The sequence below is a fragment of the Sminthopsis crassicaudata genome, chromosome 3, assembly GCF_048593235.1.
Source record: "Sminthopsis crassicaudata isolate SCR6 chromosome 3, ASM4859323v1, whole genome shotgun sequence".
NCBI classification, from domain to species: domain Eukaryota; kingdom Metazoa; phylum Chordata; class Mammalia; order Dasyuromorphia; family Dasyuridae; genus Sminthopsis; species Sminthopsis crassicaudata.
In genome coordinates, this window is record NC_133619.1 from 294,041,191 (window position 1) to 294,143,185 (window position 101,995).

A 101,995-nucleotide genomic window follows, 5' to 3' on the forward strand; every position below is an offset into this window, starting at 1 on the left:
AAAAGGGGAAAATTCCCTGATAGCTGAGAATAAGGATGTAATGTGAGCTGAAAATAAGGTCATGATCTCAACTGTGCATGTTGGCTTCTTCCCAAAGATTTCTTCCTTTCACTTCCTCCATTAGTCCATAACTATTCATTCTTCATTTCTGGTCCTCTGGACTCAGGACTGGTCCTTGAAGTCAACAGAACTTTTAAATCATTCAAAGTTTCTTCATGATATTATAATCATTGAATAAACATTGAATGTTCTCCTGGTTCTGCCAGCTTCACTCTGATTTAGATCATACAAATCTTTCCAAATTTCTCTGAATCCATTCCTTTTGTTATTTCTTGTGGCATAATACTATTCCACTATCTTCACCCTCTGTGATTTGTTCAGCCATTCTCTTTTTAAGTGATATATCCTTAGTTTTCACTTCTTTGCCACAACAATAAGAACTACCATAATTATTTTTTTACATTTTGGTCCTTTTCTTCTTTCTTTAAATTCTCTAATGTACTATACTTATCTGTTTCTAAATATGTGCCCAGTAGTATATTTGGGTCAAAAAGGTATACCCAGTTTAGTATTTTTTATGTATAATTTCAAATTGGATGACTGGAAAAATTAACAGCTCCACCAGCAACATATTAATGTATTTGTTTTCTCACTTTTCCAACAAATGTTATTTTCTTTCTTATATTCTTTGCCTATCTGATCACTATTTCTTAACATGGAAGGAATATACTAAGCTTATATCCAAGTCTTGATTTTTTTTCCTTCTGAATACCAATAACAAATAGGAGAGACCCATTTATTTAAGCTGATATCAATACAGAAATAAGAGAAAGTATACTTATCAGAATTTATACAGATTAAAGGAGCTTTCTCCTTATGAGTAAGTTAAATCAGTTCAGTCAAGAGAGGTCCAGATCTCACCCAAATGAAGAATTCCCTGGAGTCTATAAGGAAGCAAGATTCATTTTTAAGTTCTATGTATTAACTTTTTCACAGAGTCTTCCTCGCTTTAAGGATCTTCTCTTTCTGTGCTGAAGGTTAGAAGAAATCTTGGAGGCTTGAAGATCTTCTCCAAAACTTACAAGACTAGTTGTTTTTTCTCTCCCCTCTGGCCAATCTGCTCAGACCTTCACTCAGACTCAGACTCAGAACAGTCTCAGGTTTCCATTAATAATGAGAGAGTCCCATACTAATAGGTTTTGAGCTCTAGTTTTAAAAATAAGATGACATAAGCCTGGAATTAGACAGAAGAAATTAGATATTAGGTGGAGAATTTTAAATTTATACTAAGATGAAAAAAGATGAAAAATTTTTCACTGGGAGTGTGTGATATAGTTGGGTTTTAAGAATATCAATTTCACAACTGTTTGGAGGATGGATTTGAGAAGGAACAGAATGATAGTAAGAAGACAAAATAAGAGGTTATTTATTGCAGTAATCTGGAGGAGAGGTGATTGGGGCCAGAACTAGAAGCTATCTGAGTGGAGAGAAGGGGATAGATGAGAGAGATGATGTGGAGATAGCATCAATTGGGCACAGAGGTAAAGGGGAAAGGGAAGAGTTAAGAATAAATATACGGTCCTGAAACTAGGTGACTGGAAGGATGGTTATATCTTTTAGAAACTGGAAAGTTTGGGGAAGGATGGATCTTTGGAGAAATATTATGGAGCTCTGTTTTACAAATGTTGAATCTGAAATGCCTACTTAAGATGTAGGTAGAAATGTAGACATCATACTTAACATGTTGATAGGCAGTTTCTAATAAGAAAATGGAACTGAGGAGAGCTTTTAGGTCTGGATATGTACATTTCAAAGTCATGTGTAGTGATTCTAATTGAAGCCTTTTGATAATCTTTGTAGTTACAGCCTTAATAAAAGCTCACATATATATAGTACTTTAGTGTTTATGAAGGGGATAGTGTAAGTAGGATTATTCCAGTCATAAAAACTACAGCTCAAAAAATTTTAGGTTATATAGGTAAAAATCATGGCAGAATGGGCACTCAAACTCAGGCCATCCGAGTTCGAGATTCATTCTATTATCCCATGCTAACTCATAATATATATTTTAAATTCTCTTACTCTGTGATTCATTGTAACAGTGCTCCAAAAACAATGACTGCTGACAAAAGCAAAATCCAATTATCTCCCTCCTTGAGTCCTGTTCTGTGAACCTGTTCTGATCCTATAATGGAATGGAATCATACTATGAATGACAAGCTATCCCTGTCCATTTCTAAGGAAAGAGAAGGGCAGAAGCCACCTAATATCACTGGCAACTAACTAAAATGGAGGAAATGCTGATGCTGACATTGACATAATAGACAGTTGTGCTGGGGACCATCAAGGCCTTAGATGGCTGGGTTACTATACAATCAAATCATATACGAGAGGCAGAAAGCAGCTGGTAGAGTTTGCTGACATTATTCAAAATTCTTTTTTCCTTCCTCTGCCTCTCCTTTCTGCAAAAGCTGTGCTTGTTTTCTAAGCCTCCTTTTTTAAAGGTATGTTTGTTTTCTGTTTTTCCTTTTTTTTTTTTAAAAAAAACTACCTCTTCTAAGATAAATGGTTCGGCATTGTATTGGTGATTTCTCTGTTTCACTGCTCAAATGTAGCAGAGAAAAGGTAATAAGGGGTAATATCTAAGAGAGAAAGAGAGAAACCAATTTTACTATTCAGATATACACTCACCAGGCCAATTTTCCTGGTTGGGGACTCTAGTGAAAAAAAAAAAAAAAAAAAAAAGAAAAGAAAAAAAAGAGAATTATAGATATTTTTTTGCAACTTCCCAGAACAGGGAAAGAAAAATGTGGCCCAGGATGTTTCCAATAGTTTTAGTTTGGACAGGGGAATAGCCTATGACTGGTATGAGACCTAGTGCATTACCTCTTCCCATTTTCTTCTCACTGTGGCCTTGAAAGGACAACCATTCCTTTAAATAGATACAACTGAGAGTGACTAGAAATAAAATAATTCTAAAAAGAGGAGTAGAAGGAATGTCTGAAAAAGAACAATACTGTCTATGTGAATCTGAAGGGAGCAAGGAGGGGGACAGGAGACTGGAATGGCTCACCTCACCAGCTTATCAACACAATGATATCTATATACTATGATATCACACTGTTAGATTAGTATGACAACTTCCAGTTTGTTTAAGAAATTTAAATGTCAGAAACCTATACTTTATATATAAGAAGAGATAGGTTGGAAGGACTGGTCTCTGACACCATGATGGGGGCTGACCTGGAGTGCCTATGGTGGCAATAGCAGTGGTGAGCCTTGGAGCAGCACCAGCAGCTTTGGGAGCTCTTAGTTCAAAGATGCTCCAGGAGCTACAGGGAATTAAAAGCCATTCCTGGTAGATACAAAAGCACAGACCAGGAGAGCAGTAACTGGACCTCTTACCAAACACCAAAAACTGGCCTACTCACAAAAAACAGCAGCATGAAAAAACTTAAAGCTTGGGACAGTGTCTCCCTGCCCCTAGGTGAGCAGAATGCAACTATAATATGAAGTTCAAAGTTAAGATATAGTCTGGAAAAATGATCAAATAACAACAACAAAAGAATCTGACCATAAAAAGCTACTACATTGACAGTGAAGTTCAAGATACAAACTCAGAAGACAATATGAAAAGAGCTATAAGATATGCTTTAAAACAAATGCAAGTCGGACACAAGCCCAATAAAAATTCCTAGAAGAGTGAAAGAAAAACATGCTAGAGGAAAATTGGGGGGGGGGGGGAGAATGAATGATTATGAAAGAGAATTAATAGCCTGATAAGGAAATAACATCTTAGAAAATAGAATTGGTCAAATAATAAGAGGCATAAAAATTCAGTGAAAAAAAAGCTCCTTAAAAGAGCAGAATTAATCAAATGGAAAAAAAAAGTACAAACATTCAGATTTTTTAAAAATCCTTTAATGTATAATTGGGCAAGTAGAAGCTACTGACTTCATGAGATTTCTTGATATCTCAGAATAATCTTAGAAAATGCAAAAGCAAAAATAGACCTGATAAAAAGAGACAATCAAGGGAAAATAACAAAAAAACTCAAAAGAATGAAAAAATGAAAGAAATGTAAAATATCTCATCAGAGACATCATTGGTGGAATTGTGAATACATCCAGCCATTCTGGAGAGCAATTTGGAACTATGCTCAAAAAATTATCAAACTGTCCATACCTTTTGGCCCAGCAATGTTACTACTGGGCTTATATCCCAAAGAGATCTTAAAGAAGGGAAGGGGACCTGTATGTGCAAGAATGTTTGTGGCAGCCTTCTTTGTGGTGGCCAGAAACTGGAAACTACGTGGATGTCCATCAATTGGAGAAAGACTGAATAAATTGTGGTATATGAATATTAGGAATATTATTGTTCTGTAAGAAATGACCGACAGGATGATTTCAGAAAAGCCTAGAGAGAGTTATATGAACTGATGCTGAGTGAAATGAGCAGAATCAGGAGATCGTTGTATACTTCAACAACAATAGTATATGATGATCAATTCTGATGGATATGGCCATTTTCAACAATGAGATGAACCAAATCAGTTCCAATAGAGTAGTAGTGAACTGAACCAGCTACACCCAGCAAAAGAACTCTGGGAGATGACTATGAACCACTACATAGAAATCCCAATCCCTCTATTTTTGTCCACCTGCATTTTGGATTTCCTTCACAGGCTAATTGTACACTATTTCAAAGTCCGATTCTTTTTGTACAGCAAAACAAGTGTTTGGACATGTATATATAATTTATACTTTAACATATTGAACATGTATTGGTCAACTTGCCATCCTGGGGGGGGGGGAAGGAGGGAAAAAATTAGAACAAAAGGTTTGGCAATTGTCAATGTTGTAAAATTACCCATGCATATATCTGGTAAATAAAAACTATTAAAATAAAAAAAGAAATATCTCATCAGAAAAACAACTGACCTGGAAAATAGGCCAAGGAGAAACAATTTAAAAATTATTGGATTCCCTGAAAGCCATGATCAAAAACCAACCTTCTACATTGTATTTCAAGAAATTATCAAGGAAAACTGTTCCATAAAGTTGAAATGGAAAGAATCCACCAATCACCTCCTGAAAAAAATCCCAAAATGGAAAACCAAGAAATATTTTAGAAACATGTCACAGCTCCCAGGTCAAAGAGAAAATATTGCAAGCAGACAGAAAGAAACCATTAAAATATTATGGAGCCACAATCAGAATCACACAAGATTTTGCAGCTTCGACCTTAAATAAAGAAAATATACACACTCAGTTGGGTATAGAAATTTATATTACCCAACCAAAAAATAGAAGGAAAAAGAATAAAAGAAAGGAAAGATGATAAAGAGATAGTGGATTATGGGAGGCAATGGTCAGATAGAAAATAGACTCTTGAGAAAAGACAGGGTAAAAAGAAAGTGGGAGAAAGATAAATAGGAGAAAATAGGATGCACATTTAGTTATCATAACTATGAAGGTGAATTGGATGAACTTGACCGTAAAATAGAAGTTGATAGCAAGACAGAATGGAAACCAAAATCCAGCAATATGTTGTTTACAAAAAATTACATCTGAAATAGAAAGACATACACAGCATTAAAACAAGGGTCTGGAGCAAAAGCCATTGTATTTCAGCTGGGGAAAAAAGGCAGAAAGAGCAATCATGATCTTTGAAAATGCAAAAGCAAAAATAGACCTAATAAAAAGAGACAATCAGGGAAAATTCATTTTACTAAAAAGTACCACACATAAGGAAGTAATACCAATATTAATCATATATGCACCAAATGGCAGAGTATCCGAATTTTTCTTTTTTTTTGGGGGGGGGGAACAATAGGAGTTAAGTGACTTGCTTAAGCTCACATGGCAAATAAGTGTCAATTGTCTAAGGCCAGATTTGAGCTCAGGTCTTCCTGACTCCAGGCTGGTGTTCTATTCACTGCATTACTTAACTGTCCTAATCCAAATTCTTAAAGGAAAAGTTGAATGAATTACAGAAAAAAAAAAAATAGCAAAACTATACTAGTGAATGACTTCAATTTGCCTTTTCAGAACTAGATAATTCTAACCATATAATAAATAAGAAAAATGATAAAGAGATGACTAGAACTTTAGAAAAGTTAGATATAAATATCTGGGGGAAATTGAGTGAAAAAAGGAGTATGCCTTTTTCAGCTGTAATTCACACTTTAACAAAAGTTGGGCATAAAAGCTTCAGAAACAAATGCCAAAAGGCAGATATATTAAATGCATCCAATGTAGGTCATGGTACAATAAAAATTACATTAATAAAGGGCATTGGAAGATTAAAAATTAATTGAAAACTAAATAACCTAATCAGAATAATGAGTGGGACAAAGAAGAAATCATAGAAATAATTAATAATCACATTATAGATAGTTATAACAATAAGATAATATATCAAATTTGTGGGATGCAGGCAAAGCAGTAATTAGAGGGACTCTTCTATCTTTAAACACATTTCAATAAAAAAGAAAAAGTGCATAACAATGAATTGAGCACACAACTACAAAAAAAAAAAAAAAAACACAAAAAAAGAACAAATGAACCCCCTCCAATTAAACATTGAAATAGAAATCCAAGTTAAAAGTATAAAACAAACAAAAACCCACTGAAGTGAGGAAAAACAATAAAATAAACTATTCATTAATTTCATTTTTATGTCAAATTAAATTATCAGTATAAAAAATGAAAAGGTTGAATGTACCAACAATGAAGATAAAATTATTAAGTATTGTTTTCCTTAATTATATGCCAAAAAGTGACAATCTAAATAATATGGATGAAGATTTCCAAAAATATGAATTGCTCAGATTAACAGAAGAGAAAATAGAATATATAGATATCTATACCTTAAAAAAAAAATAAGTTGAACAAGTTCTAAAAGAGCTACCTAAAGGGAAAAAATCCTGGACCAGATGGATTTACAAGTGACACAGTTTTATAATCCTTTGGGCATAGTGGAACTCAAGTTTTTAAAAAAAGCAAAGATAAAAATGTTTTACATGTAACTAGGGAAAAATAAAATATTAAATAGCAAAAAACTAATTGAAACAATGAACAATTTTAGGAAATTTGCAATATGCAAAATAAACCTAAAGAAACCATAAGCTATTCTATATATTATCAACAAAACCCAACAAGAAATAGAAAAATTATATTTAAAATTACTTCAGACCATATAAAATACTTAGGATAAACCCAGGAGCTATATGAACACAATTATAATACCCTTTTCACACAAGTAAAGATATATCTAAACAACTGGAGAAATGTTATTGCTCATGGATAGGCTGAGTCAATATAATAAAAAAATGACAACTTTACCTAAGTTAACATATTTATTCAGTTCCATATCACTCATACTACTAAAGGCTTATTTTATAAAAGTGGAAAAAATAATAAAATTAATCTGGGAGAACAAAATTCAATAATATCAAGGGAATCACAGAAAACAAATGTTAAGGAAGGTATCCTAGAAGTACCAGATTTCAAACTATATTATAAAGGGATAATCACAAAAAATAATCTGGTACTGACTAAGAAATATAATAGTGGATCAGTGAACTAGTTTATGTAGACAATACATAGTAGTAAATAACCACAGTAATCTAATGTCTTTTAAACCCAAAGAGCCAAACTTTGGGAATGGATATCACTATTTGACAAAAATTACTGGGAAAACTGGAAAACAGTCTGGAAGAAATTAGGCATAATCAATATCTCACATCCTATGTCAAAATAAGGTCTCTTGCTGCTTACCATTCCTCACAAAGGATTCTCTATTTCCCATTATTTTCTATCTCTATAATCCTTGTACTGATTATCTATCCCCTATCCCTGGAATCTAGTCCCACCTTATGTCTGACTCTTAAAAATCCCTTGTTTCCTTCAAAAGTCTGTTTAATTGTCACCTTTTATATGAAGCTTTTATTTAAACTCCTGACTACTAGTGAGTGCTCTACTTTCCCAAATACTTTGTATCTATAAAGTACAGATTGGACAGCTCCCAACACATACCATATAGGGACACAGGATATTGTTACCTTGTTACATACAATAAGGAAAGGATAGAGAGCTCAGGATTCCCTTCTCTTTGGCTACCATACTTCTCTCACTGGCTTTTTATGGGGAAGATGAAGGTTATTACTGGGTCATAGGCTGTCACTGTCTCTGGTCCTTTTTTTTTTTTTTCACTTCCTCCTGCTTGCTAGCATTGCAGCTAGGAGAGGGCTCATTATTCTTCCAGATTTTTTAGCCCAGAGACTGTCTCCCCAGGGATTTTATGGTTTCCAGAATAATTATGACCCTCTATCTCAGATGCTTTGCACAATAAATACATAAAATGATGTTTATATATATATATATATTTGTTTGTAGTAAATCAGGGGAGGGAGAAAGTAATTTGATCAGCATGCCGAAATTTAATTTTTTTTTATTGCAAGGAATAGGAGATTCTAATAGAAAGTCATTAATTGATACCTTGTCTCAGCAGGGTAGAGGAAGTAGAGGGAAGGGGAGGAGTTGTCTCACCCAAATGAGTATTGTTCATGAGATAGCCTCCATACCCACAGCAACAATTCTGAGGTCATTTGGTATTTACATTTCCTCTGCATACAAGTGATAAAAAGACAAATTAGGAGTCTTAAAAGTTCATCAAATCTTCCCTCTTCTCTATCTTCTGATTCTTAGAAATATCCATAAACCAATCAAATTCACTTTCATGAAAATAAAACCACCAGACTTTCCCCAAAAACAGTAAGTACTATGAATTTTGGGAATCTGAGCCTCCTAACAGAAAGAGCTACATATATTTCATACATTTATTTTCCCAGATAGAGGGTAAATTCCTTGAGGACCTGAGTATTTCTGTTTTTATCATTGTTTCTCATATACCTAGCACAGCTCTGGCACATAGTAGGTACTTAAGAAAAACTTGCTGATTGTCTGAAAAAAGGTGCATCTGGATTAAAGCTTGTGTTGACCAAAATGCAATTAAACATTTTGAAAACAGGGGGCAGCTAGGTGGCGCAGTGGATAGAGCACCAGCCCTGAAGTCAGGAGGACCTGAGTTCAAACCTGATCCCAGACACTTAACACTTTCTAGCTGTGGACCCTGGGCAAGTTACTTAACCTCAATTGCCTCAAAACAAAACAAAAACATACTTAAAATGAAGTTAACTTTGAAATTCAGAATGACAGTGCATGTTTGTGTCACAAAACTAAAAGTATTGTGCCATTTTCAATCTAAAAATTCCTTTTAATTCTTCATGTTAATTTTTAAAAATAAAAATAAACAAATTTTAAAATAAAGATAATTTTAGAATAAAAATTAAAAAGTATAGCATTTTATTGTTAATGTAATTGGTCTTGAAATTACAACAAAGTGATTGAATGGGAAGAAAATCTCATTAAGCATTTACTATATGAAAGAATGTAATATGCACCCTGAAAGATCGATTTAAATCTGGGGACTCCAACTCATCAATAAGCAATGTCTCTGATAAATGGATGGAGCCATAAATTCCAAACCCCCATTTTGGGAGAGAGGTTAGCTCAGACATCTCCTTACCTCTTATGAGGCTATATTGCCCTGTGATTTGTCCAAGTTTTCCACCTTCCCATCGGTTGAATACTTTTCTCCTCCCCATTGTGTGTTATGTGAGGCAGGTGACCTTGCTCAGCCCTCCCTCACTTAAATTCAATTCACTTGCGTGTCATAACATCCCTTCCCTGATGTCAGGGTGCTCTTCAAGAATGAAGGACAAACAAAGGACAATTTTCAGATGATGAAATTGAAACTATTCCCACTCATATGAAAGTGTTCCAAATCACTATTGATCAGAGAAATGCAAATTAAGACAACTCTGAGATATCATTACACACCTATCAGATTGGCTAAGATGACAGTAACAAATGATGATGAATGTTGGAGGGGATGTGGGAAAACTGGGACACTGATGCATTGTTAGTGGAGTTGTGAAAGAATCCAACCATTCTGGAGAGCAATCTGGAACTATGCCCCAAAAGTTATCAAACTGTGCATACCCTTTGATCCAGCAGTGCTACTACTGGGCTTATATCCCAAGGAAATACTAAAGAAGGGAAAGGGACCTGTATGTGCCAAAATGTTTGTGGCAGCTCTTTTTGTTGTAGCTAGAAACTGGAAGATGAATGGATGTCCATCAATTGGAGAATGGTTGGGTAAATTATGGTATATGAAGGTTATGGAATATTATTGCTTTGTAAGAAATGACCAGCAGGAGGAATACAGAGAGGCCTGGAGAGACTTAAATCAACTGTTGCTGAGTGAAATGAGCAGAACTAGGGGATCATTATACACTTCAATAATGATACTGTATCAGGATGTATTCTGATGGAAGTGGATATCTTCAACAAAGAGAAGATCTAATTCAGTTCCAATTGATCAATGATGGACAGAATCAGCTACACCCAGAGAAGGAACACTGGGAAATGAGTGTAAACTGTTTATACTTTTGGTTTTTTTCCCCCAGGTTATTTTTACTTTCTGAATCCAATTCTTCATGTGCAACAAAAGTACTGTTCTGTCCTACATACATATATTGTATCTATAACATATTTAACATGCATTAGACTGCTTGCCATCTAGGAGAAGGGGTGGAAGAAGGGAAGGGAAAAGTCGGAACAGAAGTGAATGCAAGGAATAATGTTGTAAAAAGTTACCCAAGCATATGTTCTATCAATAAAAAGTTATAACAACATAAAAAAAAAGAATGAAGGACAAAATAACTCTTTCCTCATTAGATTGTAGGAGCTTGGTGGGTAGAGAGCTTGATATCCTATAGTTGCTTAATAAATGTTAATTGACTGCTTGAAATGCAAAAGCAAAGATAGTTTCTGCCTTCAAGAAGCTTAGATTTTAATGAGAACTATCAGTAGCTTATATTTTAATGAGAAAAATTATATATATAGGGAAATGGTAGCTGAGGAGGGTCTTGAAAATTACAGAGATATCTGTAGTCATCTAAGTCATTCAAGAGAATAGCAGACCCTTCAGCAGAAGTTCCAGAGAGAAAAGAGTTAAGACCTCTAGAGTATGACAAAATTGGTGTTGCCTAAAGATTCACAAGAATTTTTATATGTAAATACTCTAAGACTTGAATTATTCTTTTATTCTCATAGAACAGATCTGAAAACAGCTCCATTATGATTTTCTTCTTTAACCCATCTTCTTCCTGTTCAGAGATAAAAAGGCATATTTAGCCAAGGCCTGAGAGGCAGTAAATTCAGCTTAGGTCTATTAAGGGAAGAAAAGGCTAACACCAATGCATTTCTTGATTTCTTTCAATTTTCTTTCATTTTGCCCTCCATGTGAAAGATTTTACCCTTTCCTCAAAAATTAAAAAATATTATCAAGCCCCCCCATTTTCCCTCCCTATGGGGTAGAGGCATCATAGGTCTGGGGTAAATAGCAGCAGTCCTTGCAAGTAAATAATCTAATCTATTAGCGTTTTCTGCTTTATGAGAAATTGCATTTGATAGCCATTGCCTCAGGTTATGTATTTTGTCCCCAAGAATGAGAGGGGAAAAAAATGCAAAAGGATAAAGCAAACCCATTTAAGCAGAAAGTCACTGGGGAGAAAGAGCCCAGAACTGTCATCCAGTTAACTTGCCTTACATTTCTCATCTTTTTGTCATTAGAAGTTTTACTATGTATTCCCTGAACAAAAGCAATTACAATTGTAAATGCTTTAGGACTCAACATTGAAAAGGTAAAAATGGCTGTATTCATTTGTTGCTTTAACAGGAAATATGATGACTTAAGTCAAGAAGTATTTAGTTCATGAATTTTTGCATCCTGTTGATGTATACATTTCAGGAGATAATTTTTGTCTTGGGAAGGCCTGGATTTAAAGGAGTAAGTGTGGGTATAGGAAGAAAGGTATCCAGTTCTTCATTCATTATGTGATCTCAAGAAAGTAGGTGTGGATTTTATTCCATACAAAAAAAGAAAAGGAAAGGGGGAAAAAAAAGGACTGAGCTACACAAAAATTTACACAGCTGTTCTACTCTATCTGCATAATAGCAAAAACGTTGAAACAGCCTGTATGTCTGACAATTGGAAAATAACTGAATAATTTGGAGGGGAGGGGGTTTTTCCCTCACACAGAAACTCCTTCCATCAGCATAGACTGGCAACTTGGTTGTAATTTGTAGTTTTAGAGTTGCCTATGCACTAAAAAATAATGATTTATTTGCCCAGTATATGTACATAAAGCTGAACTTGAATTCAGATCTTCCAAGCACCAAGGTCATCTATCTTTTTACTACATTATATTATGAAATAATATAAAAAGTAATAAAATTAGTAATATAAAAAGATAAATATAAAGCAAAGGAATATTTCTTAAATGAAGTGAGACAACATAAACTCAAAACTGTAAATGTATATATTTTGACAAAAAATTATAGAGGAAAGGAAGGTAAAAAGGAAGGAAGGAAGGAAGGAAGGAAGGAAGGGAGGAAGGGAGGAAGGGAGGAAGGGAGGAAGGGAGGAAGGGAGGAAGGGAGGGAGGGAGGGAGGGAGGGAGGGAGGGAGGGAGGGAGGGAGGAAGGAAGGAAGGAAGGGAGGAAGGGAGGAAGGGAGGGAGGAAGGGAGGAAGGGAAAGAGGGAAAGAAGGAGGTAAGGAGAGAGGGAGAGAGGGAAGAGGGAGAGAGGAAGGGAGGAGAAGGCAAAGGAGGAAGGGAAGAAAAAAAATCATAAGAACTTCCAACAGGCCCAGAATAAAATACTTTTTGTTTTGTCTATTCTTTGTTTTGCCTATTCTTTAAAAAAAAATCAAAGAGGTTTGTTTTCATGTGAAATTTTGCTATTTGTCTTGTATGTTTGATTGTTGCTTTTTTAAAAGACTTGTACTTTAAATATTTTTGTTATTTCTATTATTTAAAGAAAGTAGCTAAGGGTATCAGAGTTCCAACTGATAAATTACCTGTTCTATTTAGGTTACTAGTACCTAGTACTAGTACTAATAGGGCCATTTTCTTTATGGAGTATTCTCAGACCTGTCTTTGTGCTTCCAGTTGACTAAGTGGAAGTTTTGGGGTCTTCTTCCAGCAGTTATGATTCAGAGCTAAAGGACTTCCATTTTGAGATGGTGAGTTTCTTAATTGGTAGCTAATGGATCAGTGAATGGACAAAAAAGATCTACCCTTTCCCTCTCGATTCCATTCTGGTTTAAATTGCACAGAATGATGTAGAGATTTATTTCCAAATTTTATTTTCAAATTTCCAGTGAAGTGGGTGGTGGCTTTCAATAGTCAACCTGATTGATAGAATCACTAGTTATAGCTCTAGAAATGAGCTAAATTGTGCTCTCAGTTGCCAAACTATGATCTCATTATAGAATATGATTTTTTTACACCATGTTCTGGTAAATAATTAAGCCGCCTCTCATGATTGGACGGAAGATAAAGACTACCTGAAAAATCAAGTGCAGTAGAGTATAAACTCCTTGAGTACAGAGATTGTTTTTCAATTCTGCCTTTGTATCTTCAGTGCTAAATATGATGCCTTGTATATAATATACCTCTAATTAAGTTATTGTTGAATTGAATTGAAATATTTAATGAAGACTTTGCTAAGGCTCTATTTTTATAGCAGTATAAGTTATTGTTGGTCCTTCCTTCGTACTCAAAGAAAACCAATAATTTCACAAGACTTGTGTGTGAAATGGATTTAAATGAGACAGAGTTGCTCAAAGTCAGTTAGCTTCCTTCTCTCCTCCAATTATCAAAGTTCAATGGCAAGATAAAAGTCAAGATGACTGACTGGTACTTTGGTTGCAGTGGATGAAATGGCCTTTCTAAATTAAGCTCTTTTCTAGACCTCAATTTCTCTGAAGTGACATTTATGCAATGATTAAATAAGAATCAAGACAAAAATGACTCATTTTACTATCACAAGTATCAAAGTCACACAAGTAGTGGAGATAAACCAAGAACTTAGATCTTTTAATATTAAGTTCAGTGTATTTTCCCTTATACTCACATATATTGCACTTCTGCTATCATGCAATTATTTTTTTTCTACCATTTTCTATTCAACTCTGATGGTATTATTTCCTGGAGCTGAAAGTAAATGCCATCAAACTTGGCTATATTCCAGGAAGACCCTGCCAAGAAAATGTTTATTCAAGCTGAAAAAAATCCCAGAGTTTTTAAAATGAGTTTGAAATTTGATCATACTTAAAAGAACCACTGAGAAGTATGAAAGACCTCACTAATTCATACTTCAAATAATTTCTGATCATTTGGACAGACACTGGCTTGAAACTTACCTCTGTTTTACATGCTTATTATTATTATGGTCCAAATTTATAGATAAACAAGATTTCTGGGGAAGAAGATATGTTTTTTGAAAACTTTGAAAGTAATATTATAAAAGAATTTTGTTTAGAAACTTGAAGCATTTTTCCCTAAGGACTTCATCTCCCAGAAGACTTTGGGATTAAAGAGTAGGGACTCTTAAAGTAACTTTCTAAAGGTTCATGCTCAAGAACACAGATATAACTGGACATAGACTGAAAATTAAGGACTAAGAAATTGAGAAAGATGGAGAAGGGTGAAATTTGCCAAAGGCACTATCTTTTTTTTTTTTTTTTTTTTGGAGTTAGGGAAAAGCAAATAGTACTTCCTATACCTGCATTGCTAAGGGTAGTTAATATAGACTTCAGCCATAAGCAGTACTAGTCACAGTGGAATAATAAGGTTCCTATCTAGTCAAGGTCATTAATGACCATGCTGCATAAAGAACCAGTGGATACAATGGATACAGCTTATGTAATTGAGCTTGTGGGAGAAATTCCACTTTCTTAACTGATGCTGATTGTCAGGAATGATTAGCTTTCCAAAGCTCTTTGGACGTCAGAAGGTTTGCATGAAACACTTAGACTTTGTTTCTTCTCTTGCATGCTTTTTATTTTTGCTATTTCCTTCTCTAACTCACTTTAAAATGAGGAAACTGAGGTAAAAATGGTTAAGTGACTTACCCAGAGTCACACAGGTAGTAAATGTCTGAAGACAGATTTGAATTCAGGAAGATGATTGAAGTCAGTGTTCTATCCACTGAGCCACCTAACACCTAGGAAGCAGTAAATAAAAGTAGCTAGTCAATTGGAAGCAGGAAAGACAAATTGATGTACTCAACAGTGTAAGGCAAGGTAAGGGGTTGATTCACAGCCATCCCTAACTTCTAGCTTCTCAAAGAAACAAAAATATAATTTAAAATATATATATATATATATACTATTATAAGTAGATAGTATGCTGCATGAGAATAGCCTTAATATACTATGGTTTTGTTATCAAGACAACTAATATGTGAATTGAAAATTAATCCTATCTCTTCACTAAATCTACCACTCAGTACTTTCTTTATTGTTGTTATTCAGTTGTTTCAGTAGCATCCAACTCTCTATGACCCCAGTGGGGATTTTCTTGGCAGAGATATTGGAATGGTTTGTCACTTCCTTCTCCAGCTCATTTTACAGATGAGGAAACTGAGGCACATAGGGTTAAATGACTCAGCTAGCAAGGTTCTGAAGTTAAAATTGAATTCAGGTCCTCCTTACTCAAGGACTGATTCTCTTATCCACTCAAATGGCAGACAATAGGCATTTAATAATTTTTTTTTTTAAATTCAATGAACTTATTTGTAGAGAGTTACCTTGGGCATTGAGAATTTAATGACTTGCCCAAGATCCCATACCTAGTAAATGTCAGAGGTCAGATTTGAATTCAGATCTTCTTGACTTTAAGACCAAAACTCTATCCAGTTGCCTCCAATATTTCTTAGCCTGGTTCAACTTACAAAACCAATTATAATGTGCAGTCATTTAAATTAATGTAAGCAATAAATCCACCTCCACTAAAATCTTACTCCATAGCTTCATTGTAATTTGTAAGCAACCTTGCCTTCCTGAAGACTAGGCCAGTAGAACATATATTGGCAGTTAGGACCTATTTCAAATGCTTCAAGTAACTGCCAAGCAAATCCAGTGCCTGGGGACTAGCCCGGCTAAATTCTAGGAAGCTGGCCATCAGTTAATGATTTTTTTTTACAGCAATAGAAACTCCCCAGAATATTTCTTAACAATGCTGTTTCTTATTTTCTAATAAGAATTGTAATTTGTGTCAGTGGTTGGTCTATCTATACTGATAAAATCATGGAGGGTTAATGTAAACAATTTCCACATTTCTCTTAAAATAATTCCATAATTTAGACTGTTCACTAGGTCATATATGTTCCTCCATTTTGGCCCAATAAATATTGTTTTACTGTATAAAATATATGTAGATATGGATATGTTAAACTACCATGCACATAGAAACAAAGGAACAACACAAAGAAACACATATACTCTTGTCTAATACAAAATTAATGTTCCCAAATCTTTCAGAAAATAAAACCCAGACTCAGTAACTACTTTCATTGTTTTAAGAAAATAATATAGTCCTCCAGAATCAGAAGTTATAGACATTTGAGAAAATGGGTATTTCAAGGATTTAATATAATCATATACCAATGTGTAGCTATATATCTTTAAAAATCAAAAAAGAACTTAGTAAAGAAAATTTTTGCCATAAGCTATGTAGATTTCAGAATGGAATGCTTAGAAATGTGCCCATTATGATTTTCTGCAAATATGCATGTATAAAACTGACTAACCTTTTAAAAGGTTCCCTCTCTATTTAGTAATCCCCTACTGTGTTCAGCATTTTTACTTCTAACAATCCAAAGGCAATCATCAGGTTTGAAATGCCACTTCTCCGCACCTTGTTTTCTTTCCCTTTTAAAATCCTTTAAAAAGTTGACCACTCTACCTTGTTGGTGAACAGATTAATATCTTAAGATTTGGAGTTCATCCTCCCCTCCTCCCCAATAAAGTTTCACTAGCATTTCATATTTGATGAACTTTTTTTCCATTTGTAATGAATGATTTATCCCTATCAACTCAGTGGTTTCCCAGGTGTCTCTTCTTTTTAACTCCAAAGAACTCATAGAATTTAATAGCTGGAAGGAAACTTAGAGATCATCTAGTTTAACTCTTGGATTTTACAAATGAGGAAACTGAAATTTTGCACTAATATGTAAAAACATGAGGTTGTTTTTATGGGATTTAAAAGTATATAAATGCATGTCTGCGTGTATTGCCCATGTAGGTTATATGTATGTTCACAGAGATTTGTCAAAATTAGCTTTTCAAGGAAGTATCATCCATCTCTCTCCAAGGGAGATTATTCCTGCCAGGAAGAATGCAAGAAATTGGGGCCATAAGGCTAGCTTATTCTGCCTTCCTCATAAATAAGACACTGGGCTAGAATTATGCTTATCTGCATCCCCTTCCAATATTATAGATCTTATGTAAATTATTCTCCTGGTCTTGCTCACTTTACTCTGCATCAATTTATACAATCCATCTCAGATCTCACTGATCATCTCAGATCTCATTCCTTTCATTATTCTTATGGCGCAATAATATTCCATTACCTTTACATACCATAATTTGTTCATCAGTTCTCCATTTAATGGGTCCCTTAATCACTAGGTTTTTTTTCCTTCAATAAAAAGTGTTGTTTTGTACACATTATCCCATTCTTCTTTCTTTGATCTCTTTCATGTATATGTTCAGTAGTATTAACACTAAATCAAGCAACATAATTTCAAATCTAAAGAATACAATATGGAGACAGTGAAATAAAAACATTGCTTTTCATTATTTGTCTGCTTTTCCCCCTATTTTTTTTTATCTTTCTCCTAATCCTTCATTCTCCGTCTGAATTTATTGTGATATTCATCACAATATAGAACCAAGGATTTGATATTATTTGCTGTGTTTATTGAATGAAATTTTACATTCCTTGTCCTGAATTTTAATATAGGTGAGAGAAATATTTTATATTCTTCCTTGTTAAAAGTAATTATGCTCATTTCTATTTTTGTGACTATATTTCCCCCATCTCACCCTATGGATCAGTGATTTTCAGTTAAAAAAAAAATCATCTCCATTTTTTTCTCTAATTTTTATATATCTTGCTACGTATTAAGTAAATGAATAGAATTTTTGAGCTAAATTAGTAACTTAAAGCTATGAAAATAACAATAGTTAATTCTTTATTATCTACATATTAGTCTCCTCCAGAAAATTTTTAAGTTCCCTATTGACTGCTTCTTATACATTTCTAGGATCTAAGATACTGTTGTGATGCAAATGGAATCATCAGGTACATAATAAGATTAGGAATTCATAGGATCATAGACAACAATGTTTTAGGGGCTAGAAGGAATGTATTCTTCATACAATTTAAAGTTTAATCTGCATTATTAATATTCCCTCCATCACTTTTTAAGTCTAAACAATAAACAAACAAAAAAAAAAAATCAAGGTCTTCCCCATTTATAAATGCTAACACTGAAAATTTAACAAATGGGAGAGTACAAGCCAGCTTCAGCACATCCTAAAGTTAAAGAGTTCAATGATATCATTTATAGATTATAGATATCATTTAGTTCAACACTCTTATTTCAGATATGAGGAACCCAATGCTCAAAGACATAAGGTTATATGCATTTTCATAGGATTTCTGATCAACATACTAGGAATATCAACCCACTCATTTGTTAAATTTGAATTTATTAGAGACTTTCTCAAGCTCATACAGGTCTACATGTGTGCTAGCTATCCTATGTGAGCACTCTTTGAGAGAAGTTTAAATAAATGTAATAAATTTTATAATTTATATATACATATATTATATATATAATTTAATAAATTAAATTTAAAGAAAGGACTAAATAACACAAAAAACAAGAGGGAATCAAAATTTTGCTGTTAAAAGTTTGTTTACAAATTGTTAAATATCTAAAAGACAGTCTGTAAAAGAGAAATAAAGCTAAACAATGAGAATTTTGTACTAATTGAAGAATAACCAGAAATGAAAATAAAACTATTAAAATTATAATGTGAACCAGAAGAAAATTTGAAATTGAGGTACGTGTAATGACAATTTAGATCAACAAACATTTTAAAGTGCTTACTGCATGTAGAGAGAGCACTCTGCTTGGTTCCAAGGGAATTTTAAGTTGTTAATGACCTTTCTCTTTTGAACTTCTCATATCACTAACTTTTATAATTCTCAAATTCATTCATCATGTATTATTTTGTATTGTGCTTAATAGTATAAACATAATACTCTCAGTAGAATGTAATGCCATTGGTTCCATCAAGAAAGTTTTTAAGATCCTTACTAGCTACTGCCAAAACAAATCAGGACTAACTATAAATAGATACATTTCAGTTCATTCACTCTAGAGTGTGACACGTGTTATCTGTAGGTGATGGACATGTATATCTCATAATTCCACAGGTGACATATATATATACATATATACCCATGTACATAAGCATATATATGCCATATATTGCCTAGTATTTGTTTATTATATAGCATATAATAGATTACAATATATAATATGAAAAAACTCATTTTCTGTTTTCTTACTCTCATTAGATCATGTAGCTAGAAGAAAATTTTATAATTATATATTATATTGTTGTTATTTGTTGTTTGTCCGTCATTCTCAAAGAAGACTAACAACATCAGAAGAGTGATGTTTTAACTTGCAAGCAAATTGCATTTAAGTGAAATAAATTTGTGCAAAATCATCATGCCCACTCTCTCTTCCAAAGTCATCAAAGTCGAACAGCAAGACATAGGTCGGGTCAACTGGAGATGGCGTCATATTATATAATAATATAACATCATATTCTATATATAATTGTATATACACAGATATAGATGGATACATCTATACCTATACATACATCCATATTTTTTCTCCTCCTGAGAGAATAAAAGAAAAAATGTATTTCTTATAAAGTAGTTTTACAAGGAAAAGCACTTAGTGAAACAAAAGAGAGGAGACTTAAATGTTACTAAAGAAAGAACATGTCCTTGTTAGCATTGTTATTTAGACAGAAAACAGAAAACTTTTTTATCAGTTAGTCAAAAAACATTTGTTAATGGACTCCTATATATTTTATCAGACAAGATGAAGCAAAAGGAACAACTTTTTTGAGTTATTTCAAGGTTCTTGAGGTTGTCTTTTGTAGTCATAAAGTATAATTAAGGGGAAGGGAGACATTGAAAAAGAGACATTTTGCTAAGACTTCCCATAGCAAAAAACAACAACTGGCAAATACAGAACAAAATAGAATGAGTTACTCTTTGGCTTTTAAAAAATCCTTTTTTCAAAAGTATCAAAGAGCTTTGCAGCTCCTCTGATAAGCCCTAATATTACCAAAAGATATCTCCCTCTCTATATCTATCTATCTATCTATATCTATCTATAAATAGATAGATATAGATATAGATATAGATATACAAGATATATATATATGTAATATATATATACACACATACACACACACATCCACACATGTTTTATGTGGAGGGAACCTTAGAAGTCAATAAGTCCAATGCCCTCATTATAAATGAGTCACTTGAAGGCTGTGAACCTTGACTAAGGTAACACCAATCTTAAACAGTAGATCCCTGCCTGCAACCCAAGTCTTTGGATGCAAACTTGGTACTCTTTCATCCCTTTAGAGTAAGAGAAACTAAAGGGATTATCTTGTGTGGCCAATGGTCAAAAGATGTAGAAAGATTATAAAAAAAAAAAAAAAAAAGGAACAGGAACAAGAAGAGATTAAAAAATTAGCAATTATTTGATTCCCAATTTATCTTAGAGACAGTAACTTTAAAGGGTGAGATAGATGATAAATTTTAAAGGATTTCCTGTTGTTTGTCCTTCTGTCTGTGGTACCTTCAGGGAGGTGATACTATGTGAACTGGACTGAAGTGGGGAAGGGCTAAGCAAGGTCACCTGCCCAGGTCCAATAGCAAGAAATAGGTCAAGATGAGCGTAGATGATGGTGAATGCAGTGGGAGACCTTGGCCTATTTATTCAAGTTCCTTACCAAGTCTCATTTTGACTATAAAGCATATAAAAAGTGAAAGATGGACACGTGGAGGCAGAGATATAGCTAATTTTTGTTTTGCTTTTTCTAAAAGGTTGGCTATGAAAAGAAGGACCAAACTTGAGAGAATGTAAATTTTTTTCCTTAAGGATGATGGTGGCAATCCAGGCAAGTTAGGAAGTAGCAGGGTTGGAGCTAATAAATAAAGAAAAAAAATTTTAATGAAATAGAATTAGAACACTATCAAAGGAAGGGGAAAAAATTAGTTAAATGCCTAATATGTGCCAAACACTGTTCAGTTCTATTTGACTCTTCATAATCCCCTTTGAGGTTTTCCTAGCAAAGATAGTAGAGTGGTTTGCCATTTCCTCCTCCAGTTCGTTTTACAATTGAGTAACTGAGGCAAACTGAGGATTAAGTGACTTGCCCAGGATTTGATGAGACTTCATGACTCTAGGTCTATCCACTGTACCACCTAGCTGCCCTCAAAACCCTGTGCTAAGTTTTGTTTTCTTACTCATTTTTTTTCTTTTTAATCTGATTTTTTTTCTTGTGCAGCAAGAGAATTTTATATGTTTACACATATTGGATTTAACATATATTTTAACATGTATAACACATATAGGATTATTTGCCTTCTGGGGAGGGGATGGCTGAAGGATGGGAAAATCTAAAACACAAGGCTATGAAAAAATTATCCGTGCATATATTTGAAAATTAAAAAAAAGATTTAATTTACAAATACTATTCATTTAAACCTCACTTTGGGAAGTAAGTCCTATAATTCCCATTTTACAGTCAAGGAAACAGAGGTAGACAGAGATTAAGTGATTTGCCTTGCAACACATAGTGAGTAAGCATTTGAGTTCAAATTTGAACTCTGATATCCCTGATACCATACTCTAATCGTCCTCCAAAGGCAGGGAAGAGCACAGAACAAGAAATATGAATTGAAGATAAACTTAATCATTTCTATAATATTGCCTTGGAGCCAGTCCTAGCCTCCTTAAAAGGAATATATGTCTAAGTTCTGGTAAAATCCATTGAAAGCTATTCTTCAATCCTTCCACTTGGGACTGGAAATATAAACCTGCAACTGGAAGAACAGCCTGGATAAATCCAAAGAAGGAACAGTGTGACTGAGAACAGAATTGATTTGTTATTTTCTCTTTTTCATATGTATCCTGGTTTGTACAGTGCACACTCATATATTCTGTGCCTGCTTCCTGGAACTCTGAGGTCCTGCATCCAACCCTGGAAGACTCATTGCTGAAAAACTTCAATTTGGCTTCGGAGCTGAAAGAGCTAGGACTCAGAGTACCTTTTTAAAAGATGACATAGTTTCTGTCTAGCCATGTCTGGGTTATGGCTTTCCATCAGCAAAATGTAACTTCAGTGAGGGGTAAAGAAGAAAAGCTTCCCTTCTCCCTCTCTACATAACAGTGATTTCACTCACACAGCACCTAGGACCCTGGGATTTAACCTGGAGAGCTGCCTTTCCTTTTCCAGTTGCTTCCTTGCCTTTAGTCTGTGAATGGGGGCAACAGCTTCTAAGAGAGAGCAGCAGCAGGAGCAAGTTACCTGGCAAAAAGGGAAGTATCTGCAGGGGAGTGATCAGCACCAGGAAGCTTAAAGCAGGAGCTGATCAGAAAATATCCAAAGGAGAGGAAATGTAAAATGCTTAATGAACAACTTATTTTTATATTTTTCACTTATTAATATAAGTGACATCCAATGATAATGCAAAGATAATTTTCAACTTCATTTTTGTAAGATTTTGAGTTTCAAATTTTTCTCCCTCCCTTCCCAAGACATGTACATCACATTAAACATATTTCCATATTAGTCATGTTGTGAAAGAAGAATCAGAACCCAAGGGAAAAACCACAAGAAACAAAAAACAAATTTTAAAAAATGAAAATAATATACTTTGATATGTATTCATATCCTCCATAGTCCTTTTTCTGGATATGGATGGCATGAATGAATAGTCTTTTAAAAACAGTTTCATGTCTTACTGAGTTTTAACTACTAGCCTCCCAGGAGATTGTACCATTATTATAAGTTGTTACTTAATTTTGCCCTATTCATTCAACTAATTAATCTTGTGAATATTTTATTTTATAAAGTATGCTCTGATCTCACTCTCCCAGAGCAAGGAGCTTAATCTACTCCTCCTTCTGGGACTATTGGAAGGTACCTCTTAGGGTTTGATTTATCTCTTCTCAGCTAGGCAACTAGGTGAATAGAATGTGAAACTTGGAGTTAGAAAAACCTAAATTCAAACATTGCCTCAGACACTTGCTGTGTGATACCACTTACATCATTTAACTTCTCATTATCTTAGTTTCTTATTTGAAATGATAATGGCATCTAATTCACAGGGTTGTTTTCAGGATTAAATGAATTAATATATGTAAAAATGATATGTAAATGCTATCTATTATTGTTATTATTATTATTATTATTCTTTAATGACTTCAACTCAATTCCCATTCCCAGGGTCCTGCTCCCCCCCCACACACATACACATACAGACACATACTCCCTCTATTAGCTGCCAATGACTGATTAGTTCCATTTAACCACTTAATACCAATTAATTTTTATTCAGGGATATCTATATTTACATATAGATATCCCTATATATAGATAAAGATATAAATAGATATATAGCTATCTCAAGAACAAAAGTACAAACTTTTTGATAATATTTATAAAATTTTGATTTCTGATGAGAATGGGTTCCTATCTAGCACAAATTTTATAAAATTTATAATTTATACATCCAGATGTGACATCTGCTATTATTGGGGTGAGTTCCAAAGAACCCTCAATCTTAGACTGAATGTAAAACTCAGGCTGAATTCTGCTCCCTAACTCCCTCCAGTTCAGTCTCTTCACTTTTCTAACAGTCTTTAAGCATTTCACCTAAAACAAACAAAAACAAACCCTTCCCCCCAAGACAAAATGGGCTAGTGGGGCTACATGTTAAGTCTTGGAGGAAGAGGGTCCAAGACCTCTCTCCCTGATGGCATTGTCTCTCACCAGACTCCAGGGAGAGCAAAGCTATGTATGACCCAGGTTCTGATTGGTTACACAGATAATCAAAAAGGTTGTGATTCACCAAGTAGTTAGCAGACCAGAAACAGTTTGAGAATATCTACAAATACCCCAAGCTTCTCAGAAACTTTTTTATTACCAGTCATCAGACTCTCCTGGAAGCTTGCCTCTTGCTTATAAGAAGTAAGATCAGATACACTCAATGCATATGTCAGTTCTCTGTTGCATTATGTTTATTGTTGTCTATATCAGAATAAATGTCCTTTCAATCAAACAACAAGCATTTTTCAACACTTCTATGTGTCAGGCATTCTGTTAAACAATAAGAAAAAAAAAAAGAAAAAAACAGTTTCTGCTTTTTCAACATACTTTCAGTTAAATAGAGAAGGCCACATGTAAACAGTTACATGTAAGAAAGAAAGAGACTGAGAGAGACAGAGACAGAGAGAGAAAGAGACAGAAAGAGGAGAGAGACGAAGAAGACTGAAAGAGACAGACAGAGGGACAGACAGAAAAGGGGACAGAGACAAAGCAGACTGAAAGTGAGAGGGAGACAGAAAGAGAAAAAGACAGAGAGAGAGACAGACAGAGACAAAGAAGACAGAGATAGACAGAGATAGAGAGACAAAAACTGAAAAAGAGAGGAAACAGACTGAAATATAACTTATCTTTATAGGTACAATCGATACACATCTATCTATTATTGATCTTTCTATTTTTACAAAACAAATTGAAGATAATAGACAGAAGGCATTAACATTTAGGGGGATCAAGAAAGGCTTCTTAGAGAAGGTAGGGTTTGAAGGGAGTCAGTACTTCAAGTCCAAGGGAAAGGGAAGAGGATTTTAGACATAGAGATATCTAGTGAAAATACTCAGACTTAGGAGACACAAGGTCTTGTTTGAAGAACAGAAAAGTAGACTGTCACTAAATTTCAGAGTACATGGTAGAGAATAGATAGAGTGAAAAACATATTAGGGAACCAGGTTTTAGAAGACTTTAAAAAAGGGGTTTTTATATTTTATCCTGGAATTGATAGGGGACCACTAGAGTTCATTAAACAGGAGAGGGTGACATATGATCAGAACTATATTTTAGGCAGATTAATTTAATAGCTGAGAGGAAGATAGATTGGAGTTGGAAGAGACTAGAGGCAGGAAGGTCAGCCAGAAACATCAGAGAAGAAAAGGAGGTGTTTGTGAAAGATGCTCTGAAGGTAGACTCATGTAGACATGGCAACAGATTGGATATGGATGGTTTAAATCTAGGTAACTGAGAAGATGGTGGGGCCCTTAATAGGAACAGCAAAGTTAGAGAGTGGGGGTGAAGGGGAAGATTTTAATTTCTATTTTGGATGTGATCAGTTTAAGGTATCTATTGGATATCCAGTTCTAGATGCTCAATAAGCAATTAGAGATACAAGACTAGGTTAGGAGAGAAGTTAGGGATGAATAAATTGGGGAATCACCAACATAGAGATAATAATTGAATGCATGAGAGTTGATGAGATTATAAGAAAAGAATATAGGGGGAGAAAAGATGAAGGCCCAGATCAGAGTCTTAAAGGACTTTAATGGTCTGCTAAGGAATGATACGGACAGAGAACCAGTAGAGAGACTGAGAAGACAAGTAGGAGAAAACCCAGCAGAGAATAATATTCCAAATAATAAAAGAAAAGAGAATATCAAGAAGAGGATAAATGAGAGTGTCAAAGGCTGCAGAGAGGTCAAGAAGGATAAAGATTAGGGGGAAAGTCAGTAGGTTTGGTTATTTAAAAGCCATTGGTAACTCTGGAAAGAGTAATTTTAGTTGAATAATGAAGTCAGATTAGGACTACAGTAAGTTAAGAAAAGAGTGAAAGGAGAGGAAATAGAAGCTTTGGTTATAGATAACTTTCTTGAGAAAGTCACAAGAAAGGAGAAATATAGGCTTATAACCAACAGGAGTGGATGGATCAAGGAAGGGTTTTTTGAGAATGAGGGAGATAGGGACAGATCTGTAGGCCATAGAGAAGTAAACAGTAGGCAGGGAGAGTTTAAAAATAAGTGACAGGAAAAAATAAAATAAAATCTTTTACGTAGTGTGAGATGAGAAACAGGAGAAAAGAGATCATACCATTCCTATTGTTATCTAAATACTATTTACTTGAAGACAGGGACTATCTTTTGCTTCTTTTTGTAACCTCAGAACTTAGTTCAGTGCCTGGCATATAGTAGGTGTTTAATAAATGTTTATGATTGATTGATGAATTCAAGTCTGTGATAAGAACCAAAAGGTAATATTGTTCCTATTTGGGGGTATGTTAAAGAGCTAAGAAGTATGAGAAGTGAGTGGAATCTAATCCCTTAAATAGAGTCAGATTTTCTCAGAGCTGAACCCAAGAAAACTGTAGTAGATGAAAAAAGAACAAAGAATATGGTGTTCTAACTCCTATGTGTCTAACCCTAACTCCTATGTGTCCACTGAACAGGGTCTCTGCTCAAAGCCAAATATAGATGAAATGGCGATGATACAGAGCCAGTAGGATGGTACTGTGGAGAAAATACTGGCTCTGGAGTCAGGAAGACCTGAATTCAAATCCAACACCAGAATTTGGGTATGATACCCTGTGACACTGGGCAAGTCAGTTAATTTTGTTTGCCTCAGTTGTCTTTCCTGCAAAATGTGCTAGAGAAGGAAGTGGCAAGCCACTCCAGTATTTTTTCCAAGAAAACCCTAAAAGGGGTCATGTTTCAGACATAAATACAACAAGTGAACCACAACAGATAGCAAGTGGTGGGAGAAGAATTGGATTCCTTCCCCTTTGTGTATCACAATCTAAAGGTACAAAACCAGTTACCACTGATTAATGGCACCAAGTATTATTGTTACCACATTTCAACCCAAAGCAACCTCCCAACACTGTTTACATAGTCATGGAAAGTCCAAAAAGACAAAGTTTTAATACTGGACATTTCCAGCTCTTCCATTCATTCTGTATATACACTCTTTAACTCAATCAGGTCAAAAAAGAGACATACAGTGTGATATAACCTTCACTCAATTCTTTGGCATCTATAATTTGCATTGGATTGTAATTGTAATGTACAGTGTAGAATTAGCCCTTTTTCTTTAGATGGGAATTGTGTAGGCTTGAAGGATTGGTAAGAAAGAGGCAGCTGCTTAATATATGTGTGACATGACAGGGTACTTCAATATGGGGAGGAAAAGGTACCCATTTCCTTTGGCTAGCTCAAAGACATTATTTCCCATTCACAGATCCATTTAGCTTCCTAATAATTAAGCAAATCCATGTTGAGACAGTTTAATACTATTTAACAAATTAAAGTCACTTTCTCTGGGCTACTGACAAATCAAAAGGACAATATATTTCTTTTCAAATTGGGACAGTGACTTGAAATGAAATTGATTTCTTTTTGTATTATAATTACTAAGGACGACTAGAAAGCCAGTTTAATGTTATAGGTACAAATCCAAATCCAATATTCTATAATAAGCAATGGGAGAAATGCTATCATTTTCAGTTTTTGGAGTTTTATGCAATTGTCATTCATATTGTCAATTTATAGTAGTAACTCTCAGACTTTTTTTTGTTGTTTTCTTTGTTGATTCTTCATTTTTATTTCAAAAAAAATTTAAATAATATTTTCTTTTCTACCAATTATATGTAAAAGCAATTTTTAACATTCTTTTTAAAGTTTTAGTTCCAAATTATTTCTCTGCCTTCTTCCCTCCTTGATCTGGTAAGCAATTTTATATAGGTTATACGTGTGCAATCATGCAAAATATATTTCCATATTAATCATGGCGTGAAAGAAGACAGAGATTAATACAGACATGCACACACACACAAACGAAAAATAGTATATTTCAATTTGCATTCAGTTCTTTCTGGAGGTGGATAGTACTAATTTTCAAGAGTCCTTTGGAATTATCTTGGATCATTATATTTTTGAGAATAGCAATAATAATCAATTATTATTTTATACAATATTGCGGTTGCTGTGTACAATGTCCTAAAGCTTCTACTCACTTCACTTTTTAACAGTCCATGAAAATCTTTCCAGGTTTTTCTGAAATCACCCTGCTTTTCATTTCTTATAACACAATAGTATTCCCATTGCAATCATATACCAAAACTTGTTCATTTACTCCCCAACTGATGGACATCCCTTTAATTTCCAATTCTTTGATACCATAAAAAGAGCTCCTGTAAATATTTTTGTACATATATGTCATTTTCCTTTTTAAAAAAATCTTTTTAGGATACCAATCAAGTAGTAATACTGATGGATTAAAGGGTATACAAAATTTTATAGCTTTTTGGACATAGTGCCTAATTGCTTGAATGGTTGAACAAGTTCACAATTCCACCAACAGTGCAACAGTGTCCCAATTTTTCCACATCCCCTCCAAATTATTTTCCTTTTCCATCACATTATCCCCTCCAACATTTATTATTTTCCTTTTCTGTCACATTGGAATTGTTTTAATTTGCATTTCTCTAATCAATAGTGATTTAGAACATTTTTTAATATGTCTATAAATGGTTCTGAATTCTTCATCTAAAAACTCCCTGCTCATATCCTTTGACCATTTCTCAATTGAGGAATGAATGAATGCTCATTTGACTCAGTTCTGTATATATTTGAGAAATGAGAGATTACTTACTGTAAAAAAAAAAAAAATTCCTTTCTGCTTTTCTTCTAATCTTAGTTGCATTGGTTTTGTTCATTCAAAAATCTTTTTTTTTTTTTTTTTTTTTTTTTTTTTTAGTTTTGAAGGTGATTTATTTTATTTTTTAAGCTTTTTATTTTCAGAACATATGTATAGTTTTCAATATTCATCTTCACAAAATCTTGTGTTCCAAATTTTTTTCTCCCTCCCTTCTCCTCACTCCCTTCTCTAGATAGCAAGTAATCCAATATATGTTAAATATGCAAGTCTTCTTTATATATTTCCACAATTATCATACTGCACAAAAAAATCAGATGAAAAAGGAAAAATGAGGAAAAAAAGAAAATGCAAACAAATAACAACAACAAAAAAATGAAAATACTATGTTGTAATCCACACTTAATCCCACAGTCCTCTCTCAGATGCAGATGGCTCTCTTTATCACAAGACAATCAGAATTGGCCTGAATCACCTCATGGTTGAAAAAAGCCACATCCATCAGAATTGATCATCATATAATCTTGTTGTAACTGTGTACAATATTCTCTTGGTTCTACTCACTTCATTTAGCATCAGTTCATGTAAGTCCGGGCATTTCTGAAATCATCCTCTTGATCATTTTTTATGGAATGTTATATTTCTATAACATTCATATACCATAACGTATCCAACTATTCTCCAACTGATCGGCATCTGCTCAGTTTCTAGTTTGTCACTACAAAAAAAGGCTGCTACAAATATTTTATACAAAATTTAATATAAACCCAATTATCCATATTGTAATTTGTAATGCTTTCTATCACTCGTTTATTCACCTATTCATTATTTTTTATCCCTATTAACAAACAACATAAGACTTGTTTAGAAAAGAAACTATCAATACACCTAAATATTTTAGGGTTCTTTGTAGTGCAGTTTTAGACATACGCATCTATAAAAATCTGACATGAGGGCTGGCTCTCTTTCTCTTTGAAGTGGATAGTATATTAGAAATGATAAAAAGAGGGGCCTTGTGTAGAATAATTATCTACTCAACTCCCTTCCTCCACCAAGATGCTGGATTTTTATCTTTTAAAATAGTATTTTTCTCAATTACATATGAAGATAAGTTTTAACATCCATTTTTACAAGATTTTGAGTTAAAATTTTTCTCCTTTCTTCCTTCCTTTCCCTCTTCCTAAAATGATAAGCAATTTGATTTGGTTATACATGTGCTATCATGTAAAAGCTATTTCCATTATTAGTCACACTTGTGAAAGAAGAAACAGATCAAAAAAAATCCATGGAAAAGAATAAAGTAAGTTTGTTTTTTTTTTTAAGTGTGTTTCAATCTGCATTCAATCTTTGTCTAGATGTGGATAGCATTTTTCTTCTTGAGTCCTTTTGTACTTGTCTTGGATTTCTGAGCCGACTTATTCAGAATTGACCAACACATAATATTGCTGATATATACTGTGTACAAAGTTTTCCTGGTTCTGCTCATTTCACTTTGCATGAGTTTATACAAGTTTTTTTCTTAGTTTTTTTTTCTGAAATCTACCTGTTTATCATTTCTTATTTCCGTATAGTATTCCATTACATTCATATACCACAGCTTGTTCAGCTGTTCCCCAACTGATGGGCATGCTCTCAATTTCCAATACTTTGCCACCATGAAAAAAGCTGCTATAAATATTTCCCCCTTTTTATGATCTCTTTGGGATACAGATTTAGTAGGTACTGGATTTTTAAATGTATTTTAATGTATTAGGCACTTTGAAAATTTCTCTTGATGGTAAAAAAAAAAAAAAAGAGTATTTTTGGATTTTGGTCTCTTTTATGAGGTCTAAAAATGATCCAAAGAACCAATGAAGAGCTATTCACAGGTTTCCCCTCCTCTTGAGGACAGACTTCGCTTCTAAGGAGAATTTGTGAGAAAAACTTACTCATCAAACTGAATCTGCTCCTGGTCTTTCATTATAAACTATGATTGAGAAAGTGGCTGGAGAGATCATATGTGACAAAGGTTCATTCAATGTTATCAGATCAACAAAGCACTAGGGACCTGCCATGTAGGATTCGATCACAGCTTTGTTGAGTAGAATAGAGAGGTAATGTGGGACTGTGGATAGAGAACCAACACATTGGAGTCAGACCAGAATTCTAGTTTTTAACTCTGAGGAGACTAGCCATGGAACCATGTCAAAACTCTCTTATTTCTCATGCAACACCTTATGATTATAAAGTATAAATATATTGTTTATCTATATCAGTGCAGTTCTCCCACACTGTGAGTTCCTTATTCTGGTAAAATCACAGATTTAAACCAAAAACATCTACCAAAAAGCTAACTAGTTTTAACAGAGAGTCTTTCTACAATGGGATATTTTTTTTCATAGGCATTTGTTCCAAGGTGGCACAGTGAATACCAATAGGCTTATCACCATTCTCTTGACCTCAGCAAAATCTTATATTGTCAAAAAAAATTTAATTAAGAAATCTATCTTTCTTCTTCCAAACTTGTTGAAATCCAACCAATGCCTCAGGCTACTCTGAGAACGTGCAAGAGTGGCTTAATGGTATAATGCTTTCTACAAAGGAAACAACTACAATCTCAAATCTATATAGTGGTGATATCTACATCCCCAAACATAAGCAAATGAACAAGTTCATCTATTGCATTAAATATTCTCTCATTGACTACAACACATTTGTCATCTTTACCATAATTCGGATGACCAGAGGAATTAAAGAAAATAACTCAACTCATGACTCTACAAATCTTAGAAGCCAGGTTGCCAAGACACTTAACAATTTCCTTCTTATTGATGCTTAGAATTATTAAGAAAATAATACCCCAATTTTTAAAAGTGAACTTTGTCCCTCTTTGTCTCTTTTGATATCTTACTCTTCCTGGCTGGGGAGTGGGAAGAAGGAAAAAGAGAAGAAGAAAATGAGAAGAAATATAATTCGTGAACGACAGTACTCCGATGAAGGCCAAAGAGGGAAAATAAGGAGTTATAGCACTCCTTAGAAGCCAAAGCTTAGAACCCATTCTAGGATAGGCTGGCTGAAGTCAGAAGCAGTCAGAGGTCTCTGCCTACAACAGAACATCTAAGAACAGGAAAATATTTTTCCCAAATACATGTTAAGATAGTTTTCAACACACATTTTGGTAAAACTTTGTGTTCTAAATTTTGCTCCCTCTCTCCCATCTCTCCTTCCTCCCCAAGACAGCAAGCAATCTGATATAGGTTAAATAGGTTAAAATCTGTTATAGGTTGAATGAAGCATGCTCACTATAGACCCAAACTATCAGTGTCCTATTACTTTGGCAACTCTCACCCAAGACCTGTCTTTCCCAAACCCCTGTGAGAGGGAAGATATGGTCCAAAGGATAGTCTGCTCCTCTTCAAGAACAATTGCACCTACTATCCAACTAGCCACCACATCTCTGTTCCCCAAAAGAACCTGCCCCAATTCTTAATCTGAGTTTCCAGCTAAGGTTGGGAAACACTGTCCTAAGACAACATTCTGAATTTTATTTCCTTTTTCTTGAAACATGAAAATTTTGTTTGACTGGCTAACTTATTAATTAGTAAGATGTAGTGTGACTTTAAAGCCTGGAAAATATGGACTTGTCTCACTTCTGACATTTATTGGTTGTTTAACTCTGGACAGGTCAAATTATCTTTGGGCTCTAAGCAAGTCTAAGATTTTTTAATTGTGGGAAAAGCTATAATGATAAAGTTTTCTGACCGAGGGGTCCCTATCCAAATGAAATTAGAGGGCCAGTCACTCTATCTAATTAGGGAATGTCCTTTTGGAGAAGTCAAATCAATTATTAAAATCATTTTTCTGAAACTTCTATAAACAAACTCACAGAAATTATTCTGATATATTTCTCAGTGAAATAAAGGGGTTGATAAAAATATAAATCCTCAGGAATCTAAGAAAGAACAAATATAAGTAAAAATTCAGACTGAATGTTAATCAGATTTACATAGTATTTAATAATGTTTTTATTTACTTGAGTATATTGATCTGGAGAGTTTGGGAGAAATGAATACAGCTCTTAAAAAGGGGAAATATAGACACTGGAATTTATTAACTATAGAGAATTCAATTCCACAAGTACTTATCAAATGGATCATAGGTCTAGAGCTAAAAGGGGTCTTTAATGTTCTTGAGTCCAATCCTCTCTTTTTATAGATGCAGGAACTGAAGCTTAGAGAGTATGAGGTTCATGCTTATAGTCACACAGCTAGTAAGTGTCTAAATTAAGCTTTGGACTTAGTGTCTCTATTATGTCTATTATGTCATCTAGCTAAATGAAATGCCTATTATTTCCCTAGCACCATAATAGAATATGGAGTTATAAAGACAAAAATGAAACAATCCCTGCCCTCAAGGAGCCTCTATACTACTGAAGGGAAACATCATGATTAAAAGTAAAAACTTTCTTCATCTAGAGGGGAAAGAAAGAGAAAAAGTATTTATTAAGCATCTACTATGTTCCATGCACATAGTACTTTATGCTAAATGTTTTATAAATATTATCAGATTGATGTTCTCTATAAAACCAGCCTAATAATTCCTACTCAACCTATTTCTTTGGGCAATTATAAAGAAAGTGATTTGTAAATCCTAAAGCACTGTATAAATAAGGATTATTAGTAGGAGTAACAACATATGATAATTATTGCTCAGTAAATGCTTGTTGGTAGGACTCCTGCCATTGCTGCTGCAACTGTTGCTGACAAAGATGAATTGAACCTGTCAGTTAAGAAGAGAAATTTTTAAAAAGAAGAGGAATTATTTTTGTAGATGATAACCACAGTTCTTCTAATCATTTGCTTTTGAAATCTTTTTTTTTTATTTTTTTTCTCTAAATGAGCTATTGAAAAGGCAAAAGATTTACCAAAAAGTCTGATAAGCACCTCACTTGCATCTATAGCACATTTTCATCAAAATGGATGAACATCTTGAGATTGTACCATTTGTGCAAGATATCACAGAAGGAAACTTATTCTAACATTTTTTCACCCAGAAGTTTCTCACAGGAAGAGCTTGGATTTTGTTTCCCCAGAAAAAAAGCTCAACTTCTGGGAGATCTTATTGACACAATAAAAATCATTAAAACAACACCATTTATACAGTATTGGGATATTGATTAACGACTGAATTATATTGAGTATAAGACTTGAATGATTAATGATATAAAAATTAGTTATAAAATGAATGAAGATATAGGAATCTGATTGACAGGAAGATGATTCCTTTTTTTACAAAATGAATCAATATGGCCTTAACAGCATTTTGTACTCTACATTATTCCAATATTCAGGGATACCTACTTTTTCTCATTTGAATTTGCTGAAATAAACAAATGGGGGCAATTGGTGCTTTCATTTCCACTCAACTAAAAAACAGATGAACCAGTATCCACAACTATGTAACAAATCCACTGGTCCAGGGGTGTTGCAACATCCTCTTCCACTAATCTAGTTTGGAGCTCAGATGGGCTGAGTTCTGAGGGAGCCTGGATTCCAAGGATAATCAATTACATAAAGCTATGGAGACAATTTTGAAAAACTCATAGCAATGATATAACATCTATCTGGTTACTAAATTGTAACTAGTAATTCTAGAAAATTAAACAATTCAGATTGAGTGGAGGAGGAAAGGATAAAGTGGACCAGAAATTCCAGGACATCTTTAGGCCAGTATGGAATACCATTGGCACTGATCCTGGGCATCTTATATAATAAAAAGCCTCCAGACATTTGAAGAAAGTTGAACTCCTTGGTAGTGGGGCAAGTTGGGACCTCAGAGAACTTCAGTGATGGGACTACCAAGGGAAAGAAGGGAAAATGAATCAAGTCATGGCAAATCACAGAGACTGCTGTAGGGACCTCCTATCCCTGATGGTAATCTGAGGAAACCCAAATATCCAGCTGTAATTATGGCTCTGCTTTATAAATGACCCATTATCCTCCCCTGCCCAGTTTTTAGGAATAAGAAGAAAACAGGAGAGAGTGAGTTATTTCGTTTCTCAAAAAAAAACTCCCAAAAGCTTCCAATTGCTTTGTCATTTCTAAGAGTAAGGAAGATACCAAGCTCTATATCTCAGGCTTGATCCCTTCCCTACAAAATATCTGTCTCACAATGAATGCACAAAGGAAATAGCAAAGAAATAAATTTATCCAAATCATAACAAAACAGAAATCAGAGAAGGTTTACATAGGATATAAACCATACAATTCAAAGTGATGGAGCTCTCCCATTGAGATTGATGTAACTTAGTTCAGCCAAGAGTGTCCTTGATCTCACCAGAAGAAAAACTCTCAACAGTCTCTAGTAGAGCAAGCTGGGGGAAAAGACTGTAATCAGCTGCCTGTTCTTCTCTTGTCTCCTCAAATTCTTTTTTTTTTTCATCATCTGAAGGATGCTTTCTCAAAGCTGAAAACCAGGAGTGCCAGACAAAGACATAAAGATTGATCAGCCCCTTGGGGGCAGCTAGGTGGTGCAGTGGATAGAGCACCAGCCCTGAATTCAGGAGGACCCGAGTTCAAATCTGATCTCAGACACTTAACACTTCCTAGTTGTGTGACCTGGGCAAGTCACAACCCCAGCCTCAGGGGAAAAAGAAAAAAAAAAAAAAGATTGATCAGCCCCAAAGGGCACTGGGTCTGAAGAGTCCTTATAGGGGACTCTCTCAGAAAATATCAAAAGGGATTGGTGAAGATTGGAGCTCTCTTGCCTCTCACTTTCACTTCTATCCATTAGGAGAGATTCCAATGGCCCATGGGATAGAAGTATCATATGTATAGTCAGACAAAATAAATTCCCACATTGTCCATGCACAAGAGTGCAAATGTCATTTTGAATTTTGAGTCTATTATATCTTTATCGTAGGGTTTGGTTTATTGTTTTGAAGGTTGTCTAGACCTTAGAAAGTGATGGAGAAAATGTCAATAATTCAGATTAAACTTTAAATTGTGTATCATAGGATATCATAGACACCCTTGAACTTTCCTCCCCCCTCAGAGATGCCACAGTCTCTTTAATACAGCTCAAATGAGAGAATTTTCCTTTTTATTTTTAGTGCTGTAACTCCAACAAACCCTTGACAGTGACATATTTAATGATCAGGGTAAGAAAGACCTGCCAGAATTGAAAAGTAACCCAAAGTGAAATAATGGAAATTGGTAGTGTACATAAATAGCTGGGCCAGCTTTCCTCTTGTTTGAAATCCTATTTTATTTGCTAGCAATTTTCTTCTGCCTCACACTCTCTCATTATATATCCTTTCATTCAAATGTTAGTTCTCAATCTTCTTGTAATGCAAGAACTATCCACTAATCATTTCTAGGACGGAAACACATATTCCTAAGTGGAGTCTTTTGTAGAGATGAATTAAACAGACACTGGGTTTGTTTCTCAAATTTCTTGTCTAATGGTTAATGGAATTGCCAACAAAGGAATTTTTTATGGCTTAAAAATTACCCAAGACAAATGCCTGACAAGTGCAGCTTTTCTATGTGAACTAAACTTTTTTTGATCATGCACAAGTTTAAATTTCAGGAAATAAAAGGATAAAATCTGAACCAAACATCTCTGATATAGATTCTGTTCTGTTCATACATACCCCCTTCATTTCTCTCCCATTACTTCTTATTTTGTCCATTGTAATTCTAATTGATCTCCCTGCTTCCAGTCTTTCCTTTCTTTAATTATGTTTTATGTAGCTGAAAAAAAAAACCTATCATAGTATATTATGGACTCAGCCTAAATTTGGGCTTAATTTTTTTCTTTAATGCAAAATATAACACAAAATCCAATTAAAACTACTTTAACATAAACAATAAACTTGTGCAGTCTGAGAATTAAAATGATATCCAAATATAACTTTCCTTCTGCAGCCACCAACCAAGAACTCAAGGTAAATTCATCAGCTAATGGAAACTTAGAAAAAAAGCCTCTGATTCCCTTCTTCCACCCTATCCCCAATTCTTTTTTAGTTTACGTCATTGTGTATAAAAAGTGGTGTGCTAGCAAACGTTTAACATCTGGCTCTTGGGAAGTGGACAAAAACCAAGTATTTTGACACATTTTAAAGTTTAATCTGAATTATTGGCATTTTCTTCATCACTTTTTAAAGTCTAGACAACCTTCAAAACAATAAAAATCAACTCCAATTTGTAACATTTGCTTATTTCCATGTTGAAAATTTAACAATCAGATCACTAGCTTCAGGAAAACACTATATATAAACCACCTGCTAAGAGAAAAAACTACAACATAGTTCTTCAAATTTATTAGACTCTTAACTTCTTGTGACATAATAAAAATTCACTCTATTCAGATACTACAACTGATTTAGCCAGTCCCAAATTGATGGGCAGCTATTTTGTTTCCAATTCTTTGACACAACAAAAAAAATTGCAATAAATATTCTTAGGAATGGAAGCAGCTAGGTGATACAACAGATAGAGCTCTGGACTGGGAATCAGGAAGACTCATCTTCCTGAGTTTAAAATCCAGCTTCAGACATTTATTACTTGGATGATCCCTGGACCAAGTTACTTTAGTCCTGTTTGCCTCGGTTTCTCTGACTGTAAAATAAACTGGAGAAAGAAATAGGAAACCATGCTGGTATCTTTCCTTGAAACACAAATGGGATCTTTGCCAAGAAAATCCTAAATGGGGTCACAAATAGTCAGTCATGACTAACTAACAACAAATAAATAAAGACATGAAAGTTTTTTCCCTGCCTAATAGTACCAATGAGTCATAAAGTATATATGTTTTACTTATTTTGGAGATATAGTTCCAAAATGTTCTCCAGAATGGTTGAACAAATTCACAGCTCTAGCAATAGGGCATTCTGTATGTTTGTTTTCTTATATCCCTCTACAATAATTATTTTCCACTTCTGTCATCTTATGGTGAAACGTTAGATTTGTTTTGATCTGTATTGCTCTTATCATTAGTAACTTGAAGCCTTTTTTCATGTAATTATTGATAGCTTAAATAGCTGCATTTGAGAGTCATCTATTCAAATATAATAGATGGTATAAATAACAAAACAGTAAAAAAAATCACAATTATAACAATAGATCAGAAAAGGCTTTTGGCAAAATACAGCATTCATTTCTGTTAAAAACAAATAAGCATAAGGATAAGTGAAACTTTCTTCAATATAGTAAACAATATCTATCTAAAATCGAGAGCCAGCATCATACATAATAATGATAAACTAGAAGTCTTTCCAAGAAGAACAGTAAGAATGATCATTATCACCAATATTATCTGATATAGTGCTAGAATACTAGCTATAGTACTAAGGCAAAAAAATAAATCCAAGAATGAACATAAGCACATAGGAAACTAAATAATCATTTTTTGCAGGTAATATGAGAGTCCATTTAGAGAACCCATTGAGTGTTAACTAAGAATAAATTAAAACAATATCTTGAATGAAGTAGAATATAAAACAAATCTACACAGATCATTAGCATGTTTTCATATTCCTGGCATTACTGACAAAAAACATCAAGAAGAGACAAGGGAAAAGAGATCCCATTCAAAATAACTACGGAATGTGTAGAACACTGGCAAGCTTCCTTCTTATTGGAATATAACTACAAAACATCTTTAAAGAAAGAGATTTGAATAATTAGAGAGAGTTTAATCGTTTATGATCAGATCAAAGCAAAATAATAAAAATGTTACCTAAGTTAATGTCTTTATTCATTTTCATACCAATTAAACTACCAAATCATTATTTATAGAGATAAAAAAATAAGATATATTTGAAAGAGCAAAAGATCAAGAATCTCAAGGGAAATGATGAAAAAAAGTTGCCTAGATTTTAAACTGTGCTACAAAGCTGTAGTCATCAAAACTATTTGTTTGGGGAAAAAAGAGGTCAATGAGGAACGAAGCAGGTATAGAACCTATAGAAGCAAACAGATACAGTCAAATAGTACTCAAAAGACCCCAATTACTAGAAGAAGGAGTGCCAAGAAAACTAGACAATGGGCAGCAGGCTACCAGAAACTAGGTTTACACCAACAGCAAGGTAGTATTTATGAATGAGAGAAGTGTTCATGAGTAAATCAATTAGAGGATCACACAAGATTAAAGTGGACTATTTTTATTAGATATAATTAGAGTTTTATACAAACAAATCTAATGTAAGGGAAACAGGTAAGTTGCAAGGGGGAAACTCTGCAATGAGTGTCTGACAAAGTTCTCAGGAACTGATTCAAAGTTATAAAAATTAGTCAAAGGATATGATAGAAGAATGCTCAAAGGATATAAGCAGGCAGTTCTCAAGGGAAGAAATCCAAGCTAGTTGCTATCATATGAAAAAGTTCTCCAAATCACTAGTTATATAAATGCTAAGTAAAGCACCTTTGAAATTTTACACCTCATACCTCTCAGACTGAGAGTTGGGTGGTACAGTGGATGCTCTCTTTGAGCCCCAAACACTTGAATTCAAATTCAGCCTCAGACACTTAGAAGCAGTATGAAAAGTCATTTAACATTTGATAATGATAAAGTTATTTAACATTTGTTTACTTCAATTTCCTTAACTCTAAAATGTGGATATTAATAGCATCTACATCTCATTTGAAATCAAAGGAAATAACATTTGGAAATAGTTACGAGTGCCTGGCACATGGAGGATGCAAGTACTATAGAAACACTTATTCCTTCTCCTCTCTTCCCTTCTCTGACATAAGATGCCAAAAGAGGAAAATGACAATTTTGGAGAAACTTATGGGCTATTGTGGAAAGCAATTTTGTAATTATGCTTCAAAAGTTACCAAACTATATGTACTTATTGAAATCCAATGATAACAATTTGAAATTGATGCTTTAAAGAGATCAAAGAAAAAAAGGAAAGGGACTCATATGCCAACAATATTTGTAACAGCTTTCTTTATGATGGTAAAGAATTGGAAGCTGAGGGGATATCCATCAATTAATGGCCAAAAAATATTATTGCATATATGTCTAATGGAATACTATTTTGTTATAAAAAGTAATAAGGAAGCTTTTACAGAAAAATATTGAAAGACTTGAATGAAATGTTGCAGAGTGGAATAAGTATAAGAAGGAGAATAATTTATATAATAATCTCTTTATTAAGAAAAACAACTTTGAAGAACTTAAAAACTTTGAAAAACATAAGGATCAACTAAGATTTCATAGAACCCATCATGAAATATGCTATTCAGCACTGGACATAGTCAATGTGGGCTTGACTATGTTTATTTACTACCAAGGTTTTATTTTTCTTTTTTGCCACTGGAAGTGAGGGGGAAGTTGGAAAGAATAAGATTGTGCTAAAGATATGATTACCCAAAAAATGTTTAAGTGTTTTTAAAAGAGTCTGAGATTTTTAGAAAACTACCCCATAAAGTCCAATAGAAAACACAGATAAGTGCAATAGCACTGAAAACATTAAATTGAATATATTGTGTATATATAACTTAGGCTTCAAGCCTGAACCATTTGTATTTCCTTATTAATGGAAAGAATGACGACTCAATATTGTGTGCCTGTATAAGAAGTGGAATTTAGCATAAGAGCTTTGGAAAGGAAAGACATTCTTCATTCTTGTCTGGAGATAGGATGTACATAGTTCTAGATTCTCTTCAAGGCAAGACCCATGGACTTAGGAAGGCTGACATATAGTAAAAGGCTGTCTCTTCAGCATGCTTCTGATTTCTATCTTGCTTCACTGTTTCACATAGAATGCTCTTTTTTTGAGTTCTGCTGTGTGTCTAGAACTATTATATTTTAATGTTTAAATTCAATTTTTTTTAAAGTCTAAAAAAGAAAAACAATTTCTGTTTATCTAAGAAAAGCAAAAATCATTTTAGGAAAAGATAGATTATAGATTATAATTATGAAATAAGGAGCTCAATGGTATGTGTATATTATAAAAATTAAATCCACAATGTCTTTCTCAACTTTCTCAATGATCATCAGAAAAAGAAAGGACCCTGGATCCCAAAATCCAATGAAATTGTACCAGTTAAAATCTATCTGCTCTCTTTGGTACAGTATAAGCAAAGGACCACCAAAAAAGGTAACATCAAAGTCAGTTTATTTGACTTTTTCATGAACAGAGAATTTCAATGTGATATAACATTGAAGAAGCCAGGAGATTCTCTTGAGTCACTTCTCCTCTGCCATGATCAACATTGCACCTTCCTCTCTAGCTTTGAGGAATGGTTTAATAAAAAGGAATTATTTATGGGTTATGGGGAATATCCAAAGTCAAAGAAACCCACTCAACAGTTACTAGAAGAGAGCTAAAGCAGGTAATATTTTCCTAACTTTGAAGTGGGAAAGTAAATAGACAGCTTGGCTCTAAATTCTACATAATTTATGAATTTAAAACAGTATCTGCTGGTTAGACAATTGTTCTTACTGGAATCAACTGCATCCTCTAATATTAGGTTGGTATTTTTTTGAGGAGGTGGCCTTTTTTTTTTTTTTTACTGTAGTAGGAGTGTTTTCTGAGAACTCAAATCCTCTCCCCATATCATTTCTCCTCACCTTACAGTATCTCCTCTAAAAATAAAAACAAAAATAAACAAATGACAAAAAAGCCAAAGTATATAGACCCTGTAAGTTTTTAAATGCCCAGAAAGAATTACATTTTCTTTGTATCAATTGGATAAGAAAAAGGATTAAGGTAGAGAGTTTCATGGGATAGTACTATTAAATTCATATATATGGCAATAAGTGCCAGAAATTAGTATTTAAGATGTCAGGTATACTCCTATTTTACATTTTAATATTTGCTTAAAATAAGTATGATCATAAGCTTAGAAAGAGAAAAGATCAATTTATCATTTGTATCATGTAAAAAAAAAAAAGAAAGAAAGAAAGAAAGAAAAGAGGGTCTCAAAATCCACCCAAGCCCTCTTCTCATTTTGCAGATGAAGAACCTGAGGTCTAAATCAAAATCACACAGTTAATCCATATGAGTAGTGGGATATAAATGCAGAGTATAAGTTCTTTCCACTGGTATTTAATCACATAATTTATCAGGAATATTTCCTCCCAGTCTGGGATCAAGATATTTGAATAACAGGAAATTTGTGCAGTGCTTGGCCAACTTTCTGAAGACTTTTCAAAAACTTGGGACAAGCATGAACCTTGGAACTTTCTCGCTGTGATGAAGCTATTCTCTTTTTAAAATTAAATTTCATTGTAACTGGAAATATCCAGCTGATTAACCCTCTCTTTTGTAATTTTCTTTTCTTTTCTTGGCATCTTTCATTTGGCTCTGTGCTCAAGCTATGGATTTCATTCAAAGCACAAAGAATTAGTGTGCTTTTTTTAAAAAAAAAAAAGCTGTTAAGAAATGAAGGCTGCTTTTTTATTTGTCTTCTGAATCAGCTCCCAAACAGCTGGTGATTACTCTTCCTTGGTTTCATCCTCTTATTTTGGGGAATGATGGCAGCAGCACCTTCTGCTTTTAATTTTGCTGAAGGAATTTTTTTAAAAGGAAGCTTATACGTTGCTCTGCTATTTAATAACTTATTTCCTCAATCAGGAAATTTCATAGCTCAAAAGCAGCAGGTTTTCCATTAACATTTTTTAACCTAAATTATATTATCAGAAAACAAGCTATAAAAATGATCTGCTTTGCTTTTGTTATTAAGACCTGAGCTAGACCAGGGGTACAGTGAAGAAGAAAGATAGTAGACCTGCTCACTCTTTGGGATGTGTTTCCAAAAAAGCAAACATTTGAGGAGTGATTAACTTAGTCAATCAACTGGCTGCTTTGGCACCAATCAAGCAGTTTGACTGATCTTTTCTCCCACAGAAATGATTACATTTTCCATCTGTTTCAATGAATTAGCTAAATAGTTTCACTCTGCTTAGTTTTTCTTTCTCTAAATTGAGCATAGAATGTTCATCACCTTGATGTCCCCAGAAAAGGTTTGTAAAAATGCTAAGGGTTAAAAATTTCCCTATCTGTAGAAGGGATCATCTCATCAAATTGTTATGGGTGGCTAAGCCTTATATGCAATATTTGTATAGTGCTTTAAGTTTTTCAGAGTGCTTTACAAAAATTATCTCATGTTTATCCTCACAACAGGAGCTATTATTATGCCCGTAATACAGGTAGGGAAACAGAGGCAAACAGGAATTAAATATCTTGCCTGGTATCATATAGATATTAAGTTTCTGAGGCCAGATTTAAACTCAGATTTTGTTTTTTTAGCTTGTGTTTGAGGATAATAAGAAACATTTCAGAGTTAAGTACTTTTTTCTTGTTGCAGAATTTATTAATAATAACAGCTAACATTTATGTAGTGCTTATCATATAACCAGGCACTATGCTAAGTGCTTTACAATTATTATCTCATTTGTTCCTCACAACAACTCTGGGACTTAGGAATTATTCTTATTCCCATTTTATAAATGAGGTAAACAGGGATAAAGTGACTTGCCTAAAATTACACAGTTAACGGGTCTCTTATACCAGATTTGAATTCAAATCTTTCTTGCTCCAGACCCAGAGTTCTCTCTACTGGGTCACTATCCATCGTTTAGGGGGAAAAAGACAACTTGTTAGCAAGAAAATGAAAACTGAGTACATGTCCATCAGTTGGAGAATGACTGAATAAGTTATGGTATATGAATGTTATGGAATATTATTGTTCTGTAAGAAACAATCAGCAAGATAATTTTAAAGAGGCCTGGAGAGACTTACATGAACTGATGCTGAGTGAAGTGAGAAGAACCAACAGATCATTGTACACAGCAACAACAGGATTATGTGATGATCAATTCTGAAGGACGTGGCTCTTTTCAACAATGAGATGATTCAAGACAATTCCAATAGGTTTGTGATGGAGAGAGCCATCTGCATCCAGAGAAAGAGAACTGTGGAGAATGAATGTGGATTACAACATAATATTTTCACCTTTTTGGTTGTTGTTTGCTTGCTTTTTATTTTTATTTTTCATCTTTTTTTTTTCCTTTTTGGATTTGATTTTTCTTGTGTAATGATAAATGTGTAAATATGTATAGAAAACTGCACATGTTTAACATATATTGGATTACTTGCTATCTAGGGGACAGAGTGGGGAGACAGAGGGAGAAAAATTTGGAATACAAGGTTTTGCAAGGGTAAATGTTGAAAATTATTTTTGTGTATATTTTGAAAATAAAAAGCTATTATAAAATGAGTAGGGGGGAAGAGTACTGATTTTGAAATCAGAAGATTTTTTTTTTTGTTCAAGTATCTCTCCCTATTTGCTTCTTGTATGATCTTAAACTCTTGGGGCCTCACTGTAGAATAACCCTTTAAAATATCTGTAACCTTCATTATTACTTTCAACTACTCGGAAAACAGATTTTCTCCCCTCGTGTCATATAGCTCTATTTACTCCATTATTGTTTGCTTTCTAAGTATAATTTGTCTTCCTTTCCACATGAAAGTAATCCCAGAAAGGTGATCAATGGTGAAGACTCTTATTAGTTTTTATGTTAGGTAAATGGGCTATTATTGTTAAATCTGCTTAATCTGTCAATGATCAAAAATCTGTATTTTTTATTTATCTGTAGCACTGGCTAATAGAGTTCTTGTGTACAGGATATGGTATAGAGGTGTCAGATAGGGTAGTTTTACATTTCTCTTACCTATGTGACCTTAGGCAAATCATTTTTCTTTGCTGGATTTCAATGTCCTCTTCTATAAAATATGCTTTGACAAAATGAACTCTAAGTCCTTTCCAGTTTTAAATGCTGGGAAAGCTGAAAATTCCTTCTTTTGGTAAATTATATTTGATTTTTTTCCAATTACATGTCAAGCTAGTTTTCAACATTCATTTTTATAAGATTTTGAGTTCTAAATTTTTCTACCTTCCTTTCTTCCCTCTTCCCAAGATGGCAAGAAATGTGATATAGGTTATACATGTGCAATCATAAAATGTATTTCCACATTAGTTATGTTGTGAAAGAAGAAACAGAACAAAAGAGAAAAGCCACAAAACCCCCCAAAACTGAAAATAGTTTGCTTCGGTCTACATTCAGATTCCACACTTCTTTCTCTGGATGTGGATAGCATTTTGTACCATAAGTCTCTTTGAATTGTCTTGGATTGTTGTATTGCTGATAAGAGCTAAGTCTATCATTTGTGATCCTCACACAATGTTGCTTTTTCTTTATTCTGCTCACTTCACTCAAAAGCTGAAAATCCTTCACTACCTATGGCAGGAAAGGACAGAGATATTATGGATAACAGAAACACTTTCTAGCCATTACTTTCTTTTTTAACCCCTTTCCCTCCTTTATTTCCATCCCCCCTTTCCTATTCCTCCTGCCTCATTTCTCTATCCTCTTTTCCAAGTTCTTCCACAATATTAATTGATTAATTCTTTTTTTCCTGCAACTTAAATAAACCTTCTGGTTCATTTGGACTGGTGGGCGGTGGTTTCTGAGTCCAGGGGCTTTCTGGTCAGCCCATTACATTGCTATTATTTTTTATTTCCTTCCAAATCCAAATCTCTTCTTAGAATTACTAGTACATTACATGTAAAATGTATGGGATTACCTGTCATCGGGGGGAGGGAGTGGAGGGAGGGAGGAGATAATTTGGAAAAATGAATTTTAAAAAATATTAAAAAAAAAAAAAAGAATTACTAGTACATTCCCTTTTAATTGATTGAATTTTACTTCTTCATTTCTCTTCCCATCCATGAAAGGATCCAATGGACTGGCAATGGGAGGAAAGAGGATCAGAAGCCATGAACCTGGTTGGTCCACAACCAGAGAGTCAGTCTTTAAATTAAAACTGTTGACATTTACACAGTGCTTTAAGGTTCCTACAGCCTTATAACAGCCCTGTAAGGTAGATAGTGATAGCCCCATTTTACAGGTGAGTATTCTGAGGTTTGGAAAGTTTAAATGGTTTGCCCATTGTCACTCAGCTAAAGTATCAAAACTGGAACTTAACAACTGTAGGCTCCTAATTCCAAGCCCAGTGATCTATGCCATGTTGCCAAATTGCCAAAGGATTACTGGCTTTTTATATGTGTTTGTCAGCTAGTGGGAGTATGTCAATTATCTTGATCTTTCTGGGAATGTACATTACTCCCAGGGAATACATTCCACCTCAAATCTTCTTTGATGTCTTTCCCTGGCTTTTCACTTGCAGCTATGTTTAATCTCTAGGAGCATGCCAGTATTAATATTAATTCTGCAATTGCTGGTGGTTGCTAGGTGTTCAATTGCTACTGACTGGGAGAAAAAAAGGAGGCAGAGGAATAGTTTTATGATACAAAAAGGGAGGTTTTGATTAAGGAGAGAATAAGTATATATTAGATTTCAAAGGTTGAAAGATCACTTTCAGGGTTAGTTACCTTAAAACCATTTTTCTAAAGGATGACTTAGTCACCAAGTGATCTGAAAAGTAACTCTTTTGTTAACATATTCAATTTTACTTTATCATTACAATGGAAAGTAAAGTCAAGTCAACAAGCACTTATTAAGCTCTGACTACATGCCAGGCATTGTATTAAGCTTTGGGGATACAAAGAAAGGCAAAAATGGTCCCTGTTCTCAAAGAGTCCTGATGAATATGCAGTCATATACCAATTACACACATACACACACGTATGTGTATATAAATGTATGTGTGTGTGCATACTCTAAATCAGAGATAATTCCTCAGGAATTGAGGGGAGTTAGGAAAGGCTTCTTGCAGAAGGTAGAATTTTCCTGAGACACCAAAAGCCAGATAACCAATATCATTTTGATCCTTTATAGACTATAAGTTTCATGAAGATAGATATTCATTGTAATTGGATCTTCCTTATCACCTAACAAGATGTTCTATTACTAAATTCATTTAATAAACATCTATTTATTTGTTCTTTGAAAAAGGATAAAAAGTTGTTCTGGAAACTACAGACCAGTGAATCTGAAATTAGTTTCTATCAATAAGAACAAGCATTGGCTCACTAAGAAAATGATTCTAGATTAAACCAATTTCCATTTTTGGTAGGTTCTTAGCCTGTTAGAATAGGAAAGTGTCATAAATAGAATGTATCTTCATTTTAGCAAGTTATTTCACATAATTTTAATATCTTTGTGAATAAGGTAGAGAAATGTGCTTGTATAATGCCTGCAAATAGGTGATGGAATGATTTTACTTAACACCAAACTAGCTCAGATATGTGGCCTGAATGGGCGTTAGGTGGGTCTCGGGCAGCTATAGACAGACTCTAGCAAGCCGGCAGAAGCAGCTCCAGCAAGGTGGACAAGCTAGTAACAAGGCCTATTGGGTAAAAATTCTACTATTTTGTTAGGACTCTTCCAGCTTTGCTGCAAAAAGAGGGGCTGTTGTACTCTGAGGTCATTTTATGCTACCTGTAGTATTGATAACAGGAGTCAAAGGTAGCATATTATGGGCTAAGATACAATTAGATTAGGGGAGGTATGAGTTAACCTCCACCCCCCCAAAAAAAAAAACATTAGTGGGAACCTTTGTGAGAAAAGTTTTGGTGCAGGACAAATAGAGTCAAGTTTGCCTCAGGTGGATTGATTTAGGACCCAGCTGTGAGCCCTTTGGACAAATGAAAAAAAACAAAATCAATTTTTAGGAGGTTACCAGAAAGTTCCTGAGACCCAAGTGAAGCTTCATTTATTTTCCTGAATTGCTTTTTCCTGGGAAGTATGTGAATATATTTTTATTAAGTGGATTGTTTATTTAAATGCTCAGGATCTGAATGATCCATTGTACCAGATGAAGAGTAACAACCCAAATAGCAGTCGGAATCTAATCTCCAAACTGGAACATCAGCTGGTACTGCCAAGGTAGGACAACCTCCTGATTCTCTATTCTAAGTGCAAGAGAGACATCTCCAAATCTGGACTGCAAAGAATAGGGAATGGATATGACCTGACCTGAAATGTGGCCACAGAGAGAGCTTCTGGTCTTCAGGCCATTGCAAAACAAGGAGGAAGGAATGTATGATGAAGGTTTAGGACAGGAATCATGACATCAAGCTCTTGCTGGGACACCTCAGTCTACTTTAATCTATGCTTTCAGGTAACTCAGATAAATTTAAATCGGGACAGACTGAATATTTTATAAGGGGTGATACAGTCCTACTCAGATAAATCCGGTTGGCTTACTACCTCACGGGAAAAACCAGGGAAATACAAATCATCTAGGAAATGAGAAGTTTCTAAGCATACAAGATCCAGATAATGAGGAATTCCAGCAAAGGAGCAGTTCAGAGGGGAGGGAGTGCCAGGTAGGAGAGGAGGGCATGGAAGGTACATATAAAGTTTATTGAATGGAGAAAAGCATACTTGAAAAAAATATATATTGGCTTATTTGTTTCCTTCTCAGCTGCAACATCTGTATAAGGACAAATAAATAAAACTGTCCAAAGTGTAATGAATTGCTTCTGGGGATGAGTGGTTCCCTTCCCTCTTCAAGCAAAGATTGATAGACCATTTATTCGGATTTTTATAACCAGTATTCATGTATAAATCTAGTGCCTCAGGTATAGCATGAAATACCTACATAACATGAGTTGAAATTCCACAGATCAGAAACCAGCTCCTTTCTTGGATTACGACTACAGTCTTGATTCCAGAAGTTCAAAGGGAGGGGTTGGAAATCAGATAATAATAAACTAGGGAGTTCATTAGTTGAGATGATTAGAGTGCTGTCCAATGGCCAGGAGTTTTTTGAAATGACCTCTTCATGAAATTCAGTTGGAGTTTAGATTTTAAGTGCAAGGAAGTGTGACTTCCAGTGGTGATAAATATGATGGCTGGAGAGACAGAGACATTCCAACAGGTGTTATGAATGGAGACTAGCAATGTGAGTGTGGATATAACTAGGCTTTCTCCTGCTTTTTTGCCTCTTGAGCCCCTGAAAAGCAGATTGTGGCTAAAGTGGACTGAGGTTGGCAGGGGCTATTCCTTAAAATCTACAAAAAGACAATAAAAATTTACTTACCTTACCTTGTGCCTGTTATTTGCAGAAACTTTCCACATGGTTTTCATTATTTTTCTTTCTTGAATTTTGTCTCTTTTAAACTATGAGTAGTAATGAATGATCTGCATGCAAAGGTGAAGGAAGTGGAGGAGACCAGTGTCTAGTTTATTAGATTGTCTGCAGAATTAAATAAGTCATGAAGGGGCTGGCTAAACCTCTCTCCTTCATTGTGGATGAGTTAATTGGGATAAGAATCTTATTGCCTTGCTTTTACGAATCACTTTTAAACACCAGAGGGGAAAGACTGTACAATTTATAATTATGCATCCTTAAGCCGATGGAGTCATTGGTGTTTGATTCATGTAGCTTTGGGCTGAAAGAAACTCTGGTCTCCCAAGTGAATGGCAAAGAAATGGACCCAAGGTTATGGAGGAGAAAGGTGTGATCTGAGAAACGAGGAGGAAAGGATTGGTTAAAATTGCAATAGCGGGAGGGAGGAACTTGCCATCTGTTCTTCCAAAACTTGCTGGAGAGTGACACCTGGTGGTTACATAAGCGGCTAGGCAAGGGCTAGAATGGTTAATCTGGTCCCTTGAGATTCCGACTGCACTGAACTTTCTTCCAACTCTACATTCTCTGACCCTGTTCCTGAAACAAATGTCTGGTTCCCAATTTTGTTCCTGACTTCTGACATCATCATTCAACTGAAACTGCCCTTTACCACTGATTTTAATGGCCAAACTTAACAGTATTTTCTCGGAGCTCTTTCTTCTAGACTTCTCTGAAGACATATTTTCTCTTGGATACTGTCTCCTCAGCTCTCCTCCTATCTCTGACTGCTCCTTCCCAGTCTGCTTTTCTTGTACTTTATCTAGGTCACAAGCATTAAATGTGGATTCTCCCTGTCTTGGGCCCTCTTTCAACTCTATACTATTCTGCTTGATCTCCTCAGATCAATTATCTTTATGCAGATGATTTAGGTATACACATACACACCATATATACATATATATATATATATAGTGTATGTGTGTTTATATATGTGTGTATTTATACATGTATATATGTGCACATACGTATGTATTTATATGTGTATGTATGTGTGTACATATATATATATATGCATATATCTATCTATATATGGATGCATTGATCTCTCCCCAGCTGCAGTCACATATTATCAAATTGCCTTTGGATATCTTAAATTAGAAGTTGTATAGCCATCTCAAACTCTATATGCCCCAAACAGAACTCATTATCCTTATTATTCCTACCCTTCGACGTCCCTATAATTGTGGAAGGCTCCACCTCCTAGTCACCCAGGTTCACAACAATCGCCCCCAGTCCTTTGTTCTCACTCATGGCATACATCCAGTCTGTTGCCACATCGGGTCATTTCTGCCTCCACAACGTCTCAGTCCTTCTCTCTCCACGCTCAGAGCCACCACCTTGGTTTACAGTCTCACCACTCAGTACCCGAACTATTTCAGCAGCTTTCTCTGACTCAGTTCTCTTCTTGTCCCAATCCTTTGGGTAATTTCAAGCATCCTCTCAGCATGAATAGCCCGGAGTGACACCAGAAATCTAAATAACCAAATCCTTAGACCGATAAACAGCAATGTAGAAATCACTCGTCATTGCTTGTGGCTCCTCTTATAGAAAAATGGACAAGGGTTGCTCTATTTTGTTCTGATAAGGACCCACCTGGGTGGTACTTAGCACTGATGACAAGGGTAAGGAGTTCTCCACCCTCCCACAATGCTCTAGAAGCCCCTGTTAAGGTTCATTATTTCTCCTAGTGCCCCGTTCTCACAAAACTAGCAAAAGAATTTACCCTTTCCCATTCCAAAGATCAAGATCTGTTCTCCTTGGCCAAAGGAAATTATGAATCACAGCTGTTTCTCTCCAGGCCTGCCCACTTTCTTTCAGGCTCTATTATCTTCAGAGTTTGTGTGTAATGGTCAAGGGTGTGTGGTCTTGGATAGCAATACTTCTTGGAAGGCAGTTTCTTTTTCCAAATCTGGTCATTCCCAGACTCAGCTGTGGCTAGAAAGAGGGAATTGTCACCAGCATTTGGGCTTAGAGAGGAAATACTACAGGGAAGATGGGGTATTAAATACTTTTTTTCCCCCTGAGGCAATTGAGGTTAAGTGACTTGCCCAAGGTCACACAGCTGAGAAGTATTAAGTGTCTCAGAGAAGATTTGAACTCAGGTCCTCCTGAGAACTTTTAGGCTGGAGCTCTATCCACTGCACTACCTAGCTGCCCCCAAATACTTGCTTTTTAAAAAGTTTGCTCCCATCATGTTCTATTGGATTCTCCACTCTGACCATAAAGCACTCTTAAGAAAAAATATCCTTTTTAAGAGCCTACTATGTGCCAGGAACTGTGCTAAGTGATCCTCACAACCAAATTTTAAATTGAGAAAACTGAGGCAACAGAGATTAAGTGACTTGCTAAACACTACACAGCTACTAAGTGTCTAAGGCCATATTTGAACCAGAGTCAGTAATACTCTTGGCTCAATCTGATTTTATCTATTATGCTTTCTAGCTGTCTCTTGCAGTACTACAGCAGTAAGGTCAGAAGAACTCAGAGAGTAGGCCCAGTCTTGATAAACTAATAGTAAAAATAAGAGTATTGGGGGCAGCTAGGTGGCACAGTGAATTCAGTTGGACCTGAGTTCAAATCTGGTCTCAGACACTTAACACTTCCTAGCTGTGTGACCCTGGGCAAGTCACTTAACCCCAGCCTCAGAAAAAAAAATTAATATTAAAAAAAGGAGTATTTATCTAATGCCTACTATGTGCCAGCGAGGTGGTGCAATAGGTCAAGTGCCAGGCTGGGAATTAGGAAGACGCGCTTTCCTCAATTCAAATCTAGTCTCAGACACTTACAAGCTGTGTAATCCTGAACAATTTGCTTAATACTGTTTGCCTTAGTTTCTGCTTCTGTAAAAATGTGCTGGAGAAGGATATGGAAAACTATCTTTGCCAAGAAAACCCCAAATGGGCTCACAAAAAGCCAGACATGACTGAAAAATGACTTAACAAATGTGCCAGACATTGAACTAAGTGTTTTATAAATATGATCTCATTTGATTCTCACAGCAATACTGGGAGGAAAGTGATATTATTATCTCTATTTTACAGTCAAGGAAACTGAGACAGAGTAAGAGATTTGTCCAGGATCACACAGCTGGTGAGTGTCTGAGGGTCCTCCTCCTGGGCTAACACTCTGTCCACTGCAATACCTATCTGCCAACTGACCATGTGCCTCTAGGAGACATTGGCATCCAAGGAGTTGCCAAATTACCTGATCCTACCAAAGAATTATGTGTAAGAAAATATGCATGTGTTTTTGAATCATAGGATTCATAGAGCCTAGAGCTAGAAAAAATGGGAGAGGCTCCCTACTCCAATGAGGAAACCAGTCTAGTTAAGTGACTTGTTCAGGTTGACACAAGTAGGAACCCACTTCCTCTGATCCCAGAACCATTGACTTTTCACTATGCTGAGTTGTACAAACTACCCACTTCCTAGTGCTAAGAAACCTCTCTTGTTCTTCTTCGATGCAATCTACAAATTGTGATGGAGTCTCATCTCAGAGAAGCATCACTGTTTGATAGCTGAAGCAGGCTCATGGACCACTCAAAACTTATTTCCATCTCATGGGTTAAAATCATTATTGAAGTTATTCAACTCCTTCGCCTCTCGTTATTTGAAATTTGGGTTCAATCACCCTGGGAAGCCTCCTCTATAGGAATGGAAGAGTGTTTTGACCCATAACAGAAGAAGCTGAATATCTTTCCCTATATCTTGAGTTCATTCTTATCACAGGGTTATTTTCTATCATCACAGACCACAGCATCCTGCTGCCTTTTCCTATTTTTTCTCCAAATGTTTAAAGAAAAGAAAAGCTTGACTCTGAATCTGAGCATATTCATCTCACTTTCACAAGTCATTCAACTGACATAAGTAATATTACTTCTTTGAAACTGTGTCTCCAATTTGGTGGGGTTTTTTTCCCCAATTGTATTTTATTTTTCCAAATGCATATAAAGATGTTTCAACATCTACCTTTTAAAAAACCTTTGTGCTCCAAATTTTTCTCTCTCCTTTTTTCTCCCCTTTCTAAGGCAGCATGCAATCTGATAGATTAAACAAGAATAATTTTTCTAAACATATTTCCATATTCATCTGCTGCACAAGAAAATCAGATCAAAAGAAAAAAACAACAAGAAAAGGGGGGAAGGGGCAGCTAGGTGGCACAGTGGATAGAGCAGCAGCCTTGAAGTCAGGAGGACCAGAGTTCAAATTTGATCTCAGACACTTAAAAGCTCCTAGCTGTGTGGCCCTGGGCAAGTCACTTAACCCCAGCATAAAAAAAAAAAAAAAGAAAAGGGGGGGAGAGGAAGCATACAAAAAAACAACAACAAGGAGACATTCAGTCTCCATAGTTCTTTCTGGATGCAGATGGCACTTTTTATCTAAGTCTATTGAAATTAGCTTGAATCTTCTCATTGATGAGAAGAGTCACATCCATCACAGTTGATCATCACATGATCTTCCTGTTACTATGTACGATGTTCTCCTGGTACTGCTCACTTCACGCAGCATTAGTCCATGTAGATCCTTGCATACTTTTCTGAAATCAGCCTGAAATATAGAACAATAATATCCCATTACATTCATACACCATGTCTTATTCAGTCATTCCCCAACTAATGGGTATCCACTCAATTTCCAGGTACTTGCCACTACAAAAAGGGATGCTACAAAGATTTTTGCACATGTGGATCTTTTCTTTTTTTTAATGATCTCTTTGGAATATAGACCTAGCAGTCTCCAATTTGTAAAGTCGGTGATAAAAATTGTGACATTCCTCAAAAATTCTCATTTAAAGAAATTCATTGTCACTTAAACTCACATTATATTGTGCTATAACTCATGTTTATGTACCATTTTCAGGTTAACAAAATATTTTGCTTACTTTAACTCTTTGAGACCAATAGAAGGCGTGTTATTAGCCCACTTTCCAGAGGAAAAAAACGAGACTTAGCAAGGAGATCAAGATTGATTTGCTCATGGTTATATAGCTGTAATTGCCAAAACTGAGATTCACCCCTACTAAAAGTTTATATATATACATATATATATATATATACATATATATACCACTACAAATATATGTGTGTTTACCTTATTCCCTGCATCACACTGTAACCTGCATGAGGATAAGAACTCTTAGAGTTGTATTTCTTCAATCCTATTCTCAATTCAGTTTTTGCCTCTTTACTATTATCAGAAGAAATTGGTTCACTGTGCAAAAGGAGAGAATGGTCACTGACACCAATTCATTTAATAACTACTTAAAGAATATACCACTGTGAGTGTGTGAGGACACTTTACTTTGTCCCCTGTTGATGTATAAAGAAAGAATACATGACCTCTGCCCTTTGGGAACCAGCAGTAGTTTTCTTGAGTGGGTAGAGAACTGAACTTGTAAGAAGACCCGAGTTCAAATACTTGCTCAGAAACGTATTTTCTGTGTCCTGGGAAAGTCACAATCTCTTTTCTATGCAAAAACGGGATAATAAAAACTATAGAATTTAACTCTCAGTTTTGTTGTAGGATAAAATGGGATCATAAAAAAAACAGAGCTTCATAAACTTTTTCTGCTTGCAACCCCTTTTCACCAGAGAAATTTTTTGCATGATCCTGGGTACATAAAATAGATATACAAATTAAATATTTACTGATAGTAAATCATAATTTCATGATCCCCACGTTGTTATATATCATATAGGGGTCACAAATCACAGTTTAAGAAGCTGGGGTATAAAATATTTTACAAACTAGAAAAGGCTATATAAATGCCAGTTATTGTTACAATCTAGTTCAAGAAATTACTTTAAGTAAATTCAAATTATTAATCCCACAAAGGGTTTCCTTCAATTCCTCTAATACAGTGGTGTCAAACTCAAATAGAAATGGGGACCATGAAACTATACACAAGGATCTTAGTGGATATAGATTGACTTAGAAAAGCACGTATTACCATCATCTATGTTTTATTTTATTTTTATTTTTGTTGAATATTTCCCAAATACCTTTTATTCTGCTTCCTGAGGCACTCAGGATTGTTATGGGCTGTATTTGACACTCTACTCTAATGTTTCCTACAAGCTCTTCTTTATATCTCACCCCAAATTTGATATGGTTTCATTTTAGTTATGTGATGATGCTTTTTTCTTCTTTGGTTGTCCTGCTGGTAGAGATGAAGAGAATGGATAAATAACTTAGTTTAGATAAATAACAGTTTGTTCCAACTAACTTCTTAGCCAATTGTTAAATTCTTAATGTAGACATTTATACCTCGGAATTCTGTAAATGCTACAGATCAGGGCTTGATTTATTGTTTTGTTGATTATTTATACTTAAAAATTATGGAGAAAATATTAATTATATGAACTTAAGTGGGGTTGAGGGGTTTTTTTTTTGGGGGGGGGTTGGTTGGTCTGTTTTTTTGTTTGTTTTTGAGAACCATTAGTTTAACATTTACCAGCATACCACTGGTTCGATGCCTTTTCCATTTAATAATCCTTCAAATACTAGAAGACAGTTCCTTCTAAGTGTTTTCTCCTCTAGGTTTAACATCTCCTGTTTTTTCAAATTTTTTCATATATTATTAACTTGTGGCCTCTCACTATCTTTATTTCCCAACTCTAAACTCTTTCTAACTTATCAATGCCCTCCTATAAACACCCACTCAAAATGCTCTCCATGTCTGTTATGATCAAAGGAAAATATACAAGGACTATTATTTCTGGAAGTAATGAAATACAAGATTGCATTCTCTTCATCGTCTGCCAAATCACTCTTCTCACTCATGTTGAATTTATGATTCTCAAAAATCCTCAACTCTTTGTCAGAACTTTTGCCTTTTCATGCTTTTCTCATCTTATACTCATCAAGTTGAGTTTTGCTCCCATGTGTATAATTTTATATTCATCCCTGTGAATTTCATCTTATTAGATTCAACTTGAACGCATTTGTCAAGATCTTTGGCAATGTCACCTAGTATGTTAGTTATTCCTACCTGTTGTCATCCATATATTGAATGAGTAGACCATCTTTACCTTTATCTAAGTCACTGATAAAATATTATATAACAGAGGGCCTGTATAAATCTTTGGATTCATGGGAAATATTCTGCCATGTTGATATCAAGTTATTAATGACTACTCTTTGGGTCTGTCTATTCAATCAGTTCTGAATTCATTTATTCGCATTATCATTTAGTTCACATTTCCTCTTCTTGTGTAAGCAATAGTATGTGATACTTTGTTAAATGCTTTGCTAAAGTCTAAATATATTTATAGTGTTCCCTTAAGTCTACTAATTGTTAAAGAAAAAAAATCACTCTGGAATGACTTCTCAGTGATATCACACTGGCTCTTGGAATAGTGGACAGTGCTGAATGTGAATTTAGGAAAGCCTGCATTTGAATCCCATATCAGTTACTTAGCCATTCTCAGTTTGAATCTTCTTAATTGTGCACATAACTAACAGTGTTGTTGTAAGCATTATAAGAAATAAATGCAGCATTCTTCAAATATTAGTGTTATACAAGTGTTAACTATTATTATTTGCTTTCTTTTCTAGATGCTCATTAACCATGTCTTTTATAACCTGCTTTAGAATTTTCCCAAAAATTGAAATCAAATTCACTGACCTATAATTTGCTTATTCTGTTCACTTCTCTTTCTTGAAAACTGTAACAATATTTGCCCTTCTACAGTTCTTTGATAACTATTTCTTCTTCCATAATATTTTAAATATTATCAATCGTATCTATCAATTCTTTTAGAACCTAGGTATATGTTTCCTTATCCTGCATATAAACATCCTGTTATTCATTTTTGTTCCATTATTTCCAGTGGTGGTGTTCAGTCATTTTCAGTCGTTTCTTCATGACCCCATTTTGGATTTTCTTTGCAGATACGCAGAAGTGGTTTTGCAATTTCCTTCCTCAGTCCATTTTATAGTTGAGGAAACTGAGGCAAACAGGGTTAAGTCACTTGCTCAGGGTCACACAACTAGTGTCAGGAAGATGAGCTTTCTTCACTCCAGGCCTAAAATTCTACCCACTGCAACCTTACATCTCCTTTATTTCCATTACTAAGATCATTCTCCTTGCTGGAGAAAACAGAAGCAAAATGAAAATGAGCAAATCTTTTTTCTCTTTGTCAGTAATCAATATTCCATTCAGGCAGTAGTCCTGTCTCTCCTTTGAGTTTTTTCTTTGCCCAAAAAAAAAAATCCTTTTACTTTTCTCTTAACTTCACTTAACTTCAATTCATTTTGACCTTTTGTATTCCTGATGACATTTTTATAGACACTATACTTTTATATTATCCTCTGTTGCCTGGTCTTGTTTTCATCTTCTGTAAATATATTTAACTGGCTGATAAGTTCCCTGTGCATCAACATCAATTTCTTTGAGTAACTCCTATTGTTTTAAATTATTTATTTGGATTGTTTCCCTTAGTGTCATCTGAAATTCATTCTTTCAAGTTTCCATCCCTATGAGATTAACTTTCTATCTTTCCTCTGAAAGATTTGAATCCTTTTCCCTAAAATCTAGGGTGCATATCAAACATACTTAATTTTTATCTCTTCTGAGACAAATCCTAGAATGGATGGTGACTTCCTCTAGGCCAGCTTCCTATTATTTCCACCCCAGCCACAAGTTCTTCCCTATTAGTGGAAAATCAAAGCCAGAATAGAATTTCTCCTTGTTGATTCTTATACCTTTTGGAGGATTGAATTATCATCAAAATAAATCTAATGATAGGATTTGTGCAGGAAAAGTACACCAAGAGATCTATGAATTATTGAAGTCTCCTCTATCTATTATATCTGTGCCAGGCTTGTGATGTTTCCCAGATTTTTCATCTATTTCCTCTTTATGTCAGTAGTATGTTGTGACAAATCACTTCTGTTCCTCCCATCACTGGTCTTTACCTTAATGTTATCCACCATATTTCCTCCTGATTCCTAGATTTCTTCACACAAGTCTATCTTTTTAATATGGAAAGTTATCTTTCCCTAGCCCTTTTCTTTTTATCCTGTTATTGAAAAATAAGATATAACTACCCAGAGCTATATTTTAGTCATGAATTTTATCCTACCAAATTTCAGTGACACTTATGACACCAAATTGGATCCTTGTGTTAGAACCTCTAGTTTGGACTTGTCTTCACTTGGAGCATTTGTGGTCTGGATTTTATTATTGGTCTCTTATGTTGGATATGTTCTTTCTTCACTATAGTATCTGATTTGATAGAAGTGTAAGCAGTTTTTTCCCCTCAGCCCTGTCCTTTTTGATTAAATTTGCAAGATTTTGGGAAAATACAGTCTTTCCAGTTCTAATTAGATACCCATGGTATTGGGAAAGATTGAAGGCGAAAAGAAAGGTAGATGGCAAAAGATGAGATGGATAGATGCTATATCATGGAAATAATGAACATGAACTTTGATGGCCTTTGAGTGACAGTGGAGGATAGATAGGTTTGGTGTGCCATGGTCCAAAAGAGTTGGACCCAACCAAATAACTGAATAGCAGCAACGACAGCAAAATCCCTGACCAGGTATCAGTCGTCCCTGTGGCATTCTAAATTGCAGCAGAGAAAAATAATTCCCCTTCGCAGGCTCCATCTTCTTAGTCAATTGTTTACTTCCCATATAAAATTTCTCTTCCACATCTCTTTCCCTAAATGGATAGTAGTGAGGAAAAAACTCCTTGACCTTCCTATTGTTTTTAATTTTTTGCCTAAGACTTTGTAATCTTTAGCAATACTTTCTAGGTTCCTTCTGGCAGTATCATTTATGCTCTACACCACCCCACTTCCCTCCTGCCTGTTTTACTCTTCCCCTCTTGCCACCCATTGCTAGTATGGGTAATAGTCATTTGTTTTATTAAGTCTTCCAATGTTTTGTTGTGTCGGATACATGCTCCAGGAAGACACAACAAATCTCTTTACTGCTTTAAGTTGAGTTTTGCTTAGCCATTCTCATTTATCCTCTTTTAGTTTCCTCATTTTTGAAATTGGAATAATTTTATTTACTTTATAGGATTGCTGTCAAGATCAAATGAGATAATGTGTGCAAGTGCTTCCTAAATCTTAAAATACTATCTATGTACATGTGTATTATAACTATTTACATTATTGCTATTTACTTTACCGAGTATTCTGTAGAAACTCTCAACATCATTGTCACAGCAAGTTTAAAGGTGACTTTCCCCTCTACATTCCCCTCCAAAACCAATAGGACCTCCATTCTGCTCTTAACTATCCTCAGATAAATACAAGTATCTGTTATATTAGTAGAGAGAATGGGACTGAAAGAAAGTTTGCTTAAATCTGTGAGGAAAATGAATTTCGATCCCAGACGCTAGCGTATTATTCTTCTAAATGCTGGTTATGAATCGATCTTCCTTCTCCAAAGCTGTAAGATGTGGAGTGCTTTAAAGTTAGAATTGTAATTGTGTAGGCATAAAAAAGTTATATCTATAGCCATCATATAGACACTTATCTCAAGATACCCATCTCAGGTCCTTCAGAGCAATAACTATAACAATTGCGAATAGATCAGAAGCAGCATCAATGTCTTGACTCATTTACTCCTAGTCAGTCTAATACACTTCAGTGAAAGTCTATTGCTCGTGACATAACATACACTCAGAGAAGCTGGAAAAAGGTTCAAGACCATTAAAATAAAATGCCAACTATTGCTACTGCTCAAATATTCTCCTACTTCTAATTTCAAGCACAAACATCTAAGATTGTAATTGTGTTATTCTCTCTGATAGCTAGTCTATCTAAGCAAAATGCCTAGGTATTATGGACCATTTGAGCTAAGGGAGGCCGGAAGATAAATGAGCCACATAAAACATGTCATTTTTTTTACTGGCACGTTCAATATTTGCACTCCATCTAACGCTTAAGATGTTAAAATTTATCCAAAGACTAAAGCAACTGAAATATCTTCCCTGAGATGGATTGAACAAGAGGTTAGGGAAAAGCATAAACCTGATCTGAATTTAGAAATTAGAGATAGAGAGGAAAATCATTATATCTATTCCCCCTAGAATTGTTTTTCATCTTAAATATTATATCAAAGTGGTCATTTAATTTCTTTTTAAAATTAGGCAATGATAATAGCTTTAGAGCAAGTTTTTCAGTCACTGAGTCCAATTCTCTCATTTCATAGATGAGTAAGCAGAGACTTGGAGAAAGTAACTTGCCCATTGTCACAAAACCCAGGTCAGAAGATTACAAATAAGAGGTAAGTCTTTGGACTCTAAATCCCATGTACTAAATCAGAGAGCTATGAAGACACACAGGGCACCCATCCTAGACTTAGATTCTTATAAAAACTCTTAAGAAGGGAAAATCCTTTTTACCATGTTCGGACTGCAGAATGTGTAATTTACTCAAACTACAGACCTGAAGAAACCCCTCTTTAAACTGTTCAAGTTCTAAACAATTCATAGTTAAATTTCAGAGCCACTGATTAATAAATAATAATAATAATAAAATTTTTAAAAATAGGTCAAGCCCTTAATGAGAGGGAAAATACCAAACAGTTGGTGGTTTCAGCTTGCAAGTATTCTGCTAAGGCAGGAAAAATTTCCCTGAAATCAGCTAAAATAGTTAGGTTTGGTTTGTTTTTTTTCCCTTATCTGCAGGGGTTCACACATTGTACAGTCTAACCACACTGATCTTCTGCTCTCCCACATGAAATATTATCTGTTGTCTCTGGGCCTTTTTACTGGCTGTCCCCCAAACTTTGAGAACACTCCCTCCTCACTTTAGCATCTTAGAATTTTTAATTTCCTTTCAAAGTTCAGCTAAGAAGACACTTCCTACATAAGGCCTCTTCTTATCCTCTCAATTGCTAGTCCTTTATGTTATTTTTGTTTTCTATATATCTTGAATCCACTTATAAGTATACATGTTGTTTCCTCTAATAAAATATAAGGTCCACAAGGGCAAAGGTGGTCTTGGTATCTTCACTTTCTAGCATTTGCATTAATAAAATGCTTGGTGATTGTTTGATATAATCTTAAAATATAACCAATGAGTCATTCGTAACCTTTCAGATTTCAGTAAAGTCACACTTGCCATTGTTCAATTGATAAATGCAGAAAATAAATTGTTAATCCTGTAGGTACTGTCCATCAGAATTGGGCAATCTGAGATTCCACTCCTTCCCTAACCCAACTATCCTTATCCCACAGATGTCTGAGTTGTTGAACACTCACAAGTGACACAGTTCACTGAACTTTGTCAAGGAAAAATCAGAATTTCAACACTGTCCTCCTTATCCATTCCATTTCATGTCCTATTTCAATGTAAGTTAGATGTTATTAGTTTCCATTTACTGGAATTCTAAAACAAACTCAGTTATAAAAATAAATATTTAAATTCTTAATAATGAAAGGGAATGGTGAAGTTGTTAAATTCTAGAAACAAAATAAATTTTCATAAAAACCAATTTTAAAATCTCAATAACAAAGTTTCCCTAAGCAATACAAAACCCTGCCAACAAAAAACAGAGACCACATGTGTGAAAGCCCCAGGGACTCAGGAAGAGGGCTTCTTCCAAAGTATGGATTTTAGAAGATAATGTTTAGAAATAGGGATTGCTGCCTAGCTAGCAGTCAAGGTAAGGTTGGCAGTTAGGAGAAGGTGTCACTGTGTTTGGGGGGCTGGGGGATATCCTGCTTTATAAGGTTCCCAGCAGTATATCCAATGCTCTAACTCTACTGTAGCAGCAATTCAAACTGTCACACAGTATGAAAAAAATACCAATCAAGTTCCTTTCTTTAATAGAAAGCAATACTATAGTTTAAATTAGCAAGGCACTGCTGAACCACTATTTAAAATTTTGTGTTTGCACTGACATCCCAAGAAAAGGGGGAATTTTTTTTTTTTTGTTTAATTGCACTGTCAGTGTAGAACGCTTTCACTTAAACCCATTCTGAGTTCGACCTTTTAATAGAAAGTGACAATTTAAATGGCAATGATAGCGGTAAATGGTGCTTAAAGTCATTACTAAACTGATGTCGCAGTTGGCTTCAGACCAGTTTGTTAAAGGGAAAGAAAAGGTGTTGGGGGAAGGGAGGAAAGAAACTAAGTGATGAATCATTAATTCTTTTGATATGCATGGTAATAACATTAGGCTGTGAGAAACTCATCTGGCACCGCAATAGAGGTAAAGTGAAATTCTCTTGTAACTCCCAAGGCCATTTTAGCTTTGCATTAATTAACATCTACTAGGAACAGTTTATTGTATTGATTCTTATACAGATACTATGTTGTCTACAACTCACTGAAGAGAGGATGTATTTATGTAGTTTGTACTTTCAAGTTCATCTGTATAGGTGCTCATTTATTTATGATTTCATAAAAAAGCCATTTATGACTTTTTTTATCTTTTGTTTCAAAGAAGCCAAATTGTTCCTGTTCCTCAAATCCAATTTAATAAGACTTACTACAAAGGTCACCCCAAAGAAGACAGTTACCCTGTGAAAAGAATTCTGATTTTGAATAAAGTTACTCCTGTCATTTTATTGATGAAAAAATAACCCCAGAGAGGGAAGGAAATTTAAGGTCATACATGTAGTAGGTGACAGCCTGGATTTGGACCAAAAAACTACATTCAAATCCAGGCTCTGCCATTTACTATATGGTGTGACCTTAAACTACCTTAAACTAGAACCATTTCTCCATCAATAAAATAACAAAGGTCAGTTTAAATGACCTCTAAAGTCTTTCTCTGCTCTAAAACTAATTTTATGAACCTGTTAACCACACTAGCCTAACACAGTCAAGGAACTCATTGGGAGGATCTCCTTCCCCCAACTCTTTATGGCCTAAGTCTTCCAGGTATGGCTATTCTAGGTTCAAAGTACTCTAAAATTATACTTCGGAAACTTCAACTCATCTGTTTATTTCTTAATAGATAGGCAGAGGCAAAATTAGACCGAAGTAAAGGCATTTACTGGGATAGTACAATAAGATTTACAATACACACACACACACACACACACACACACACACACACACACAACCCCATCAAGGAGGGAAGTGAGCATGTACACCAAGTACATCAAATGCCATGAGCAACTTCAGAACCCCTTGTATCTCTTACATGGGCAAGATATCTTTGTGAATATTAAAGATAGCTTTCTGTACAATAACAAAAGGTGGGAAAGAAATGCAACAAAACATTTTTCTTTGTATTTTGCTTGGGATCTGTATCAGTCTGACAAAAATGAAAACATTTCATCAAAATGTTCCATCAAATCATGTATTTCACATAAAGAACTCAGTACCAAAAATAAAATGTATTAGCAGTCTGAAATACTATTAGCATTTCTACCCATTATTAGTGCCTCCCAATGGATCTCACTGTTTTCAATTGTTGCATACTCCAATCCATCCTTCTTTGTAGCTTTCTAATATGCAAGCCCAACTATTTCTCCCCAATGCTTAAAAAAAAAAAAAATCTTTAGACTCTCCCTCTTATAATGTCTATTCCTAGACCTTGCATTCAAGGCTCTTTTCTATTTACCAATGCCAATCTTTCTTTTCAGTCTTCTTTTATGTCCTTCCTTTTCATACTCTAAAGGCCTACTACTAACCATTCCCTGAACAAAATATGCCATCAACCTTTAGTAATTCTAATCTTCCTTCAAGGTCAGGTCAGGGATTATCTTCCATGCACTGACTTCCATTAACAGCATACTGCTTCTTTTTCCCAATCCTGCTAAAAGTGTTTCCCTTCTGCTAAAACAGTCTGAACTTTTCCTTCATTTCTCTACGTTGCATGCATTTTACTGTGTTTCTATTAGATCCCAAATATCTCCCATCTTACCTCACTAAAATTTAATATCTTTAGAGGGAGTTACTACTTTGTTTTTGTCTCTTTCTGATTCCTTCTATTAATAAATGCTTAATAAATGATGTATTAAATGACATTTTAAGGAAATAGTAAATAATCCAATTTGGCTGAAGCATGAAGTACATGGGGAAGAATAGTGTGAAATATTAGACTGATAAGAAATGAATTTCTTGAGGGCAGAGACAATTTCACTTTTATTTTTTATTCGCATTGCCCTGATATGTATCTTATATACATATATATGTATATGTATCTAGTAGGTGCTTAATTAATACTTATTGAATTGGTATAACTAATTGTCCTTAAAATACAGTGAATGGCAATGCATATAACATTCAGTTAATAATCATGATAGAAAAAAAGACCTTAAAAGTTACTGTATACATAATAAATCCACATAAATCATCAGCATTTTTATATAAAACCAAAAAGTCCAGTAGCAAGAGATACAAAGAGAAATTCTATTTAAAATAACTGTCAATAGTATAAAATATTTGGGAATCAATCTGCCAATGAAAAGTTAGAAACTATGTGAATACAACTACAAAACACTTTCCACACAAATAAAGTCAGATCTAAATGACTGGGAAAATATCAAGAGCTCTTAGATAGGCCAAGATGATATAATAAAAATAATAATACTACCTGAATTAATCTACTTATTTAGTGCTACACCAATCGAACTCCCAAGAAATTATTTTACAGATCTAGGAAAAATAATAACAAAATTCATCTGGAAGAACAAAAGGTCAAGAATTTCAAGGGAATTAATGAAAAAAATGCAAATGAAGGTGGCCTAGCTGTACCGGATCTAAAATTATATTATAAAGCTGCTGTCATCAAAACCATTTGGTATTGGCTAAGAAGTAGTCAATCAGTGAAAGAGATTAGGCTCACAGGACAAAATAGTCAATAACTATAGCAATCTAGTGTTTGACAAACCCAAAGACGCCAGCTTTTGGGATAAGAACTCACTATTTAACAAAAATTACTGGGAAAATTAAAAACTATGGCAGAAACTAGGCATTGACCCATACCTAACACTTTATACCAAGATAAAGTCAAATATATTAAGTTAAATAATATCTATTAAGTTAATTAAGTTAAATATATAATGAGTTTAAAAGTTTTTGTACAAACAAAACTAATGCAGATGAGATTAGAAGGGAAGCAATAAATTGGGAAAGCATTTTTACATTCAAGGGTTCTGATAAAAGCCTCATTTCTAAAATATATAGAAAATTGACTCAAATTTATAAGAATTCAAGCCATTCTCCAATTAATAAATAGTCAAAGGATATGAACAATTTTCAGATGAAGAAATTGAAGCCATTTATAGTCATATGAAAAGGTGTTCTAAATCATTATTGATCAGAGAAATACAAATTAAAATAACTTTGAGGTACCACAATACATCCCTCAGATTAGCTAGGATTATAGGAAAAGATAATGATGAATGTTGGAGAGGATGTGGGAAAACTGGGACACTGATACATTGTTGGTAGAATTGTAAATGGATCCAGCCATTCTGGAGAGCAATTTGAAACTATGCCCAAAGAGTTATAAAACTGTGCATACCCTTTAACCCAGCAGTATTTCTACTGGGATTATATCCCAAAGAGATGCTAAAGGAGGGAAAGGGACCTACATCTTCCAAAAATGTCTGTGGCAGTCCTTTTATAATGGCAAGAAACTGGAAACTGAGTGGATGCCCATCAGTTGGAGAATGGCTGACTAAGTTATGGTATATGAATGTTATAGAATACTATGGTTCTATAAGAAACAATCAGCAGGATGACTTAAGAGAGGCCTGGAGATACTTACATGAACTGATGCTAAGGGAAATGAGCAGGATCAAAGATCACTATACATGGCAACAACAATATTATATGATGATCAATTCTGATGGGCGTGGCCATTTTCAACAATGAGATAATTCAGACCAGTTCCAATGATCTTGGGATGAAGAAAGCCATCTAGACCCAGAGAGAGAACTGTAGGGACTGAATATGATTCACAACACAGCATTTTTACTTTTTTTTAAATAATAAAATAAAATAATATTTAAAAAAAAAAGAAAAAAAGAGCATAGAGTTAATAGTTTAAAGAAATATAAAGGAAATTTGTCTACATATTTTAGAACCAGAGGACAAAGTAGAACTTAAAAAATTCTACTGTTCAACTCCTGAACAAAATCCTCAAAAGAAAATTCCCAATAATAATGTAGCCAAAATTCAGATTTATCAAATTGAGGAGAAAATACTGCATGTAGTCAGAAAGAAATAAAATACCATGGAACCACAGGCAAGATCAAGCAAGATTTAACAATTACCACTTTAAAGGAGTTAAAGGGCTTGAATCTGATATTGTGGAAACAGAAAAACTAGTATTATAATCAAAAGTAATCTACTCAGAAAAACTAAGTATAATTTTATAGAGAAGAAAATAGGTATTTAATAAGATAGAGGACTTTTAAGTATTCTTGATGAAAGGACCAATGCTAAATAGGGAATCTGACATTCAAACACAAGATTCCAGAGAAGAACAAAAGAAATATTAAGGGACCTAATAAGATTGATTTCTTGATAGTCCTATATGGAAAGATAATAAATATAACCCTAAGAAGTTTATCCTCACTAGAACAGGTTAGAGGAACTCAGGAAAGAAGCATGACTATGACTAAGTTGAAATGATCTCAAAAGAAATTGAATGGTTTAAAAGAGACAGAGAGACAGAGAAAGATACCGGGAAAAGGGGGAAAGAAAAGGAAAATGGTTAGAGTTTTCTCACATAAATGAGGCATTCAAGGACGAGTTTGAAAGGGATAAACGGACAGTGTTTGAATCTGACTCTCATGTGAACTGGTTCAAGGAGTGAAGAATATACATATAGAAGTTGGGTTCAGAAACTCTTCCTACTCTATAAGAAAGTAAGAGAGGAAAGAGGCTAAAAGAAGGGGTGGGGTTAACAAGGGTAGGGGACAGGGTAAAAAGAAGAATAACTGCAAGAGGATATGATGGAGGAAATATACAATTAGCAATCATAACTCTGAAGGTGAATAGGATAAATTCACCACTGAAAATGGAAGACAATGGCTAAATAGATTAGAAACACAATCCAATAATATATTATTTATGAGGCATTCACTTGAAATAGAAAAATATTCAGAGTTAAAACAAAGAGTTGGAGCAGACTTTATTATGCTTCAGAAGAGGTAAAAACAAAACAAAACAGGTAGTCATTCATGATATCAGGTAAATCAGAAGCAAAAATAGACCTAATTAAAAGAGAGAATGAAAGTACACATTACAAAAAATAGGGCCAAAGACAACAAATTAATATCAATAGTGAATATATGTGTACCAGATGAAATTCAAATTCTTGAAGGAAAAGTTTAATGAGTTACAGCAGGAAATGGACAGCAAAGCTAACCATAAAATAAAATAGTTAAGGAGATGAATAGCATTTTTAAAAATTTAGGTATGCCAGACCACTGGAAAATATTGAATGGGATTAAAAAAGAATATAACTATTTTCCAGCTGTGCATAGTAAATTCAAATACACACATATGCATGCATGAACACACATACACACACAATGATTATATTAGGACATAAAACTTCACAAATGCAGAAAAGCAGAAATATTAAATTCTTCTTTTCCTGACCATAATACAGTAAAAATTGCATTCAATAAGGAGTCTTGGAGGTGTAGATTAAAAATTAATTGGAAAGTAATTATCCAATCTTAAAGAATGAATGGGTCAAAGAATAAATCACAGAAATAAAATATTTTATTAAAGACAATAAATGACAATGAGATAACATATCAGAAATTTATGAGATATATCCCATAAATGTTTTAGATCACTAATAATAAGAGAAATGAACCAATTCTCTGTATTTCTTGAATACCAGATCTTTATCAAAGAATCTTGCTACAAATATTCAATTCCCACTCCCACCTGCTCCCTAACTAACTACACTCAATTTTTCATGTACATTTATCTGATCTCCAAAATAAAACTTTTAGCTCAAAAATTATGTTCCCCAGTCTTTATTGAAGGCCTCTGCATGTATCTGGAGAAAAAAAATTTTTTTAAATATTTTAAAAAGAGCAATTGACAGCATTTAGTTACTAGCTGCCAGATACACTGGCTGTGATTTTTTTTTTTCTTGTCAGTTATATTTCTAATTACATCAACGTTAGCAGGTTTTGAGGTGGGTTTTTTTTTTTTTATTCTAAACAGTACTTTATATACCCAGAGACCATCACAAGACAAATTAGTATGAAACCTCTTTATCTCCCTATCATTTCATAAGTGAACCCTTCCTGCCTAGAAGGAAAGATACTTTCTTCCCACAAGGTACCTCAAAGACCCCTGACCCTAGAGTGAAAATCTCCCAGGTGAGTTGTCTCCCTGAGTTAGGATATGATCCCTTCAAACCTAAGGACTGTCTCATTTTTCTATTTGTATGTCCTGCTCTTAGCACTGTGCATGACACATAGAAAATCACTTAATTTATGTTTTTCCCACTTCATTCTGTCTCTTAGCCTATGATCTGTGAATTATATAAAATATTTTCTATCAGACAGGAAGTTATGCAGACTTCTACCATTCTCCACAGGCTAGGGTGTTATTAAAGATTCTCTTACCAGTGTTGATAGTAGGAACTTTCAGACACAGGATCAGAATTGTGAACCGAATCAGCTTTACAGATGGAGGACTGGGTAAGGAATTGCCTTTTATAATTAAGGGTTTGGGGAAAAGATTCCCACCCTCCCCCAGTCCATCCAAATCTCTAAAAACTCTATCTCTCTGACCTTGTGTGGCAATGTCTAAAATTTCTGCAAGAGAAAAAACAATGCTTCTAGGCTAAACTAATATAACAGCCTAACTTGAGTGATATATGTATATATTTTAGATCTTTGTTTAAAAACAGTTTTTCCTACAGGGAGCAGAGGAGGGAATACAAAATATTTCAAAGGCACTGTGCAGTCACAATGGAGTAAGCAATGTGGGGATAAAAGCCCATCAGTTGGAGAAAGGAGCTGCTAAAAATATGTCTCCTGTTGAGTAGTTTTGCCCAAAAACTGATGCTAGATGTAATATCCATCATGGTTTTCAAACAGCACTCATCATCACTGATCATGTCTATCCATCTAACGAATTTGGCTAAGAGATTAAGAGTAAGTTGACTGGTAGATGAGGACATTGACTTTGCTCTCATGTTCTGGATGAAAACACAATTAAACAAAAAGTGCACTAGATTGGTGACCAAATTTGTCACTACCTAGCTATATGTCCTTGGATAAGTCTCCTCATCTCTATGTGTCTGTTTTTTCATCTTTCAAATGCAAAAATGGGTGACCAACAACTTTTAAAGTCCAATTCACCACTGGTCTATGACTTTAAAGTAGAGGAGCTTTTCAATAATTGCAAGTTTTACATGACTACTTTAGCTTGCCTATTTTGCATTGTTTTTGTAAGCAGTACTGTTCCCTTCTGCTATGAAAACTAGAATTGCTGGTTAAGAAAACTTTCCTACCCACCAAATGATACAACTATGGATTTGGTTTCTTGAGGTACTCTTACCTGTTCTTATGCAGTACTGCCACCTAGTGGATGAGATTTTCTGAGAGCAGCAATGTTAACAAATACTGTATCACGGTATTGTATTTGTAACAATATTCTATTTGTACTATATCCAGTACCTCTTCTTCTCATCCTGTTCATTCCTATTTAAGAGAGGTTGCTGATTTTAAGAGTTCATTAATATCTATGTTTATATATTTATAATATAAATACAAGAAAAAAATTCCAATTGCATAGATCATACCTAGGGGGAAAAAGCTGTCAAATCTATCAGTCAGACAAATATATATTTTAATTTTTCGGTTGTTCTATTTTTAAAATTTAACGGTTTTCCCCCAAATTACATGTAAAAGCAACTTTTAACATTTGTTTACATTTTTTTTTAATTTCAAATTCTCTCCATCCTTTATTGAAAAGGTGAGCAATTTGATATAGATTATATAGGTGCAGTCATGTAAAACATATTTCCATATTAGTCACAAACAAGTATTTATAAATTTCAACTACATGTAAAGCACTTATCCGTAATGAAGAACATGAAGTACTCCTTTCATTTTTTTACTTCCCACTCATTTCTCATCTCTTTTCAATGTCTTTAAATTTCCAACAAAACTATTCTCTGAAAGGTTATCAACATCTCAGCTGTTAAAATCCCATTATTTGTTCTCAGTACTTATCCTTTTTTAATCTCTTTGCAGCTTTTGAGACTTTTGACCTGCCATTCCTAACCAGATACTTTTTCCTTTCTAGGTTTTGTGACACTGCCATCTCCAAGTCCTTCTGCAACCTAACTGACCACTCCTATGGCAAAGTGTTCTTTGCTAGATCCTCATCTTTCTCCTACCCATATTGAAAATATGTGCAGTGTGTAACATCTATGGACCTCTTGCACCCACAAAAGAGTAGGGTAAAAGTATCTTCTCAGAGGCATAGTGGATAGAGCACTAGCCTTGTAGTCAGGAAGACCCTAATTCAGTTTCAATCTCAGACACTTAACAGCTATGTGAGCCTAAACAAGTCATTTAACCCCGTTTACCTCAGTTTCCTCATCTGTAAAATGGGTATAATAATACCTCCCAGTATTGTTGCAAAGACCAAATGAGATAATAATTGTAAAACACTCGGCAAGGTACCTAGCATATATTAAACACTATGTAATATTAGCTATTATAGCTATTACTTTGATATTCGAGACTTGCTTGATCTTTATAAGTTGGTTAGATATACCTGTGATTTTTTTTTTTTGATGACGAATTGTTCTTTCCATTTACCATTGTTGTAGTTATTGTGTATGTTTTCTTGCTTTTGCTTACTTCACTCTGCATCAGTTCATACATATTTTTCCTATGCTCTTCTGTACTGAACACACATTTTTTTAATAGCACAGTAATATTACATTACTTTAGTTGTCCACACTTTGTTGTCATTTCCCATTGATGGCCATCTATTTCGTCTCTAATTCTTAGCTATCATAAAAAGTAATGCTATAAATGTTTTGGAATATTTGGGGAATTTGTTCTTAGCAAAGATTTCTTCAGAAGATAAACCCAGAACCTTGGAGACTCATGATTCCAAATTGTTTCCCACAGTGTTTGTACCAGATTTGATATTATGTTAATAATTAATGTTAATAGGTTTTTTTTGTTTCTCAGCTTTTTTTTTCTCCAATCCATTCTCCACACAGGTGTTGAATCAGTATGCGTGTACACACACCTCATTTGTATAACATAATTACTATTTTTACCTTTTCTTAGACAGTTTTGATTTTTAGTCAGATCATACTCAATTCTGCCCCAATCTTTCTTTTGAGCTACCCAATTACTGGTGTCAATCTTAAACATATAGTGTACATTTCCATATAAAAACATGAACAACTTGTCCTTGAAATTAATCTTTGATATTAGCTCTTATATGTTAATATGTTCTATTAAATTTGGGTTTAGTTGAAAGTCCTGAAAATCTTCAAGTTTATTGGATGTAATTTCTTTTCATTCAGTATTATGAATAATTTTGCTGGATATATTTTTGACCTCAATCCTAGTTCTTTTGATTGACAGTACATTTGAATCTAGGATCTGCAATCTTTTGTTGTGGCTGCTGATAAGTCCTATACAATTCTAATTATAGTTCCAGCATATTTGAATAGTTGTTTCTTCTTGTTTCTTGCAAAATTTTCTCTTTAATCTGAGGGTTTTGGATTTGGGCAGTAATATTCCTGTGTTTTCCACAAGGAGTCTCTTTAACATGGTGATCAGTGGATTTTTTTCTATTTCTACTTTCTCTTCATATTCTATCCCTCCAAGACAATTTTCTTGAATTATTTCTTGCATTATTGTGTCAAGGTTATTTTTTTGGTCACAGCTTTCAGGCAGTCTAATTATTCTTATATTTTCTCTTCTTGATCTGTTCTCCAAATATGTTATAAGAAGTTTCAATCCTGGTGGGTTTTTTTTGTTTGTTTGTTTTGTTGTTGTTCTTTATGTTTTGTTTTGTTATTTCTTGGTCTCTTATACCTTCATTGGCTTCTCCTTCCCCAGTTCTAATTTTCAAATAACTTTTTCATATTTAAGATTCTGTATCTCCTTTTCTAATTGATTAATTGTTCCCTCATAATGGTCTTATTTTTCTTAGATGTTTTTATTAATTAATTTATTTTTTTAGTTTTTTCTCAATGTCTCTCATTTGATTTTTAAAATTCTTTTTTGAGTTTTATAAATTCTCTCTGGGCAGAGAAGCATTTACTGTTACTTTGGGGGATAGAAGCAGCTTTTTTTTTTTTTTTTTGGCTTCAATATCCTCCTCTGAAGATGACTCCAGGTCTTCCCAATTCCATAGTAAGGTTGGGTTCTTTCTTCTTTGCTCATTCATTTTTTTTTTTTTTTTTAATGAGAAGTATTAGTGTAAGCACCTCTAACTGTGGAGTGGGGGAATGGTGCCTGTGTGGGATAGTAGCAACCACAAAAACAATCAGATTCCCAGAGCAAGAAAAGCAAAAAAGGATTTATTAGGATCTCAAGAGAAAGGGCAGTTCCTAACCCACAAGAAATCAGTTAAAGGAGTGGAAAGCACAAGTTTAAATAGAACAAAAGTCCCCCTTTCTTTGACCTTTTATCCCATTGTCTGGGTAGTTCAGGCTTATATTCTAAACATGGAAATCTATCCCAAATACAAAAGAATAAATTGCCTTTAAATGCTAATTAAGAGGTGATGAGAAACAGAGGGGAATGTTCATTCAAGACAGTGAACACCTGGGCTTTTTAGCTGTAGTTTAACTTTATATTGCAAAGTCTCAAGTCATAATTAGGGGCATAAGTCAAAGCCATATCCTTATAAGAGAGTCTTCACTCAGTTTAACCCATATAGGGCCTCTCACTTCACTTCAGCTCTTCCCTCTTGATGTTATAATGCTGGAGAAACTGAGCAAAGATAGAGATTAGAGAACAAGTTAATAATTTATTAAATAGGAGAGATTTACTGGGGCCAAATGGATCCATGGTTTGGTTCCAGGGCTGAATGAGACTATCATCTCCAAGAATCCAGCCCGAATGTCAGATACACAAGATTCTTTTATTGGGTAACAAGAACAATGACATAATGGGAGGTACTGAAGAGGCTCCTGATAGTCTAAAGATGTCTAAAATGGATAAAGATCTTTATCCCATCAAACATTAAGAGAGAATGATTATAGCTTAAGGTCTAAGATATAAGACCTTTATCTATCAAACATTAAAAGGGAATGGTTATAACCTGAGGCAGATTAACTGAATAGAACAATTAGAGAAACTGAGTCAGGACATTAAAAGAGAACTGTGGCACAAGAATGTGAAACTCCAAACCAAAAGCACCACCTTCCTGCAAGTGCCTGCAGCCAATGTCACTGTCCCCTGCTTCTGTACTCACCAGGTATGCTGGTTCCTTCTCACCCAGAGCTGTGTCTCAGGACAGGGCCTGGTGCTCCTGATTAGCCAAGGTTCCTTCAGGCTTCTGGGCTCAGACCCCCAACTCTCCATGCAGTTCAGAAGTTGGAAGTTTCTGCTGGGCTTCAGCCACACCTAGATCACCCCAGGGCTTGCCATCTTGGTGTTTCTGTGGAGCCAACCTGGAGGTGTTTGCACTTCATACTGGTTAATGCCTGGCCTGAGGTCTAACTTCAGGACTTTTTGGTTTATCCCCCAGGAGCTAAATTCTTCCCCAGATTTTGTGTGTGTGTGTGTGTGTGTGTGTGTGTTTCACTAGTTTCACCAGTGTCCTGGGGCAAAAATTTGTTCTGTTTGTGAGGAAATTCTAGAGAGCTTGAAATTTTCTGATCTGCTCTGTCATCTTTCCAAAATCCTGGGATTTGTCCAGGTCACACAGCTATTGTCTGAGACTATATTTGAACTCAAGTCATCTTGACTCCAGCCCAGGTACTCTATCCACTGGGCCACTTATTTCTTTAATAGTCACCAGTTGATGCAATTAACTCAAATGAACTGTATTTATTGAAATAACATACCTGGAAGACTAATAACAAAACATTACCCCATAAGCCAGGGCACACCCTACCATAAAAACACCGAGTCAATGGGAAGAGTACACAAGTAGAGAGGTGTACAATAGAAAATAACTAAGGCCCAAGGTAGTTCACATTTTTAGCATTGAAGGATTCCATGACTTTTTTTTCTTCTTCTCATTGTATGCCCATGTTGCTCCCTCATGGCACAATGAGCCATTTTCCCTGGGTGTCCCATTCCATTGATCTCTCTTGGACCTGCTTCCCCCTGCTTTCAGTTTCTCTTGCTAAGTGACTGTTATAAAACACCACTATCTATGAAACAGTGCAAGAGAAAGAAATTCTCTAGGAAAGGTAAAAAGATGAAGGCAATTCCCTCTGAAAAACTAGTTCCTCACCCATAACTGACTGTCCTTGAAGTGGCCAAGGACAGCTGCTTTAACTGGTAGAGTTCTTCCTAATTGTTTTTTCAATGATGTTATAGCTATTAAAAAAATTAATACACTATTAGAAAATAATTGTTGCATATAACTTTTATTCTTTCTACTAACAAGTCCCCTTTTCTCGACTTCCCTGTTACTAACATCTCAACTTTCCATAAAATATATATTCCTTCTCTTTATTCCATCCTATGGAGAAAATAATGAATATCCACCTGAAATGGCTGGGAACTATGAAATTTGCTGGTTTCTTAGATTATGTCTTTGGGCAAATCACTCCATTTTTCTGCCCCTCAGTTTCCTCATCTATGAAATGAGGGGCTTAGATTATCGCTTCTATCTTTAAATCTACAGCTTATAAATATATTTGTCATGGATCAAGTCTTTCATGAAATTCTGTATTGACCAAAAGATTTCGCAATAGGTGGTTACCAATCAAGACAGTTTACTATTTCTTGATTTTGTCATAACTATTTGTAAATCAAACCATGCTCAGATTTTATCTTTGGAGAACCTCAAGCAACACATGTTTTGACATTCTTCAATATGTTTACTGAAGCTTTGTTGAGGTTAAGAAATATGTCATTGAAACTTTGACAGAGCTAAGAAGTTGTGCCATCTCAGGTAAAGTATATAGATTTTTTTTAGAATAGGGAAAACTTGAGACTGCTTGTTAAGACAGTGGGAAGGGAATTAATTGGAGAAGAAAAAATAGAAAATTTGGTCAGAACATGATCAAAAAGATGGCAAAATATTTTCTTTAAGTAAATCTTAGCAACTGAAAAAAAGCTCAAAAAAAAAAAAAAGAATTAGATGTCAAATAACTGGTGTAAAACTGAAGATGAATTTGCAAGTTAAAACAACACTGAACTAGAGAAAAACCTCCTGAGATCTTCAGAGATCTTCAATACTTTGAAATCCTACTGAATATCCCTATCCCTAGCTTACTCCATACCCAAACTAATGAGCACAAGTAAACTCAGAGACTTGTGATTCTGAGTCTACTTAAAGAGATCCCTGTCCACCTTAGCTTCCATGAAAGTGACCCATACTGAAGCCTTTCTCCTTACTCCACAAAACAGAAGACAATGATTTTGCAGTCAGAGAATTGGGAGAATTACTGGGTAAAGAGGAATAGGAAGATGTAGGAAACATAGTGCAAAGTCATAAGCTAGGGGAAAAAAATCCATGCATGAATAACATGAGGGAAAGTATATTGCTGGCCCCAGGTGGGACCAATTCCTTACTGCCCCTCAGAATTTACTTTGAGTAAGATACAAACCAAACTAAGCCATATACACCATAGGAAGAGCCTGAGAATATCTAGCAGCCTAGCTGTTTAGCTATGGAAAACAGAAGAGTAAAAGAATAGGAAAAAAAAGAAGTAGGAAAGGAAAAAGAGGCAAAACTAATCTGAAAAATCTGACATTCAAGAGAAAAAAACTTGAATAAAACTGAGCATGTGAATAAATAAGACAATTATATAGAAGGAAGAATGAACAAAGTCTCAAAAAATAAAAAGACCCATACAAATCATAAGTATTTCTATATATTACTTACAAAATCCAGCAACAAGAAATAGAAAAAGAAATATCATAAAATAACTGTAGACAAAGTAAAATATTTGGTTGTCTACCTGCCAAGACAAACCTAGTATCAGACCTAAAACTCTATTAAACAAAAACCAGTAGTCATCAAAACCATTTTGTACTGGCTAAGAAACAAAGTGATGGATCAGATCAGATACACATGACACAAAGTCAATGACTTTAGTAACCTTGTATTTGATAAATTCCAAAACTCTAGTTTCTGAGATAAGAACTCACTATTTCACAGAAATTGCTGTGAAAACTGGAAAATCATATGTCAGAAACTAGGCATGGACCTACATCTCACAGCCCATTATTTTGGTGGTCAAAAATAGGTAAATGATTTGGGCATAAAGATGATAGCATAAGCAAATTAGCAGAGCAAGGGATAATTTAACTAACATCTTTGGAGAAGGGAATAATTTATGACCAAAGAAGAACTAGAGAACATTATAAAATGCAAAATGTATAACTTTGATTATATTAAATTAAAAAGCTTTTGCATAAACAAAACCAACACAAACACGATTAAAAGGAAAGCACAACTCTGGGAAAACAATTTTTATAGCCAGTGTTTCTGATAAAGGCCTTGTTTCTAAAACATAAAGAACTGTGTCAAATTAATAAGAATACAAGTCATTCCTCAATTGATAAATGGTCAAAGAATATGAACAAACAATTTTTAGATGATGAAATTAAAACCATCTATAATCATATAAAAATGCTCTAAATCACTATTGATTAGAAAAATGCAAATTAAAACAACTCTAAGATATCACCTCATACCTTTCAGACTGGCTAAGATGACAGGAAAAGATAATTATATATGTTGGAGGGATGTAGGAAAATTGGGACACTAAATGCATTGTTGGTAAAGTTGTAAAATGATCAATCATTCTGGAGAACAATTTGGAACTATGCTCAAAGGACTACTAAACTTCATAAAAAGCAGTGTTACTATTGGATCTGTATCTCAGGAAAATAACAAAGGAAGGAAAAGGACCCACAAGTGGAAAAATGCAGCCACAGCTTTTTTTGTTGTGGCAAAGAATCGGAAAATGAGCTCTTCGGTTGGAGAATGGCTGAGTAAGTTATGATATATGAAATTAATGGAATACTATTGTTCAATAAAAATGATGAACAAGCTGATTTTAGAAAGATCTGATAAGAATTGCAGGAACTGATGCTGAGTGAAACAAGTAGAACCAGGAATACATTGTATACAGTAATAAGATTATGCAATGATCAACTATGAAACACTTGATTCTTCTTAGTGGTTTGTTAGATTCTTACTAAGTGCTAATGAGATAATAAGATATTTGGTTCTTACTAAGTGCTAAGTCGGTACTTGACAATTTTCTAGTTCCGGTCTTTCCTGGGAGTTTGACTTGTGTGAATTCCTGGGGAAGAGCTTGTGTGCTTGGGAGGAGCAAGTTCATTGGTTGAAGTGGTTCTTCCCAGAAGCCCTTGCATTATCCCACGCCCATTCTCTGGGAGGATAAAGAGGGCAGCTCTGGAGGAAAAAACTCAGTCTCTGCTCTAGACCAGGCTTCGCGCGGCTCTCTGCAGGAAGGGAAGTCACTTCTCTGGATGAGAGTTAATGGCAACTGTCTGGAGACAACGATTCTCTACAGGAAGAAGAATCTGTCGGAGAGAGTTGAGTTGACACAGCAGATCTCCTCCCAGAGAGCGATCAGCAGCTTCTGGAGACAACAGCACGTTCCAGTGGTTAAGTGATCCAAGGCAATTCTTTGGATTAAAAACACCATCTGCATCCAGAGAGAGAACTATGAAGAATGAATGTAAATCTATATTCACTTTTTTCTTCTGGTTTTTTTTTTTCCTCTCTCATGGTTTTTCTCTTTTGTTCTGATTTTTTCCCAACATGATTTATAAAGAAATATGTATTGAAAAAATGAATGTACATGTATAACCAGAAAAAATAAAACAATTTTAAAATTACCTGGTGAAAAATAGAATTATGTATACTCCCTAGAGATTATGAAAGCATAGCAAGAAACTTCAAAATGTTTAAAATTAGGAATTCACCTTTAAATACTTAACTTTTTAAAAATTATTTTTAAAAATTGTTCCAAATTCTCTCCCTCCCTCCAGCCCCTTTCCCCACTCATTAAGAAAGAAAGCAATATATCAAGCATATGTGAAATAAGCAAAACATATTTCCATATTATCCACATGACCAAAAAAGTGAAAAAATAAAATAAAAATGTAATACTTCAAATTGCACTCAGTTTTTCAGTTCTCTCTCTGGAGGTGGATCACATTTTTTAATCATGAATCCTTCAGAAATGTGTTGTATCACTATACTGATAAAAATAGCTAACTCATAAATCTTTCACAGCTGGCCATCACTAGAATATTCTTGGCTGTAATCCTATTCCTTTGCCTTTTGTAATTTCATATTCTAAGCTCTCCACTCCTTCAACACAGCAGCTGCTAAATCTTGTGTAATACTGCCTGTGGCTCTGTAATATTTAAATGGTTTCTCTCTGGCTGCTTGAACTATTTTCTCTTTGACTGGAGAGCTTTGGAAATTGGCATATTCCTGAGAGTTTCATTTTTTATTTCCTTAAAGAGATTTTCAGTGAATTCTTTCCATTTCTATTTTAGCCTCTGGATTTAAAATCCAAAATGCCCAAGAGTCATGTCAAAATTCATAGCTACCAGATCAAAGAAAAGTTATTGCAAGTAACCAAAAAGAAAGAATTCAAGAACTGATGAGCCACAGTCTTGGTCATACATGATTTGACAACTATCACTATAAATGAACAAAGAACTTGGAATGAAATATTCCAGGAGAAAAATGATAAAGATTTATAACCAAGAATAACTTATCCAATAAAACTGGATAGGATATTACAGAGAGGAAATGGATCTTTAATGAAACAGAAGAATTCTAATTATTCTTGAAGAAAAGGCCAAAGTGATAGGAATTTTGAAGTAAAAAAAGAAGAGTTAAGAGAAACATAAAAAGATGAATAGAAATGTAAATGATAGTTGATTAAACAAAGATCAAAATAAAAAATAAATATGGAGAGATGATGCATGTATCCCCTTTGAACCCTATTATCTTCTAGGGTAATAAAAAACATCTAATTAAGCAAAACTTGGGAATAGGGAATGTTTTGATGCTCTTAAGAGAAGAATGGAAAAAGAAAAGAGGAATAACTGTATTGTGGGAGGTGGGGGAAGAGAAAGGAAGGTTAGGGGAAATTTTATCACTTAATTAAAATCCACAAGTAGAAATTTATGCAAATAAGGAGTAAAAGGTGTAAGAGGGACCTTCAAATTCTTCTGAGCTGACTAAAGGAAGGAAGAATACATATATACAAAAAGAAAGGAGTACAGATAAAACATTTTATTCAATAAGGAATAGTAGGAAAGGGAGAAAGGAGGGAGAGAAAATTAGCTAGTGAGTTATGGAAAATAAAAATATTTATAGATCTTATGAAGTGGCAAGGAAAGAGAATGCCCATAAATTGTGGAAAAGATGAACAAGTTATAATATATAAATGTTATGGAATATTAATGTTTTGTAAGAAATTACATAGGAGACAATTCCAGAGAAACTTGGAAAAACGTATACGATCTGATGCTAAGTGAAATCAATAAAACTAGAAGAACAATTACAATGATAGCAATATGGTAAAGGTAAACAACTTTGAAAGAATTGGGAATTTTTATCAGCTTGATGTCCAACCATGATTCCAGAGGACTAATGATTTTTCTTTCTCATTTTTTTTCTTTTTTGATCTGATTTTTCTTATATACCATGGTAATTATAGAAATATGTATAGAAAAATTGCACATGCTTAACATATATAAAATTGCTTGCCATCTAGGGAAGTGGAGGGGAGGGAAGGAGAAAAAAATTTGAAACAAAGGTTTTTCAGGGCTAAATGTTGAAGACTCTGCATATATTTTGAAAATAAAGAGATTTTTTAAATTAATAATCATGCTTATACCTGATAAAGACTTCTTTCTGCCTATGGGGAACTATGGATGTAGAATATATGCATGTACCATCAAAATCATTTGATGTATTGGTTGCTTTTGTTGATTTTCCTCTTTAAAACAATCTTTGTCACAAGGGATGGTTTAATGAGAATAGGAGGGGAGAGGGATATGTTTTAAATAAAGATGAAGTAGAAATAAAATGTATCAATAAAAATAAGATCACAGAAAGAAAGAACATAGAAGAAAGAGACAATCACTAATATATCAAACTCTTAAAAGAGATAAATAGCAAACTATATCAGATGGGCTGGTTTGTGTAATGTAAGAAAATAATTCCACCAAACAGTAAGAATAGGATGAACTGGTAATACTTGCTTAGAGAAGCCACAAGTCTCTTACAACTTTTAGAATTCTACCATATCAGAAGAAATTGGCTGATAGAAAGATATCATGCTGGCACAGTCAACCAGGTCTATTGCCTCTGAAAGGAGTTATAACTTTGCCCTAAAATGACCTCAATTGATTCTTGCTAGCTCTGCCTTCAAAATTTCCGACCAATTATATTATCCTCCACATCTATGATAGCTCTGATTTTGGAATCAATTATATTGTTTCGCCCCTTTGTAATTCTACCTTGTAGCATTTTGTCCATAAAAATTATGTCAGCCCTCATTCAGAGTCTTAGCCAGCTGAGGAGGCTGAGCTTTATTGGCAAATTGGTTCTTCATTAATTGATTATGTTCAATAAAATAAAATTACCTCAATTATTACAATATTTGTGTAATAGGAAGTTTGTGATTGTGTCTATGTATATAAATGTATGATATGTCCCTTAGAGGCTACAGCACATCCTCATACATACCCCTACACACTGCATGTCTATTCTGTATTTTACCTGCCAAACTAACAAAAGTGGAGACAAGGGTTTTGGGAAAGGAGAAAGGTTTTGGAACAGTTGCTATGGGAATTCAGTTTCATATGTAAGGTACAGTCTCTTTAAGGTCCTTTTCCTAAAGAGTGGCTAGTTGATGTGGGCAGCAAAATGGAAAAGAAATTAAAGGCCATCTCAACTCTTTTATTTTGTAAATAATGAAGACTGGTTTCCAATGAGGTTTCCAAGGAGGATTTGAATATGGTTCAGATGTGAAAATGAACAGAAATAGGATTTGAATCTAAGTTGTCCCCTCCCTCGCCCCAGGTCCAACACATTTGCCATCAGAAATGAATTAAAAGTTTGAAGAATAGTAGTAAGGGCTCAAAGCAGGTTAAATAACATGAATTTGTGCTTAAGTGAATTAGTGCCTTTTATGACTTTTTCCATCAATGTGTGTCCAGGAGTAGGATTAGAGATCAAGATTGCTAAGAATTTAAAAGTGGAGGGAAGCATGCTGTTGAAGTAACTCACCTTATTACAAATTAGGTTCTCTGATCAGCAGAAACAGTTATTTAATTAAAAACAAAAACAAAAACAAAAAAAAACTGAAGTTCAAGGTAATTCAAACCTAATCATGTATTAATAATGTTCTTCATGTAGTAAGACACTTTGAGTTCCAATAAGACAGTACAAATAATATATCCCATTGGTAATACCCTCAAAATAGGCCTAGGGATAGGGAATATTGCCTTTGTATCCAGATGTTGAATAAATATGATGGCCTATAACAGCATGTGGAAGATTTTATAAGCTGCAAGAGGAATCGGGGAGGGAAAACATAAGGCATTTCTATCTAGTTTTGGAAGATCCAGGAGAGAGTGGTGGAAGAGAGGGTTAGGAGCTCTGACAATCAGAACATTGGGCAAAGAATGAGAAGCAAACTAGGGGATAAAAGTGTAATAAGTTTGTCTGGGGAAGTAGTCCAAAGGATAAGGGTAGTCCTTGAATAGGAGCTTGCATGTGAGGAAAGTCTTGTTTGAACAAGAATTTTCTTACTATTAAATTGTGGAAAAACAACTCAGTGACAAAAAGAATTAGCACATTTATACCAAAATATTTACAGCAGCATTTTTGTGGTAAGAAAGAAGTGAAAATAACATAAATGCTCATTTTTTGGAGAATAGCTAAAAATAAACGGTGGCACATAAATAATCTTGTAAGTGTGACATACCTTCTTTTGCAAGAGACAGAAAAACTGCAAAAGTCAAAAGCCCTAATGAAATAACATTGGAAAACTGAAATATTACAGTTCCCACTTAGGATTCCCACTCCCAGAAATGGAAGAATATATAATTATTTTTTTCCAAACTATATTTGCTAAAAGAGAGGGCTTCAATTTGGGAAGGGCATTTGCTGTATAGCAATACTGATGCAAAAAAGAAAATTAAGAAAAGAGTATCAGTGAAAAATTGAAAATTACTTGAGGAGAATAGAAGAACATTCAGAAGGGATCATACACAAGAAGAGCAGTTTTTCTTTACTATTACCATATTGTTATATGTAACTATAAATTTAATTCATACTTTTAAAATATATTCCCTGAACAAAATAATTCACAGTTTCATATGTAAGGTACATTCTCTTTAAGGTCCTTTTCCTAAAGAATAGCTAATTGATGTGGGCATCAAAATGGAAGAGAAATTAAAGGCCATTTCAACCAAATCTTTTATTTTATAGGTAAGGAAGACTGGTTTCCAATGAGGGTTTCAAGAAGGATTTGAATATAATTATATATGTAGAAATGAAGAGAAATAGGATTTGAACCCAAGCTGTCCCCTCCCTCACCCCCACTCCAGGTCCATCACATTTGCCATAATATGACTTGCAACCTCTAAGAAGGGTTCAGTGCAGAAGGATAGATCTTAAAGGGATATTTGTCTCTATTCTATTTTCTTGTGTATTTCTTTTCATAGCTTAGTGTGGAAACAATATTTTGATCCTAACAGATCCTAATTCCACATTTTTATTCTTGGGTTTCAAGAAGCTTAGCTTTGCTATAAAGAATTCTGAATTAGACTTTTTTTTTCCCTAAAAGATCATGGAAATGGGATTTTCTTATAGATAAACTTGCTTTCTTTAGGATAATTGAAAAATCTATATGCCAGAATTTACTATAATTAATAATCTTTTAACATTTTAGAACATATCAACAATCCATCCCCCTACAGATGTTAAACCTCAGTGATATTATTTCAGATACCTCTATTATCTTGTCTACATCATATATCTTCATTAATCTCGCAATGTCATGTACCTCAGTTAATCTTGTTCAAGATTCTCATTTGATTGTTTAAGTCTTCAGAGGGTATAAAATTATTAAGCCTAGTGCAACTGAATGAGCTTCTTCACTGAATCCTTTTCCCTATGAGGGTCTTTTTCTTTATGGTCTGGGCCATAATAATAAAAGCTATGCCTTCATTACTAGAAAAAGAAATGGCAAGCTACTCCATTATCTTTGCCAAGAAAACTCTATGGACAATTTGATTATGGGGTCATGAAGAGTCAAATATGACTAAATGACTCAACAACAATAACGTCTAGATTATGCCGAAAATTTCCATGCTCTGGGGTAATTCTTCAACATCATTGTTGGAATAAAAGATCTGAGGTAAAACCAGACCCTAAAATACACTATTTCCTTTCTTTTTCAGGCTATAGGTCCATTCATTGCTTCTTCCATTCATTGCTTCCTGCTCAATTAATTTTTTGCTTAAGACCTACCTGAACTTTTAGATTTGTGAGCGCTATTTTGGATGACCATTTTGAAGGCAATTTTCATTTTGTGTACTAATAATTTGTTGGTGTTAGTAGAAAATTTCAAAATTTTCTTTCAAATCAGTTTGTAGATTCCATACATAAAGGATCCTAGCAAGTGTTCAAAAATTAACCTTTCTTGAATAAAGGCTAGGGGTATATGTTAGATGATGAAAATATATTTACTCTTATCTGAAGCTATCAAAGGACTGATAGAATCCTCAGCAAAAAATTATGAAAAAATTATGGTAATATTTTTTTTGAAGAGCATTGGCTCTGGATTCAGTATAACAGAGATGAAATCCCATCTATGACATTTATTAACTATGTGACTGAGCAAGTTGCTTAGTCTCCTTGTTCTCAATGTACTCATCTGAGTACATTAGTTCCATTCAGCTCTAAATATAGGATCCTCTGAGTGTGAGAAAATTAGAAAACAAATTTCATATATAAATACAAAACCATCCAGAGTTATTATCAGAGCAATCAAGCTCAGAGAACCTGTGACAACTACAATTTGTTTTCTTTTTAATGCAACATGTTCTCAGACATTATAGTCTTTGGTTGTTGACTTTTGGTTGCTTGACTCTGAAATCTTTTCACATAGTTCTGTGGCTGGTTAGAGAAAGAGGGAATGGCAATTTGCTCACTGAGTCAGTGGGATGGAGTCTGGTAAAGTTGACTAATTATTCCTTGGATGTATTCTGTGGTTAACATGCTTAAGATACTTGATTCAAGACCAAGTAGCTCCCAGCTTCAGGAAGAAGGGGCAACTGAACTTCTATGTGATTTAGATTTTGGCAAATCTCTATTGAACACAGAATTGTGAACCTCAATGTCTAGGCTTTGATATGTGAGTTGTTAATTTATTTTACTTGGGTTTCTCCCCCATTAGATTGATAACATTTAATACTTGGCTTGCATATACCTGGCAGCTCAATCTAACAAAACAATATCATCACAAATTTATTGAATCACCTTCCTGACTGTGATCATATTTCCAGCTCATTGTGAGAATTTCTGGTTAAATATTTTAACGTGTAATTTAAAAAATACAACCTATGTTTTTTTAAAGAAAACAAAAGGGCAGCAAAAATGGGTTTTTATGAAGAATAACAATTGTATTTATTGTCAAAGCATACATGACTAATACTGTCACTGTTAGGGACAAACTTTTTTTTAAAGCTTTTTATTTTCAAAACACATGCATGGATAATTTTTCAGTATTGACTCTTACATAGCCTTGTGTTTCAGATTTTCCCCTCCTTCCCCTTACCTCCTCTCCTAGATGGCAAACAATCCAATATATGTTAAATCCAATATGTGTAAACATATTTATACAATTTTCTTGTTGAACAAGAAAAATCAGATCAAAAAGGAAAGAAAATGAGTAAGAAAACAAAATGCAAGTGAACAGCCCGCAAAAAAAGAATGAGAATGTTATGTTGTGATCCACACTCAGTGGATCTCTCTGGGTATAGCTGGTCTTTTCATCATAAGATCATTGGAACTAGCATCAATCATTTCATTGTTGGAAAGAATCATGTCCATCAGAATTGATCATTGTATAATATTGCTGTTGTTGTGTACAATGATCTCCTGGTCCTGCTCATTTCACTCAGCATCACATAAGTCTGTCCAGGCCTTTCTGAAATCATCCTCCTGATCATTTCTTATAGAACAATAATGTTCCATAAAATTCATATATCATAACTTATTCAGCCATTCTCCAACTAGGGATAAACTTTTTGATGTCTAATATAAGTAGAAAAAGAACTTTGTTTTAAAATAAATTGCTGAAATATGTACATATGAACAAAGAGATTTCAAACAGGATTTTTGGCATTTTAGGAGAGAAAATTATCTCTGTATAGATCTGAGGCCTGGAGTCTCTTTATTAACAATATGTCATGATGCCTTGCTTGTGTACAAACAATTTAATTGTTTCATAAATTGTTTAATAAATTTCATTTATTAAAAACTAGAGAAATATAAATATGAAGAAACAGTTTCAGGAACATCAGAGATAATTTTGTTGGAGACCAGAATTGAGGCATGATATCTATCTCTTCTCATTTGCAAATTCTTTTTTTCTTACTAAAGAGAGTAAACCTCAGTTTCTGTTGGATCCTTCCTGATTGTTTAGAGATAAATACCTCATTGGCCAAAGTCTGCTATTGCCCTTCATCACCACCTAGAATTGGAGAGAGATAATTTTTTAATAGGGGCTTGCTCTCTGCTGCGACCTCTGTCATGAGAAGGGATTGCATTTGTCGTGGTGAGCCAGTTTAAAGTGTTGAAGCAGATTTGTGTTGCCATGAGCTCCATTTTGATTGAACAGAACAGAATCTTGTTGGCAGAATAACAGGCTGGTCTGGTCTGCATAGTCTATAGAAAGCCAGTTCAAAAAACTTTGCAACTGTCTAGGTTAAAGATAACTGCACTTTTTTACATTGAGTTATTTTCTAAATGTTCCTTTAAAGCTAACAATTAATTGAATTTACTTTAAAGATTTCAAGTAGAGAAGAGATGGGAATTTCCCCAGCTGCAGAGTGGTTTGGATCAACAGTGATGGGTAAAGCAATTTCAGTTGATATACATGTTACTGAATGGATCAATAATATTGAAGGCTGTAATCTAGAATTATGAGTTGCCTTAAATCTATGAGCTTTCCTGCCTTGTATGTTTTTTTGGTTCCTATAAATGTGTACCCATTCTTCACAATAGCTATAAGGTACATTGATAAAACAGTGTGATATGCATTTACATGTGTATTATGATGCATTAATAATTAGTGTGGGAACTCAGACTAACATATAATGATCTCATTACACACATTTAACACTGTCTTTTTTTATCTGTATGTTGAAATGTTCATGCTTTTCATAGAGAAGAAATATAGAATAAAAACTATGAAGAGGGTCTGGATCAAGAAATAGTAAGGCAGGTCTCATCCAAGAAGGAGAAGTAAATATTAAAAAAAAATTGTGATTACATAATATTCCTAAAAAAGACAGAACACTTTGTACAATAACAAAGAATTGGGAACAAATTAGATACTCATCAATTTGGAAATGTCTAAATAAGTTGAGGTACATAAATGTAGTGGAATATTACTGTGTTGTAAGAAAAAATGATTATGATGAGTACAGACATATAAGGGGATATTTATATGAGCATGTGAATAATGAAGTAAGCAGAATCAGGAAAATAATATGCACAATAACTAAAACAATGTAAGTGGAAAGAACAAGAAAAATTAAACTGGAACACTATGTAATTATAATGACCATGTCTGATAATGAAGATGATGTAAGAAAATGCATCTGCCTCACAATGTAAAATCACAACAAAACCAGAAGAAATAAAAAGAATTATCAGAATGTATTATACCAGCAAAACTGAGAATATAAAAAGAAATAGATGATTATCATTAAAAATATGAAAGACTCAAACCAATAGAATACAAAATAGAGATCAAAATAATTCAATCTCAGAAAAAGGAAACAGAAGTAGTTGTAATGGAAATGTGGAGGGACAGAGGCATAAAACTATTTACAAGAGAATATATCAAACTTTAAAAGAATAGTTGATACCAATACAAAATATTTTTTAAGACAGAAAAAATGCATTTTACTGATGATAAATATCGTCGTGATGCTTAACCAAGAAAGGAGAATTATAGACCAAAATCATTAATGAATATCAATTCAAAAATTTTAAATAAAATCTTGTCAGACAGGTTACACAGAACTTCAGTCAAGAAATCATTTATTTTGTCAAGTTGGATTTATACCAAAGATGCAAGGATGGTTCATCATTTGGAAATCAACAAAATAACATATTTAAAAGAAAAAAAAATCTAAGCCCTCATCATTTTCTGAATAGTTGCAGAAAAAAAGTATTTAACAAAATACAACATGCTTTTGTGTTTTATATAAAAACTCTAAAAATTTTAGGAATTTTTTTAATGATAGCACCTATCTAAAACCTAAAGCCTTATTTTATATGTAATAAGGATATGCTAGAAGCTTTCCCATTAAAAATAAGAGTAATCTCCCTTTCCAAGCTATTATTTGAAATATACATAAAAATGCTATCCGTTATCAAAAGCAAAGAAAAAAATAAAAGGCATAAAATTAGACAAATAGGAGATGAAATAATTCCTATTTGCTTATGACATGATGTTTTATTTATTTTTCCCACTTAATAGTGGGTTTTTTCCCAATTCCATGTAAAGATAGTTTTTAATATCCACTTTAATAAGATTTTGACTTCCAAATTTTTTCCTCCTCTCTCCCTGTCCTCTCCTCTCCCCAAGGTGGCAAGCAGCCTGTATAGGTTATACATGTACAATCATGTGAAACATATTTCCACATTAGTCATGTTATAAAAGAAGAATCGGAGCAAAAGGGGAAAACCAGGAGAAAGAGGGGGAAAAAAGCAAAAGTATAAATAGAAAAAAAAAATTTTAAGTGAAAATAGCTTCAATCTGCATTCAAACTTAATAGTTCTTTCTCTGGTTATGAATAGAGACTTTTTGTATTAGATCATGTATTGCTGAGGAGATTTAAGTCTATCAAGGTTGATTATTATATGTTTCTATTATTGTCTACAATTTTCTTCTGATTTTGCTCACTTTACTCATCATTTGTTCTTATAAGAATTTACAGGTTTTTCTGAAATTTGCCTGCTTATCATTTGTTATAGAACAATAGTATTTCATTACATTCATATACCACAATTTGTTCAGTCATTCCCATCCCCGCAATTTCAAAGTCTTTGCCACCACAAAAAGAGTTGATATAAATATTTTTGTACATATGAGTCCTTTTCCCTTTTTTATTATATCCTTGGGATATAGATGTAACAATGATATTTCTGAATTAAAGAAATATGCACAATTTTATAGCCCTTTGGGCATAGTTCCAAATTGCTCTCCAGAATGATTGAATCAGTTCACAATCCCACCAACACATAAGTATTCTGACGTTCCCACATCTCCAACATTTATAATATGCCTTTTCTGTCACATTAGCCAATCTAATAGATGTGAGGCGGTACCTCAGAGTTTTTGATTTTTATTTCTCTAATCAGTAGTGAATTAGAACATATTTTATATGATGGCAGATGGCTTTATTTCTTCATTTGAAAACTACTTGTTCATATTCTTTGATCATAAATAAATTGAGGAATTACTTGTCTTCTTATAAATTTGACTCAGAGTCTATATGTTTTAGAAGTGAGGCCTTTATTAGAAACAATGGCACTAAAAAAATTGTTTCCCAGCTTTCTGTTTTCCTTCTAATCTTGGTTTCATTAGCTTTATTTGTGCAAAACCCTATTTGATTTAATTTGATTTGATTTAATGTAACATAATATTTTACTTTAAAAAAAAAAGTCCTCAAAAACAAGTAAAGAAACAAATTTAAATAATAACTTCATCAAGTGGCAAGCGCTAAAAATAAAGCCACAAAAAGATATTCCTTTATATTAAAATCTAAGTAGCAATAATAAAAAACCTATTTAAAAATAACTTTAAAATGCATAAAATATGTAAAAGTCAATCTTCCAAAGCATATTCCATAGCTAAATATGTTCATTTGCAAAATGTGTCTTAAAGAAATAATGGAGAACTAAAGTAACTAAAAGAAGATTCAGTGATCATAACTCAGCCATGTCAATATGATACAAATGAAAATATTACCAATAAGTTTACAAATTTAATGTCATATTAATCAAATTACTAAAGAAACAATTTATGGAGCCAGACAAAATAAAAAGGAAATCTATTTGGAAAACTAAAATAACTAGGATTACAACAAAGGAAGTAATGAAAAAAAGAGGTAAGGATAAAGGGAGACTGGCACTCTCAGATTTCAAACTTTATTATAAAACATCAATCATTGAAACTATTTTGAATAGGTTTTTTTTTTTTTTTTTTAACATAATAAGGGAACAGCCTGGAAAGGAAAGAATTAAAAATACCTGAACTAAATAGCTCAGTGTTTGATAAACCTGAAAACATAAATTACCTGGGAAAGAAATTAAGCTGTCTAGCAAAAACTAACCTTAGACCAACATTTTATACCATAGTGCACAATAAATTCAAGATAAATATACAACCTGCATATTAAAGATCATATCACAAAAAATTTGAAATAACAATTCATATACCTTTCACAGCTATGGGTAGGGGATAATTTTTGGATCAAATGAAGGAAAGGAAATTAAAAAAGATAAAGTAGATCATTTTTATTACATGAAATTGGAAAGATTTTGCCACACAAAATTATTGCATCTGGGATGAAAAGAGAAGCAATCAACTTACAAAAAAAATCTTTGTACTGAAAATTTCAAATAAGAGTTTAATATCCAAGATATATTAGACAACTAATAGAAAAAGATAAGACCAAAAGTCATTCCCGAGAACATGAACAAACAATTCTCAGAAGAAAAATTGCAAACTATTAGTAGTTATATGTAAGCATCTATAAATAAAAATCAATTAAAAAAAAAAAGAAAATTAGCCTTCCTTTCTTCTTTCTGAGGTGCAAAACATTCCAAAAACTGTCATATTGGATTGATTTGTTGGTTAGTTCTATTAAGCTATCTTTTAATAATTCCTTTATTATAGGAATGGTTCTCTGGGCAGGGAAAGTGTAAGGAATAGATATGGAAATGATATAAAACAAAAGAATGCACAAAAAAAAATTTAAACAAGAGTTTCAATAAAGTAGCAATTGCAAAATTCATAAAAATCATTAATACTTCTATATAAGAACAAAATCTAGAAACAAATAATAGAAAGATAAATGTCATGCAGAATAACTATAAAATGCATGAAATATCTGCAAACCAATCTATCAAAATGCATTCAACATTTAGATAAATGTGTAATGAGGGACTAACCAATGAAGTTCCTAGTGGGTTACTTAGAGCATACACAAATACTCTTTCTTTGCCTAGTTTCAATTTAACATGTGGAGATTTAGTAAATCTACTTTTAGCTATGAGTCAGGGGCTGATGTGCAGGAGGGAAAGGGAGTCTCCAGTTTGGGAGGAAGAGAAAGGAAATGCTTTGTACCAATCAATTTAAGCTTAAGCCCGCCCTTCCTAGAGCCTGAGCCTGTATAGAGGATGTTTTATAATTCCTGACCTTAATACATTTTCAGCTAGGTGGTGCAATGGGTCTCAAGTTAGGAAACCCTGTGAGGAGTAGTCAATTGCCTTTTTCCCTAACCTGCCCACTAGTGAAATGGGTGTTGGGGGAAAGCTCCAGAGAAGATATCACTAATACAAATACAAAACATTCTTTAACAAAATTAAAAATGACTTAAATAACTGGAAGAATTTTCATTGCTTGTGGGTCAGCCTATGTCAATATAATAAAAATGGAAATACTATCAATAAAATAGACTAGATAATCAAGTTTTAGAAATACTTAATTATTTATTACTTATAAATAATTTAATTCAATAACATAGTAATGGATAAACTCAAGGATATAAACCATTTGGGGAAGGGCTCCCCTTTTAACAAAGACTGATAGGGAAACTAGAAATCTATTGGGGGGGGAGGGGAAAGGAATGGTTTATACTAGCTTCTTAGAAACAGCAAGCTATGTATGAAAAGTTACATTTCCAAAAAAAATCAAAGGAAAATAAGTAATGATACATTTTAGAATTATGAGCAGAAGAATTATTTTGTGAAAAAGTTTTTTAAATTGATTATTTGATTACACATATTATATATATGTGCAATATTCATTTCTGATCATATCCCTTCCTTCGACCTTGGGAGCCTCACTCATTTAAAAATAATAATAATAAAGGAAAAGGACCAGTAAGAAAAAACAAACATCAACTCTGACTGACCATCATCTGTAATTCTGTTGTTATTGTTCATCCTTCATTTTTTAAAGAGGAGCAATGACATCACAGGATCATGTCTTATCTTGTGTGTAAATTGGATTCAAGTGAGACCAAATTGCAGGGTTGTCAGTCTCACTCATCATGAAAATAAAATCCAGAGGCAGGACAACTGGCAGTGGCCCAGGATGCAGTGAAAGACTTTGGTGTCTTCAACGTCTGAACGAGCTCTAAGCCCTTCACAGCACCTGCTTCAGACACCTTCATAACCCTTGGAGCAAATTGTTCTCACCTATCCATTCTGCCAGGGGAATGTCTTCACATGCTTGGTACAGTCATCTTCCTAATTCACGGGCAGATTTTTAAGCCTATTGATTACCCTCAATCTGGATTAGAGCATTAACCAAGACAGTTTTACTAGGATGTGGCCATTGTGCAAGCTATAGCTTCTTGAAACCACAGGTGGGAGTCCCACAGGACTCTGGATTAAGTCCTCTTCTCTTCTCCCTCTAGATTATTTCACTTAGTGAACTCATTACCTTCCATGGAGTCAGTTATCTCTCTGCTGATAATTCTCAAATTTTCTCATCTAATACAAACCTCTCTGTTGACCTTCAGTCTCATGTCTCTAACTAGCTGTCAGATATCTTATGTTCAGTAGATATCTTAAATTCAACATGTCCAAAACTGAATTCACTATCTTTCCTTTACAAACTCTCTCCCATTCCAAACTTCCAAACTTCTACCTTTCCTGTTACAAGAATTATTAAATTAAATATTAAACATTGGGAAATACTAACCAAAATAAATACATAATGAAATATAAATATTGTGAGACTTTAAGTCAATATATTTTCAGTGATCTTTATGTTTAGTGATTTCCCCCTTTTCAACTGTTGACCCTCTTTTTAAAATTAATTATTTATTTATAACATTCTTTTTTTTAAAATTTTGAGTTCTAAATTCTCTCCCTCCCTCCCATCATTTTTACTTGAATGCCATTTATAAATATAAAATCATGCAAAACATATTTCTACATTAGCTATATTTTTCTAAGAAGCAAGGAAAATAAAAAAGTGAGAAAATTATATTTTAATTTGCATTCAGAGTTCCTCAGTTCTCTCTCTGGCAGCAGATATTATTTTTTCATCATGAATTCTCTGGATTTGTCTTGGATCACATTAATGATCAGAGGAGTCAAGTCCTTCACAATTTATCATCACTACAATGTAACTGTTACTGCATTCAATGATCTCCTGTTTCTTCTCATTCTACTTTGTATTAGTCCTTTTAGGACTTGCCATGCCTTTTCTGAAACCATCCCTTTTGTCACTTCTTATAGTATAATAGTACTCCGTTATAATCATATGCCATAACTTGGTCAACCATTCACCAGTCGGTAGAATTCTCTCAATTTGCAGTTCTTTTCTACTACAAAAAGAGTTGCTATATATTTTTTACATTTAGGTCTTTCTCCTTTTTCTTTGATCTCTTTGTGATATAGACCTAATAATGGTGTTACTAGGTCAAAAAACATTGACAATTTCATAGCCCTTCAGGCACATTCCAAATTGTTCTCCAGAATAGTTGGATTAGTTCACTACTTCACCAGCAATTCATTATTTTCCCCTCATCTCCTCTAGCATGTTATTTCTGATAGGTGAGAGATGGTATCTCAAAGTTGCTTTAGTATGCATTTCTCTAATCAATAGTGATTTTGAGCTTTTTTTTTCATATAACTATAGATAACTTTAATTTCTTATTTTAAAAACTGTCTTTATATTCTTTGACCATTTATCAATTGGGAACTGGCTCTTATTTTTATAAATGTGACTCAATTCTATAATCAGTATAAATGAGAAATATGGCCTTTATTAGAGAAACTTGTCATAAAATCTTTTTTATAATAAATACTTCATTGTCTTTGGTTCTTTTTAGCATAAAGCAATTTCCCTGATTATCTCTTTTAGTTGTTTTATTTTTGCCTTTGCTTTGTCTGAGATCATGATTGATTACTACATTTGCTTTTTTTTTTTTTTTTTAGGTCACCTGAAGCTTATTGGATTCTGCTTCAGTCCCTTACCTTAACACTGTGTGTCTTTCCATATTAAATATATCTCTTGCAAGCAACATATTGTAAGATTCTGGTTTCTAATCCATTTTGCAATCCCATTTTATAAGTGACTTTATCCCATTCACATTCACAGTGGTGTTTACTGTATATTTTCCTCCATGCCATTTTCTTTTTTCTTTTCCCCTCTCTCTTTTTGTCCTGTTCCTCCTCAAAAGACCATTTTGCTTACAAGCACAGCTCCCTTAATCTATCCTCCGTTTTATTATCTCATTATTCTCTCATTTCCTTTTTCTCCTATTTCCCCTATTAAGTAAGTTGCATTTCTGTACATAATTGAGTGTGTGTATATATACTGTATATGAATACAGATATACATATATGTATGTGTGTGTATATATACATACACACACATACACACACACATATATATTCATTCCTCTTTGAACCAATTTCAATGAGTGAGGTTCAGGTACTGACTGCTAATCCCTCATTTCCCCTTCATTATAAAAGCTCTTCCTTGTGTGACTCTTTTATGTGATATATTTTACTCCATTCTACTTCTCCCTTATCCCAGGGCATTCCTCTTTCTCACTTCATTTTTGTTCTTTGGAGGTCATCTCAACAGAATGGACTCACACCCATGTACTCTAAATATATGAACACCTTTTAACTGCCCTAATAATGATGACATTTTTAGGAGTTACATGTATCATTTTCTCAAATAGGAATGTAAGCAGTTAACTTTATTGAGTCCTTTATGATTGCTGTTTAATGTTTGCCTTTTTAATACTTCTTTTGAGTTTTGTGTTTTAATGTCATTTTCTATTCAGCCTTTTTGTCAAGAATGCTTGAGAGTCCTCTATTTTTTTAAATACTCATTCTCCCAGAATTACACTCAGTTTTGCTGGATTATTTTTACTTGAAATATATATTCAAATATATATAATAAATTCAATATTGAATATACATAATATATACAGAGATAGTTTTCAACATTTACCCCAGGGGCAGCAAGGTGGTGCAGTGGATAGAGACCAGCCCTGAATTCAGGAGGACGGGAGTTCAAATCTGGTCTCAGACACTAAACACTTCCTAGCGGTGTGACCCTGGGCAAGTCACTTAACCCCAATTGCCTCAGGAAAAAAAGAGTTACAATATTCACCCCTGCAAAACCTTGTGTTGCAAGATTTCTCCTTTCCCCCATGCCTTCCCCAAAGAGCAAGTAATTCAATATATCTTAAACAGGTGTAATTCTTCTATACATATTTCCACATTATCTTGCTGCACATGAAAAAATCAGATCAAAAAGGAAAAAAATGAGAAAGAAAACAAAATGGAAGCAAACAACAACAAAATATTGAAAATGACATGTTGTGATCCATACTCAGTTCTCACAGTCTTCTCTCTGAGTGCAGATGGCTCTCTTCATCACAAGTCTACTGGAATTGGCCTGAATCATATAATTGTTGAAAAGAGCCACGTCCATCAGAATCAATTATCACATAACCTGGTTGTTGCTGGGTACAATGATTTCTTGGTTCTACTCACTTCACTTAGCATCAGTTCATGTAAGTTTCTCCAGGTCTTTCTGTAACCATGCTGTTCATTATTTCTTATAAAATAATAATATTCCATAACATTCATATACTATAACTTATTCAGTCATTCTCTACTTGATGGGCATCCACTCAGTTTCCAATTTCTAGCCACTACAAAAAGAGCTGCTACAAACATTTTTTGCACATGTGGGGCCTTTTCTCTTTTTTATGATCTTTTGGAAATATAGTCCCACACTATTAGGTCAAATTTTGTTAGCCCTTTGGGTATAGTTCCAAATTGCTCTCCAAAATGGTTGGATCAGTTCATAAGTCTACCGACAATGCAGTTGTGTCCCAATTTTCCCACATCTCCTCCAACATTTATCATTATCTTTTCCTGTCATCTTAGCCAATCTGAGAGGTGTGTCGTAGTACCTCAGAATTTTCTTAATTTGCATTCTTCTGATCAATAGTGATTTAGAACGTTTTTGTATGACTAGAAATGGTTTTAATTTATCTGAAAATTGTCTGTTCATATCCTTTGATCATTTATCAACTGAAGAACGGCTTGTATTCTTACAAATTTGAATCAATTCTCTATATACTTCAGAAGTAAGGCCTTTATCAGAACATTTGGATGCCAATTTTTTCTCCCAGCTTTCTGCTTTCCTTCTAATCTTGGCTGCATTGGTTTTGTTTTTTTAATTTAATTTTTAAAATTTTAATTTAATTAATTTTAAATTTACTTTCTAATTTAATTAATCAAAATTATCCATTTTGCATTTCATAATGTTCTCTAATTCTTCTTTGGCCATAATTTCCTTCCTTTTCCGCAGATCTGAGAGGTAGATCACTTGTTCTCCTAATTATAGTATCATCCTTTATGTCTAAATCATGAACCTATTTCAACCTTAACTGGTACAGAGTGTTAGGTATTGATCAATACCTAAATTCTGCCATACTAATTTCCAATTCTCCCAACAATTTTTGTCAAATGTTGAGTTATCCCCCTGGAGTCTTTGGGTTTATCAAACACTAGATTTCTATAGTTATTGACTACTGTGTCTTGTGAACCTAATCTGTTCCATTGATCGACTAGTCTATTTCTTAACTGGTACCAAATGGTTTTGATGACTGCTGCTTTATAATATAGTTTTAGATCAGGTATAGTGAGGCTGCCCTTCATTTGAATTTTTTTCATTAATTCCCTTGAAATTTTTGACCTTTTGTTCTTCCAGGTGAATTTTGTTATTTTTTCCTAGTTCTGGAAAGTAATTTCTTGGCAGTTTGATTGGCATGACACTGAATAAGTAGATTAATTTAGGTAGAATTGTCATTTTTATTATATTGGCTCAGCCTACTCATGAGCACTAGACATTCTTCCAATTGTTTAGATACAATTTTATATTAGATTGTGATTGTGTTCACATAATTCCTAACTTAGTCTTGGCAGCTAGATTCCCAAATATATTATATTATCTACAGTTATTTTTAATGGAATTTCTCTTTGTATCTCTTGCTGCTGGACTTTGTTCTAATATATAGAAATGTCAATGACTTATGTAGATTTACTTTGTATATTGCAACTCTGCTAAAGTCCTAAATAGTTTTTTAGTTGATTCTAGAGTGATAATTTTGTTTCCTCATTACCTATTCTAAATCCTTTATTTTTTTTTCCTATTGCTAAAAGTAACATTTCTACTATTGTATTGAATAATAATGGTGTGAACAACTTTGTTTCACCCCTGATCTTATTGAGAATGTTTCTAATTTATCCCCATTACATATGATTCTTGCTGATGATTTAAATAGATGCTACTAATTATTTTAAGGAAAATTCCATTTATTCCTATGTTCTCTAGTGTTTTTAATAGGAATGGGTGTTGGATTTTCTCAAATGCTTTTTCTGTATCTATTAAGATAATCATATGACTTCTGTTAACCTGGGTATTGACATTATGCTAATAGTTTTCCTAATATTGAACCAGCCCTGCATTCCTGGTATAAATCCTACTTGGTCATAGTGTGTTATCCTAGTGATAACTTGCTGTAATCTGTTAATATTTTATTTAAGATTTTTGCATCAATATTAATTAGGAAAATTGGTCTATAATTTTCTTTCTCTATTTTGATCCTACCTGGTATAGGTATCAGCACCATACCTATGTCCTAAAAGGAATTTGGTAAAACTCCTTATTTCCCTATTTTTCCAAATAGCTTACATAGTATTGGTATTAATTATAACATCTAACTTTTCTAAAATTCTATTCCCTTCTTTCTTGTTTAGTTTATGGTTAGATTTATTTAATTCTGAGAGGAGTAATTGAGACCCCCCACTATTATAATTTGTTGTCTACTTCCTTCTGTAGCTCATTTAACTTTCCCTTTAAAGAATTCAGATGCCATGCCATTTGATGCATGATATTATTATATTAATTGTTAATTAAATTTAATATAACTAATAATTTATTGAAAAATTAATCTTTAAAAAATTTTTATTCTTTACTTCTTTTACTAAGCCTGAGCAACCACTGCCTTTTTTTAGTTCTGCTGTCCATTTCTTTATGATGGTGGCTGCTAAGTCTTGTGTGATTCTGACTGTGGTTCCATGATACTTGAATTCTGTTTGTTTGTTTTTTTAAATCTATTTGCAATATTTTTTCTTTAACCTAGGAGTTATAACATTTGGCTACAACATTTCTAGGAGTTCATTTCAGTATTTCTTTCAAGAGATGACTGGTGAATTCTTTTCATTTCTACTTTGCCCTCTGATTCTGAGATATCTTGATAGTTCTTTTTTTTTAATATTTTGAAAAATGAGCCTAGTCTAGGCTCTTTAAAAAAATTTATTTAGGACTTTCAAACAGACAAATAATTTTTACATAAGTTCTCCTTAAGCTTTGTTCCAGATGTGTTAGGTTTTTTTTCTTCAGATATTTCATAGTCTTTTTTTTCTCCCAGTTTTTTAAATGAACTTTTTTCTTCAGTAAAGTTTTATACTTTTTAAAAACCAGATTATTATTTCTTTTCATAACTTTCTTGGTTAGTTCTCATTTCTCTCCCCATTTTCCTCTACAACTCTTATTTTTTCTTTCTTCCTCCTCTTTTTTCTTCTTCTTTTCTTTTCCTTCTCCTTTTTCTTCTTCTATGTGGACAGCCCTGAGGAATGTACTGCCAGAGTAAATGAATTTATTTACAGCATTCAAATGTTCTCCATTTATGGTGAGCAGTGGGATAATGTGGTGCTGGCTGGTGGAGAATCTGTTTCCTTGATGTTGACAGTTAAAAGTAGCTAGGCAGCAAAGAATCACTCCATACTTTGAAACATCTCAGTTTCAGAGGTTGTATTGCGTGCACTGTCATTTTTGAGCAAAAAGCAAAGAATTGACAAGAGACTTTAATCCCAAACCTTCATTAGAGAAGAGATTGCATTGTAGTAAAAGTCCAGCAGATGGTAGCAAAGAGCAGCAGCCACCCCAAAAATTCCCAGCTAAGCAGTGCAGCTGATACACAGCTCAAAGCAGCAAACAGCATGACAAAGTGACCAGACAGCAAAGTACTCCATTTAGCAGAGAAAATACCTTACTCAGTAATATGAAAATTCAGCAACAGCTTCTCAGTGATGCAGGCAAGAGTTGCCTTAGACGTGTGTTTTGATCAGGTCAGAATGGGTTGCTTAGTAGGCACCTGTGTCCCCTGAAGGGAGAAAGCATGGCAGAATAAGCAGAATATGGAATCTTATTTAACCTCTCTAGACCTTAGTTTCCCCATCTGTAAAGGGAAAGGATAGACAAGATCAGGGCTTCTTAAAATTTTTCCACTTGTGACCCCTTTTCACCCAAGAAATTTTTATGCAACCCTAGGGGTATAGGGATATAACAGAGGTATACAAATCAAACATTTACTAATAAAAAATTATAAATTTATTTTTAAAAAATCCTTTGGTATACATATAAACTTACCATTTATTAAAGATGAAAGCCAATTTGCATATTAAACTGGATGTGATTGTTTATTTTCATGTAAAGAATTAAATCTTAGTGAAATATTTGGCACTTTGTTGTCAAATTTTTCACAACTCCCACATTTAGTGATGCAATCTCATATGGGGTCGCAACTCCCAGTTCAAAAAGCTTTGAAACAGATGGCCACTCTTTCCCTTCCAATTAGAAATCATATTGTGTTCGATACCTGTATCATCTTCCATGGTTGGGAGAGGGGGTTACTTAGATTGTGGGAGAGTATATCCATGAGTACATGAGGAAAATCTTTATCATTTTTTTCAGTGTTGTTTGATTGAATGTCTTTTGCTTAGAACAATGTGTCCTCTGATTGGCTATTAACACACACACACACACACACACACACACACACACACACACACACACACATAATCATTGGGAGGTCATAAGTGATACTATCCCATACCCATAATGTGACTTGGATCTGAGGTAGTTTTTTAGGGCAAATCAATATACAAGGGAGAGTTTCAGATATTGCATGTGTTATGATAAACTTTAGATTATTTTATTTCAAATAAGTATGTATTTATCCACAATGCAAGCATAATATAAGTGCTATTAAATTGTACTGAGAAAGAGGGAGGAAAAAAAGAGATATTGAATAGGGACAGAAGAGGAAAGGAGAGATAAGAGAGAAGAGGACAATAGATGTTATGAAAGCAGAAATGATAGGACATGACCATCGATTGCACATTGGAGGGGTGAGAGAGTGAGATTTTGAGGGTGTTACCAAGGCTGGGAGCCTAGAGTCATGGGAAGATGGTGGTTCCCTCTAATAGGGAAGTTAAGAATAAAGGGTCTGGGGAAAAGATAAGTTCATTTTTTACCATATTTAAGATATCTTTGGAACATATAGTTTGAGATGTTTAATAGGCAGCTAGAAATGCAGAACTGGAAATCAGAAAGAATATTGGGATTGGAAGTAGATCTGAATCTTTAGAGATGACAGTTAAACAGATTGGGAAGGGGCAGAAGTAGGAAAGCTATCAAAAAAGAAAGTGGAAGGAGGAAAGAGAAAATAAAAAGAGGAGAATTGATAAAGTCAAAATCTTAGGTTAAAGTTTATGTGAAACTACTTTTTTCCAGTTTCTTTCTTACCTATATGATACACTTTCTCTGGATCCTTTCCTGTATTTTTAACCAGGCCATGATTGCAAATCATGAGTGTTCCCATAAAGCTCTGTCCTGGATCTTTTTTCCTTCTCCTTTTATATTATTTCACCTATTAAATCTCATCAGTTCCCATAGAATCAATGATCATACGGCATACAAATCCCAATGTGCTCTAGTTTCGAACCAATTCTTGACAGTGATTCTTAGCTCAGCAACCAGATTTCTTGGCAATGAAAGGCAGTTTCTGAAACATATCACAGAGGTTGCTACTAGTGGTAGAAATAAATCAGAAAATTACATGAGTTTTGGCACTTGTTAGCATAGAACCTGAGCAAGTAAATTTAACTTTTCTCACTCCTAGTCTCTTCATTTGTCAAATGAAAAAAAACAGTACATAGAATTATAGTGCATTTGTAAGAAATATGATATGAATAACAAATGCCAGTTTTCTCATGTGTACCATGGAAATACTGCTGACTTTCTTCTGAAAGGAATGGAGGCCAGTCAGTTTCTTAATCCCCCAAGAGAAAAGGGTTCATGACTCTGAGAATCAAGTTCAATCTGAACAATAAATATGCTTTGTGCTGAATTTTTCCAGGTCCAAAGCCTGTGCTAACAATAATATGACTTATGGCATAGTACCTATAAAATAGGAAGGAGAAAAAGTAAAAGAATAAAGATATGAGAACAAGTGAATTTTATTAGCATTCATGCTGCCTTCCTCCCCCCACCTCCCCCTTAATGCTTATTTTTTAACCCCTGGAAAAGTATACCTTACTTTGCAGATGTTTTCTTTTGCATTTGGTCCTAGGATTTTAGATAAGTATGTTATGTCTATGTAACAGGAGAGATAACAGAGATAAGATAAATGGAATGAATCATTTGTTGTCTTCTAACAGACTGGTGTTCCCAGTAGAAAAAAATCCTAATTGTACCATAGACTTCAAGTGCAAAAAACACTTCATACACCTTCAAACTCAATAATGTATTTCAAATGCTATAAAGTACATTTCTCACTGCAATAATTATGGGCTTCTTAGAGTGATGTTAGCAGAGCATGATCTCTGCCAAGTCTTTCTAATCTAAAAAGGGTTTTTTAAAATGGGCCAGTGATGGACTATATAGTAGCCACCTAAGATCCACCTCAGCTAAGTATGGTTCATCATCTTGTTTTTCAGGTGAAAATTTTTGGCCACAATCACTTTAGAAGGCAGCCTAGGTTATAATGAACATTAGAGGTACCAGACAGGGCAGTAGATAAAATGTAGAGACTTGATTCAGGAAGTCCTGAGTTCAAATCCAGCCTTAGACCTTTCTAGGGTTGACTCTAGGCAAATCATTTAACCTGTTTCTTTTTTTATAAAAGGGAGATAATAGAACCTCTTCTCTAGGGTTGTTGAGAGGATCAAATGAGATTTTTTAAAAGTCCTTAGCATAACAAATCCCTGGCACATAGTACCCAAAATACACTTATTCTCATTCCTTTCCCCCTTTCCTAGAGCGACTGGAATATACATTGGTGGATGAATGTTCTTCAAGCATAAAGATACTATTACATTACAAACATCATGATACATGGTGCCATTTGGTTATATACATGTTGAACATCATTTTAAGACAAACATTATTAGCAAAGTAAAAATGATGCCTTCCTTCCTTTTAGCCACAAAGGGGAAGGAAAACTGAACCAAATCTGAGTTGAGGGGAAATGTCTAACTAGAAAAAAAGCTGTGACATAAAATAAATTATTCCATTGAATTTAACCTATGAAAAATCATGCATATGTAAATATTAACAATATTTATATCCCTAATTTTAAGATGGTAACATTTAAAAGTCTCAAACTTTTACTTA

At 34.1% G+C, this 101,995-nt stretch overlaps 2 long non-coding RNA genes across 3 annotated transcripts; one reads left to right on the forward strand and one right to left on the reverse strand.

Moving 5' to 3' along the window:
* Positions 1-11,149: 11,149 nt before the first annotated feature.
* On the reverse strand, positions 11,150-50,826 carry LOC141559509 (uncharacterized). Of its 2 annotated transcripts, none has more exons than XR_012487451.1 (4): positions 50,596-50,826; positions 48,788-48,883; positions 15,050-15,141; positions 11,150-11,236 (listed from the first exon to the last, which is right to left on the reverse strand). It is a non-coding gene; the product is annotated as an uncharacterized LOC141559509 (long non-coding RNA). The 2 variants fall into 2 exon arrangements; XR_012487452.1 differs by having other exon boundaries at positions 48,783-48,883.
* On the forward strand, positions 47,445-93,522 carry LOC141559510 (uncharacterized). The gene is made up of 3 exons (XR_012487453.1): positions 47,445-47,623; positions 60,041-60,115; positions 93,439-93,522. It is a non-coding gene; the product is annotated as an uncharacterized LOC141559510 (long non-coding RNA).
* Positions 93,523-101,995: the final 8,473 nt, after the last annotated feature.